We start from the raw sequence: 144,179 nt of genomic DNA, 5'->3' as shown, positions 1-144,179 counted from the left end.
ATACAGTGTCATCAAGTGATGTGGTTTTAATTCTGTGCTCCACCTGTGTATAGTCCATGTTTGCTCATGTGATTTTTTATACTGTGGCCACTTTTTAACTTGTGTTTGACTCCAGTGAGTTTAAGTGTGCAACGAATTGCCATATGTGTTCTTTTAACTTTATGTCGACTTTTTAACTGTCCTCCTGTGCATGTCCCCGCATTAGTGTATATTTTAACTCCCATCATCTCCATTTGCCGTGTTTTTATGTCCCACTCCTATCCCCCTTTTTTGTACGCTTTCCCCTTTCATGTTTTTTTTTGTAAACGTGTTTGGCTGAAGTTAGGTGGACTGTGCTCCTGCCTGCCTGCCCATATGGGCAGGAGAATGAAATTACAATAAAGAAAAAAAAAGTGTTTCAAACCAGATTACGAAATCTTATGTAGACAATCGTCTTCCTCTCGTTTTGAACGTTTAGTGTGAAAATTTCCGTCGGGATCGGACTAAAATTGAAGTCTTGTATGAATTACAAACAAACGAACTAACAGACGGACACACCACTTCGTTTCTAATATTCCTCATTTTCACATGTATCTAAAAGTAGTTTTTCTTTTTTTTTTTTTACGCACGAGTACACATATTTTTAAGCATTTCGAAGCATAAACCTGCAGTGTGGAGGATATTCGAAGAAAGTTTCTGGAAACTGTTATGACCACTCAATGATACGACTTTTCCCGGTAAAAAACCCGTTTAAAGGGGACCTAAAACGCACAAAGTGCTGGCATGAGTCCGTCACTTGCCTTCAGCTTGAAGGGACGTCCAGCTGCCCGCTCGGGCGCTTTCCCCGGGGCACTCTGCTCGTAACTTCACCGGCCTGTTTCGAACTCGCTCCCTTACTGGGTAACTGGAACAAACGCGTAGCGTTCTAGCGCCAGTTTAAATTATCGCAAATACCTTCTCCTTATCAGATACAGTCGTACTTATTCCTGGAATTCTGTTTTTGCAGAGAAAGTTCTGTTCGGCACGTTTCTAGAGCGACCACGTGTTCTTCACTCTGATTGCTGTCCCTGTCTTTCTTACTGCAACGTTAATTGTAACGTCTCCGTTCCACCCGTCGGAAAGACAATGGACGGAAATTTTACTATCTTCGCTGTGAATCTGCCCATTCCTCAGACCGCCCAATTAATAACTGTTTTTTATTCCTTAATGAAACACAAACCTTTTCATCACCAAATGCCATTCTCACGTTTCTGTATCAGATTAAGACAATAAAGTAGTATTTAGGAACAGCGCTCTTCGAATTACAGTTCACACTTACTCATTTCGGTGTTCCCTGGCTGATCTAATCTTTCATAGAATTTTCGGGAAGATTATTTCTGCAGCACCTAACACGATAAATGTGTGCAAGGAGTGAAAAAGGAGGAAGCTAGAGCTACAAACGAAATACCTTTACTAGTCTCAAGTGTAATCACCGTTAGCTACAACGCACATCTAACAATGTCAGAAAACATTTCGGGTGAGGAATCGTTCGAAGCACCGTGGTGACACATTGTTGGATATCCTTAACATTACAGTGGATGAGAACTGGTCCTACTATTACCATCCAGAGACAAAGCGACAGCCAATGGCACTGTGGTCATCGTCTATCCTGTACAAGACGCTTCAATTCTGTATAACTACTGCAGGCTGCATCCATTTCAACCAATTTAGTGTAGCAAAACCATGGTTTTCCTCTACAATTACACTACTCTCAGTTACCAAACTGACGAGTCTTAGGACCTGTAATATCAGTCTACCCTTCCTTTAACCATTTCTGAAATGAATTTCTTTTCGCCCTAATTTCATTCACTACCTCCTCACTAGCTCTTCATTTCATTCTCTTCTTATCCCAAATGTTTATCGTTTACTTATCGCCTTTTGGCTTCAGAAAGAACTTCCTAACATTCAAACTTATTTTCAAATTTAGCAAACTTCTCTTTTTAACAAATGTTTTGCTGGCTGTTGCCGATCTGCATTTTATATCCTTTCCTTTTCTGCCACTCTCATTTATTTTTCTTCCGAAATAACAAAATTCACCTACTGGTTTTAAAGATCTATTCATTTCATTCAACTATTTTCCTGGGTAATTTGTCCTCCCTGACAGAATTTCAATGTCATTGGCCAACCTCAAAATTATAATTTCTTCTATTGAATTTTCGTTTTATTTCAAATTTCCTCTTTGGTATGTTTCACAGCTTGCTCAACATACAGATTAAGTAACATCGGCGACGGGCTACAACCCTGTTTCACTCCATTTTCAATGACCACCTTCATGTCTTTCGACTCTTATAACCGCAGTCCGGTTTCTGTACATTAGCTTTTGCTCCCTTGAACGTATCCCAGCTACTTTCAGGAAATGCTATCTTCTATCTATAAGCTGCCGGTGTCTTCACATTTCTTCCATGTATACAACCTTCTCTAACCCAGCCGTTAGGAATGATTAAATCATGCTTTGTGCAGAATTCAACCAGGCGGTTTCCATTTTCATTCTTTTCGCCTAATCTATGTTTTCCTCCTATTTTTCATTCTATTCCCTTCCTCACTAGCTGATTCCGGTACCCCATGTAATTAAATTTTCGACTCACTTACCTATCTGCATAACTTATCTCATGATACGTTTTTTGAATCTCTCCATCATCTGCGAAACTTGTCCTACTGTATTGAGTATTTATTTTGTATCTGTCGTGGCAGCGACAATGCATTCACTGCGCTGTTCATAGTAGCTTATTCGTATTCCCATTTTCTTATTCAGTTACAGAATTATTCTGTATTATCCCTATTTCTATTTGTGTCGAGCAATCTGTACTCTCCCGAGGAGAATTTCTGTCTATTCTGCGACAGCACTTCACTAATTCCCACCGTATATAATTTCAACCCATCCATAAATTTTTTTAAAATCTCTAGTCCACCTACTCTATTAAGGCATCTGACATCCCATGCTGCGACCTGCGCGAACGTCTAGAACGATATTTTTCTATGTACTAACATGTAAACGGTAAAAACCTTACAAAATATATAGTCTGAAGTGACTACAAATATTGAGGTTCTAGGCCGACATATTAAGAAACTATGTCTACTTCCTGAACAATTACCGTAGTCATTATCGGACAACTGACATCTATTTTGAAGAAATGTGAAGTGTTTGTTAGTGAGTGAGAACCCACACTTAAACAAAATCATTGTCTGTGGCTCCTATCGTATGCCGAGCGTCATGTAAATCAAACATTTCCCAGTGGGGAATCTAATCAGGGTCCCGGACAAAAGCAAGAACGCGCGAGATCATACTGACTGTATGACTTATTTTAGGAGGTAGGAGAAGGAAAGACAAGCTTAAGTTTATAGCATTTGTACATTTAGAGAAAGCTTCTGGGAATGTTGATTATAATACAGTCTTTAAACTTCTTACAACTTTTACAGTAACCAGACGGCGAGCAGTTAACAAAAAGGAGGCAGAGGGCGAGAAGGGAGTGAGACATGCTTGCAGTCCATCTCCGATGTCACTGCTTCTGATGCTGCTGACTATGGGTTTTAGGAGACTAAAGTCATCCATCTCTTATTCCTGGTGGGGGTCGGTGTACTACCATCTGTAGGCGTCTGGAGTAAGTTCTGCGTGCAAGTGTGAGAAAGTTTTCTAAATGTCTGTGTAGTATGTATCTGTGGCGGGACGTTGGTAAAAGCTGGACACGCACTTCGTCGGATGTGGAAAACCGCCCAAAATCAACATCCAGGCTGCTCAGCACACTGGCCTTTGACTGTAATCCGCCGGGGTGATTCGCTCCAGGGTCGGCGCGCCTTCCCATCCCAGAAATGGGTGCTTTAAGGCGCATAGCAAGCCAGGCGGGTCAGATAATTTTCAGTCCTTCCACTGAGCAAGCAGAGAATGGTACTAGGCTCGCCACCTCTAGCCGATAGAAAGAGATGTGCACAATATTGGCCCAAAAAGGGCGATATTACAAGGTAAAGGAGATATTGGGCAAGAGCCTCATCGAACAAGGAACTAAAGGAATTCGGTAATAGAGAATGGCAAGAAACCTGGAACAGGAGAGAAAAAGGCAACAGAACTTACCACTTCCTTCCTAACATAAAAGAAAGATTAAGAATGTCGTACCTCTATCTGATCAAGGGAGCTATACGTTTCCTCCCTGGACACAGCCCATATCCCGTCTACTTACTAAAAATACGACTATACACCACAGACATTTGTGAATGTGGAGTAATCAGCAGCCCAGAACAACATTGTCCGCAGCTCGTGGTCGTGCGGTAGCGTTCTCGCTTCCCACGCCCGGGTTTCCGGGTTCGATTCCCGGCGGGGTCAGGGATTTTCTCTGCCTCGTGATGACTGTGTGTTGTGTGCTGTCCTTAGGTTAGTTAGGTTTAAGTAGTTCTAAGTTCTAGGGGACTGATGACCATAGATGTTAAGTCCCATAGTGCTCAGAGCCATTTGAACCAACATCGTCTGGGAATGTGACATTAGATAAGATGTTACAGACCAGAACATGAACGTCTGTAGTAATATGACAGTCTATGAAACAATAAGGAATGCGCAACTGTGGAATAAGGTGAACGCCCTGACAGCTTAAGTATCAGCTTATGAACTGTACGTCAAAACTACATAAAATATCTACAAAAAAGTCTAAATACTGAATTTGACCATCTGGCGCACAGATATATCTTCATCCGAGACCACAAGGCACATAATACTGGTCTACTACAGTATCCTGCACTGCTTGATCACAATTTTTTTTTAATTTGTGACTCTAGGTTGCCAGTTTACAACACTGCACTACAGAGCACTACACTTCGCTACTGTCCCTGGTGTCAGAACCAAGCTAGATTCCTCACTTTTCTGGATAGTTAGCCCCTAGCACATTGAAGTACAACTCAGGATTCATAGGGGCTGTGCTGCTGTGTCATCCAAGGTGTAGAGATTGTGAAATGGCTGTGAGGGTCTTAGCAAATTCTTCCGGGTTCTTTACGAAGCTCTGCTTCCGAAAGCGTATTGTAGGTGGGCCGTCAGAGACAGCAAAAAATTTGGTAGGGCCTACATACGAAAACTAGGCCATTTATATCACGACTTTACCGTAACACGGCGACCTAAAAATGTTCTAAGAAAAAAACAGGTCGTAGCACAATAAATGTATAATTATACTGCTGAGGTGGTATTCATTAATCATTAAAATTTGTCATCTTTGGTGCTCAGCAAGATCAAGATTACTTGGAAGAACAGCTGGAACAAAGGATAGAGTACTGAAAAGAGGTTATTAACTGAACATCAACAAAACAAAGATGACGGAATGTAGTCAACTTAAATCTGGAGGGCATTTGATTATGAAGTGAGACACTAAAAGTAGGAGCTGTGCTTTGCTATTTAGAGGGCAAAATATGTGATGGGAGAAGTAGACTGGATGTAGCAAGACACGCATTTCTGAAAAAGAATTTCTTAACGTTCAGTACTGATTTAACTGTTGACTGAAAGGAAAGACCGATTGATTGTGTACACCCTGAGACATCAAGACATGGTTAATTTGGCACTGTAGGGAAGTGGGGGGGGGGGGGGGTAGTAATGACAGAAGGAGAACATGCTGTGAATACGAGGGTGATTTGGTAAGTCTGGTAAATTTTCGCGAAAGAATGCAACATTTTTGTTGTGCCTACATGCTCGGTAAACTTGCTAATTTCAAAGAACATAGAAGGAATTTCAACTATCTACAACTTACAGTTCATTATTGAGAGCCTTCTGAAATGATCAATGTGTCGACTGCGATTGAAAGTGGAGAAAACCGTGCTTCGTTGTGTTACTAAACATCTTCATTTGCAGGGCTCGACTGCAGCACAGGTGAAAAGAGAATTTGATGAAATTCACACGGTCTCCGTACGATCAAATGGTTCAAATGGCTCTGAGCACTGTGGGACTTAACATCTATGGTCAACAGTCCCCTAGAACTTAGAACTACTTAAACCTAGCTAACCTAAGGACATCACACACATCCATGCCCGAGGCAGGATTCGAACCTGCGACCGTAGCGGTCATGTGGTTGCAGACTGAAGCGCCCAGAACCGCACGGCCACACCGACCGGCTCCTTACGACCATTGAGAATCATTTACTTTAGGGCTAATGTATTTAAAATTGGTCGAACAATCACTGAAAATGAAGGGCGCTCTGGCTGTTCAATTGAGGCCACCACAAAAGAAACCATTAACAAAATCCACGGTATGGTAAGGAAGACTACCGAATAAAAATAAAAACAGCTGAGAATGTAGGCATCTCAAGGGAGCGAGTGCATAGTATCCTACACGGAGAATTGAATATGAAGAATCTATATGCGAGGTGGATGTTGCGATTGCTCATAATGGACCAAATGCCCATCTGGCGATATTCAATCGGAATCCGCAAGATGTTTTGCTTCGATTTGTGACTGATGATGAAATATGGATCCATCATTACACATCAGAGTCAAAATGACAGTCAAAACAACGGTCAAAGGCTGGTGAAAGTGCGCCGAAGAAGATAAAAACCATCTTGTCAGCTGTTAAATTGATGGCCACGGTTTTTTTCTGGATTCCCGAGGACTAATATTCATTTGAAAGAAAAACAGTCCTCGGTCACTATTTTTAAGAAATTAACCTGGTTTCAACACTGCTAGGAGTGTCTTCCTCAGAATTTAAATCAAAGAATGGTCATACGTTTTTAGCCATAATTCTGTGACCATGTTATAGAATATAGACCATTCTTTGATTTAAATTCTGAGGAAGACACTCCTAGCAGTGTTGAAACCAGGTTAATTTGTGAAAAATAGTGACCGAGGGCTGTTTTTCTTTACATTGTAACTATTCACGGTCTCTGAACGTGCAGACATGTATAAATTTTTGCAGCCATGTATAAAATTTTTATAGATAACTTGGAAAACGGGAGAATCATAAATGGACCCTATTATGTTTCATTATCGTATCGCTTGAAACCTACATTGCCTGAAAAGAGAGCAAGGTTAGCACACAAAAAACGTGCTTTTATACCACTATAATGCACGATCATACACGCCAGTGATAACAATGGCGAAAGTCTAAGAATTGGGGTTTGAACTCATTCGTCTCCACCTTATTTACTAGACTTAGCTCCAAGTGACTTTTTCCTGTTTCCAAACTGGAAAGTTTTGCTGGTGGGAAGAAATTTTCATAAAATGAGGAAGTAATAGTTTCAGTCAGTGAGTATTTTGCAGAGTTTGACAGACGGTATTTTTCCAACGGGGTGAGTTGTTTACGTAAAAAAAAAAATAAATAAAAAAATAAAAAAAAAATAAATAAATAAATAAAATTTTCTTGCTTTTTACCAGACTTATAAAATCACGCACGTACACGGAACATGTGCAAATGGATGTATGTTGCATCGAGTATTGAGGGATTAAAACGCCTGCATAGGATAGGATACGATGGAGAGCTGTATCAAGTCGGACTGAAGACCGCGACGACAACAACAAAATGGAAGAAACGCTGGTGGAAGTTTTAATTTTTCGTAGGAGTAGTTTACTTTTCACTTTTATGACGAAATTCTTTAACCGAAGCTCGAACCAATTCGGCAGGACTGGAGAGCCAGCCCGGAGCGATGCCGCCCGCCGCCGCCGCCGCCGAAATGACAGCCTTTCACAGCCGCCGTGCCGCACAGACACACCAGCCGCCCATCGGGGCTAGCGAAGGGGAACCACACGGGACTGCACCACACCAGCCATAAATCTAGCGCTCCGGGCTCCTGCCTTTCGCTTCGTGGGCGGAGCGGCTCCGGCTTGGACCCTGGGGACAGCAGCCCGCTCTCTGGGCCCCATCGCCCAGGCCCTGTGTGGCAGGGAACCTCATGTCTCTCCAGCTACGAAGCTGCTCTCTGTCAGTGTGGAAATATTCAGTACCGAGATCCACGTCTGGAGCGATAGGCAATGATCATATGTAAATCTTCATCTACATGCAAACTCATCAGTCACTATGAAGTGAAAGGCAGAGGGGCACCACAGGTTAGCACCGGAAGAATGAATGCTTAAATGTCTCTGTGAATTCTGTAAGTTGATTACTCCTGTCTCCATGCTCTGTATGGGACACATAGGAGTCTGGGGAATATCGTTAGCTGCTTCACTGAAGACACGTTATCATGTCTGCTAACAATGTCAACAATGGAGACGAGCCATCTTTCACAATTTTGTTTAAATATTAAGGATTAAAAATCCTCAAAGTCAAGACCGCATTCGACCTTTATTGTGGTTATTAGTCTCAGCTACACAAGAGCCATCTTCAGATTCGTCATCTGTTATGCTCAGTGCGTCAGTTTCATCAAGATAATCATTATCAGACGCCAAGACATAAGTCTCAGTTTATTACGATTTCGTATTTATCCAGAACTAAATCTGAAATCAGAAGAAACTTAGAACTACGCCTTTTTAACTGATAACGATTCTCTTGCTGAATCAGACCCACTAAACATAATAGATGACAAGATCTGAAGATGGTTCGTCTGTAGCTGAAACTAGTAATCACAATAAAGTTTTGTTTGCGATCTTGACTTCGAGGATTTTTAATCATTGTTAGTATGCTAGATAGTGTCGGAAGTTCCATGTGGCTTTTCCCGGATAATGCTGTAGTATACAGAGAAGTTGCAGCATTAGAAAATTGCAGCGAAATGTTGGAAGATCTGCAGCGGATAGGCACTTGGTGCAGGGAGTGGCAACTGACCCTTAACATAGGCAAATGTAATGTATTGCGAATACATACAAAGAAGGATCCTTTATTGTATGACTATATGATAGCGAAACAAACACTGGTAGCAGTTACTTCTGGAAAATATCTGGGAGTATGCGTACAGAACGATTTGAAGTGGAATGATCATATAAAACTAATTTTTGGTAAGGTGGGTGCCAGGTTGAGATTCATTCCTTAGAAAATGTAGTCCATCAACAAAGGAGGCTTAATAAAACACTCGTTTGACCTATACTTGAGTAGTGCTCATCAGTGTGGGATCTGTACCAGGTCGGGTTGACAGAGGAGATAGAAAAGATCCAAAGAAGAGCGGCGCGTTTCGTCACAGGGTTATTTGGTAAGCGTGATAGCGTTACGGAGATGTTTAGCAAACTCAAGTGGCAGACTCTGCAAGAGAGGCGCTTTGCATCGCGGTGTGGCTTGCTGTCCAGGATTCGAGAGGGTGCGCTTCTGGATGAGGTATCGAATATATTGATTCCCCCTACTTATACCTCCCGAGGAGATCACGAATGCAAAATTAGATAGATTCGAGCGCGCACGGTGGCTTTCAGACAGTCGTTCTTCCCGCGAACCATACGCGACTGGAACAGAAAAGGGAGGTAATGACAGTGGCACGTTAAGTGCCCTCCGCCACATACCGTTGGTTGGCTTGCGGAGTATAAATGTAGATGTAGATGTACCACCAGTACTGATGCGGCATGGGTGGCAACACTGGCACACACGCCATCCGCTGCTGAAGGAGCGAGACGCAGAGACAGTGGAACTGTCTTGCTTTGTAACAGACAACTGAATAAGTGACTAAGTCAAATGGTTCAAATGGCTCTGAGCACTATGGGACTTAACATCTGGGGTCATCAGTCCCCTAGAACATAGAACTACTTAAACCTAACCAACCTAAGGATATCACACACATCCATGCCCGAGGCAGGATTCGAACCTGCGCCGCAGCAGTCGCACGGTTACAGGCAGAAGCGCCTAGAACCGCTCGGCCACACAGACCGGCAGGGAAGGTAGGTTTTCACAGTGGCACGTAAAGTGCTCTCCGCCACACACCGCTGGGTGGCTTGCGGAGTATAAATGTAGATGTAGATGTAGATGCTTTTGCATCTTAATTATTTGTCTGCTAGAGACATACAATTCAAATTTTTGAACATTTTCATGGCGTTCTATCATGGGTCAAACTGTCCTGTGGTCCTTCATGCTGGCCCTCTTTGTACATGTTCAGTATCTCCTGTTAGTAGCGCACACGTGAAACACATTCAGACATGAGACGCACAAGTAATTTCTAACCAGTCTCCTCAGTAGACTGACTGCAGTTTCCCAGCACGCTGCCAATGAAACGATGTCTGCCATTTGCTTTACCTCCGACGAATCCGACGTGGTCATCCACTTCCTGTCGCTACATGTTGGGACACCCAATTATTTTGCATGAGCTAAATGATTTGTACTTGAAGTAGGAATATCAGAATGATCATAGTTTGACATTCCATTGACAGCGCGGTCATTAGAGACAAAACACAAGCTCGGATTACGAAAGGATGCGAAAGGAAATCGGCCGTGCTGTTTTCAAAGGAACCATTCAGGCATTTGCCTGGAGCGATTAAGGGAAATCATAGAAAACCTAAATATGAGGGTTAAGTGGGGATCTGAACTGTCGTCCTTCCGAATGCGAGTCCAGTGTACTAACCACTACTCCGCTTGCTTCGTCTATATTGTCATACTACAACCGTGAAGAATGTCGCGGAGAGGTTAGTACTTCTCCTGACTTTTATCTAGACTTCTCTTTCGTTGAGCTGAAACCTTCTCTGCTACACTGTTTACTTTAGTACTGACTGGTCTTGTACAAATTTATGCAGTTAGACCTGAGCTCATTATCATGTGCAACGGCAGAATGTGCACATAATCGTGAATACTGCTTCACCCAGGCCAATCTACTTGTAAACAACTCAGTTCGTTTAAAATAATTACAGCTGAATGACTTAAGGGTGAAACTTGTACCAAAACCTTGTAATCACACTTGTACGTTTTGGAATGAAACTGATTATCTGGATCTAGAATATTCTCGTTATAAAGGTCTGAAAGCAATTTCAGTTTATTTGTGACCCAAACGGATATTTTTTTATCTATTGTCAAAATAAAAATATGTATGTGTACGAGATTTTTCTCGATTGGTTTAAACCAAACTTTTGCGCAATTGATCCATGGACAGCTGTGACGCTACGCTATAATGTGCTTACCTCTTATCTGAGATACCAACGACATGAAGGGATCTGGTGGAAGATAGTGCTAATCCAGATAGTGCATGTTATACGTTAGGTCAAATTCAAAGAGAAGAACATAAATACAATAAGACAAAACCATTGACATAGCTGATAGCGTTTTGTAGCGTAGTATGAGAAACTGTTTGTCGCCAACAGATAAAGCGGCCAGATTAATCCAAACTAAGGGTTAGCATTTTCTTCCGCAAGTCCCTTCATATATCACAATGTAGCTTTATATAAAATATGATGGGTAACGAAAATGAGAATGGTGGGAATCTAGAAAGAACATGGTTTGGGGCCAAAGTAAAACGAAAAAAAATGGTTCAAATGGCTCTGAGCACTATGCGACTTTACTGCTGAGGTCATTAGTCGCCTACAACTTAGAACTAATTAAACCTAACTAACCTAAGGACGTCACACACATCCATGCCAGAGGCAGGATTCGAACCTGCGACCGTAGCGGTTGCTCGGCTCCAGACTTCCCAGAACCGCACGGCCACTTCGGCCGGCAAAACGAAAAAACTAGCGCTTCTTCCAGTGAGTGTGTATTCAAAGGAAAGGGTGATTATATTAAAAAAAGTAACTAGAAATGAATGGATATTTTGTGTTCAGTAGCAAACGGTTCACATTAACTAGAAAAACACGTGTTCATTCACATAGATGGACGCTTATCAAAACTGAATGTTCACACGTCTAATCTCACGGAGACTAGTCCGCAGCTCGTGGTGTAGTGGTTAGCGTTACTGCCTCTGGATCACGGGGTTCCGTGTTCGATTTCCGGCCGGGTTGGGAATTTTCTCTGCCTGAGGACTGGCTGTTTGTGTTGTCCTAGTCATTTCATCATCATCATTCGTGGCAAATGGTTAGATTGGACTGAGAAAAAAATTGGTCTGTGTAAAAAAAAAAAAAAAAAAAAAATTGCCCGAGCGGTTCTAGGCGCTTCAGACCCGAACCGCGCTGCTGCTGCGGTCACAGGCTCGAATCCTGCCTCGGGCATGGACGTGTGTGACGTCCTTAGGTTAGTTAGGTTTCAGTAGTTCTAAGTCTAGGGGACTGATGACCTCAGTTGTTAAGTCCCATAGCGCTTAGAGCCATTTGATTTTGATTTAAAAATTTAGGACTTTGCATGAGCGCTGATGAGCCTGCGGTTGAGCGCACAACAAACCAAACATCATCATCATCATCACAGAGACTAAAACATATGTTGTACACGTACAAATACGAATGAAATGGTTTTCATTGTGGGCACAACTGTTTGTCTAGCATGGGCTTTCACACAATACAGTTGGTGGCCAAACATCGTAAGTGTCTCGTCATGCTTAGACATTTCTGAACAACATGATTACAAGATAACGCAATTCAGGCTTTCGTGGCCGGATGTGTTAGCTGTTGGTGTTGTCTGGTAGTGGTCCATCAAACTTTTCCGTTCCTGAGGTTTCGTCCAGAGATGCTCAAGAGTCGACAGGACCCAGCGGAAACAGAAGCATCTCTAAAGATGTCCAGCGAAGTTCTGGACGAAATGTGAGAAACGAAAAACTTTCACAGACCACGACCATACAACAGAGAAAATTCACCATCAGCTATGATCACGAGAAATACAAGAACCTGGAACACATTCAATCCTAGTACTTGAATAATGCTGATCACTTTAAATCAAACATAATTGCTCAGTAGAATAAATGGTCCAGTAGAGAAACCAAAACAGTGGAATCTAACAGCAGCAAATGAAATCACTTCATCTCAGGTTTGTGTAATTCCAACATGGTGTTAAACTCTGTTCACTAAATTATGTTATTTAATCTGAGTGGCCATGATTATTCACCTTGCGATCATGTGTTACCTACTGCAGGTAGGTACTTGCGTCGAGTTCCAATTGAAATTCACGCCTGTAACTGGGACGGAAGTCCTCAGACGTCATGAAAGAAATTTTGCCAAACTGTTTACCGTTGCCAGTCTCCTTCTGTTCCAATTAAGCAGCAAGTTTCCCGATGATTGCAAGAGAACCATAGAGAAATACAAGCATATTTATCGCATGTATGTAGCTATGGTCGATTGTAGCAAGGTAGAGAGAGAGAGATACGTATTTAAGTGCAGCGATAGTCGCCTACCGTAAAGTGACCGTATGTAAACATCATGCAGTTCCTTAGGTTGACAAGTTGTAAAAGTTATAAATAAAATAGAACACATTCCACGCAATAGCACAGACTCATAGTCCAATTTATCCCTCAGAAAGAAACCCTACGGTCATCTTGTAATTACCTACCAATCAGCATTTCACCTGCTGTTTTCAAACCCCTGAAAAATATTTTTGATGATCGAATCACGGAATATTTATGGAAATTCATCTGACATGACAAATGTGTCTGGTCTTCCTAACGTTTCATAGTACGAACGCTGTTCTAATTAGGGTAAATGGTGACCATAAATATGCCACATGCAACCAAGAAGCACGATCTTGACAGTAATAGATTCATCAAAGTATTTGACAACGTCAGTTTCGGTATTCGAGTCACAGAAACCCAGCAGATAAAATTTTGTGATTTTGCAGTGAAGTGGATTGAAAAAGAAAAAGGCGACAGAAAGTGGTTTCCAGTAGCGAAAAGTTGTCGTAGTAACAAGGTCTCTCATGGGTACCACAGGTGTTAATATTGGATCCCGTATTGTTTTCCTTGCATGTGGCTGACACCTCATCGGTATTACCTCTTGTACTTTTGTATGACAAAGATTATCAGCTTTACTTGTGTGCCAAACCTGAAGTTGCTCATCACCTAGTGGAGGACAGAAGGGGAAGAGCATGGGGAACTAAGAATAGGCCGTAACAGCTCGGGGCCCTATGTTCGACATGCAAGAACTCTTGAAAGAGAGCCGTGAGCAACCTGGGGGGGTGGGGGGGTGGGTTTTGGGGGGGGGGGGGGGAACTCGGCCGAAAGCACGTGGATTTTAAGCGACCTGACACGACTAGAAGCTCTAGAGAACTTTATCACCATGAATATTTTCAGCAATTGGCCAAAGGAACTCGTCTTCAGCCCTGCAATGACTGTTTAGAGTTGTCATAACATACATTCACGTCATATCATACCGACTGCGCCGATAATTAAGATATTTATCTGCCTTATTGGTTCAAATGGCTCTGAGCACTATGGGACTCAACTGCTGAGGTCATTAGTCCCCTAGAACTTAGAACTAGTTAAACCTAACTAACCTAAGGACATCACAAACATCCATGCCCGAGGCAGGATTCGAACCTGCGACCGTAGCGGTCTTGCGGTTCCAGACTGCAGCGCCTTTAACCGCACGGCCACTTCGGCCGGCTATCTGCCTTATTGCACTGCTCTAATCGCACATGCTAAGGACTAAATAAAAGTCTCTGATTTGACTTTCTACAGTGATGTTTCGAAGCAAATACTTCCCATATTTTAGCAGAAGTATACCACGTTTGAGACTCCATCCAAAGCAGTTGCTTAAAAATCTTTGATAACGAGCAAGACATCCTATAAAACACAATAATAAAAATCCAGTTTTACAACGAGAGACATGATGAATGAAAGCTTGTCTGGAAACCATGCACGTACAGAATGTGTTTAGAGCATCTTTTCAGGATCATGACGTTGGTAAAATGCATTTAATTACTGCAGTACGTATGACACCACTCGTACCTAAAACAGCTGCAAACCAACACAGGGAAAAACAGTTTTTAATTAGGTATTTCCAGGCATGTTTCTGATGTTCGGAAATGAAGTGGATAGTCTTAACGAACGCAAGCAACAGAGACTCAGTTGCTACTAGTACATAATACTGTGACTGCCAACATGCAAGTTTTTCTTACTTGCGTTTTTAGTATGCTTGTGAGATAACTGTTATTGTTGAAATTTTCTGGCATATTGAAACTGTGTGCCGGACCGAGACTCGAACTCCGGATCTTTGCCTTTCGCGGGTTGACGGAGGAGATAGAAAAGATCCAAAGAAGAGCGGCGCGTTTCGTCACAGGGTTATTTGGTAACCGTGATAGCGTTACGGAGATGTTTAATAAACTCAAGTGGCAGACTCTCCAAGAGAGGCGCTCTGCATCGCGGTGTAGCTTGCTGTCCAGGTTTCGAGAGGGTGCGTTTCTGGATGAGGTATCGAATATATTGCTTCCCCCTACTTATACCTCCCGAGGAGATCACGAATGTAAAATTAGAGAGATTAGAGCGCGCACGGAGGCTTTCAGACAGTCGTTCTTCCCGCGAACCATACGCGACTGGAACAGGAAAGGGAGGTAATGACAGTGGCACGTAAAGTGCCCTCCGCCACACACCGTTGGGTGGCTTGCGGAGTATCAATGTAGATGTAGATGTAGATGTAGATGTAGATGTAGCACGACTCACGCCCCGCCCTCACAGCCTTACTTCTGCCAGTACTTCGTCTCCTACCTTCCAAACTTTACAGAAGCTCTCCTGTGAACCTTGCAGAACTAGCACTCCTGAAAGGAAGAATGTTGCAGAGACATGGCTTAGCCACAGCCTGGGGGATGTTTCCAGAATGAGATTTTCACTCTGCAGCGGAGTGTGCGCTGATATGAAACTTTCTGGTAGATTAAAACTGTGTGCCGGACCGAGACTCGAACTCCGGACCTTCTGTAAAGTTTGGAAGGCACGAGACGAGGTACTGGCAGAAGTAAAGCTGTGAAGACGGGGCGTGAATCCTGCTTGGCTAGCTCAGTTGGTAGAGCACTTGCCCGCGAAAAACAAAGGTCCCGAGTTCGAATCTCGGTCTGGCACACAGTTTTCATCTGCCAGAAAGTTTCATAACAGCGCACACTCCGTTCTTGTTGTCTGACCAATGTCCTAAGCAGACAACCAAACTGAACTTGGTTGCCGCGAGTTAGAGAGGATATGTAACAATACTTTGGTTCAAATGGCTCTGAGCACTATGGGACTTAACTTCTGAGGTCATCAGTCCCCTAGAACTTAGAACTACTTAAACCTAACTAACCTATGGACATCACACACATCCATGCCCGAGGCAGGATTCGAACCTGCGACCGAAGCGGTCGTGCGGTTCCAGACTGTAGCGCCTAGAACCGCTCGGCCACTCTGGCCGGCAACAATAATTTGTTTTAGTTAACTGCGACAATAATAAAGAGTAAAGCTACACAAGAGCCGTACCGCCTTCTGACACCAACAAGTGGAATGACCACAGGGAAAGTAAAAAGAAGCGTGATTTAGTGATTAAAGGTGTGTAACTAGGAGATGTAGCTAGTGCTACATTTGTATCTGGGATGGTCAAAGGAGTCTTACTGAGATAGCAAGAGGCAGAAATAAATCAGTACCCATCAGTTCACCTAAAAATTAGTGGATGCGATAGGAATTATTTATTTCTTCTTTTACTTTCGTTAATTTATGGTTTACATTGATAGGTGTAGTGTAAGGCTTATCTTCTGAAGCATACCATTATTTGATTGAACTATGAAATAAGATTTGGAAAATGCGCACTAAAATGCTTATGGAATTATGGAGCGTGATGAATTGCCTGCACTGACTAAAGTGTGTACCATTTCCGACTTGGACGAGCAAATGTATAGCAGAGATGTTGATTTTCTACTAGTGAAGTACGTTAAAGTATTTAGTGACCTGATAAAAATATCACCTGAAAAATGGCGAGAAACGAAGTCTTCGGGTGACCGTAATAAGGAATAATATTAGCTGGGTACAGACAGAATTTATTGAACTCAATAACTATAGACCACTGGACTAGTAGGGGGGGGGGGTGTAAAAAGTAATCTGTTCGCTCGAGAATACACAATGACAAGCAAGAACGTCAACGTCTGGCAAAGAAGTCCAAATCACAGTGCTGAGCTGTTGTCCTTCATCAGTCACGTTCAAGATCGATAGCTAAAGGCAGGGGATTATTTGAATTAAATACAGAATAAAATTAGGAAAATGAGGATGACCGGAACTGGCTGCCTAAGACTGCAGAAAAGCATATGTCGGCGGCTGGTTGTTGATGGTTAACTGTCTCCCAGACTGGTGCCGCTTTTAGCTCCGCACACACACCGTTGCACAGTGCAAATTGCTATGCTCTGTCGAGCCGCCTATAGAAGTTACATCGTCACCGTTGGAAACAGAAAGTACGACAGTTTGAGGAAAATATGGAAACAACGCGAAATGTGCTTGACTGAACTTACATACAGATGCTAGCCAAGCCTGCAGGTTACGTTGTTGCGGTTGGCCGCGGACGGCACGTGTGCGATGTCCTCAATACGCTGCATGGATCAGTCGTGCTTAGGAGAGCCTTATCTGTAGCTGTGAGTGCATTATTTTGGAGCTCAGTGGAACTTCGTGAGGGGGAATTGTTGCTGCTCGTATGGGTTGCTTCCGTAAGCAATGTAGCCGAAGTGTTTGGTGTGTCAAGAAGCACTGTAGCGAAGATATACCGTATACTACACGGGAAGTGGACGAACATCATCCGCTAAGCCATAGCGTGGACGACAGTCCGTGATCGTGATGGACTGGAATTGAGGAGGATTTTGGAGAAAAAAAAATGCTGGCACAAAAGTAAACCGAAAGGACCTCCACACCCAGGGAATTGCAGGGAAAGCTGGAATTCAAAACCACTTATCAGTGATGTAAATGTACATAACAGGAAAACGTGGTGGCGAATCCATTAAAACTGGATTATGGGGCAATGGAAGAATGTCATACGGTCGGATGTCTTTTCCACGGTAGTTCCAACTACTGGTGAAGTTTACGTCCCATAAGTGATACGTGGCGGGAATTCGGTGATGATTTATTTTGACAGGCATATAATGGTATTCCAAGGAGCGCTTGGTTGCTCTGAAACGTCATATTACTGCCAAGAATTATGTGAGCGGCTTGGCTGGTCACGTTTAACCCATGGTACACTGTTCATCCTCCAATGATGGTGCTGTGTTCCAAGAGGACAGAGACAGTGTTCACAGAGCTCGCATCTGTTGCTGACTAGTTTTGTGAATATGAAGACGAATATCGTATCTCTCCTCGCCATCACAGTCAGCATAGCTCTATGTGATTGAGCCTCTGGCTTCTACCTCTTAGAGAGGGTGCGTGATCGCTATCCACCTCCATCATTTTCACCTAAACTTTGTTTTTCTGAGTCATCAGTCTTATGACTGGTTTCATGCGGCCCACCACGAATTCCTCTCCTGTGCCAACCTCATCATCCCAGAGTACCACTTGCAACCTACGCCCTCAGTTGCTGGGTGTATTCTAATCTTCCTCTACAGTTTTTACGCTATACAGCTCCCTGTAGTACCATGAAAGTTACTCCATGATATCTTAACAGGTGCTGCACCATCCCGTCTCTTTCTCTTCTCTCTTCTTCTTGGCAGTGGTTTCCATATATTCCTTTCCTCTCCGACTCGGAGGAGAATCTCCTGATTCCTTATGTTAGTAGCTCATCTAATTTTAAATATTCTTCTGTAGCGCCACATCTCAAATGCTTCGATTCTCTTCTTTTCCTTTTCCCGCACTACATGTTTCACTACCATACAACGCTGTGCTCCAGACATACATTCTCAGAAATTTCCTCCTCAAATAAGCCCTATGTTTGATATTAGTGGACTTCTCTTTTCCAGCAATGCCCTTATTGATAGTGCTAGCCCACTTTTCATACCCTCCTTGCTCTGCCCGTCATGGGCCATTTTGTGCCTACGTAGCAGAATTCTTTAACTTCGTCTATACTTCGTGATCACCAATCCTGATGTTAACTTTCTCGTTCTTCTCTTTTATGCTACTTTTCATTATTTTCGTCTGATTGCTCGAAAGACCTGAATGTAAGGTATATGGTCCGGTGACCACCGCCAGTGCATGACGTCAACGAGGAATAACCACTCACAGACGGTAGGTGGCAGTACTAGCTGTGGAGGGCGTACTAAGTGCATCGGATGGACGCGGAAAACAGTGCAGTCGTTATAAGGCGGGAACGGAGCGATTTCATTGATATCCAGAAGTTCATGAACATTGTCTTTCGGGACAAGGATGAAAGCATTTCTGAAACGCCGAAGTTTGAGACTGTTCGTTTGTCGAAGTGGTTAACCTGTACCGCGCATGGCAAAATGGTGCTATCAGAAACCGGCACTGAGCAACTGTGCACTACAGCTCATGAATGACAGATGTGAACCACGGCTGCGGAGATGTGTTCGGGTGAACTGATGTGCGGCTGTTGACCAACTGGCTGCCCAGATCACCCAAGGGGCAACTAACAGCATCCCTCAACGAGCATCCAGCAAAAGTTGCTGCGTATGGGCCTCTGCAGTAGGAGCCTGGTTCATGCAACCAAGCTGACTGCTGTTCATCGGCAATGAATTTTGGAATTTTCACAGCAATACCGCAACTGGACGTCCACCGGTCGGCGAGAGGCAGCCTTTCCAGAAGAATCATGTTTTACGCTCCATCGGACAGACGGCCTCCTGGCGTGTGCGGCGTGAAACGTCTGAAGGCAAACACCCTGAAACTGTCGTCGGTTGGATGAGGGAGTGTTATGGTCTCGGGAATGTTTTCATGGTATGCCTTGGATGATCTCGTCCTTCTGGAAGGCCTTGAGGACCATGTCTACCGCTAAATGCAGTTTTTTTCCCTCGGAATGATTGCATCTACCAGCAGGACAATGCAACTTTTCCCAAATCTCAAAGTATACATGCGTGCTCAGAATAGCACTAGAATGGGTACACCGTACTGTCCTGCCCACCAAACTTCCCACATTTAAACCCAGTCGAGAATCTACGTGACCACCTTGTTCGAGCTGGTCGCGCCATGGACCCTCAACCGAGAAACCTAGCGCAGCTGGCCATGGTGCTGGAGTCAGCATGGCTCCAGGTTCCGATCGGTACTTCCAGAGCCTCACTGACTCTCTTACTGAATGTCGCGCAGTGGTCCACGCTGCAAAATTTGGTTATTCAGGCTTCTGACAGGTAATTTCATTCAGCGGTCAGGAGGTTGCAAAGTCGAGGAATCGGCCGATCGCCCTCGGGGGTGTAAGGGGTGTCGTGTGTCCTTTGGACTGGGGTAGTGTTCTGCGGTGTGTTCATGAAGTCAGTAATCGGTGAAACTGAGTTATCAACCCAGTTATTTCTCTAAATAAAATCTATAGAAATCAAAAGTGCACGCCAGTGAGCTATCGCGGAGCTCTTGTTGAATACTTCCCGATTTTCTAGGTGAGTGTTGCCAGTAAGCATGCGCGGGTGTGCCCAGCAGGCGGAGCTTTAACATCATATCGTGGAGCCAGTAGGCACCTGGACGATGGGGTTTCACTGGAGGAGACGGACAGGCGAAGTTTAATTCAAATAAATGGATCCCATTCGTTCCCATGTGAAATTCACTTATGTTTTTTTGTGAGACACTGAAATGTATTTCTGTTTTGTTACGTGGAGATTGGGCTGTTGGGGTTTCGCATTAGATTTCGTGTACGCTTTCCGTATGCCTTGATTTCGGGCATTATTCATTGTCGCTACTATTGGTAGTGCGAATCGGTTGTAACTTGTCCCTGGTTATCTGTGGCCGAGCGAGGGCTAGAGTAGGCCTCGAGCACCGTCGGTTTGGCAGAGCGAGCGAGGCAGTGAGTGACAGTGGACTAGAGGGCATCAAAGACCCAAGTTCAAGACATGGTGGATCAGTCGGCCGTCATCTCTGTTTACGTCGAGATTTGGTGTAACTGGTGAAGCTGGATTACGACTTTCAGCTGATTATGGTGTCTTTCTGTCCATGTACCCTGATTTGTCCGACTCTGATATTCCATGCTGTCCACACAGGGACTGGGTGCTGGGAGCCACACTGGATATTCCAGGATTATTAGTTATCCGCCACATCTTGTGCTTATGGTCAGTATTTCTAACATTATGATACGCTCGCTTGTACTGCCTGCGCTTAGTGGCTTACTGGAAAAAGTTTTGCGGGTTAAATTTTGGTCTTAAGTGTTGTACTCCTTTATTTTACGTTTTGTTTGCTTTAACAGAAACTTCTTGTATCTTTCATGCCTAGCTTTCCATATCTAAATACCACAGAAAGAAGGATTGCTAATTGTTAAGATCGGCCCCGTAGAGGTAAGCTTATAATTTTCCTTACATAACTATTTGGTTTACGCAAGGTTGTTCGCTGAGTGGTTTGGCTGAATTACGGTCAGATATTATTATCTGGGCATTTATTAAGTTTCCCTGTACCAAATTTTATTCTGCTAAATTGTTTAAGAGATATTACCTTCCCCACTACCACGCCCTCTTGATATTTTGTAAATTTTATTAAAGATAATTTTTTGGGATTTGGTGGCTTATTAAAGGCGTTATGCTCATCATGTCTCGAAAAATCCATTAAATGAAACCATCAGCAGTAGAATGGGCTGACGGAAATGAAGATTTGTGCCGGGCCGGGACTCTAACCCTATTTCCGCTTATCGCGTGACGTCGCCTTACCATTTGGCTATCCGTGAACGACTCACGGCCAGACCCAATCATGCCTCTACAACCTATACTCGTAGATCCATTATGTATATTCCCGTACAGGTCAGATATTGTACTTGAAAGTCGCTTGCCTGGTATCAGAAGATAAATACGATATTGTAGTGCCTGTGTTATACTGATTACGATGCAAAGTTCTTCTGGACGTGCATGCATGCCCGAAGGAACAGGCACTGCGGCGACTACAGCCGTAATGAAATACACTAAATGAATTCGCGCTTGCGAATAAGGATATCCATCAGCTGTAGAACGAAATGACGGCAATGAAAATTTGTGCCGGACCAAAGGAACTTTGCATCGTAACCAGAATAACACAGGCACTGCAATATAGTATTTGCCTGCCGATAACGGGCAAGCGACTTTCAAGTACAACATCTGACATGTACGGGAATATACATAATACATGTACGAGAACAGGTGGTAAACGCATGGTTGACGTCATATGGAAGTTTGGGTCTGGCTATGAGTCTTGCGAGGATAGCTAAATGGTGCCGGCACGGTAACTCATCATATTCGGTCAGAGGGTTAGCTATCCTATGGAAAAGAAAAACCCTGAGTGAACGGATCAACGAAGAAGCTGAACGGGTGTCAGCGGACATCCACCCCGAACGAATTAAACGAACAATATAGAGTAAAATGAGATCAACTAAACAAATAAATAAAATGGTAAGGTGACAGCTCGCGATAAGCGGGAAATTCGGGTTCGAGTCCCGGCCCGGCACAAATCCTCATTGCCGTCATTCTATTCTACAGCTTATTGTTGTCCTTGTTCGCAATTGCAAACTCATTTAATTTATTTCATTACGGCTGCAGTCGCGGCAATTCCAGGAACTTTGCATTGTAATCAGAATAACACAGGCACTGAATATCGTATTTCTCCAGAAGGTGGCCATCAGTAATTGTTTAAGTTGGTTGTTTGGGCTATGTTTCACCTAAGTGGTGTTTGTTAACAGCCCTACTTAGTCTTCTGAGCGTCGCAGCCGGTTTTTCAGCGGCTGGTGGCCGTGGGGACTTGTTGCTGTTGCGCATCGCTTTGGTGTTTATTGGCTGTCTTTGAGGCGTTTCCACGATTGCCTTAAGGCACTGATTCGCAGTGTCTGCTACTAAATTTTAAGCTAAGTAGTGGCTCTGTTACTTAATGTTCTGATCTATGGAACCTTATCTAAAGTTTTACTTGAAGTTATACATCTCCTTTGGAATATGCTAGTATTCCAGAATGAGATTTTCACTCTGCGGCGGAGTGTGCGCTGATATGAAACTTCCTGACAGATTAAAAACGTGTGCCGGACCGAGACTCGAGGCAAATGTCCCGAATTCGAATCTCGATCCGGCACACAGTTTAAATCTGTCAGGAAGTTTCATATGCTTGTATTGCCCATGTTATTGATTTTTGGGTTTCTAAGTTTTGTTTTAAAGTTGCTTAAGTACAAGGTACTGTCTTGATTATTATGTTACACGAATATTTCCAAAACATTTAAACATAATTACTGGTTTGTGCCTAGATTGGGACTGTATTTGCCTCACGTGTGGACAACCTTAATATATTGTGCTGTTTCCGTACGTGATAAAATTTTCAGTTTATTTTGTGCTGATTTTAGCAGTGTCTTTTTTCTCTTGTGTGTTAATGGCTTGCTTGTTTAAAAGAAATTGGTTTGTTTTCCTAATACCCCTTGAAGACTTAAGTGACTTTTTTCTAACTGTCTCAAGACTATCTTTGATATTACCCTTTGTGTAGCTTCTTTTTTTTATAAGAAAAGAATTTTTTTTTAATTTCTACTTTTTTATATTTATTCTGGCACTGTGTTTTGTGGCTTGATGAGGTAAAATCATTTGTGAAAACCAGTTATTTCTGTAAGCAACTAAGTAGTATTACCTTTTCGTTCATAGTTATTTGTGGTTATCGTATTTCTGGTTCAAATGATTCAAATGGCTCTGAGCAGTATGGGACTTAACTGCTGACGTCATCAGTTCCCTAGAATTTAGAACTACTTAAATCTAACTAATCTAAGCACATTACACACATCCATGCCCAAGGCAGGATTCGAGCCTGCGACGGTAGCGGTCGTGCGGTTCCAGACTGTAGCGCCGAGAACCGCTCGGCCAACTTGGCCGGCTATCGTATTTCTCTCTTCATGATAACATGTGGTGGTTAATTAAATGAACCACTCAAACGACAAATGACGCTGCTGTCATGCTTTCCTTGTCCTACCCCTCCATGTGTTTATGGTTTCCAGGGATTATGTGTTTAAGTTGCGGATTAATAAGCCTTGTTATTAAGTAACAAGTAACGGAACCAAATACTTTGTCCTCGATGGCAGGTGTTCAAACGAAACAAGTCTATCGTCAGTAGTGGCCAAGGGTAGTGTGATAGGGGGTGCCGGCCGGTGTGGCCGTGCGGTTAAAGGCGCTTCAGTCTGGAACCGCGTGACCGCTGCGGTCGCAGGTTCGAATCCTGCCTCGGGCATGGATGTGTGTGATGTCCTTAGGTTAGTTAGGTTTAATTAGTTCTAAGTTCTAGGCGACTGATGACCTCAGAAGTTAAGTCGCATAGTGCTCAGAGCCATTTGAGCCAGTGTGATAGGGCCTGGCGAACAGGGTAGACAGCGGTTTGGGGTTGTTTGCTGATGATACTATGGTACACGGGAAGGCGTGTCGTTGAGTGACTGTAGGAGGATACAAGATTATCTAGACAAAATTTATAGTTGATCTGATTAATGACAGCTGGCTCTAAATGTACAAAAATATAAGTTAATGGAGGTGAGTAGGAAAAAAATCCGCAATGTTCGAATACTGTTTTAGCTGTTTGATGCTTGACTCTATCATGTCGATTAAATATCTGGAAGTAACGTTACGAAGCGATGTAAAAGGGAATGACCATGAAAAGATTGCCGTGGGGAGGTCGAATGCTTGACATCGGTCTGTGGATAAAATATTAGGAAACTGTGGTACAGACCGCGTATAGGACGATTGGGCTACCTATTCTCGAGTTCTGCTCGAGCGTTTGGGATTCCCACCGAGTGGAATTAAAGGAAGACATAGAAAGAATTCAGAGGCGAGCTGTTAGATTTGTTACCGGTTATGTTCGAACAAAAAATGGTTCAAATGGCTCTGAGCACTATGGGACTTAACATCTTTGGTCATCAGTCCCCTAGAACTTAGAACTACTTAAACCTAACTAACCTAAAGACATCACACACATCCATGCCCGAGGCAGGATTCGAACCTGCGACCGTAGCGGTCGCGCGGCTCCGGACTGAGCGCCTAGAACCGCGAGACCACTGCGGCCGGCTATGTTCGAACAATAATGAAGTATTACGGAGATGCTTCGGCAACTCAAATTGAGTGAAGGCGACGTTCCTTTCGAAGAACACTGTCGAGAAAATTGAGAGAATCCGTATTTGAAGCTGACTGTAAAATGACTGAACTTCTGTCAGCCAACACACTTTTCACGTAAGGACCACGATGATAAGATCCAAGAAGTTAGGGCTCTTGCGGTGGTGTGTAGATAGTCATTCTTCCCTCCCTCTGTTTTCGAGTGGAACAGGAAAGGAAATGATTAGTCGCGGTACAGTGTTCCTTCCTCCACACAGCGTACGGTGGCTTGCGGAGTATATGTGTAAATGTAGGTGTAGATATGGATACGCGAACAGAGTGGTGGGACCTTAGAAACTGTCTGAAAGTAGCTGCATTGCTACAATGCTTTTATTATTGACAGAATAGTGGGAAGCTTAGTCTGTGTCGCGAATCAACGCGAGATCGACGGCCATCGGTTAGATAGTGTAGCAGACCAGGAAATTAATGTAGGTTCTCCAATAAATATTTCAGTTAAATGCGCGGCACAGTAGGTCGCGTAATTTGTATCGCACGTCAACAGTGTGTGAACTGTGGCGCGACGCCACGGAAGCTCCACGGGATAGACAGAAGAAACGTTTAATGTTCAAGATGATTCCGGCTTTGTTTACTTGTACTGATCAAAGCTCAAATTAATTATCTTTTAGGCCATCGACATTTTTCCAGGCGTAAGGCGGTTCTCGGCAATGCCCTGCACAGTTCGTGTAATGGCACAATACAAAAAGTGCGAACGTATCTTACTCCAGTTGCCAACACAGCTAAGTTAATGACCTCACTGACTGTTGAATATCACAAAATGGAAGTGAGGTCTACCATGCTCGACAGAGTTGGAGAATGAAGCTGCAAACGTATGGAGGAAACAGATGGCGGATTTGAAACTTCTAGGCAGATTAAAACTTTGTATCTGACCGAGACTCGAACTCGGGACATTTGCCTTTGGCAGGCAAGTGCTCTACGAACTGAGCTACCCAAGCACGACTCACGATCCGTCCTCACAGCTTTCATTATGCCAGTGCCTCGTCTCCTACCTTCCAAATTTCACAGAAGCTCTCCTCAGAAACTTGCAGAACTAGCGCTCCTGGAAGAAAGAATATTGCGGAGACATGACTTTGTCACGAAAGTGGCGGAGTCTGCCGTGATATGAAACTTCCTGGCAGATTAAAACTGTGTGTCGGACCGAGACCCGAACTCGGGAGCTTTGCCTTTCGCTTGGGTAGCTCAGATGGTAGAGCACTTGCCCGCGAAACACAAAGGTCCCGAGTTTGAGTCTCGGTCCGGCACACAGTCTTAATCTGCCAGGAAGTTTCACATCAGCGCCCACTTCGCTGCAGAGTGAAAATTTCATTCTAGAAGGCTGATTGTTTGAACATCTGCCGTTAATTTGTTCGAACAGCCATGTAGGAAATGTACTGCATATACAGTTTTTCTTATTTGTCGTCGCAACCTTACTGAAGTCTGCCAATATACCACCAACTTCCGGAAAAACATCATCCAGATAGTTCCGAATATTGTAAGAGCTGACAAGTGCGAGAGTTATCTCACAGTCAACTTATCAACTTATGCATCAAAGTTACTGACAAGAATAATATACAGAAGATTTAAAAAAAAAAAGACAGAATATGTTAGATGACGATGAGTTTAGCTTTAGGAAAGGTAAAGGCACCAGAGATGCAGTTCTGACATTGCATTTAATAATAGAAGCAACATTAAACAAGAAACAAAACACGTTCAAAGGATTTGTTGATGCGGGAAAAGCGTCCGGCAGTGTCAAATGGTCGAAGATGTTAGAAATTCTGAGAAAAATAAGCCATACATAGGGAAAGACGGGTAATACACAATATGTACAAGAGCCAAGAAAGAACAATAAGAGTGGAAGACCAAGAACGAAGTAAAGTAAAACAGGGATGTAGTCCTTCGCCCCTACTGATCAATATATACATCGAAGAAGCAAAGACGGAACTAAAAGAAAGGTTCAGGAGTGGAAATAAAATTCGAGGTAAAAGTATACAAACGGTATGATGCGCTGATGACATTGCTACTGTGAGTGAAAGTGAAGAAGAATACATGTTCTGCTGAATGGAATGAAGAGTGCAGTGAGTACAGAGACTGGATTGAAAGTAAATCGAAGAAAGACGAAACTTAATATCAGGATTGGTGATCACGAAGGACAGATGAAGTTAAAGAACTTTGTTACCTAGGCAGCAAAATAGCCTACAATGGGTGGAGCAAGGAGGATATAAAAAGCAGATTAGCAGTAGTAATAAGGGCATTGCTGGAAAAAAGACCTTATTTGAGGAAGAAATTTATGGGAGCACAGCATTGTATGATAGGTAATAGTGAGACATGGACTGTGCGAAAAGCCGAGTAGAAGCGAATCGAAGCATTGGAGATGTAATGCTATAGAAGAATGTTGAAAATCCGGTGGAATGATAAGGAGGTTCTCCTCTGAATCGGCTAGGAAAAGAATACATGAAAACTTGGAATCCACTGATAAGAAAAGGGACGGAATAGTGGGGCAACTTTTAAGACTTCAGGGAATAAGTTCCATGGTACTAGAGGAAGCTGCAGAGAGTAAAAAAAGTAGAGAAAGACAGAGATTGGAATACATCCAGCAAATAATTGAGGACATAGGTTGCAAGGGCTGCTCAGGGAGGAAGTTGTGGCGAGCCGCGAACCGTGAGTTGCATTAAACCAGTCAGATGACCGATGATTAAGAAATTCAAGTTGTGATGACTCGTAGTACATATAATAGCACATGGTACCACCTGACATTAGGAATGACCAACATCAGTTAAACGGAGCTTGGTGCTTACACTTCCGTGCAGCTAACCTCCGCATGTTACATAAGTAGTAAGTACTGGCCTCTTATATGGATGTATGTATGTATGTATTGAACTGGGGATCTAGAAACGAAGGAGAGGCTTCGTCCCCGCCCTAGTCCTCAGCGGTACACAACTCTTCAACAGGCTACAACAGTCCACTCACCCCACCGCCACTCCACTCCAAACCCAGGGTTATTGTGCGGTTCGGCCCCCGATGGATCCCCCACCTCCCGGAAACGTCTCATACCAAACGAGTGTGCCCAAAATGTTTGTGTGGTAGAGTAATAATGGTGTACGCTTACGTGGAGACAGTGTTTGAACAGCAATCGACGACATAGTGTAACTGAGGCGGGATAAGGGGAATCAACCCGCATTCGCCGAGGCAGATGGAAAACCGCCTTAAAAACCATCCACAGCCTGGCTAGCTCACCGGACCTCGACACTAAACTGCCGGGCGGATTCGCGCCAGGGACCGGCACGCCTTCCCACTCGGGAAGCAGTGCGTTACACCAAACGGCTACCCGGACGGGCAGCTTGTTTCAATATTTTTGGAAAAAAAATTAGTTAAAAAGTAATAAAAATGCAAAAGGTTACGCTCGCACCCTTAAGTACTAAAAACATCCAGTATTATGTTAAAACAAGAAGGAACATCCAGTTGTAGCTGGCGCAGATTAAATACTGAAACTTTTTTACACACAAACAGTAGAGTTATTAAAAACAGTTTAAACATTATGGATACGGAATGCACGCTGCATAATTATCTCTTCCAAATTGGCATACATTACTAAAATAAGTCATATGGTTGTTAAGTATAAACCAGTGTTAAGATCCCAAAAAACATGCGGCATTCAATATGAATTAGAGAGTCTTAAGATTGTTTTCTGTAGAAAACTTGTGAAATCAATAGTTACCTTTTCAAGAGCAAAAACTTCAGACCGAAAATCATTGGTTTATAGTCTGCAGTGAAATGGAATCCGTAAAAATTCTCCAGAGAGGGTTTAACATCAGAGCCTTAAGGCTTGTTCTTAACCTCACAGTATTTGCTTGCACTTCGGTGACGTCTTTATAGCTAATCAAGAAGTTTTAGCGTCAGGGCCTTCTAATAGTAAAAAACCTTAGCGACTTTCTTCACGAAGTCTTACTCCAGTAAACTTTTACCACTTCATAAATACGTCCGGCTTTCTTCTCCCTGCACCGTCTGCAATGCCCATAAACAAACAGGGAGTATTTACTTACGAATTAAAGAAAATTCAATATTGATCCTTCTATTGGGCTGTTATGGGCAAAGCCACTTTCGGAACAAAAAGAGCTAACCTTGTGTGCAATGAGAATACATCTCCAGTACGGGAACCGTGTAACAGAGAATCAGGACAATGCAAAGTCCATATATTATTAATACTACGTCTTAGACGTGCCCATATCCATAACGCTCAAGGCGCTAACGTCTGAATTTAACACACAGAACAAATTATCCGCTGCAATCGCCAAGCATGCAAAGAAACAGCTGCAAGGGAAATCTCAACCATGTTGTGCCAGAAATAGCGAGAAAGTATGTTTGTTCTCCCTCGTCCACATGCGACCATGCGAACTCCAATCCTGCTAGCCAATTGGTTGGTCTGCAGGTTTCTGCCTTCATAGTACATCAGGCAGGTATACGTAACTGTACAATTAGAAATGTGAGTCCCCTAGCGGACGACAACAGTGAATAGATAATCTGATCCATGAAACTGACTTTCACCTCACATAGTAATAAATGTAAGTAAGTGGTCACTCAGGCACCGTAAATTATTTTTACCTGTTTTGTACTGCTATTTTATTTTTTGTTTTATCTACCTGTTTTGATGTGCTGTGTCCAATCTTGCAATTTGAACATTACCAATTCTCGGCTCTGAATTGATCTTTTGGGAACGGGCGCTGATAACCTCGTTGTTGTGCGCCCTAAAACACTACTCATCATCATCATCAGTAATAAATATGATGTCGCCAGAAGAAGGAGGTACCATGAAAAACCAGGTACCTCAGGACGGAACGACGGGAAAGCACAGACGCTGCCAAACGCAGCGACTGATGAGAGACGTCGGCGTAGACACGCCCTCAGTTTCCATACGCCGCCGTTGGTAGAGACTGCCTCTCTGCCCAGTCTGCAGTCGTCGCCGAAGACGACAGCACGTGTCAGTACAGGGCCAGCAGCGCAGCGGTTAAATCAGAATTATGTAGCAGGGTTTATAGTAAAATGTATAGTGAAGGAAGAGACTATTATTCTCTGCTATACTAAGTGATCCGTTAATGTTCAGTAACAGTAATAAATATACGTAGACAGTCCTGTGAACATGTATTATTTTTAAAGTTCAGGTTATAATAAAGTCATCTAATAGTTTGGGTGTGTTGTAGTATTCACTCGGCCTCCTCCAGAAGTAAATCTAAGAAAGGAAGGCCGGAAGGCTAGAGTTTGATGTTCTGCCGACATCGAGGTCATTAGAGACGGAGCACAAGATCAGATTGATTCAAGCATGGGGAGGGACACCGGTCGTGGACTTTCAAAAGGACCATCCCCGCATTTACCTAGAGCTATTTAGGAAAATCACGGGAAACGTAAATCTGGGTTGCCTGACACGTGTTTGAATCGTCGTCCGCCCGAATGCGACTCCAGTGTGGTGACTACAGCGCCACCTCACTCGATAAGTAAATGTAAGAACTTCGGGAAATTTGTGGTAAGGTCTTGTGGGACCAAACTGCTGACTTCTTTGGTCCCTAAGCTTATGCACTACTTAAGCTAACTTAAACTAACTTACGCTAAGGACAACACACACATCCAGATCCGAGGGAGGACTCGAACTTCCAACGGGGGGAGCCGCGCGGACCGTGACAAGGCACCTAAGACCCCGCGGGTACTCCGTGAGGCTAAATCAAAGGATCCACCACAGTGCCGACGAGTGTCTTTTCCTGCAGTACAATAGATAATATGGAAGATATTTGTAACAGGTGACTTTCAACTAACATTAAAAAATTGGCAAGTTTTATTAAAAAGTGACGTCAGACTTTTGTAAAAGCATTTTTAATCTCTTCTAAGTGGCTACTAAATAAACAACATTTATGACTCCGTTCTAGTAAAAGAATGTTGCCAACCTTAAATTATACTCAGTATAACCACAGACACAAATTTCATCGAAATCAACGAACTCGGCAACAGCACACGTGTAAAACTTAGCAACGACTTCCGCTGCGGTATTAATAGAACTTTCATTACATCAATGCACGTTTTTATATCACAGCTCTCCTTCAGACCTTTTTATTGTTATTTAGGGACTTTCATTGCGATGTAAACACACGAGAAACGCGTATTTGTGGGAACTGTAGTGCATTCGTAATTGCAGTGTACTACATGCAGATGAAGTATAAAGAGAATTACAGCACATCTGCAGATTTATTTCAACCTTGTTGTATGTCTGTGAACTTTGTTGATTTATTTTGTGTATGACATCTCAGTGAAACACCTACCACTTGTTAATACAAACAGTCTTTAAAGATGACACTCCTAGTTTCAGATCAAGTAGTTGGAGTTTTTTGTTACTTGTTTTACATTTATTTCACTTTCTCTATTTCCCAGGAACAGCGACTACAGCTGCCATGATAGCAGACGTGTAGTTTGCCGCAGACGAGTTTGTGTGTCCCGCCGGTTCGCTAAAACAACGTGTTTCCTGCACAGTCTCAAGAAAACCGACATGTTAAATTGAGCAGTGGAACGAGCGATTTACTCCTGCAGTATGTCGAAGGAATCTATCACTAAATGTATTCAGTAAGCACACAAATTTGCATCACCTGTCTCTCTTCTTTTGTTCTATGTGCTATACGAGCTTCTCCTGGCGGAATGCAAAAATTCATCCGTGTTAAAGTGCTCCTCCAGTACTTTCAGTACATCAGTTTTGGCGAAATCTGTAACATTTCAAGCTAGAACAGTAGCATACTAATAACACACGACAAATTATCACTAGATCTTTTTTGCATTCTGGTGATGTGCTTTGAAAAAATGTCGCTAGATGTTCTCTGGCCTGGCTAATTAGTTAGGATGCGAGCAATGCACTCATCGGTTTTGCTATAGACGAAGGAAACGCATCAAATCACTTTATGCCTCTTCTTCGGAGTCCGACAGTCCGGACAGAATATGGATCTACTGAAAATAATTACAATATGATGCTATGTTTTTACAACTTCCGGTAAGTTTAGACGCTTCGTGCTGATAGATGCTATCAACGGCTTGGGACAAATAAGGTAACCGAACAGAATATTGGTAACTCCCCCAAAACAGCACACTTATACTTTGGAGCAGTGTACATGCTTTACTGAGTCAGCGCAGTATAGTGACCTAACGTGGAAACGCCAGAGAATTGCTTCTATAAGTGAATAAAGGTCGAACTCATCTGGTTTCCTAGCGAACATTGTGAAACGAATTCCCTGCAATGGAAATTTGGAATCGTGTACCGTGAGAATTCTTATTGCTTCCACAAGCATGTAACGCTGCTCGTCTTCAGTGCGGTAACAAATAAAGGAAGTGGGTGTTAGTTGGCAGCAGAAGTCTACTGTGTTCTGATGAGTCGCCATTTTGCCTCTTTTCAAATGACGCTGGACATCTTGCTAGCTTTATCTTGCAATTTGTGTAGGGTGTACACTGAGGCGACAAAAGTCATGGGAGGCTCCTAATATCGTGTCGGACATCCTTTTACCCGGTGTAGTGCAGGAGCTCGATGTGGCATGGACGCCACAGGGCGTTGGAAATCCACTGCAGAAATCTTGAGCAATGCTGCCTCTATAGCCGTCCATAATTGCGGAAGTGTTGCCGGTGCATTATTTTGTGAAAGAACTGATCTCTCGAATATTTCCCGTGTATGATCGATCGGATTCAAGTAGGGCGATCTCAGTCGCCAAATCATTCGCACCAATTTTCTAGTTGTCATCCATAAAAATTCCATCATTGTTAGGGAACATGAAGCCCATAAGTAGCTGCAGATGATCTACAACTAGCCGAACATGTCCATTTCCAGTCACTGATCGGTTCTGTTGGATCAGAGGACCCAGTCCATTCCATGTAAACACAGCCCAAAACATTATGGAGCCACCACCAGCTTCCACAGTGCCTTGTTGACAACTTCGGTCCATGGTTTCGGTGGGTCTGCGCCACACTCGAACCATACCATCAGTTCTCGTCACCTGAAATCTGACTCATCTGATCAGGCCACGGTTTTCCAGTAGGATCCAACCAACATCGTCACGAGCCCAGTAGGGGCGCTGCAGGCGATGTCGTGCTGTTAGCAAACGCAATCATGTAGATCATCTGTTGCCACATCCTATTAACACCAAATTTGGCCACACTGTCTTAACGGATACGTTCATCGTACGTTCCACATTGATTTCTGCAGTTATTTCACTCAGTGACGCAGTGTTACTTGTCTACAAAACACCGCTGCTCTAGGTCGTTAGCCGGCCGCGGTGGTCTAGCGGTTCTAGGCGCTCAGTCCGGAACCGCGGGGCTGCTACGGTCGCAGGTTCGAATCCTGCCTCGGGCATGGATGTGTGTGATGTCGTTAGGTTTAAGTAGTTTTAAGTTCTAGGGGACTGATGACCACAGATGTTAAGTCCCATAGTGCTCAGAGCCATTTTTTTTCTAGGTCGTTAAGTGAAGGTCGTCGGCCACTGCGTTGTCTGTGGGAGAGCTAATGCCTGAAATCTGGTATTCTTGGCATACTCTTGAGACTGTGAATCTCGGAATATTGAATTCCCTAAAGATTTTTGCAATGGGATGTCCTATCTACAATTTCGTGTTCAAAGTCTGTTAATACCCGTCGTGCGAGTATAATCACGCCGGAAACCGTTTCGCATGAAACACCGGCGTACAAATGACAGCTCCGCCGGTGGACTGCCGTTTTGTGCCTAATTATAAAATTATACCGCCATTTGTGTAGGTGCATATCGCTATCCGATTACTTTTGTCATCTCAGTGTAGTTCCGGTCAGAGGTGGCTCTGAGTATGTTTATTATGCCAATCACTCGACTCACACATTCAGACTACTATCAACATGAACGAAGACGTTTATTTCACCGTTATCAGTGACCAAGTAAACCACTAAATCTTACGGTTATCCCGCGGACACTCCTGCGTTATAAGATGGCAACTACGGTATTCACAAGGCTGCAGACAAACGTTTCTGATTTGATGAACACTAAGGCGTCACATCGCACTTCGAGTGACCAATTAAAGCACCCAACCTGGATCGCATGTAAAATATCTCGGTCTATTTGGAACAGTGGCCGAAATGCAGCAATCAATGCACTGCAGTCTGGGAGCACTACAGGATCTAATCAACAACTTCCTAATAAAAGTCGCTGCTTGAGCTGGATATGACATACCTGAAGAAACTCGTAGACTCCCTTCTTCGCCAAATGAAGGCCATTATTATAGCCAGATGTGGTCTAACACGGTGTTAGAGTGAAGTCTACTGGTTGAGACTAATTTTCTGTCTACCGTTCTTGTAGTCCTGTGGGACGCATCTGATTCGAAAGGAGGCAGTGATGCTGTAACACAATGGTGAGCTGGTGTAGCACATAACTACACATACTCCTGCACTGAGAACGATAATTCATGGTATGCTGCGGTTATTGATACAGATGCACGTGCCGTCAACGGCGTGAAGGACGGAAAAGAAGCCCCTGTCGAATGATCGACTGTACTGCCGACAAGTCAAGCGAGCCATGTATGCAGAAGACCTTCGTGAGGCGTGATTACGCAAAGATAAAAGCCCATACGTCCAAATCTGTAGCGCATGCTCAACAGCATTACAATGTCTGGCTGACCAGGCAGCGAATCTGATCTCGGGTGTCAGACTTTCATAGTGTCGTTTGTCGGTGGCTCATCAATTTGACGTGTTGGCCTCTGCATCTTCAGCTTTTTCCTGCAAGCCATGTGAGATGCGTAGGAGAGGGTACACCTCTTTGACTTTCTTTGACGTATGGAGCGCGGGAAGAATAATCGCTTACATGGCACTGTGCCGGCTGCAATTAGTCTAATCTAGTGTTCAAGGTCACTACGACAGTGACACATAGGGGCTGTAGTAGACTCCTAGATTCCACGTGTACAGACTGTTCCGGAAACTGTAAGTAGACTTTCGCAGGTTACCTTGCGTTTGCCAGATTCTCCATGATGATGTCCTATTCGTCAAACGAACCTGTGAAAACTCGTGCTGTCGTTCGTTCTACGCTGTTAATATCTCCCGCCGTTCCTATGTGGTATCGCTTCCACACACTTGGTTTATATTCTAGGGTGGATCACGAGAGTGTTTTGTAATTAATACATATGCAATATTAAGATATTTTAGCAACAAAAGATCTCAAAGATCAAATTAACCAGTCTAATATCAAAATCTATTTTACAGACGCCGGTAATCAGAACAAACACTGGACCGTTCTATGATTTAAACTTAGTACGATGAGATTTCCAGTGGCATAGGTTAAAAAGGAACCCTAGTTTCATGTCGACGAAGAGCAACAAGGCCTCGCTCAGAAATTTTGGACAGCTGCCACTTACATTCGACTCCTATGGTAACCGGTCGTCCCACTAGTTTTACATTGGCAGGATTAGAACAGTTGAGTTATAGAGCTCTAAAACAGGAAAGAGACAATGTTATCACACGTACAGGAGTACCTTAAAAACAATCACATGTCATTTGAAATAAGGAAACAGTTTTTCATGTTTAACATCCCTGAACAGCCCAATTAAACTCAACCACGAATGATCAGTTACTACACGGCCCTGTTGTCCGACCGGATCACATTTAAGCAAGCGCCAAAAGCTAGGTATTGCATTAGTTCAGTAGTTCAAGCGAAATTCGAGTCCCTCATAATACACGCAGGCTACCATTAGCACGCTCTTAGAAGTTTGAAGAGAAAATAGATGTGAAAGGAGCACCAGAGCTCACATGAGAACCAACTTTACTTCACTCGCAAATGGCTCAACTCAGTTATTATGCAATACAGAAGACAGGGGCTCACCATTAACTTCCGTTATACGAAGCTAATGACTGCCGCACAGCGTCGCAGTAGGTAAACCTCGATAGAATACATTCGTGGTGGAATTGAGACCTGGTTTCACCACACTAAATGTTCCACATCAGCAATGGAGATGAACCAAAAAAGAAGCGACGTCCCTATTTGTGGCTGCCTACTACGTAGCCACCTCCAAACACGGAAGCCTACCGTCTTCCAAAATCGACACTATCCACTGTCCTGGGCATCTCCGCATATTCCTGGCTTATAGTACACAGGTGAACTCCGTACTGCCCAAATCAGCGCACTGCTGCCAGCTTACCCAAACTCTCCTCTGGCGATGAAAGCATGATTGGGGAACTTACGTACTAGCTAACTGAGGGTCTCTCTGAAGGTTTAGATTGCGTCTGTGGGGTTGTAAATTGCCTTCCAAGACGACTTCAGTGACGTTATACCTGATCAAACAGTAACAACCGAATAGCGTTGCAAACTACTATCTCATCCTCAGGAGAAAGGGGTTTCGCTTACAAACAATAGGTGAATCAGTCTTCAGTATATTCACTTCCTGTCAACTGAAAATCCAATCTGGCTGAGGGAAAGGATAAACAACCGCCTCGGCCTGTTAATGTGAGGTGCACGATTTTCAAGAATCCCATCGGTTTCCCTTTTTTATTGATGGGACTACACATAGCCACCAGTATCTACACTTCCTAGCCGATATGCCGACACAGGTATTGGAAATCATCCTCCTGGACACAAGACAATCCATGTGGTACCAACGTGACGGATTACCTGTCATTCTGCAGAGATATTTAGAGACATTCTTAGCAGACCAGTGGGGATAGTTGCCTAACCCCTCAATAGACAACGCACCTGATCTTCTGTGCGAGAGGATAAGTAATAGATTAATAGATCTACAAGGAAACACAGACGACTCTCGAAGATACGGACCTGTGCTGTGCCATGTCCAGACGAAATTAAACCAGCAGTAGTGTCCGTCAAAAATCGTTTTACGGCATGTATCAATGCTCAAAGTGATCATCTTGAGTACTTGATATTACAGTCGTAATAATAAACACACAAAACATACCTGAGATCGCTGTGCGCTTACATTTGGTACAGCTGGGCAGGCACTTGTGCAACATCTTCTCCTCAGGGCTAATCAGAGGTTCGCCACGCTTTCCTAGTGCATTTGATAAAATTCCACACTTTCTACATCAAGACTCTTTCCAATAAAACACAAAAAGTACACAATTCCTTAAAAAAGAAGTCGGTGTCATGCTTAGGCAGCTATAAACAGTTATGTAGCGAAAAGTACTCCTCGGCACATTTACTCGTTCTGGATATATTTTGCGCAATCTGCGTCAGCTGCCTGATCACATGTGAAGATACAAAGGAATTAAAGACATTAGATGTCTGTGGGTATTGATTTATATCGGTAGGGCAGGTAGAACATTTGTGCCAGACTGGATTCGAACGAGAGGTCTCATGCTTACTAGGGAGACGCACTGATCACTACGCCATCCAGCCACAGTGATGACAGCGACCGCACCGACTACCCTAGTACTCCTCCCATCAGATCCAAATCCTCTACTTATTCTGCACACTAGTGACCTAGTGTCCCTGATCATTAGCCTCATTACTCGCGGCATCTCGGCAATACCCATGAAAGTTCGAACTTGGTGTGCGTTTGCACTGAACGGATCGTAGGCTGTCATCGCCGCAATTGTATATGTGATATCTGTTCCTCCTTACATGTCAGAAAGAATAGACATTACATAAATGATCACTTATAAGACGACGTCCGGGTTTTCCTTCCTAGTCTGATCATCGGAGTCTTCTGTACTCGCTTCGAATAATGTAGATTCTAGTAACATTTTACGTGGAAGCTAAATGTGTCATGTACTCATCATCTGTCGCTGATTACGTCAAAATTTGCATGTGTATCGTGGAATGTTGTAAATCATATTTGGTTTCTATAAACTTGGACTATGTTATCCTCGGTCACACAGTAGTTCTCTCTACATTACGTACTCATCTAGCAGACTTAAGTTATTTTTATTTAATTTTCATAAGCTTGTGATTGTTTTGTGTAACATATTTTGTAGTAAATTGATTTCCCGTAATTTCTGCGTACGTACTTACATGCCGTCTGTCACTCTACAACACTCTAAAATCTCCACTGTGTTTAGCTTGGAGTCTGTACTTTTCACGAAAATTTTACGTTCACTAGCACCATCGACTACTACAGAGATAACGTTGTTGTCATCACATTTGACATCAAACCAACGTCAACAGCAATGGTTCATGTGTACTTGCCTACGTCGCAAAGCTGAAAATGAAGCGATAGAGAAACTATACGAGGAGCAGATATAGACTCAGATCACAATTCAGTAATGAAGAATAGAGTGAATATTACGCTGTGTTTTTAATTTTTACTTGCTGACCTTCTAACTACAACTGAGTGAAACACAATTTTCGTGCCATAAGCGTTTCGCCTTTATTCTCTACAAGGTATCTTCAGTCACCTGAGATATGTACATATTTTTACTATTTGGTTTACATTCTCGGATAATGTGTATATAGATTATAAACAATTCTGGTGGTTGGTTTTTCTATGGCGCAGTAATATTTTGTATTCTACTTACAGGTTCCGTAGATGATTTTCTACATGTTGTGTTTTAGTTCCGTTTTTGGCGCCGTTCTTCTTCTTATAATTGCCATTTGGGTTCTTGTTTTACACTCCACAGCAATAGGAACTGAACACTCGTTTTGAAGCCATGTTATGGTTTGTGTCGCTGACTGTCGGAAGCCAACTTTCGACTGTAATTTCTTTTTTTCTTGAGATACATGTGATCTTGTATGTGTGTGTGTATGTCAATTGCACAGGTGGCACGAATCCCTTGGCTCTGCTGAAGGTATATACTGAAATGGATAAAAGACAACTGTACAGGGTGAAATATCTAAAACTTGCACCGTAAACTTGTCTGAAATGTCCGTTGTTGTTTTTCCGGATTCTAGTACAAGTATTCCACTAACACTTACAGTACGAAAATGCCGTCCCTTTTCTGCTCGATGTGTCGGCACTAACTTAAGAGAAAATAATCTGAATAAAGAAACGTTCTGGATTCTGAAGACGGAAGAGCACTAGCCTTCAAATGTAGCATTCATTATGCTGATCACTACCTTCAATACATACCTCTAGTCCGTCATGCAAAGATTTATGTACACGTTATAGTATTTGCTACCAATTTTCAACACATGCAGCAGTAACACATAGTTGCATATCATCTGGTGAAGCTGCTATCTCCGTTCAAACAGTGTCATTTAGTGCAGTTATTATTCAAAATGGCTCTGAGCACTATGGGACTTAACATCTGAGGTCAGCAGTCCCCCAGAACCTAGAACTACTTAAACCTAACTAACCTAAGGACATCACACACATACATGCCCGAGACAGGATACGAACCTGCGACCGTAGCGGTCGCGCGGCTCCATACTGAAGTGCCTAGAACCGCTCGGCCACACTGGCCGGCGCAGTTATTATTATTTTTTTCATTTTATGCTGACTGAAATTATCGATTTATTTCGTGCAGTTAGCCTCATCTGGAAAAATTAAGTTACAATTGATGTACAATAGCTGCTGCTGAAGATGGAGATGTAAACTAAGACATTAGTGCCCGTTAGATCTGCCCAGAGATAAAAACTGTAAGGAATTCGAGTGTGTTGAATGGACTATCAAAGATACAATTCCCCTTCGCCCAATCCAACAACGTGGATACTATCGGTGAAAGCAAGCCGTAATACGACGTGAACTTTGCACTGGACATTCACATGTTCCTGCTGTGGAAAGTGGTGCAAATAAGGATAGTTATCTAATCGATTAACTTGCTTAATTACTAGGCTATGACGTTCATATACTTTTTGGACGTCACCCTGTGGTGTTGGTAACTGGATGTGGTTAGATGGCCGGCAGGGAAATAGTCTGCAAAACTCAGGAGCTCCTTGTTAGACTATTTCATCTTGCTGCAGCCCAGAATGGCGGCAACTTGTCCAAGGGATTTTGCTGCCTCGGGCGCTGTTGACACCCAGGATTACTGATGGAGCACACCATCGGCTGGCGGGGACTTTCGTCGCTCTTCCTCCTCCATCAACGGCACTTCTCCGTGCTAAGTGGACCCTGCAAACTGCTCGTGCTGCGACGAAGCGCTTCTCTACACAACGTATAAATACACAGAAACATACTTAAATAGAATTACACCCACACAATAATCTAATTTCAAAAAGAATAATTGTAGGTCAAAGACAAAGTAGCGGAAAGGTTATGTTGGCAACACTACAAAACACAAACATCAACACAAACCTGAAGTACGAAAACAAACAGAATACAGTAGTGTGCATAAAAGCGTGTCGTGAGAAATGCATAGTGCTGCAGAACATCTAGAAAGTAGATGAAAATTATCAGTGTCTAACACAGAAAAACAAAGGTGTGCTAGCAGACGGCATTTCCCGTTGTAGGAGAGAAAGCAACCGAAAAATCACCGTAAGTACAAACCAACCTACTCTTAACGAACTGTTTTTCGATCTAAAATCAGATCAAAGATTATTTACAACTTACTTACAGATCACTGATGATGCTTTACCTCAATAAAGAGTAACGAGTCTGGTGAAAAAATCACGAATTTTTGTAGTTGCAACGACAGATCAAAAATACCCTCATGAAGCGTTATCACAGCCTCACGGAGTTTGAAAGTAGCCTCATTGTGGATCTTCATTTGCCCAGCTGGCCGAATCGTGCCGTGTCCAGATTTATGGGACAATCAAATGTGACAGTGGCCTGGTGCGAACGTGAGGGCAAGCAGGCTCGTCGTCAAGGTTCCTTCTGACCGCGTCTGACAGCCGTGACGGTCTCCGTCTTGTGCATCAAACACTTCGTAACCCCTTTGCATTTGCGTCTGTCATCCAAAAATAAACAATGGTCTCCTTAGAACATTACATTCTGTGTCGTCGCACACCAGCAGACTAGCAGCAGGCGGACTAGGGAATTACATCCCTCGTGTAGTATGCAGATAACACCACAACACAAACGCTTGAGTTTGGAGTAGTGCTGTGACCTGGGAGCAGGCACTGCTGATGAATTGGGAGGCACTGTGTTCAGCGATGAATGGCAATTCTGGACTACTCAAGATTACTGTCGCCGGTAAGTATGGCGCGACCAGGGGAGAGGTCCCCTTCTTCCAGTGTTTTAGAGAAGCGAAGGGGGTTACTCGTGGTGTCATGGTGTGGGGAGCCATCGGGTGTGATCTGAGGCCACGGCTGGTAGTGACTGAGGGAACTATGACGGCATAGCGGTGCGTCACGATCATCTGCGTTCTCACGTGTCACTACTTAAGGGACAATATCATGTAGCCATATTTCAAGAGGGGCATACTCGTGTCTCTGAACTGTGTACATGGTGTGCTCCTGTATCCAGAATGATATATTCACTCTGCAGCGGAGTGTGCGCTGATATGAAACTTCCTGGCAGATTAAAACTGTTTGTCGGACCGAGACTCGAACTCGGGACCTTTGCCTTTCGCGGGCAAGTGCTCTACCGTCTGAGCTACCCAAACACAACTCACGCCCCGTCCTCACGGCTTTACTTCCGCCAGTACCATGTGCTCCTGTAGCCGACAAGATCCGCAAGCTCCTCAGATCAGCCCCGATACAACAACTGTGGGATCTATTCGGTCGTCAACTCCGTATTAAGGCCAGTATCCAGGGCATCAACGACCACAGTTCAACGCCAACTTGACTCCGGTGAGGGTACAACAGCTTTATGACATCATTCCTAAATGAATCCGTGCTTGCATAACTGCGCTGATAGTGCCAATTTGTTTATAAATTTGACTCGATCCTTCAACAACTGAAATGACATCACATACCTTTCAACATGTAAAGTTTCATTTCCTCTTCCCTTCCTGGACCCTTCACTGTTTTTTTCAGGCCGTGTACTTATAATATCAACGTAACTGCACCCATGAAAATATTTCCAGAGCAGCACATACTATGCGCTCTAGACGCCATCAAAATGAGGACTTCACCAGCTGCCGAATTTCTGTCGCTCTTCTCAGGAGCGTACGGTAAGAAAGGTTAGAGTTTAATGCATCGTCGACAGCGATGCCATTGATGTTGTAGAAGAACAGAGCTGGAATGGGCCGTGTTCTGAAGAGATCCCGGAATTAATCGGAAGCAACTCGAGCTGTCTTATGACTGGTTTTATGCGGTCCACCACGAATTCGTCTCCTGTGCCAACATCTCAAAATAGCACTTGAACCAAACGACCTCAATTCTTTGTTGCATATATTTCCATCTCTGCCTTTCCTCACAGTTTTTAGCCTCTGCAGCTCTTTCAAGAACCCTGAAAGCTATACTTTGATGTCTTAACGTATATTCTATCATCTTCTTGACAATGTATTATATATGTTTTTCTCTTCTTCGAATCAACGGAGAACCACCCAATTTCTTGTCTGATCAGACATTATAATTTTCAACAGATTTCTATAACTTCAAATTACAAACGCTTCTGGTTTTCACACTGTACATGACTTCCATACAACGCTGTGCTCCAAAAGCACTTTCTCATAAATTACATCGTCATATTATGGAAAATGCTTGATACTAATAGGTTTTATTTTCAGGAATACCCTCTACCCTGTGGTAATCCCTTTTCATGTACTCCTTGCTTCGTTCACCATAAATTATTTTGCTTCCAAGGTAGCAGGTGTCCTGCACATCGTCCACTAAAACAGAGACAGTTTTGATCCCGTAGTCACTACGAATCAAGACACAAAGTAATTCATGACGTGAGCTGTCAGTGGACATTGACTTAAATGAATGGGGAAAGTAGAAAATTTGTGCAGGACAGGGATTCAAACACGCGTCTCCTGCTTACTAGGCAGCAGATGCCCTGACGCAGTGTCATTGCAACTGCACAAACCACTGACTGAGAAAGTATCTCCTTGATAACTCCTTTTGCTCCGAACAATTACTGTCATGAGTAACAGGTGGTGGGTAGGAATTACTATCTCACCTCTGTGTACTGCTTTTTTCTTGAAAAAGAAGCACTTCGAAATGTTCGCAATGTAACCATGTGTTCAAATTAATTTGCGATGTGAATGTAAAATGCCTCCTTCCACGTCATTACGATCTATCGTTAAAATGGTTCATGGAATGGGTGACTAATTAACTACCTAACTACCCTTGCACGCCAGACCCAAATTCTCAACTTATCCACACACTACAGATGTAGTGCCTCTTGCCCATTAAGCTTATTACTTGCAGCATTTCGCCGAGTGTCCTAAGAGTTTGAGCATGGTGTGTATCTGCACTGAAGAGATCAGTTGGTCGCCCTCAGCTAAATTATATATGTTGTTAGACGTCGCGGTCTCCTGACCTTCATTACTTACATGTTCCGGCCTCACAATCATGTTCTGCACATCAAGACGCATCATTCGAACCCAAACTCGATAAGACAAAGTCAATGTTGTATGAATTCATGTAAACGATACGCAATTGACAAGTGAGCGCACTGTGGTTGAAATACTCGAAGCTGGCATGCACACATGCATTCCAGACACGACGGTCACAGAGGCTTTTAGTTCGGGAGAGAGGCCGCACAACGGGATGCCAGGCCCTTCAGAGGACGACCCAGCCCATGTCGGCCAGTGACCACCTGTAGCGGACAGCGTGGGCCCCAGTGGAAAGGGGGCAACAACCCCGTGTTCGGCTTAAAAGCAAATTCCGCTACATTGTGTGGGAGCGGCCAGCCTACACATTCTTTATACATAGCACGCAGTTTCAGAGATTTTCGCAGGGAGACAGCAAACGCCTAACGCCAAAGCTACAAGTTTCCGGATTGGTCACCTTAAACGAAGCGTCATTCTCCCGTTTTAGAAGAGAAATGCTGATTGGCAGACGATATTTCTGACGCCTTGAGCTGAAGGAATAATGGAAAAGACTGAAAGATATACCCCTTTACGTCTGGCGTGGAGAGGCGCGGTTCCATTGTCGCTCTTGGAGTGAGAACACGTAATGAGAGCGTGCGCGCTCGGACGTGTACTCGAAAGAGCGAGGAACAAGTCTCTCCTCAGTACTTCACTGGGAGAGCACCTCTGTTGAGAGCGAATCAAAGTGCTACTCTATATTGAGTCCTTGCAATTAAGCGTTCTTCACTGTGTTGGCCAACACACTTATTGTGTGGCGTGAACGGACAGAGTTATAGTTAAATGCCTGCGAGCGAATTTTGAGTGGCATCGCGGTGGACTGGTTATCTGACTGGTGTACCACGCCAATAGTTAGAATAGGGGCGAATAGGAGTCCTTGACTTCATCAAGGCATAGAGTTTGATTGGCGAAGGTCAATCGAGATAGAACGAGAGTTATCTTATTTGTCAGCAGTGAGCGGCGCAGACAGCAGTCATCGTAGCTTACAGTATTGTGCGCTACAACTATTGGGAGCCCCATATTTCCTCCACAACAGTACACTTTACTGCATTTCACACGTGACAGCCTCGACCGTACCTAACAACATTCTAAAGGATAATTGTTTAAGTTGAGTAGGCACGCCTCTCAGCCATTCTGCCAAGGCAACAAGCATCTTAAACTTTGTATAGAAATTTCATTAGCGAATCCTATTCTTGAGAGGTAACTTCACATTCCGAAAAGAACCAGGATATAACTTGTTCAATTCATAACTAAAAGTCCCATTGTGATTTTTCAGAATTTTGCAAAAAATAAATAATAACTTTCTTTAGTTTCATGGTTTTCTTACACTAACTAGCACTACTCTAGTACCCAAGTATCCCACTAGTTACGTAAGAAATTTTGTGAATTTTTGTCTCATTTCCTTACAGCGGACGATTCCAGAAGATATTTATTGCTGAAAGTTTTTCAGGCATTTCTCTTTAGAACGTCTGACTTCTGTAGTAGTGTGGGGGTGGAAATTGCATCTTGCAGGAGCCACAGGGTAAAGGTTACATCTCAGATTAATCCGTTGCGCAGAATAGCAGAATACCGTATCAATCCCACACCTCAGAATGTGAAGCGTCTTCTTTCGGATATGTCTGAAAGAACACACAATTTTAATCCCGCAGTCACTATGAATTAACAACATTAGCTGTAAGAGGGCATTGATTTAAGTCTATAGGGAAAGTTAAACATTTGTGTTGGACTGGGATTAGAATCCTGGTCTCCTGCTTATTAGGCAGATGTGCTGACCAATGCGTCATCCAGACACAGTCGCCATCGCAAATGAGCCAATTACACGGACTATCCTAGCAAATCACGCTAATCCCAATTTCACAACCTGTCCACGTACTATTGATGTAATGCCCTTTGCCCATATAATTAAGGTGAAGACGGCCAATTGATCACTTGAGTGCTTTTGCACACCACGCTCAGACTCTTAAGGGAATCGGCGAAATGCCGCGTGTACTGTGGATAATGTGCAAGCGGCACTACGTCATTAGTGTGGACAAGTTGAAAGTGTGGTTCTGATGGGAGGCGCGCTGGTGGTAGTTTATGCAGTTGCCATGACCACTGTGCCCGGAGGGGTAGTAGGCAGCGCATTAGCGTAGTAAGCAGAGACCCGGGTTAGAATACCGATCCCACGCAAATGTTCAATTTTCGCCGTTGACTTAAATCGATGCCGACTGGAAGCTAATGTAGTTAATTCCTTTGTGTTTGATTTACATTTCTGCAATTCCTTATTAATTATTATCTTTGGTGTACTCTCTGTCCATTTTCTGTACACTATAGACTGTTAATTCCATTCAGCACGTTCTGCAGTTCTTCCTGTCTCTCGTTGAGGATAGTAATGTCATCAGCCTATCATTGACATCCTATCGCAAGCCATTTTAATTTCACTCCTGACCATTCCCTCTATTTCGTCAATGCTTCTCGCATATACAGGGTGTTACAAAAAGGTACGACCAAACTTTCAGGAAACATTACTCACACACAAAGAAAGAAAATATGTTATGTGGACATGTGTCCGGAAACGCTTACTTTCCACGTTAGAGCTCATTTTATTACATCTCTTCAAATAACATTAATAATGGAATGGAAACACACAGCAACAGAACGTACCAGCGTGACTTCAAATGCCTTGTTACAGGAAATGTTCAAAATGTCCTCCGTTAGCGAGGATACATGCATCCACCCTCCGTCGCATGGAATCCCTGATGCGCTGATGCAGCCCTGGAGAATGGCGTATTGTGTCACAGCCGTCCACAATACGAGCACGAAGAGTCTACATTTGGTACCGGGGTTGCGTAGACAAGAGCTTTCAAATGCCCCCATAAATGAAAGTCAAGAGGGTTTAGGTCAGGAGAGCGTGGAGTCCATGGAATTGGTCCGCCGCTACCAATCCATCGGTCACCGAATCTGTTGTTGAGAAGCGTAAGAACACTTCGACTGAAATGTGCAGGAGCTCCATCGTGCATGAACCACATGTTGTGTAGTACTTGTAAAGGCACATGTTCTAGCAGCACAGGTAGAGTATCCCGCATGAAATCATTATAACGTGCTCCATTGAGCGTAGGTGGAAGAACATACTAACGAAACTAAAATGAGCTCTAACATGGAAATTAAGCGTTTCCGGACACATGTCCACGTAACATCTTCTCTTTATTTGTGTGTGAGGAATGTTTCCTGAAAGTTTGGCCGTACCTTTTTGTAACACCCTGTATAGACTGAAAGCTGGAAGAGAAAGACCGCATTCCTGTATAATTCACTTTTTAATTCGAGTACTATCTTCGTGGTATTCCTCATGATTTTACCGTCTTGTTTCTTGTACATTTGTACATTATGCGCGTTTGCCTGAAGCTTACACCTATTTCACTGAGAATATCCAACTTCCTGCACCGTTTCACACTGTAGAACGCTTTTTATAATTCGAACACCCTGTGAAATTGCCTTGTTGTTATTTAAGCTTTACTACCATTATTTAGAGTAATGTATGTAATACCTTCCCCAAAGCCAATCTGATAAGCTAACAGATTTTCAAATTTCAGTTCCACTCTTCTGTGTGTTATTCTTGTTAGTAACATGGATTCATTAGCTATTCCACTGATTGTATGATAGTTCTCGCACTTACCTTCCCTTGCTATCTTTGTAATCGTGTGAATGATATTTTTCCCGAAGTCTGATGATGTGTCTTCTTATTCATAGATTCTGCTCATCAACTTGCATAGTTATGTATGTATCTCTTCCTCCGACGATTTTAGAAACTCCAAGGGAATGTTATATACTTCCTTCGCCTTATTTGATCGGATGTCTTCTGAAGCTGTGTTAAATTATGAGCCTAATGTTGGTTCCCTTATGTCTTCCATATCGACTCTCATTTCTCTTTCTGTCATATCAGCAGACAGTTCCTCAGCCCCCTAGAAGCCTTCAGTGCAGTCTTACCACCAGTCCCGTTTCTCATCCGCATTTAGAAACTTTGAAGTGACGCAGGCAAACATAAATAATTACGACTGGCCTGGATATTAACTTCTTCCAATGCCACACCTTGCACAGTCATCACAGTGGAATCAGTGAACCGTAACACATCAGATGTCAGTTTCATAGGATGAAAAGGAAAGGCGATAGTGTGAGTGATGGGAGAAATTCATTACTGTTATTCGTACCACACAAAGGAATGATACGCCCATCAGCTCAAGAACTTTGGTCGTCCCCACGCGACTGTCGTACTTACTTAATTGTTCCGAAAATTTTTTGTTTTTTGGTGCTTGTGAAAAATTTCTCAAGAAATCGATTTTGAAAGTGTCTGGCGCCTGTTGAACGCCACATGAGAGCAGCAGCCGCCGAGCAGCAGCTTAGCGCTGTGGCTGAGGCGGTGGAGTAGAAATCTGCCCGCACTGCATTTGTGTGTGTTTCAGCTAAGTGTATGTGCCAGCAACTGTCGTTCAGTATGTGTTCTTGTTGCAAATCTGTAACTTTGTTTTTCATGCTTTTACATTATCTGTTATGTTGGTTTTCTAAAGTTCTGAATAGTAGTCTATCCCGTGTAGCTCCCTTGATTTCTGCGTAATTACTGCAACCCACACCCATTTGAACTTATTACTGCATTCGTGCCTTGGCCTCTTACTGCAAACTTTACATCTCAAACTTGCCCTCGTTACAAAACTGATAATTCCTTGACGCCTCAGGACGTATCCTGAAATTTATATCTTCTTTTGGTCAAGCTGAGCCATAATTTATATTTCCCCAGTCACATTCAGTACTCTCTCCCCCCCCCCCCCCCCCAAGCTGAGCTATAATTTATATTTCCCCAGCTATATTCAGTACCCCACTCCCCCTCTCCCGTTACTTATTAAGATTTACCCATTTAAACTCCAGCGTTATTATGTAGCACCACATTTCAAAAGATCCATTGTCTTCTCTGGTTTATCGTCTATGTTTCACTTTCCTTCAATACAACACTCCAGAAGACAACCACCTTCAAAAACCCTCATAATACGTAGATTTATAGTCTATGTTAAATAATTTCTCTTTTCCAGAAATTCTTATATTGCTGTTACCAGTTTGCCTTTAATTGCCACTCTAATTCTGCAATCATTAGTTATTTTGCTTGTCAGACAGCAAAACTCATCTACTAGTTTTAGTGATACATTCAGCAATGTACCTCCTTCAGTATCGCATGAATTGATTCGACTACATTGCATTAGCCTAGCTTTTCGTTTGCTAATCGTCATCTTGCAATGTTTTGAAGACACTCTTCATGGTGATAAACTGATAATACGTGCTTTGTAATCTCTGACGGAGTTACAGTGTCATCGGGAAACCTCTCTGATCTGTGATATTACCCAAAATACTGTCGCCTGACGATAACAAAGAACAAATGTAATTGTAATGACTTAACCGCAAAACCATTTTAACACGCAAATGATTGTATCCATAAATAAACGTCATTTTATCTCGATTCGTTATTGTGGTTCAATTATACCTTACCACGAATAAACTATCCCTTTTCTAACAAACGCGGTTCGTTGAAGCAATGCAATGCTGAAGAAAAATGGCGACACTCAAATGCAGTGTGCGCCTTAGCCGGTTGCTCTAACGATATCCAGCGACGTGTTGCGCTGTTGTAAGATTTCCACGAGCCTCGTAAAACCTTAAACCTCGATTTCTATAGAACACTTTGGAAACGCATCGTATCAGGGCAATATTTGCTACATTTTAGTATGTATTGCTGCAGCACGAAAGAAGAGCAAAATTCGTGACTCTTTGGGTGTATGCTTCCCTATTCAGTCACCTATTGACATCTTGCAGGCAATAATATAATACATTATCTGATCAAAAGTATCCGTGCACCTGTTAGTGTACATAAACATTTGATGTGTCTGTCTTTGCGTTTATGACGGGCTGAACTCTGCAGCGGATTCTTCCAATAAGGTGCCTAAAAGTCCGTGGAGAAACAGCAGCCCATTTCTTCCTCAAGAGCCAAAGACACAAAAATTAATGATAATGGAAGAAAATCGTCCCCAACGAGTTCCATTACCTTCAGTTCGGAACTCTGGGCAGGCTAGTCGATTTCAGGATAGTAAATGTCCACAAACCACTCCACCTCAGATACTGGATTATAAGAAGTTCCGTTGTCATGTTGAAATACTCAATGTCTGAGCAATGTTCCCCTACTGTACGCTGTACTCAACTGTGTAAACATATCCTTCAGAATTTAGCATTTTATAAAATGCAATTAATAGGGACCACACTCTAACCACGAAACACACCGAGATACGGTGACACAACCTCCTCAGTACTTGACTGTTGGCACTTCTATGACGGGCAGGTAACATTCCCCCGGCTTTCTCCAAAACCTAACCCTCAAATCTAATTGTAGTAGCGTACAGCATGATTCATCGCTCCAAATCGTTCGTTTCCAATCATCCACTGTCCGGTGGCGCAGCACTTTACACCAGCACTGAGTACAGAAATGTTTGGTGTATGAGGAGCTGCTGAACCATTGTACACCATTCATTTCACCTCCGTATGCACAATGGTACACTACTGGCCATTAAAATTGATACGCGACGAAGATGACGTGCTATAGAGGTGAAATTTGACCGACAGGAAAAAGATGCTGTGATATACAAATGATTAGCTTTTCAGGGCATTCACACAACGTTGGCGAAGGTGGCGACATCTACAACGTGCTGACATGAGGAAAGTTTCCAACCGATTTCTCATACGCAAACAGCAGTTGACCGGCGTTGCCTGGTGAAAAGTTGTTGTGATGCCTCGTGTAAGGAGGAGAAATGCGTACCATCACGTTACCGATTTTGATAAAGGTCAGATTGTAGCCTATCGCGATTGCGGTTTATCGTATCGCGACACTGCTGCTCGCGTTGGTCGAGATCCAATGACTGTTAGCAGAATATGGAATCAGTGGGTTCACGAGGGTAATACGGAACGCTGTGCTGGATCCTAATGGCCTCGTATAACTAGTAGTCGATATGACAGGCATCTTATCCGCGTGGCTGTAACGGATCGTGCAGCCACGTCTCGATCCCTGAGGCAACAGATGGGGACGTTTGCAAGACAACAACCATCTGCAAGAACAGTTCGACGACGTTTGCAACAGCATGGACTTTCAGCTTGGAGACCATGGCTGCGGTTACCCTTGACGCTGCATCACAGACAGGAGCGCCTGCGATGGTGTACTCAACGACGAACCTGGGTGCACGAATGGCAAAACGTCATTTTTTCGGATGAATCCAGGTTATGTCTACAGTATCTCGATGATCGCATCCGTGTTTGGCGACATCGCGGTGAACGCACATTGGAAGCGTGTATTCGTCATCGCCATACTGGCGTATCACCCAGCGTAATGGTATTGGTTACACATCTCGGTCACTTCTTGTTCGCATGGACGGCACTTTGAACAGTGGACGTTACATTTCAAATGTGGTACGCCCCGTGACTCTACCCTTCATTCGATCCCCGCGAAACCCTACATTTCAGCAGGATAATGCATGAGCTCCTGTTGCAGGTTCTGTACGGGCCTTTCTGGATACAGAAAATGTTCGGCTGCTGCCCTGGCCAGCACACTCTCTGGAGAGTGTGCTGGCCAGGGCAGCAGCCGAACACCAACTGAAAACGTCTGGTCAATGGTGGCCGAGCAACTGGCTCGTTACAATACGCCAGTCACTACTCTTGATGAACTGTGGTATATTGTTGAAGCTGCATGGGGAGCTGTACCTGTACACGCCATCCAAGCTCTGTTTGACTCAATGCCCAGGCGTATCAAGGCCATTACTACGGCCAGAGGTGGTTGTTCTGGGTACTGATTTCTCAGGATCTATGCACCCAAATTGCGTGAAAATGTAATCACGTGTCAGTTCTAGTATAATATATTTGTCCAATGAATACCCGTTTATCATCTGCATTTCTTCTTGGTGTAGCAATTTTAATGGCCAGTACTGTAGTTGGAGTACTGGTAGTTTCTTAGAATTCACAGTTCTTATCAATGATTCCATACGATTTTTTCCTACCATCCTCCGCAATGCTTGACAGTCGCTGCCCGTCGTACATGAGGTCTTCCTGGTCTTCTTTGATGAAATTTAGAGACTAATACAAGTTAGAAGTCACTGAACTCTCCTGACTAAGCCATTCCTACGTGACTGCTTCTTTAGGGAGAACACTCTTCGCCCCCTATTAAACTGCCGGCTCCCCCTTTCGACACAGTGGTCAACTGATTCCGCAATACATAATGTACATTTCTGTCACATTCTCGGGAAGGATCCTAGCTACAATAGCCATTGTGGGACCAGTTCCTGTGATTACCGGGAACAAAATATGTGAAGGAATTAGAAGTGAGGCTAGAAGAGGGTGTTCGATATGTATTTAGTCCCAAACGGTCAAACTTCGACGGCCGTCGGAAGTTACGTAAAGACGCGTGTGGCGCGACGCGGCGCGGTCCGGCGCTGCCCGGTGGTTGGTGAAGGGTGGGGCCGGTAAAAGTGTCCGGCGCCGCCCCCTCCCCACCCCCACCCCCGGGGCCGCCGCCGCCCCTCCGCCTATAAAAGACGCTGGCCGCCTCATCCAGGCACCGCTCTCCTCGCCAGCCTCCAAGAAGCGACATGGCTCTCAACGCGCAGGTCAGTAACTCGCTGTCTGCCTCCGCCTCCGCCTCTGATCTAGTTTCCCACCACTCTAGCACACCGCTCCGCGATCTTTCTCTATCGGTTGAGGACCGCCTACAAACTTTTCTTTCTTTCTGCCCACTACATTACCGTAAAACAATTAAGCACACTGGACGTCTGAAACAGAAGAAAGTCTGGTCTCTCAGTACTACTTTCACCAAATTGTTTCACTTATTTGAGTCAAGTATTTCGTAATTGCACCCTTTTTTCCCAAATGTCCTGCGCGCAAATGTGTGAGGACAGCTGTAAGTTGTAAGGGAGGTTAGTGTGTTGTTGTCGGTGTAGAGGCCATTACAGTCCGATTCAATTTACATCAGCAGCGGACGTTTGAGGTCCAGAGATGGGACGTTATCGCAACAAGTACTGTCCGCAAATACCCACCACTACGCTCCGACTTCCGCTATAGGCCGCGATAATATATCGCTTTAAAGCCACTCCTATAGAAAAGTCACGCAAAAATTCTGAAATTCACGAATTACGTAGAACTCTAAAGCGTCTCTAAGCATGCAAAAGTCTGTTCTTAGTTGTAATTAGTGTTAGTGTTAAGTTTTTTCTTGAAATCCTTCAAATTTTCGCACACAGAAAAAATTATTTACTAAGAACTGGCACGTACAATGCTTTGCGCAGCGGAAGTGTCAACAACAGCTGTGGCTGATACTTCTAGACTCTTCATTAGTGTACTGCAGCGGGATTAGTATCGCTCGCCAGCTGTCAAATGCCGGCTTTTTTACTCGGACTCCAGAGAAGTAGGGCAAGCTATTGAAGAAGGAAGGTTGGGGAGTAATCGACAGAAGCCAGTCTGGCAATCATCTTAAGTGCCTTAAGGATACTACAAGAAAGAAACAAATCTTTTACTTATCAAAGCGTAACAAAGACTGCCATAGTTGTATATTTCCTGCTGTGAAGTGAGTGCTTCTCCCTCGGTACAACATACCAAATGCTTGAAGAAGGAAGGAAAAAAAAAAGGTAGGAATTTTCGAACACCAGTGGCAGTGGCACTGTAATGTCATTAGTACCCTGATGTAATGATAAGAATTTCTGTCTATCGAGTCTTTCACACATCTCGAGGTCTGTTCTAGACAACTTCTTGAGTGCTGTCAGTTATGGTCTCATTGCTACAAGAATAGAGCACCGACGTGAATGACGAAAGAATGTACACTGTACAAGAAATGAACCAGGACCTGTTGAAACGTGCAAAAATGCAGTCCGAGTACACGAAGAAAAACTTGTAGAGACATTTTTCCTTCCAAAGTCCCTTGGGAATTGCTGTTTATAGAGAAATCTAAGTGCAGAACGAAAGAACGTTCAGTTTTCCAACGGATCGCGATGAATCTCTACTTCCTGGTTGGAGCAGGTGTTAATGCAAATGGCGGTTTGGTTTCTCCCCAGGCCATACCTGCGGGATAATCTGCGCTTGTTGGCTGCACTATCGCCTGCATCAACATAATTGTTGGGAAAGCTGCAGAAGTGCATCTTGTCCGGGCACGAACCTCCGCTTAAGAAAGTGAGTCGCCCGGCGTCGGACGATCTGGCATAAAAACAAGCCACTAACGTTACTAATGCAACAGCTTGAAAAGTAAACTTTGTCCACTGATTACTCCCAGCATCCATTTAAGAATGACAGTTACGACTTCGGTTACGGAGGAGCACGTATCTTCGAGCGAACGTTATCCTTGGCGATGCTCCGTTTGTAGCTTGTGGAATTTTGAAATATGTGAGGCTCCGGAAAGAAATATGAGATCTGGGATTCTGCCTAAACATTGACCTCTTTTGCTGATCTCCTGAGCATCTTATTTATCCGAGTTTGTTTCATAGTCGATCTTATTACGTACAAATGCAAAAAAGTATTTTTTAAAGCCAGTAATTACGGAATTTGCGAGTAAGGTACAGGAATATACTGCAATAGTAACAATACTGACAGGAAACACGTGAGCGCTTCATTTCTAAACTACGAGAACGTTTACGTTCTGTGTAACGCATCAGCGAGAGCTTACGTCTCACAGTAGACGGCAGCAATCGAGTTTGTATAGCGTACTTGCTCGTGAGCCATTACAGCTGTCCTGCGCTCGTTAAGTTGGTGCTGAGGAGCTGATGGTAGTGCTGTGCAGTAATACGACAGTAACACAAGCTTACAGCAGTCCGTCCGGCGGAAATATATTCCGGGTGTCTGGTACGTAAAGGACAGAAGTCACAAAGACTTTGACTGATGTGGCGTGGAGACTGTGCAGATCACATCCACTAGCACAGACTATTACCACTTAGATGCACAGCTGATATTCGCAACTGACAAGGACTCACGGAAAATTATGAACGTACGAAACTAAAAATTCAGTAACTTCTGTGAATCGAACATGTAAGAAGGGAGACTAGTGTTTTACGTCCCGTCGAAAGTGCGGTCATTTTACATGGAGCATAAGCTCGAGTTACCTCGAGTGAAATCAGCACTGGTCCATTGGAAAGGGGCTTTGCTCCGTATTGATAAACCCACTAAAAGCCAAATAATGAGGTCTAACGTTTCAGGTCATCAGAGATGGAGTGAAAAATCTGGACGGTATAGGATACAGACCGTGGCTGTTTCAAAGGAACCATTCCACCATGTACCTAAAGCGATTTGGGGGAAGAATGGAAAACCTGCGTCTTGATGGCTGGACTGGGAGTCGAAACGCCCTCCTCTTGAATTCGAATTCGCTACCTCACTCGATGGCTTCGTCTTTGCTACGCTACTTGTATTTCAGCAGTTAATATGAATCGGCTACAAAAATCAATAATTTTTTATGATATGTTTGGTTTGTTTGACGCTCAACTGCACGGTTATCAGCGGTCGTACAAATTCCCAACCTTCCCTCAGTCCAATCTCGCCACTTTAATGAATGACGATGAAATGATGAGGACAACACAAATACCCATTCATCTAGAGGCACGTGAAAATCCCTGAACCCGTCGGGAAGTGAACCCAGCACCCCGTGCTCGGGAAGTGAGAAAGCGACCGCGAGACCACGAGCTGCGGACGTCAATAACTTAGGAGATATTCCTCTGAGTGATCTTCAGTAGCCCAAAATTGGCTACTTTCGTCGTGTTACGAACGGCAGTTTCTAAAATTGACAGACGGACCAAGATAATTGTATACTTTCAGCAGCAACCTGATAGGAACTGAGACACATCCTTTTCATGTTCAGCAGCATTTCATACTGTACTGAATGCGTCATCTCGACGATAGATTCAGCTGCTCTGTAGATATAGGAAAATATACCAACTGGGAATATGATGTGATTTGGAGATTCAGAGCTAGCAACAGTGGCGTGTATGCTTTGTTCGTTAAATGATCAAACTCGTACTTTAAGTATATTGGAGTCAAAACGCGAGGTGCAAACGATGAAAGAGGAAAATTTATGAGAAAATTTCTGATTGTGATATCAGTTAAGATTTCTCAGACAGACCCAACGACAAGGGATGGTCAACAAAATGTTTAAAACTGGGCCGATAAAGGCTTCGATTTGAATTCAACTTCGTTCTGGCTCATGTGCTTCACCATTTTTCTGAACATTTAGCTAGAGAAAATCCTTATTAACTGGGACGAGTATGGCGATCGTTTCCGGCTGTTTCGCTCAGATGCAGCCTTCCGCTATAGAGTCTCTTATCTTTTCTTTACGGCGTCAGTGTGAGGGCTAATTAGAAAACAGGCGAGCCATAAAAGCACGATGATTACGCGCGCCGTCCATATGTTGGAGGCTAACTAACAGATGGGTCATTACCACCAGCGCCGATGGATTTGAAAGGCAAATGAAGTTATCCGCGGAGAATTCACGGCGCTCTGCTCTGGAATTAAAGAACTGGCCTCAATATGATTTCTTAATAATATTACATTTTAAGCAGAATTACAGATTTCAATAAACATGGAAATACACAATACATTATTCAATACGATTTGATTAGCGAAGGCTATTACAGCAACCGAGACAGGGACAAATGTATTGAGAATATAATGTATGGGACACAGGAATTTGGGGGCCGTAAATCTGCATGAGAATTAATCAAGAAAAAATTTAAATAAATTGTCTGTGACAAACAATTTATACAGTGAACAGTAAAAGATATATATGTGGTTGTGAACTAATACATATGAACGAAGTCATTAAAAAGTGAACAAAGCAAAATGCATGCACTGAAAAAAATGACATGTCTTCATTGAAAGAACATTGCTACCTCCAAGAGTTCAACAAGCAAGAATATCAGAGCAATTCGTGGTGCTACTAAAGACAAGAGCTTAATGACTCAGAGCAATCTGTGGCAGTGACTAGTTGAAATGAACGGATGTGGGAGGAAGAGAACGGACACAAAATGTGTTACAGTTGTTAGTAGCGTAAAATTAAAGAGTCACTCAGGAAAGAGTAACTGAAGAGTTGTCGTCGAAAATTTGCTCGTGCAGGTGCGCTAAACCCTTGTCCGATGGGACAGCCTCAGAGGGGTCACAATGGCTAACAAACTGGGAGAACCAAGGTTCAAATCTCCACCCAGGTTGAGGTTATCTATGGTTTACATAATCTATGATCTTGCAAAAGTGCTTGAGAATATAGGAACTGTTCGTTAACAATCGCACTGGCGAACTGCTTCCCGATAAAAGCTGATACCAAATTCTCAAATGGTAATGATGTCGATGTACTGCTAAATTTCATTTATTCCTCGCTGTTATTATTTTTCAGACAATAAAAGGCAGCAGATGAGAAGTTTACTAAGTTAGAGAACATGTGAACACGAGAAAAATTGGTAAACTAGAAGGAGAAACGGGTTTCATTGCGTGCGCAATTACACGTGGGAACTCTAAAGGAAATGCGTGCACAGATTGCGACGGAGAGTTAATTTTCTAAATAACTGTGAAAGTTTCGGCGCACGCAGGTGCAGCGGCACGTGACTAGAGAGCTGCTAGCGTTTCGGGTAGCGTGCTCGCTTGACGCATTCAGCGCACGCTTCTGCGGCTACCGGGACGTGCCTCGGTGACATGACAGGCCAACTGACAGCTGCGCGCACAGCTTTCTGTGTCAACACCGAAACCTGTGCGCGGCCCGCTGCTGGGAACACAGAATACATTCCCAAATATTAGCCACAATTGCGAATAATTTTGACACCAGCTGCATTAGGTATTGAAGGAATACCTGTTGGTGACACGTGTAAGATGCCTACTCGCTTATTCGTACATATCGCGGCAAAGTTTCTCTCTAAATCCAACTGCGTTGATATAATCAAGGCAATCGGGTCAACGTTTATGCTGCACAGCTTAGAGTGGGTGTCTAACTCCCCACTGAGCGAGGTTGCGCAGTGCTTAGCACACTGGACTCGCATTCTGGAGGACGACGGTTCAAACCGGCGTCCGGCCATCCTGATTTAGGTTTTCGTGATTTCCCTAAATCGCTTCAGGCAAATTCCGGGGTGGTTCCTTTGAAAGAGCACGGCCGATTTCCTTCACCATACTCCCTTAGTTCGAGCTTATGCTCCGTCTCAAATGAACTTGTTGTCGACGGGACGTTAAACTCTAATCTCCTTCTACTCGCGAGGTACACACACCTGAAGACTAAAAATGGAACAGTGTGTCTGCCGGTACATACACCATCAAAGTCACCACACTTGCCATAAAAAAACCTTCACACTCAATCTAATGCGCATGAAAAGGATTCAAAAGGAGACACTGGTTTCATCAAACTGGAAGATTTATTGTCTCTAGCATAAGGCACAGTGCAAGTTCCTAACGTTTCTGCGCACACGCACTGACGTTCACTCGTATTTCGGCTTGTTATTACTTTCCTGAGGTAACTATTACTTCTACCGGTCTTTGCTAACGACTCGCTTCTAATATTGATGAATTCTCTACTCCGTCCATTTCTCACACCACGTGACCATGTATCGTCCATGTATCGTCCAGGCACGTACAACATCCAGCCACGACTCCCCACTACCACCTGCCTTCCGCGCCATCCGTGGCGGTTGGCGCCAAACCGTGCTATTCGATCACTGGGGAGTTCTTGGCGACACTTCTGCTGCGCTAGCCCGCTACGTGTACTGTACAGATTTCGATACTCAAGGAGTGACTATGTATGTAACCTTACACAAATGGAAATTTCTGCGCCGGCCGGTGTGGCCGTGCGGTTAAAGGCGCTTCAGTCTGGAACCGCGTGACCGCTACGGTCGCAGGTTCGAATCCTGCCTCGGGCATGGATGTGTGTGTTGTCCTTAGGTTAGCTAGGTTTAATTAGTTCTAAGTTCTAGGCGACTGATGACCTCAGAAGTTAAGTCGCGTAGTGCTCAGAGCCATTTGAACCATTTGAAATTTCTGCCGGAGTGGGACACGAACCAGGATTTCCTGCTTTTCGCGAGCGGTCGCCTTAGCCATCGGGCTATACGTGTACGCCTCCAGGTCGAACCAGATCTCCAGTATCCCACAATGTCTGAGACAAACCTGTTCAATGTTAGAAGTATCGTCAAGGAACGTCGAGACAGCATAATGATAAAAAAATACAACAAAGAATTTATTTGTGTTAGGAAAGTCTGTGCAACCTACAATGATAGTGAGAAATGTGATTTTTTGATTATTGTAAGCTTTATTTTTCTTTAACTAAAGAATGTATTTCGACATACAGTTCCCAGACGTGACACATAAAAGATTTCCATATTATCATTCAGTGGACACCCGCCAGGTTAGCCAAGAGCGCTAATGCACTGCTTCCTGGACTCGGGTAGGCGCGCCACCCCCGGATCGAATCCGCCAGGCGGATTACCGACAAGGGCCGGAGTGCCAGCCAGCCTGGATGTGGTTTTTAGGCGGTTTTCCACATCTTGCTAGGTGAATACCGGGCTGGTCCCCACGTTCCGCCTCAGTTACACGATTCGAAGACATTTGAAACCCGTTCGCACTATTTCATGATCTACACAAGGCGCAATCAGCTGGGGTACACTGATTCCGTCCCAGGGAGGTAAGAGTTGGCGTCAGGAAGGGCATCCGGCCACCCATTAAAACTAACATTGCCAGATCCGATTGTAAATACGTCAACACTGCGTAAATTGCGGGACAAAGGCGTCAGCTATCGAATAGAAATGTCATTCACTGGAGCGTTATCTATCGAAACATTTTTACACATATTAGATGTTGCATACTTACGTTGTTGCGGTTGCGTGTACTACGTATTACTTACAGACGTTAAAAGTTGGCTTTGGAATTAATTATTCTTCTAAATGAAACCAGTAGCTAACCTGCTTTTAATTTTTTCATTGTTTATGAAATTTTCGTGTCGATTATGTAAAAGTTCTTTACACTTAAGCAACTGAATACAATTTCTATTACATAAAATAAAAACTTACGAAATGAAAAAAGGGCACCTTAAAGTTGTTATACGTTCATGAGAAACAGAATTAAACAAATCGCATTTTATAAGAATTCATTATTCCATAGATTTTTCATTATTTTTTTGTCATTTGCGTGGTACACTAGAAAGAATTTACACCCTACCTGAAACTGTAATTTGTATTTTTTTATGACACACTTGTTGACCTTCTTCGCATACTATAATTTTTTGCATGTATAGCCCATAGTGGAGCGTACGTCACAGTCATTGGCGGCATACAGTCATAGAGTAATACGATGCACTTGTAGTGATGTGGACTGTTACGCATTCTGTCTTCAAGGAATTATTTAATTTTAGCTCTCTCTCTCTCAGACACTGTCTTTTTCTCTCTCTCTCTCTCTCTCTCTCTCTCTCTCTCCCGATATCTTTCACTTTCTTCACCCTCCGTTTCCAGGGCAGTTTTGTCTTTGGAGTGTAGACGAGGATTCACCTTACGTTTAAGGTGGGATAGCAGTACCACAGGTCCTATAGATTGTATGTTTCAACGACTGAAAACACCGTTTTGAAATGTCATGCCCCAGGCGTTTTTGGAATTAATAAAAGAAGAACCCATCACGTATAGAAGTGTTTCACATTCACAAATTCAAATATTATTTACTCCCGAGATGCCTACCATTTCATTGGTCACACAGCCCTTAGTGCAGATTTAAACACGATGGAATTTATTTTATCACTTCTTCTCAAGGATATGTTGGTTTTTAAGACTTCATCTTCTGCCAAAAGCAGCCGTGTGTCGCATTCAGTGTCTCTCTTTTTCTGTTTGAAACTAAATTTATTTCAAAGATGGGATTATGGAATTTGTGCTGTTTTTATGCATTTCGTGCTTAGACGGATGTCAAATTTTTCTTCGTACTGTAAATGTTTGGTACGTTTCTTTGTGAGTTTAACTGTATGCACTCTCGTGTTATGTAGCAAGTTTTCGTATACAAAACGGAATTCCAAAATCTTCCTTTAGCAAATATCTTAATAGGGCATCCAGAACAAGACAACAAAAATCCAAAACGGCACATTTTATTTCATTACTTAAGTCGCAGACTCTCTTCAGGAGTAGTGGAAGATCCCCACGAATTTCCTTCAACTTCGTATGTTGCTTGCACATCACACCTCGAGTAAAATATTTTGTTCATGCACGATATGAGTACTAAATGGTTCAAATGCTCTGAGCAGTATGGGACTTAACTTCTGAGGTCATCAGTCCCCTAGAACTTAGAACTACTTAAATCTAACTAACCTATGGACATCACACACATCCACGCCCGAAGCAGGATTCGAATCTGCGACCGGAGCGGTCGCGCGGTTCTAGACTGTAGCGTCTAGAACCGCTCGGCCACCCCGACCGGCGATATGAGTACTGTTCGACTGAAATGAGACGTGTGAGACTGTACAATTAAAAGAAATTTCAACAACCCACCGTGCGTTCTATGAGTCTGAAGACTCTACAAACCCAATACCGGGAAAGCCCTTACCTGTAGCCAGGCCACTGTACAAATTATCCTCTTTATGTCGAGACCGTTTACCAGCTTTGCTTTTCGGAGGCGAGTACGACGTGAGGCGGTGCTTTCTGTGGCAGGTGGTGGTGCTGTTGGCGACGGCGATGCTGGCCGGGGCGCTGCCGCTGGAGGACGAATACGGCAACGTGCTGCACGCGTCCGGTGGCTACGCCGCCCCCGCCGCCTACGCCGCCCCCGCCGTCGCGTACGCGGCGCCCATCGCCAAAGCCGTAGTCGCCGCGCCCGCAGTCGCCTACGCCGCCCCCGTCGCTAAGGCAGTCGTGGCGGAGCCTGTGGTAAGACACACTACCAGTCACACCATTCATATCCGATGCATCATCTGTGATGTAGTTCAGGGCTTCCCGAATACAACTCACACGAAAAAATAAGTCACCACCTTAAAAGAGCACACTGTCCCTTTGGAGCGCTTTAGATGGCACAGGACAGGTATCAAACGGTCACGTCCACCTCTCATTTGACTCATTACGGTGAGGGTAGGTAACTGCCAGTCAGTTGTATAGAATCAGCGCAGCAAGATTGGTCGAACTGGAGACGAGACAGTGGAGTGCTTAGGTCTTTCGTAACTGGATGTGCCTGCGATCACATGGTGAATGGTGTTGCTCGATTTCTTGGTGTATCAAAATGGAATGTCAACGAGTCTACCAGATGTCGTAAACTGGCGAGGGTCGGGACATACTTATTTGGAAACTCACGCTCAGATCACAGATGATTCGTGATTCAAGATCATACGTTTCTTCGCACACGAGTAGCTGCGCACGGGAGCGAAACAGCGATGGGGTCGCACTGAGATTTTTCGGCTGCCTACAGGAGTGAAACGTCGATGGGGTCAAGCTGAGACTTTTTTTGGTCACTGTGGGCGGAGACAGTACAGAAAGACTTGGATGTTAAACTACGGACGTAGAAATTGGGATGATAAGGATATGAGACTCTGGATTGGCTTAGAGGTCTGCTTTTTATTGCTTCTTTAAGTATTTTCAATGAATATACAGAAGAGCATAGACACTAGTTTATATTTACAGCAAGTGTAAAACATAAATGAAGCCTACTAGATTTTCAGTAAATTCCCAGAAAAGGAGGCCACTCCAGCCTATAACTTTATTAAGATTCGGGAATACACAGTAACGTATGGTAATGCAGACAACGAACCATGGAAGCGGCACATTCTGTTGCTCTAATCGAAACCTTAAGTTCAAGTACTCGTCACAGTGAGAGTGACATGCATAAAAATGTACGACAAAGACAGATAACCGTCGTCCAGAAGTAGGTACAAGCACGCTCTGCAAGTCGTTCTCTGTGTAAAAGCCTGACTAAGGATAATGCTCACTGTTCTGGTCACTGGACTTTTGAACTCAGCCTTGTTCGGTGTTTGAGGGCTGATTGCTTACAGATTGAATGGGCTGATGAAAGAGGTTTGTAATGTGCGTATACCTCCACCTAAGTTAAAAGGCTTACAACTAATATTCATAATTAGCTACATTTTTTGGCAACCCATTATCATTCGATCGTTACGAAGATCCACTCGTAGTCATAAAATGTTCGTAACCGAGAGCGGCAGGCGTCGCGTGTTGACAAAAGCCGATAGGAACTGTCGCTGTCAGTGAATGCAGATCCATTCTATCTAGTTTCCGAGCTAACATTGCGAAGGGGACTGCATGCGCTGTACGTTTACAGCCGGATATTTCGGAAAATGCAGCTGCTCTCAGTAGCAGATGAAGCTGAACGTCTTCATCAGGCCAAAACGTCGAAACTGTCTGGCTGGAAGCATGTGGTCTGGTCTGGCGAGTCGTGACTTCGCCATTTCTCAAATGATACAAGGGGTGCAGAGCTTCAGTGGCCCACGAGGCATTTAGCCCGCAGTCTGTGGAGGATGAAGTTGATGTCAGAGGTGGTTCTGTGATGTTTAGGGTGTTTTTGTCTTGCCATGACGTGGGTTTAGTCATTTAGGTTAACGTGAACATGTACCAGGTTGTATGTTTCAACAATCGCAGTGACCTGCTGTTGTCTTTCTTCTATAACTTCCTGATGATTATCCGGATGCTTCAGTCTTGCAAGATGAGAACGGTTGTGTTTATAGAGCTGCATGTAAACATCCCCGGTATGACGAACAATCAGGCGCGCCATCCTCCCTCAACTGGGCTGTTGCGTCATCCGATCTTAATCCGAAAGAAGATTTTCCGGAGTATTTGGAAGATCGGAAGCAGTCAGCATCCTCGCCTTTGGGAAGCTCCGCGGAATCATCTGTGAGTGAATTGACAAGGATTCAGCATACCTGAAGAAACTTGTGGGTCCTCTTCCCTGTAGAAATGAAGCCATTATCAAAAGTGCAGGCGGTGTCTCCTAAGACTGTCTTGCTTATCTTGTCTAAGTATTCGTAGGTCATAAGGCTCTTCTCCACATCTGTGTCCGTACTGTTTCATTTCTTCATTTCGAGGGATGTTGCGAACATGTCAACTATTGGCGCAAGGAGTAGTGAAGCTTTGCTCCTTAGCTCCAGTGCTCTGACAACGTCGAATCCTGCAGAAGGGGAAGTGATGAAGTGGCAGAAAGCCTCTCAGTGTTTGACTGCGTAGTACTTTAATGTCTTCGTGATTTTAGTATGGACAGCATCAGATCTTCCTGCTGTAGTATCCTAAGTTAATGAACTTATCAGACCTCTAAGAACGCCTTCATGCGCAATACCTGAGGCCCTCAGCACGGTTCCGCACTTACGTTTAGTGAAAAAAATACGAGCTTACGGAATATCGGACCAGGTTTGTGATTGGATTCAGGATTTCCTAGAAGAAAGAACACAACATGTCATTCTTAACGGTTCAAAATCTGCAGATGTAGAGGTAATTTCGGGAGTACCGCAGGGAAGCGTGATAGGACCTTTATTGTTTACAATATACATAAATGACTTAGTTGACAACATCGGTAGCTCCGTGAGGCTATTTGCAGATGACACGGTTGTCTACAAGAAAGTAGCAACATCAGAAGACTCGTACGTACTCCAGGAGGACCTGCAGAGGATTAATGCATGGTGCGACAGCTGGCAGCTTTCCCTAAACGTAGATAAATGTAATATAATGCGCATACATAGGGGCAGAAATCCATTCCAGTACGATTATGCCATAGGTGGTAAATCATTGGAAGCGGTAACGACCGTAAAATACTTAGGAGTTACTATCCGGAGCGATCTGAAGTGGAATGATCACATAAAACAAATAGTGGGAAAAGCAGGCGCCAGGTTGAGATTCATAGGAAGAATTCTAAGAAAATGTGACTCATCGACGAAAGAAGTAGCTTACAAAACGCTTGTTCGTCCGATTCTTGAGTATTGCTCATCAGTATGGGACCCTTACCAGGTTGGATTAATAGAAGAGATAGACATGATCCAGCGAAAAGCAGCGCGATTCGTCATGGGGACATTTAGTCAGCGCGAGAGCGTTACGGAGATGCTGAACAAGCTCCAGTGGCGGACACTTCAACAAAGGCGTTACGCAATACGGAGAGGTTTATTATCGAAATTACGAGAGAGCACATTCCGGGAAGAGATGGGCAACATATTACTACCGCCCACATATATCTCGCGTAATGATCACAACGAAAAGATCCGAGAAATTAGAGCAAATACGGAGACTTACAAGCAGTCGTTCTTCCCACGCACAATTCGTGAATGGAACAGGGAAGGGGGGATCAGATAGTGGTACAATAAGTACCCTCCGCCACACACCGTAAGGTGGCTCGCGGAGTATAGATGTAGATGTAGATGTAGATGTCATTGTTACTTTCGGTGATACTTAAGTAGAGTATCGTTCACAGTGAAGCACACTTCGCAGTGATTGCAGGAGCTCCCTATACCTCGAGTAGCTAGAATTCCACTTGATGAGTAAATATGTTACACTTGAAAGTTTATAGAATAATTCTGTGGCTGTATGAGGCATGATCTGATGAGTGTTGGCCACTTCTTGCGTCACATTATTGGAAGGATACTCTGGAAAGCAAGGCTTCTGCCAGCAGACTCACCATAACGCGTTTTCTCTTCTCCTCCTCTTACTACACGTCGGAAATCAGCCAGATGACTGTTTCTGCTGTCCACTCGGATCCAACGCCATCGTGATCCACCTCCATTCCCCTCATCTATTTAACTGTGCTTTATTTCGAACTATATCTCATTTTTATTTCATGAGTAACTGTCCATTGTCTCCAAATGAGTTTCCCATTCTCATCGATATTGTTACATTTCTTCGTTGCTAGCTTATATTAAGTTCTTTTGTTTCTAGTTATTCATTCGTTTCCGTACCTAATAATGTGCGATAATTCAGTTGCCTTTATATTTCGTTTCTCATTTTGAAAGGAAACACAAGTATAGAAGTATTACATATGTACGTTATTTTATTACTTTAATATTTACAGACAATGCTTAGCACTACTTTCTCGAATTTTCAGGCTTTTATCGCCCATTGCTGATTCTTTGCCAGATCAATGCGCTTTGGCTGGTACATATTTCTCCAGGTGTTACCTCTGTTCCTTTCTGAACTTATTTTCTTGAGATTAGAGAATCTGTACCCCGTACACATGACCCACGTATTGTAACTGTAGTTCGGCCAGAAAACAAATGCACAGCCAAGATTTCCTCCTGCATCCTTGCCCAGTTGGTAAAGAGATGTTAAAATTTCCTATTTTTCCCCTCTTCATTTCAAAAAATTGTTCCCTAATTTCAGTACGTAAGTCCATTTCCCAGGTCTCATTGCTTTTGCTTCTGAGCTACTGACATGTTTTCATAACGCCACCCAACACTGTCTGTTCCATCCGTTCTGTTTAGTGTTATTTCTCTCTTTCTCGCACATGAATTTCACATAGCTTCCTTGCCAAATATGTCTTTCCATTGCAACTAAAGTGAAATGAATTTAATTACAAGAACATATCTCTTCTGTGTTTTATTACTTATCGTAGATAGCAGGAGATATATTTTAAATCTAATGTTTCAATTTCAGTAAAACAGTTTTCAAGTTAATCTGATTCTTTGTTGTAACCGAAGTAATGCCTTCTAAACACTGTCGTCATCTTCCACCACCGTGCAGGTTGATGACTTGGAAAAATTTGTACATCACAAGTAATTATGTTTTTTTCGTAATTTCAAACTATACTAGAGTACTTATGTCTTATGTACTGGTTGTAAATACATCTGTGAACGCCAAACAGAAAGTCAAAGAAACACATTCGGGAAAATACATTTGCAAATCGATGCCGGTTGTCAGAAGCGTATCGCTTTAGTGGGCTAACTTTGACTGTCTAGACGTCTCTTTCCCTCTGCAGTAGACAGGTGCTACAGAAGAAAGGAATATTATGCTTCAACGTTTCGTCGACAACTGTGTAATTAAAGAAAGACTGTACTCTCGGACTGCGGACAGATATCGGCTGCTGTTGGTCCGTCATGGACACGGGACCTCGGCTGGTTAAGTAACTGTCAATATCAATGAAACTGACCAACAGGCGTGTATATTAAGATGTTATTTTATTTTATTTTGAATTCTACCAGTGTCATCATTTCACTGTGCCACCTTCAGGTCTAATATGTATCTCTCCAAATTAAAAAAATAGAAAAGTCATGTAGAGCCATTAATCACTGGATGTCGTGAGTTTAATTGTTACACTAGTGCTTCATTAGAAGACTTGATTGGAAAGATGCATATGGGGCCTGAAGGTGGCATAGTGAAATGCTGAAACTGGTAGTCTTCAAAATAAAATAAAATAACATCTTAATATGCACGGCTGTTGGTGAATTTCATTGATATTGACAGTAATCTACCTTGTTCTTTTAAAATCAAATCACTATTTGCCGAAGCGATTTCGTGAAATCACGGGAAACCTTCATCGGGATGAGCGGACGGGAGTTTGAAACGCCGTCCTGCTGAAAGCGCGCTGATTGTGTTGCTATCGCGCCGTCACGTTCGGCCACCGACTGGAAGCGTCATGGCTGCTGTTAACGTTCGAAAGTGAGGTAGGTGTGCGAGTAACGGTGAGAGAGTGATTGACGGGGCACCACTGGAATGGAGACACAAAGAGAGAAGCAGAGGAATGGTGATAGGAGAACAACGCACGGTGGGGTATTAGCGTGTGGCAGCGGGACGACCACTCAGCGTCTTTACTGCTGGCGGCGGAGCTCCGTAACAGCCAAGTCGTTTGTGCTGGCGCGCTCTACGGTCGATAACTGACTCATAACTGCTCGGCAACAGTTGCGCTGAACGTCTGGTGTGTCTGCAGCGGTAGCGACAGCAGGACTGTCCATAATAGTCACCGTTGTGTTTATTGCAGCTTAATATGACTAAGAATGACAAGAGAAGGAACTTTATAAATAATGCGCATTCGCATTACTTTCGATTACTAATCCATATGTATCAGTTACTCACATACTCGACGCAAGCGATAGTGTAACATTCGCTCTACCGATCAGAGATCACAGTTACTGCATACCTTCCTAGTCGTGACGGTCGGTCGTTGCCGCCAAGTTTGACCAAAGCATATCGGTAATTTTCAAGATAGCTGTACGTCGGCGTTCGTGAAGTTAAAGTGCATTTATTAACTGTTTACGATGCTGCCACACAGGTGAAATGAAATTGCCTTGCCGCTGGTCATGAATATTGAAGATCACAAAACGCTGACGTGTTTCTCTTACGCTTATCTCCCGGCTGTGTTGATATCTTCTCGCGCTCTAAAATGAAAGCCTGAGGCCAGTGGTATGTCTGATGACCCAGTTCTAATACTATAGTATGTTTGCGTCTACATACATATTTCTCGAGCCACCATATGGTGAATGGCGAAGGGAACCTTGTGCCACTGCTAGTCATATCTCTTCTTGTTCCACTCACAAATACAGCGATGAGAAAACGAGTGTCTATATGCTTTCGTATGAACCTTGATTTCGACTTCCTTCTAAAGATACAAATTCGAGTTCATCTGACATTTCCGCAATACTCGCGTAGTAATCGAACCTATCGGTAACAAATCCAGCAGCCCGTCCCAGAATTGCTTCGACGTCTTACTGATGCGGATTCTAAGCACTTGAACAGTACTCAAGACAGAGTCTTGTGCGCCGTCTCTTTTATACGCATTTCTAGAGGTCTCCCAAGAAACTGACCTTACAAAAAATGGTTCAGATGGCTCTGAGCACTATGCGACTTAACTTCTGAGGTCATCAGTCGCCTAGAACTTAGAACTAATTAAACCTAACTAACCTAAGCACATCACATACATCCATGCCCGAGGCAGGATTCGAACCTGCGACCGTAGCGGTCGCTCGGTTCCAGACTGTAGCGCCTAGAACCGCACGGCCACTCCGGCCGGCACTGACCTTACAGGCTCGTTCCATTTCATATCACTTTGAAGCGACAAGCTCTTTCGTTTTTAGATGTTTTTATTCATTTGCCTCTGTAGTAGCGTCCATAATTACTGATATCGTAAGAACCTCTGTATTCCATTTGTCGTTTCGAAAGGAAACATAAGTGACTACGTAGGCTTTCCCGGCGTAATAAGTCTTGAAAGTCTTTTCGGGTTTGCTGCCGGATCCTAAAATCAACTTGACTCGATATTTCGGCGATCCAACTGTTCGCCATCTTCAGGAAATGCTGCTTCTGCTGATGAGTCCCGCTGAGCATTTCCTGAAGATGGCGAACAGTTGGATCGCCGAAATATCGAGTCAAGTTGATTTTAGGATCCGGCAGCAAACCCGAAAAGACTTTCAAGGAAACATAAGTATCATATATGTCTATGGTTTTATTACTTTAATATGTACAGACAGTGGTCAATATTATGTTCATGAAGTTTCATGCTTTTATAGCCCATTCCTGATTTGTTGTCGCATCGATATGCTTTGGTGGGTATATATTTCTCCAGCTGTTTCCTCTATTTCTTTCCCCACTATTTCCTTGTGGTAAACGACATATTTCGTTAGTTTGCCTTTGTATATATGATCTCCATGTAATTTAGCTACACTTCGGCTAGAAAACAACTTCACAGCCAATATTTTTTCCTCCCTCCAGCAGCAGCGTTGTCAACCTTTCGATGGTAATTAGAAAACACCAGTACAATGACCGCAGAACGCATCTTGTGTCAGCTGTTTTACTGAGTCAGGGACGCCGTAACGCGTGCCAACAAGCTACCCTCAACCACATTAACGCCCCCCCCCCCACCATCACTACCAGCCATCAAATGTAGAAGTTATTTAACCGGTACGATGACTCAGAATATAATATTGTTAATAGGGTGGTGCAAGCCTTTGAATTTGTCGCCTATTTAGCTGCCTATTTATTAGAGCAGCGCCCTTGACTCACATTGAGCGGAGGCTGCAGGGAACTAATAAAACGCAGAAAACTATAAAGTGGGCAACAGGAACAGTCACCACTACCCCCGTGCTTATAATGGCTTGCGGCAAATCCTGTGGAGGCCATTTGAATACATCAAGCGTAGAGGTATTGTGTTCAAGCATTGAACACATTTCGATACTGTGTTGTTTTTCCGATGTTAGTTTAGAGACTTGTGAAGCCTGACAACTATATAGGTAGTCTTCATCAGAGTTATCTATATGCAGCATTCGACCTATAGTTCCTCATCCTAGTGGTTAGAGTAGTCTACTCTTGCTGTACCATTTCAGATAACAAAGAGGTTCATAAAGAAAACTCAAAAGTTAGAGTAATTTTGAAATAAAGGCCGTTCTGTCAACTACAGAAGGTACTCGAAATATCTCGCAAGGTCCTGATTTCTATTTCAGACACTGTAACATAATTTCTAGCTTCTGTCAGGACAAATTTCATCGGTCATGAGATGGTAGACTTACGTACAGAAACAACGAGGGATGCGTAGACTATACGAATTTCTGACTGTGCCATATTTGATTACTGTGCATTGGCGACGTACTGCGAACTCTAAAAGCACTCCGTCTTCAGGCCACGAATGGCCTACCGAGACCATGCGACCGCCGTGTCATCCTGAGTGGAGGATGCGGATAGGAGGGGCGTGGGGTCAGCACACCGCTCTCCCGGTCGCTGTGATGGTATTCTTGACCGAAGCCGCTACTATTCGGTTGAGTAGCTCCTCAGTTGGCATCACGAGGCTGAGTGCACCCCGAAAGATGGTGACAGTGCATGGCGGCCTGGATGGTCACCCATCCAAGTGCCGACCATGCCCGACAACGGTTAACTTCGGTGATCTCACGGGAATCGGTGTATCCACTGCGGCACGGCCGTTGCCCGCGAACTCTAAAACGTTAGTTATTATGCATTCGAAGTACCAGTTGCCTAATTGTCTGTTTCTTCAGTCGTCTTTTTTCGCCGCATCATGTTTGATCACATGTGGCGGTTCAATCGTTCAGTTACTATACTCCCATTTATGAAGACATCTACATGTAGATTTTCTCTAAATTCCTCTTATGATCTGAGGTGAATTCCAGGAGGGCGGTACTGAAAATACCGCGGCCAGTTTCCATCTCCATCGTTCTCCTATTTGAGGTTGTGCTTCGACTGTCACTGTCTCATCGTTGCTAGACATTAAGTCCAGCTCCTCATTCGTTTGGATCCTATCTACTTATCATGTATGCCCAGATGTAAATATGACTTCGTATCGCCTGTTGGATGCTCCAGAGGTGAACCTAAGGATACTCCTGACCAGCAGCCGCTTTCCTGGAATAGTAGGGGGCAGGAGTGGGACCGAGGAAAGCGAGAACGTAGCCAGCGGCAGAGGAAGGACGCGCGGCGATCGCTTTCTTGGCGGAGGAAGCGCCGGCACAGGGACAGGTTTCTCCGCTGCGCGGCAAAAGTGTTCCAGCCCGAGCGAGCTGGACACGCGCCCGGAACACGCCGCCAGTGAAACCCTGCCGGCCACTGACTCCAACGTGAGGCCTCTGGAGGCTCCAGTTAGTGCCAGAGGCAACTTGAGGATGCAAGAACTGTTGCGAACGCGGCCTTGCGGGACCCCAAGAGCAAGCGCGTAGGATCACAACCGGACTACACAAATTACCGTCAAGAACGATACGTCCAGATGTTGCCGATCTTCATATTTATACCATTTTCTGCAGAATAAAGTGTTTTACTGTTTGGCGTTTGAGGACTGAGACCATGTGCGTAGTTCACCGTCACCTATATTGCGCATCTTCATACCTGTTGCCACAGTTTCACTTTGACCGCCGGCCGCGGTGGTCTCGCGGTTCTAGGCGCGCAGTCCGGAACCGTGCGACTGCTACGGTCGCAGGTTCGAATCCTGCCTCGGGCATGGATGTGTGTGATGTCCTTAGGTTAGTTAGGTTTAAGTAGTTCTCAGTTCTAGGGGACTAATGACCACAGCAGTTGAGTCCCATAGTGCTCAGAGCCATTTGAACCATTTGAACCATCACTTTGACCTAACGAAAGTAAAATGTTCTGGCCGATTAGATCACATCGCTTTTTTTCTTTTTCTTCTAGCCCACGCTTCGACTTCTCTCCTGGGATCAGATTCAGCAGGGACACTCTGATTCGACCCTTATACTGAGCTCGTTATGTTAATGTTATTGTGATGGAGAGCAGGTGGAGGAGGGAATGGGGGTGAAGGTGGGGGTGGGGGAATGAGAAAAGAAAAGATTTTTACGCTATATACAATGTGTAACAACTAGGACTTTCTTCTGCTAGTGTTACGATCATCCCCTGACGATGGATGTAAAGCGCGATTTGTCTCCCTTTCTCCTGAAGCATGGACAATACTCTTTGGTTGAGTTTTACAGAGAACTTACCAGAACGTGATGTGACGCTCTTCTTCATTTGAACAATTTTCAGTCAGAAGCAAGTCCCACCTTTGAGCGGCCAACTCTGACGAGTCGATCTGATTTTCTTCAAACCAACGATGCAGTGACCCTTACAGAAAAGTTTAGATACCAAAATGCCACTACTGTGTGAAAATTGTAGTTTTGTCTGTAATATCTGGTTCCTTAATTATCCACCGAAACTAATGCTCAAATTGAGTACCGGGAGAAGTGGCAATCCGGCAGTCGCAACTGTAACTGAGTGACAACGGTTATCGTCTGGAGTGACTGACCGCAATACCTGACGTCTTCGGAATCATTTAATGCATTCGCAATTACGAAAAGGACAACCATCAGCTGCAGAATGGAATGAAGACAATGAAAATTTGTGCTGTATCTAAACTCGAATCCTATTTCCCGTTCATAGCGTGACGTCGCCTTACCATTGGCTATAACGTGCACGACTCACGACCAGCCCCAAAGTTCCATATGTCGTCAACCATGCGTATACGACCTGTACTAGTACATCCATTATGTATATGCACGTACAGGTCATGCGTTGTACTTGAAAGTCTCTTTCCCTGTATCGGCAAATAAGTACGATATTGCAGTGCCTGTGTTATTCTAATTACGATGCAAAGTTCCTTTGCACATGCATGCATGTGTCGTATATATCGTATCGTATATTCGGAATCAGATGGCCGTATAGGTCTACCATAGTGACGACTGGATCTGATATTCCTGCTTCGCACTGTTGTTAGCAGCGGACCTGGTCATGTATAAACTCCTGTCTATGAACGAATATAGGAACACGATAAAGAATATGAAGTCTGTGAAATACACATACGAAACTCTACGAAGCCCTGGGAGACGTATGTGCAATTTTTGTGAGTATCATCTCGCAAATCAGTTAGACGAATCTAATGTGTTGCATATTTTACAAAAAAATCACTGCAGAATGGACGTGATAGATGTTGTTACTACATGTCTGTTGGTGTGCAAGTGTTGGGGAACGCCTCGCTTAGATTAGAAGAAATTCTTGTCCTCCCACGTGGTTGGTGGACAAGAAGTGTGCAACTGGTCTTTCAGCTCGGCGCCGGCCCACATTCATCCTGAGGCACGGTGAGAGGTGCGCAGAGCAGCGAAGAGGTGCGAACCGCCGTCCCAACCTCTGCACAAGTGTCTCCGGTACAGTCTGTGCTTGCAAACAACGAATCAGTTGGCAAAGTGAATCTGTTTCGAGATTTGTGCAGACTTTTCTAAATGATACAAATAGACTTCCAACGGGTTAACTATTGTGATTCAACAAAAGAGTTGTTAAGAGCACAATAGTGCTGTTCAAATATGTTGGGGAGAGAAATACCTCTCTCAGAAGTGAATATGCGGAGAAAGCGGTCATCTCAGGCCACTGTAAATCGATACTGGTGGAAAAGTGTCAGCGTCTCAGAGCTAGCCTAGAGTTTTTTCTCGGATGAGACTAATTAACAAGGAAAATAATAATTTTGAGTAACGGCAAGATGATTAGCGTTTAATTACCCCTTGACAAAGTAGTGGTTAATGACAGGACACAAGCTCTGATGAAGGAACATGTGGGAACGAACTCGGTGGCGTTCTTTTATAGAAACCACCACGGGATTGACATTAACGAAAGTCACGCAAAACGAAAATAAATGAGATCGACAGTGATTTAAGACCTGCTCATGTCGAATTCGGGCCCCAGTAGGCAAAATACTCCCTCGTTTGGTTGTTGTGCTGGCAGACGGAGAGAGGCGGCGAAGTAGTTTGGGAAGGTGTTGACCATAATTTCCCAAATCGTTTAAGGCAAACGCCGGGATGGTTCCTGCCAAAGGCCGCAGCCGATTTCCGTCGACATGCTTGCTCCACTGCGAGCATGCGCTCCATCTGTCGTTGAACGCTTTTGTTCATTCCATCTTTCCTGTTGACACATGCTAACTGTAATTGCTGTTAAAGAAGTAAGAAAATTTGAATTAAAATTCGTATTAACATTTTTCTCAAATAAATACAACCAAATTTTACTGATATTGAACTTTACGCTAGCTACTGGCCGCAGGGGCTAGAACTGTAAATGACGATAACCAGATTGATTCAAAGAATTCCTAACTCAGTTACATATAGCAAAACGCTGTTTTTTGCCAGAAAAAGTTCACACTTTTTGGCACTGAAAAATTCTCACAGTGTCTCCTCACATATTGGAGGACTTCTGAATTTTCTATCCTTGACGATGCCAGCTACACGTCAGAGTCATGTTTTTGTTTGCGAGTTACGAATGTCTCCAAATGTAAAGAATATTGTTTGTTTAACCCGCAAGGCCTTGAAGGAAGAATGCATGTATTATGAAAGTAACGGGGAGTAGGTAAGCGGATGTGAAGTGTAAATGATTAAAGTTTCAGAGCGATAACAGGCATGTTTGCTGGGCTGCTCTCGCAGAAAAGGTGCGTTGGATGCACGTCTATTAGTACTATGGAACTCTGTCGGTGTTTGACAGCAGAAAGCGTTAAAAGAGAGATCAGTTACCCTGCTAGAGGCTGTGTAATCAACGTGTTAGATCACTTCATGTAATTAAGGCTGTAAATGTCGCAGTGCTACTACAGTGATGCGCGACTGGTAGACACGATTTTCAGCCGTAATACCAGCTGCGAACCGTGAAATGTGGCCTGAGGTTTCGGTGACGACCACCTCATCCACCCGACAGTGAGTGTTATCACAGTGATCAAGTAGTTTTCCGAAACAGAAGAATACGTCTTGTAAAGAAGTTCGAGTTTTTTGCTCCGCATGACAATCTCTTTGGCCACTTATTCGTCTGTTACGTCAAATGGTTCAAATGGCTCTGAGCACTATGGGTCTCAACTGCTGAGGTCATTAGTCTCCTAGAACTTAGAACTAGTTAAACCTAACTAACCTAAGGACATCACACACATCCATGCCCGAGGCAGGATTCGAACCTGCGACCGTAGCGGTTTCGCGGTTCCAGACTGCAGCGCCAGAACCGCGCGGCCTGTTATGTCACCGACTGCGTATTTCTAGTATATCATTTATTACGACGTGACGTATTATGGCTGAATTCTGGCTTGGGATTAAAAAGATATTTGTAATTCCATCCATGAGCGACAGTGGAAATATTTTCATTCAATGAAATCACATCTAGAGACTTTGCCGCAACCATGGCGCTTTATATATTTTTTATTCATTCATTCATGATCCTGTGAGTGCCACGAATGATAGAAATATTTGAAATTTTTAGCTTGTTGCGGAGAATAGTGAACTACTGTTCTCATTATTGTGGTATTCTCTTATTACATCCACTTCACACAGCTGTATTTAATGTTGTTTATTAATAGCTGTAGACTGCCGAGCGCTCAAGCCTTCATAAGAAGGCACATGTGGTGACTATCGACGTACTGTACAAAGTACATTGTTTCATAATAGCGGATCGTTATCTAGTGTGGCAGCACCTTAATTTTCGAGTCAGATCATTGGTGCATTAAATATTCGCAAACAGATAGAGTTGCACCATCTGAAAGTTTTAGACAGCATGGAAAGACAAAGATGGCATTGGAAAAACGGTCAGTGGGAACGGCATCTATGTGCCCGCGCCATCAAATGTCCACTACGAAAATAATGTGAAATAAGTTCGTACAGCGGTGTAGAAGAACAAATAGAAACCATCTACACATGATTCCACAGTAGTTGCGAAATGTGTTCTGGTGAACTTGGAACGGAAAAGGATCCAAAATAAAGAACATCAATAGCGTAGGCTTGTATGAGAGCAACTGAAACTACCCGAGACGGCTGCCTTTAAATGCTGATCTTCTGAGCGGGAAGAGCTGTGCTCCAGTTGGGATTTGCAAGCGAGCGTACGCCGGCCAGGGCGTAATTAAAGTGAGGCGAGCGGTCGGCGCTCGATAGCGGTGAGAAAGTCGAGCAGCGGCTCAAGGTTTGTAGCTCAGTGGCAGCCGCTGCTGGCCGGCCGTCACTTTCGCCAGGGCGGGCGAGGGAGCTTCTCGGACCTGTCGCGGTGCTCGCCGCTGATTCACACGCACACACACACACACACACACACACAGTGCTTTGCCCCCCACTCGGTAATCAACAAGGATCTCTCCCGGCATCCACACTGTACTTTTCTCCTCACCTATCTACAACTCTGTCACTTCATTTAGAATCGTTAAAGCCAGGGTGATAAATTTCACTCTTTTTGGTGAAGTACGCTTTTATAACTTTTACTAAAGATCCATCTAGTGGACTACGTGAGAGGCTCCACGAATCCATTCGCAAACGCTGCTGTCGTCTGTAGGGAGGTTGCAACGTCGGGAGAATGGCACTAAGTGCAGGAAGAGCTGCAGAAGATCGGCGCCTGGCGCAGGGACTGGCATTTAATATACATCTACGTCTACATCATACTCCGCAAGCCAACTAATGGTGTGTGGCGGAGGGTACTTTCGGTATCACTATGTGATCCCTCCAACCCTGCTCCATTTGCGAATAGCCGGCCGGTGTTGTCGAGCGGTTCTAGGCACTTCAGTCTGGAACCGCGCGGCCGCTACGGTCGCAGATTCGAATCCTGCCCCGGGCATGGATGTGTGTGATGTCCTTAGGATAGTTAGGTTTAAGTAGTTGTAAGTTCTAGGGGGCTGATGACCTCAGATGTGAAGTCCCATAGTGCTCAGAGCCATTTGAACCATTCGCGAATAGTGCGTGGCCAGAATGACTGTCGGTAAGCCTCTGTATTGGCTCTAATTTCTCGAATTTTCTCCTCTTGGTCAATACGAGAGATGTATGTGGGGGGAAGTAATATGTTGTCCGAGTCCTCCCGAAAAGTGCTGTCCCGAAATTTAAATATTAAATCTCTCCGTGGTCCACAACGCCTCTCTTGTACCGCCTGCCAGTGGAGTTAGCATCTCCGTAACGCTCTGACGCCAGCTAAACGACCCAGTGATGAAACTTGCCACTCTTCCTCGGATCTTCTCTACTTCCTCTATCAGTCCTACCTGATAGGGATCCCAGATAAATGAACAATACTCAAGAATCAGGCCAACAAGCGCCTTATAAGCCACTTCTTTCGTGGATTAGTCGCATTTCCTTAAGATGCTTCCGATGAATCCGAGTCTGATGTCTACTTCTCCCACTATCTGTTTTATGTGGCCATTCTACTTAAGGTCGCTCTGGATAGTTGCGCTTACTTAAGGTCGCTCTGGACAATTACGCCTAGATATTTTACGGTAGACGCTGTCTTCAGCCGTATGTCATCAGTAGTGTAGCTGTACAGTAGTGTGTTTCTTTTCCTACGTTCGCGCAATGTGTTACATTTATTTAAGTTCAGGATCAACTGCCAAAATCTGCACCGTTCATCAATTCTCTGAAGGTCGTTCTGCGAATTCTTACAATCTTCTGGCGTTGCTACTTCGGTATATATAACTGTTTCATCTGCGAATAACCTTGGAGTGCATCCGACGTTTTCTACTAGATCATTCATATACAGTGTAAACAGCAAGGATCCTATCACACTTCCCTATGGTACTCCGAATATTACCTTAACATCTGTCGATTTTGTTCTGTTACGAGCGTGGTGTGGAGTTCTATCTGCAAGAAAGTCTTGAATCCAATCGCAGGTCTGCTCCGACACCCCGTAAGCTCGTATTTCTTTCATTAAACGGTAATGCGGGACGGTGTCAAACGCCTTCCTGAAATCAAGGAACGTGGCATCAACCTGAGCGCCGTTGTTCAGTGCGCTGTGGATCTCATGGACGACCAGAGCGAGCTGAGTTTCGCAGGATCTCTGTTGGCGCAATCCATGTTGATATTTATAGAGGAGAAGCTCGTTTTCCAAAAACGTCATAGTTCTTGAGCATAAAACATGTTCCGTAATTCTACAACAGATTGACGTCAACGATATAGGTCTATAATTTTGTGGATCTGTCTTACGGCCTTTCTTAAAAACGGGAATGACCTGCGGTTTTTTCCAGGACGTAAATGAATGTAACGCACTGCGGATTACTAAACGAAGAGTTCCACTGTTGGTTCGATTACACTATAGGCGACGAATTACTGGTGACAACTACTACGGTACCGGAAAATATGTTGGAGTAACCTAGACTGGACAAATCTCCCGCTTTTCTCAGGATCTCGCGTGTTACAGCAGTATTTCTATAATCCTCACGGCACGCTTATTGACCGCCTGTTTCTACCGAAAATTCCGTCAGTGATCTCTTTCGCAAACAGTAATCCCACGGAGTACTTTCTATAGTTCAAGTTTCATGACCGACAGATCGCTGTTTTGCGTTCGTACTTCTGTGGAAAGAAGAAGGTTTGGCATAAGGAAATGCGAGGAGGCGGAACGAATGACATAGTCAAAACGTATCTAGGGAGGTAGTGAGAGGGGGATATTCAGCTGTTTCTCGGTCAGCACTGGCAGTCCACGGATGCTCTCGCCTCATACTAGTCAGCAACTGTGGCAGAAATGACACATGGAAGTAACAAGGACTCGGTAAAGACGATCAGAGATGTTGACGTTCAAACACACTCGTTTCGTTATTCTCAATTGATCTACATTTCACAGTAACATTCCGCAACATTTAGAAAGATTTTTGTGTCTTACGAGCAATAAGTGGACGGATCATAGCAACATCAGCGGCTTAGAATTGATTAAGTCAGAGTTGATGACTCAAATCAATTTTTATTATAATATAGAGTATATATATATATTGTGTGTGTGTGTGTGTGTGTGTGTGTGTATGTGTGTGTGCGAGCGCAAATTTCTTGAATTCTTTTATGATTATATATGCATATTATATGCGACGAACAGATCACTTTTGCTTAAATTACATTATATTTACTTTTCATTCCATAGACCCAAAAGTGAGAAGATTCTTCTACGTGTGGAAAATGGCAAAAAACTTAATACAACAAACACATTTAGAATGCTTGAGTGTAATATTCATTTTTGGATTTACACCACAAATGTCATATTACATGCTTTTGCACTCTGAAAACTTTCTCTGTTTGTGCTGTTGCCCCAAAATACGATACCGTATGACATAATAGAGCAAAACTAAGCAGTATATGCCAGATGTTTATATTTACATCTCTGTTGTCAACCTGTCTAAGATAATACGACGTAGTTGTGCAGTCGAAATTTATTGCGACCAGATCTCTCTGGAACCTCCCTTAAATCGTGGTCAGGTCGTGGTAATCTCCCTTAAAACCATGATCAAATGTTGGCCTCCATAGAGTAACCACTTAGAGCGGCCTAAGGTGGAATGACTACATAAAACAAATAATCTCTTATTGAGAAAATCTTAAGGAAATATCATTCATTTGCTAAATAAGTGGCTTACAAAAAACCATTTGAACGATTAGCAAGTGTTGTTCATCATTCTGAGATCTTTACCAGGTAGGACTTATATCTGAGATAGGAAAGATCCAACGAAAAGCTGCACGTTTCGTCACGAAATCGTTTTCTCGACACTGGAGCGTTACGGAATGCTCAACAATCTCCAGCGTCAGATGCCACAAGAGAGGCGTTGTGCACCACGACGATGTTTTCTATTCAAGTTCCGAGAGAATACTTTTCAAAAAGAGTGTGGCAACATATAATTGCCTCCTACATACTTATCGCGATAAGATGACAACGAAAAAATCGGACGACTTAGAGCCGATACGAAGTTTTGTTGACAATCATTCTTCTGCTAGCCATTCGTGACTGGAATAGGAAAGGGGGTAAAACATTTGGTACCACAAGTATACCGTCAGGTCGCTGGTGGAGTACTGTTGGAGACCAGATAGTCCCTCGTGATTTAAACTTGACTTTCGATGACACCAACACAGTTATCCTCAAATGGTTATTTTCACCTTAATTGTATGTATATGAGCGTTAAGTGATTCACTGTGTCTTCTATATCCTGACGCACTGAAATGCACTAATACCGCAGACAAGCATTAAAACTCCACCGCTCCTCGTGCAACTGGCAAAACTTTATTCGAAAGACAACTTTGGCGTTCAAAAGACGACGAAACGCTGGTGTCACAGTGTCTACTGTTGTACACGAAATCAGTTTCGTTAAACTGGTTTCACGAAATGAGTTTCGCAACTTAAAGTCGTCGTGTAAACTAGCCGTTAGAATTGTGGTGACGCGGAAATTCAGGCAAATGAAGATGCTATCTCGCGGCAGGAGGAACAAAATGAAGAAAGAGAGAGAGAGAGAGAGAGAGAGAGAGAGAGAGAGAGAGGGAGAGAAAATGGCCCCCTTCCCATTTCGGCCGGCTCCTTCGAAGTGTGCTGGCTGCAACAGGAGCGCCTCCCGAGCCGACGTGTAGCAGCAGGTTGCCTGCCGTGCGTCCCGTCCTCCTCCATATTTGCCGACACGTCCAGCCATCCGCGGCTGTGAAAGTACTCTGCGACCGAGAAGTCGCCGCGGGCTCAGGCACGCAGCGAGCGTCTGCTGCATGCCGCGCCGCCGCTCCTTCCCGAGACATCTGTGCTACGACACAGTCCTCGCAGCCGCTAAGAGCCGCATAACGTGTCACGCTATTCGCTTCTCTGAACAGCTCGAGCTGAACACCTGGCACTTTACGCTTACAACCGGTTGCTAGAACTAGGAAGAGTATTACACAACGCGGGGCTACTGTTACGACTGACCACTCACTCAGAATCCTCTCCAGTGGACACAGTGAAATAATGAGACTGGGCGTGTGTACGCAGAATGAAGCGACGAATGGAAATTTGTACCACGGCCGGGATTCGAACCTCGGTCTCCTGTTCACGAGGTACATGCGCTAACCACTTAGCCACGGCGGCTTTGCACATATACACGGACTACCCTAGCACGACTCTCTGTCTAATCCAAATTCCAATTTACGTATCAGCCCACTTGGTATTCCCCCTTAACTTGAAGCGCATCTGCCTAATGAGCAGGAGACACATATTCGAATCCTAGCCTTGGTACAATTTTTCATTCATCGCTTCAGTTTGCATAATCAGTTTGTTCCCGTTACAAACTTCTAGGATTTGTAGATAGGAGTGAGTAGACAATATTTTGAATTGGAAGCCCTGTCCAGAAACGTACCGTTTCCGTGCTACAGCAGATTGAAAACATGTTTGATAGGTAAGTATGGAACAGTTTAGCCACGGTGGGAGGTGGTTAAGTTGGATCGGCTGATGTCATTCGACGTCTGACCTACCTCTCCGACCTCATGTTTGAGATTTAAAAAGGTCTCTGGTATCATGTAGTTTAATTTGAATGAGACTGAGGTACTTTTTCTTCCCTCCGTGCAATTAGTCTCTATAAAAGTGGTATCTTATGCAGGATAGTGTCTGTGCTGTATTAACGTCAGACATGGAAATGAAAGGGTGAGAGCGAAGCATGGTTTCTGCATATAGCTTACTCTCTCCGCATAGCATGAAGGGGCAACTCTGCTTGATGTCGCCATCCCACGGACAGTGTCACTCTCCTCGCCAGGATTATTAGAGAATTTTGACTCTATTTAAAGTTACACAGTAACAATAACGTAAGTTATAAATAGCCAGTTCTACATTAACAATGATGCCGACTGCTGGAGTGTAAAACACAAAGAGAGAGAGAGAGAGAGAGAGAGAGAGCAAGTGAATTTTATGTTTGTCCCAATTTACGACTGGAAGAATGTTTGAAGTATTGCAAGTGTTAACCTCTCGTTGGAGGACAAAGAATGGCGAAGGTGATACTTCCTTCCATGTGACAAATTAATTTTAGCTTCTCCTGGCATATTAATCCACGACTTTTGTGTTTTGTCGAATACCTTGTTTTCTTCTTCAACTCTGATGTTCCTCCCCTTATTCCGCAAATTTTATGTCCATAGTTTGTTCAGTCGTTGCGTAAACACTATTAGGGAATTAAAATGAACCTAATGATGTTATCGAACGAAGTTATAAAGTTTTTATTTAAGCGAATGCCGTCGTAGCTACGAGGGGTACCCTGAGTAAACAAGTCCAAAGATCCAGATTTAGGATGTATTTGTTACCTTAAATCATTTGGGCTATATACTCTCTGATGACCTTAATGTCGACAGGGGATTAAATTCCAACCAATGACGTTTCAGCCGAACTGAGCGCAAGGTCCCACAAGGTTGCACTGGTAATCACCGTAACCTACTGCAAACAAGTTGCTTATGCTAATGCCAAGACTGTGATGAGACGCTCCTAGTTTAGATGCAAGTGGTACCCCATAGCCAGCAAGTATTAGAAAAAGTGGTACTTCGAAAAGACCAAGACCTGCTGATATAATAATTATCCACGTACTATCAGTTCCTACGTTCCTATCTTCAGGTGTTATACAATTATTTACAACAGCCAACAGCACAACTTTCTTACTGTCATGTCAGATAAAATACAAGCCATCCTGGGCTACTGTCACCAGCAGGAAAATTCATTGACAGTCAACAGTAAAATCTGCTCACATAAATAAATAATATTCGTGTAATGTCAGTTAGTTTCTATCTTTATGTGTGGACGTGGTCAGAACTATAACAAATAGAGAATTCTTTTATCAACAGGTCTTCGCTGTTTTGAAATAGTAATTTGTTTTATATTTTAGATGGATTCCATGCTAGACAGCTTTAGTAATTCTTCCAGCTGTTCCTTGCATTTAACTCAAAGGGCGTTTTCAACTATAAACTTGTAACTATCTCAGTTTTAAGAGACACAAATATTTTGATTCATCTCCACAGAACTATATGCTGTTTAAAATAGAATTCATGTGTTTATAAATTCTTCTACACGACAATCGCAAACAAAGGATTGTGTGTTGATATCTTTACCAATATTGCTTGGTGCTACTCACATTTATGCCATGTAATGCTAATCAAGTGAATTAATAAATAAGCCGCACTTAAAAAAAAAAGAAAGCTGCTGCCTCCTCAATTTTCCCTGCTGCGTTTCAATTAATAATTGCTTAATATTTACTCGATTACAAACATATTTTTCAAAGAACTTATGTCTGATATTTGCGCATACTTAGTCTCACTTATAATACATTAGTACACCTCATACACTTGAGAAGAGAGTGAGACAGGGTCTATCATGTTATTCATTTTGTACATTAAGCAAGCAGTAAAGGAAACCAAGGGAAAATTTAGAGTTGGAGTTAAAGTTCAGTGAGAAGAAATACAAAATATTGAGGTTTACAGATGACATTGTAATTCTGTCAGAAATAGCAAAGGACTTGGAAGAGCAATAGAGTCGAACGGACAGCATCTTGAAAGGAGGATATAAGATGAACATCAACAAAAGCAAAACAGGGATAATGGAATGTAGTCGAATTAAACCAGATGATGCTCATGGAATTAAATTAGGAAGGAGAAGCTAAAAGTAGTAGACTTTTGCTTAGCAAAATAAATGATGATGGAGAGGACGTAAAATGTAGACTGGTAATGGCAAGAAAAGCGTTTCTGAAGAAGTTTGTTAACATCCAATACAGATTTAAGTGTTAGGAAGTCTTCTCTAAAGGTATTTGTCTTCATTGTAGCTATGAATGGAAGTGAAACGTGGACAAGGACAGTTTAGGCATGAAGAGAATAAGGATTCTGAAACGTGGTGCTACAGAAGAACGCTGAAGATTACATGGGTAGATCGTGTAACTAATGAGGAGGTACAGAACAGAATTAGGGAGGAAAGAAATTTGTGGCAAAACTCGAGTAAAAGAAGGGTTCGGTAGATAGGACACATTCTGAGACATGAAGGAATCACAAACTGAGTATTAGGGGCAAGTGTGGGTGTAAAAATCAGAGAGGGAGGCCAACAGGTGAATACAGTAAGCGGATTCGGAATGATGTAGCAGTTGTTCGGAGATGAAGAGGCTTGCACTTGATTGAGTAGCATGGTAGTGTCAAACCAAGCTTCGAACTGAAGACCACAACAACAACAACATAATCTTAAATAAACATTACTATTTGCCGTGTGATTAGAACTTTTAAGTCCCTGAATCTATTGGGTTGGTGCATAGTTTGTAGCGTTTTCCGATGAGTTTAAAAGAACACAACAGAGACTTTAGTCATTAACTATTGACAGCAGTCTGTCAACGCTGGGATTTTGGAATCGGTGACTGTAAAAATCAACTGATTTTGAGGCGAAGAACTCGTCGAACTCTGTTCGGAGCGTATTTTCATTTGGAAAGGAAGTTCCTTGAAGGTTGTTCCATAGAGAGTGTGAAAATCTGTGGGCGCAAGATCAGGCGAATAAGGTGGTTGCGGAAAACCCAACTCCTGTATAGTGCTTTTAGTCAGTCTATTAGAATGCGGGCTGGCGTTAATCGTGGAGTAGCATCGTTTCACGCGGTTTTCCTGGTCGTTGTCCTTGGATTGCGTCTGCAAGACAAGAAATGTCAGCAGTGATGGTTACAGTCCAGGAAAGCAATTCGTAGCACACCACGCCGTCGCTGTTACATCAGATGCATAACAATATCTTTTGTGGATGAGCGCAGGTCTTTGTATGGAGAGTTCTTGCTCTATTTGAGCTCAGTCATTCCCTCCTTTCCTTTACGTTAGCATGAAGACACAATTTCGCGTCACTAGTAAGAACACAGGACAGGACTGCTCGGAGCTCTTTAAGAGTCAAGCAGAGATGCACGTACGGTCACCCGCAGATTTTTATAATTTTGGCTTAGAGCAATAGCTTTGAACCTTCTCCATTGCACGCAAATGCCGCATGATGCTAGAATGATCAAAAACTGATACAAAAGGTTCTGAGCACTATGGGACTTAACATCTGAGGTCATCAGTCATGTAGACTTAGAACTACCTAAACCTAACTAACCTAAGGACATCACACACAGTCATGTCCGAGGCAGGATTCGAACCTGTGACCGTAGCAGCCGCTTGGTAGAATGATCACAGTTCATGACATTTGCCAGTGCTCGAGCACACTAACGCGAATCATTTGTGGGTTAATGCGTTTAATCGATCTTCATCAAACCCCGAAAGCCTTGTGAACGTGAAGGGTCGCAAATGTCAAAACGATCCTCCTTAAAACGAGAAAGCAGCTTTCATTCCGTGCCCTGTCGAGCGGCATTATCCCCAGACACGGTGCAAATGTTTCTGGCTGATGTCACCCCTCCACTGAGCTCAAACAAAGGAATATGTCGGAAATGTTTTCTAGCGGCCCAACTCCACTCACTACCTAGAAATGACAAGATTAGACTCAAACAGTAACGGTGAACTACCAAAAAAAATTGAACAATCGATAAATAAACCCACAGGAACTGAAATACCAACGTGCAAAACAAAAACGCTACAAACTTACGCATCAACCTAATAGATATTTATGTACTAGGGTTGTTCGGAAAGTGAGGAACGATCGGTCGCGAAATGGAATCCACAGTGGAAATCAAAACTGTTTTCTTACCACATTTAGCTATACCTTCCTGGTACTTCTCTACATAGTCGCAACAAGTTTCCAACACCATCGTCATAGAAGGCAGTCGCTTGTGCTTTCTGGTAATTCTCTACACTGGTCTATAGCGCGTAGCCTGCATCCAAGTGTTGTCTTCGTATCCAGTGCTTCATGTGAACAGAGATGATACTCAAGACTAGCCAATTAGGGCTGTGTTGTGGGTGATCGTACGCTTCCCATCGAAAAGGCTGCAGGAGCGTCTTCACTGCCCCTGCAGAGTGCGACAGAGAATTGCCACGAAGAAGGAAGTGCGTGGCAGTTGTGTTAGGTGGGTTGCATTCATTAAGGCGATGCCTCTCAGCGGGCCCTCCTACTTGGCGGGAGACATTGTCGTTCTAGGCACCTTTACTCGCTGACAGCGCGCTCACAACTGAAAAGAGCGTCTTGATGCGATGACTGGCATTCTAGAGACACTGCCTCGTCGGATTTTCACAGCGGTTTCCATTTCGCGACCGATCGTTCCTCACTTTCCGAATAGCCCTCGTAATTTGCAGAGTACTAAGGTTTTTTTTTTTTTTTCAATTTTCCTTCGAACTGTTAGGCATTGAGATTTCTTGTTTCATGTTAGACAGAAGCTTGCTGAATAATCTTTCCAACGTGAATACATCCCTGGGTTCTTCTGCTTTCAGGCGTACCCGAAGTACGAGTTCAACTACGGCGTCCATGACGCGCACACCGGCGACATCAAGCAGCAGTCTGAGGCGCGCGACGGCGACGTGGTGAAGGGCAGCTACTCGCTGGTCGAGCCCGACGGCTCCACCCGCACAGTCGAGTACCAGGCGGACGACCACAACGGCTTCAACGCGGTCGTGCACCGCACGCCCGGCGCGCACCCGGTGGCCGTGGCGCCCGCCGTCGCCGTGGCGCATGCGCCGGTCGCCGTGGCGCACGCGCCCATCGGCTACCACTAAGCCACCCACGTCCGCCAGGCGGCGCCGCCTCTGCCTAGTCGCTCACCTCACGCCGGAGTGCGCAGGCTCCGCAGTCACACGGCCTCTCCCTAACCAACCAGGACCTTCATTTTGTGCGGTTTGTTGACAACAATCCAATCGCTGGATGATCCTTATCTAACCTATACCTTTCCACCCCTAAACTATTCTAAGCCCTACTATTCGCATCCGAGGACGAACAAAAGTTAGAACTCATGCATATGTGAAGTGCACAACAGAAAGTAAAATCAACCGTCGTGACTGTCTGGTGTGAAAATCAAGAATCTGCTGTCACATTTTCTCCAACCTCTAGGGAACAACTACGTCAATGACAACTTTCAAACACTTCAGTTCTCTTAATTTTCCTGGAACAGATGTGTTCAGTCCTCCGATTCGTATGATATCTATAAGATACACTGAGACATGAGTCGCTTGGAGGAACACATCGGCTATACTACGTGTATTCTAGTCATAGACGCGAGTTCACGCAGACACATGGAGAGGACAGTTTTCATACATTACCACTGTGGTATTGCTTTCACACTTTCATTAGTCTCTACAGCAAGTTCGACCAATTTTATACATACATTTATTTTAATGCCTTTACCTTTCTCTTAATTTTACTTCTTTCTTCTCTTTGCGTCTCTATTCATTCACATACGATGTCTGTAGCTGAGCGTACTCTAATGAGATGGAAGTCGAGCAAGAGGTGATTCGTTGCAGAAATTATCATAGCCAGTGTTTGATGGGCAAACGGATAGTACGAATTACGGTCAGCCATTGTAACGGTCGCTACTACCTTATAGCTAAACCTTGGCTCGTTTCAGACACTAACATTCTTGCAATACTACTTACTGTCGATCCAGTTTTCAACAGAATGATGGCACCGAGAAAATATCTTCAAGGCGTCAGCCTTTTATAGGATGCCACTCTGAACCATAGCGTAACAGGTTATGACACACTCTGCATTGCTTTCATGTCTATTTCTTGAGTGAAGTCTGTTCTCCTATTTGCATATCAATTAACCCTCCGACAATCCTTAAGACTATCTCATTTCCTCTTGTATTTTAATCTCGATTAGGTAATGCGCACAGTAACACTTTATAGTCTCATACTGGGCAACGAACGCAATCTAACCTCCGATATAACTTAAAACGGTACACAGTGTTGTAACAGAGTGACAAGAACTGTCGAAGGTGTCTGAGTCGCCGTGTCCGCTTAGAGTCTGCGCCCTCCGTTTCCTCAACCATTCCCTATCAGCCTTCTACGGCGCCACCAGCCCTAGCTACTCCAACAGTCGCTCGCCCCATCCACTCATACTGCATGCATGTTGGTGTTGTTTGTACATTAGCTTTCGCTCATAGGCGACATACTCATGTGGAGGTGTTAATTACAATTCATGTTTTCATAAACAGCATGGCTATTCATTTTTATACGTCTATTTTTCAAATGTAAAATAAAGTTATTATCAAAAGATTACTTTATTATTTTATTTCCATTATCTATAAGTAATTATGACGTCTGAACTGCTCCAACAGATCTGGGGCAAGTGCAGTTAGTTATACCAACATGATATTGAAATAATGTGGCTTTAAAAAAGATATCTGTGTAACTGTTAACTACTTGTACATACAATCTAGTTTTCTACACTGCCTCGTATACACGGCACGATAGCACTTAATTTGTATCAGCGGAAATGTTCACAGAACGTACACAGAACATATACACTGTTCCGTACACAATCAACTCACAAAATCAACCATCGAAACACACAAAAAAGTACTGGACACTGGTTCAAAAATATAGAAAAGCTTAAGATACACTATCACTTCCAGAAATGGCGTGCAATGCGTACAACGTAGGGATTAAAAATTTTCTTACGCCACAAAATGTGGGGACAAGCTAGATACTCAAGCTAGATAGTCAACACATTAACTATTTCTAATTTTTTCTTGCATATAATAATCGTAGTAAATACATAAAAATGTTTTAATCATCTCTTCCGCATTTAACAGCTGTAGCCGTACAACAAAGAAACCTTTATCAACAGAACTGTATAAATTTGAACGTAAATCATAACTGTTATTTCAAAGGTTCTTGTTGTCAGTCACAGCAGCTACAAGCGACAGTGTAATGTATAATGATCAGCCAGAGCATTATGACCAGCGATCTACTATCGATATTTACACGTGCAGGCGTTAGTAGCGTCACCTGGCGAGGGATGACTGTTAGTCACACATACGCACCGTGCGTGTACTATCAGTGAGTGTGCTGTCCGTGTGAAGAATTGAGAAGTCGTGCGATGCACCTGAGTTTGACCTACGGCCCGTATGCTCGGCACGAGCATTTCGGAACGTGCAAGGCGTGTTGGGTGTTTGAGGAGAGCCATGGTGAGCGTCTTCAACACGTGGCGAGACCAGACGTCGTCGGGTTGGCCGGCCACCTCTCATTACAGACGTCGGACGTTGTAGGCTAGCCAGACTGGTAAAATACGACAGGCGGCGTACTATAACGGAACTAACATCAGACTTCACTGCTGGGCAGACTACAACTGTGTCTGCACACACAGTGCATCGAAGACTCCTAATGATGGAGCTCCACAGCCGACGACCCTTACAGGTGCCAATATTAACACCAAGACACCGGCAACTACGGTTGAGATGGGCACTGGAGAACCGGCAGTGGACGTTGGTGCAGTGGCAGAGCGTTTTATGGTCCGATGAATCCCGATACTTTCTTCATCATGTTAACGGGAGTGCGCGAATCCGTCGTCCTGCAGGGGAACAGCTCCTTCAGAAATGTACTTCGGGACGGAGACAAGCTGCCGACGGCTCCATTATGCTCCCTGGAACATTCACACAGGCATCCACAGGCCCAGTGGAGCTCGTGAAAGACACAATGACGGCCAAGGGGTATCGTACACTGATTGTAGACCACGTACACATCTTCATGACGATCATTTCTCTCAACGGCTGTGGCGTTTTCCAACAAGATAATGCGCAGTGTCACAAGGTCAGGAATGTGATGGAATGGTTCTAGGAACACAGTGGGTACATCCAATTGACGCGCTGGCCACCTAACTCGTCACATCTCAACCCGATCGGACACATCTAGGATGTGATTGACGTGGCGTCAGGACTCATCCCCCTGTCCCCCGAATTTACAGGACTTTTAATCCTACCATTAATTTTGTAATTTACTATACTTTTACCTAAATGACAGAAAGCCAGTCTCTATGTTGCTCTTACTAAAATTTAGTTTAGTTTTCAAACAAAGTGCACAATGGGAGGATATTCCTGGTTATAGGGAAAGCAAATCAATAGAGTTACCCCTATCACAGGATTTGACCGTGTGATGTGTCTAATCGATAAGTAAATCAAACTATTCACCTCTTCCCCTATGATCTTACCCAGCAGTTAGATAGAAACGCAGTACGAATAATACTATGCTGAAGCTGGGTCAACTCAGTTCAAAGTTCATTTAAAATACTAAAACATGTAGTAATGGTCGACAGCCTATCCAGGCAATGAAACCGTGACGTATTTGAAAGGCAGAATTATGAATTTTACCTACTTTCTTGCTACTATTTAATTTGGTTCTTCAAATTAATATTACTCCACTTCAACAATGTTGGACTACACCCTTAGAAATTACTTTTTTAAAAGAGAAAAAACCCAGTAGATAACTTCAAGGAAGCTAAAAAATTTGGCCAGTTGGGGACCTTTAGAAAAGCACTTTCCATAAACAACTAACTTAAATTCTAAAATACTTAGATACTAAAGCACATACTTTTTCTACTGAACATTTCACTTCAAGAAAACCTTTTTTTTACTGGAATATACTTTAAGAAGATGTTATTTTTTGAACTGACTCTATATAGTCATTTAACAGATTCTAGTAACTTGGCTGCACTATGATTGAATTTTACGTAAGCAAACTCTTACTATAACACTTTGCAGTAGTTAATAAAACATAAAAACAATTTAAATGGTGCATCTTTATATTAACTTGGAACCTCATATTGGTGTAAAGTAGGATACTCGGATTAATCAAATACCAAAAAAAAAAAAAAAAAAAAAATGGCTCTGAGCACTATGGGACTTAACATCTGTGGTCATCAGTCCCCTAGACTTAGAAACTACTTAAACATGACTAAGAACATCACACACATCCATGCCCGAGGCAGGATTCGAACCTGCGACCGCAGCGGTCACGCGGTTCCACACTGAAGCGCCTAGAAGCGCACTGCCACACCGGCCGGCAATCAAATACCAAAAAGGAATCCTGTATAGGTGTATGAGTAGCATGAAATAACAGGGTGAATCAGTTTCTTTAACGTTCAAGAACGATTATTAAAACACAGTTCAAATTAATGGTTCACGCTGTACAAAAGTAAAAATGCAGAAATAAATCTTATCTGATGGCTGTATACTTGGGTGTGGCGAACAGTTGTAACGGCTACACCACCCACAGTACGGCCTGCAAGTATCTCGCTGTATGGGCTCAATTTGTCTTCTTGGCGACGTTCAGTTTTACGTACAGTAGCTCAACAACTCAACTCGCAGGTATGCCGTAAGCCGTTTGCGGTCTTCATCCGAGGCGATTTTGTGCAAAGTTACAGGCAAATTTTCTCCTGCTCCACAAAGGTGTTGCCTCAATTACTGCTGCCTATAGAGCGTGTGGCCCTTGTCAGGCTTGCTCTAGGTAGCGCGCCAATTCGTCCTTGCCACATTTCCCATTCCCCATAGCCACTTCTGTTCCACATAAAAGCATACTGGCTTCTACATAACAAACACATATTTCTTAGATTGTTCCTAAGCGTGACCATTTATTAAATTGTCAAATTTACATCAACATGAACAATTTATACTCTCAAATATTTTTAAATACAAACGGTGATCAGAAAATTATTGAAAGTAATAAACAATTTACGTAGTATTTTACATACGTAACTTAAAGAACTTCAACCTCCAGTATAGTACACTTTGCTTTACATGTACAGTAAATACAGTACCAATACGCGAAAATTTTAAATCCAAAAAATATAAAAATTTAAATGAACCCTAAACAAATAATGTTATAACTTGTGTGTGTAGATGTGATGCACCTCCCTTCAGCGATCTACCAAGGACTCATTGTTTCCATGCCACAATGCGTCGCCGCTGCTAGCTGTGTCAAAGATGAATATATCGCCTATTAGATGATTTGTCATAATGTTATGGCTGATAAGTGTCATTGAAAAAGACAGTCCATTGAAAGAGACATCATTGGGCAACATCAGTTCATACCTGGTGTAACGAAAGACAGACTTCGAGGGGTTGTGGAGGGTGTTCTGGGCAATAAGTTGAGAACTGGAATCTATGCTCCGAAAGGTTATCCAATGACGTTACAGTGCGTTCAAGTGATGGGGTAAATTCTTAGCGCTTGGCCACTATTCTGTCAGTGAGCATGGCGCAGACGCCTCTGCGTTTAGTGTCCCCATAGTGTTGATGTATGCGTGGACGCCATACACGGTCTCTGACGTTTTGAATACTGTCAGCCCTCTACCGAGGAGTTCACTCTGTAATCCGCCTGAGTTACAGCTCAAGTTTTCTACAAAAAGGGTGGACTAGTAGTAGGCGTTCTCCTCCGTACCTTCAACGCTCTGTAGCGTCGTTCATCTCGTTCCCGGACATGTATTCCTATCGTCAATTTATTTCTCAAGACACTCTCTACATCCCTTCGAAGTTTGTCCGTTTAATTTGGGTATACCCTATACTTTCCAGAGCACCAGACATTCAAGGTAGTTCACATAAGCGTTTCTACAATTAAAGAAGAAACAGAGAAGCTGGAACCTAACCGTGTTTTTCAATTTTACTTGAATATTTAACTAAGATTTTGAAAATGACTTGTCTTTTGAACTGATTTACTTTTGTCCAGCCGAGAGTCTGTGATATCGCTATGTGATTAGAAATATTCAGTGACAATATTTAAACTTTCCTAAACGGAATGTAAATTTCTCCCATGTGCCCCTGAAGGAAACACGTTAGTTAGTACTAGCAAGGAATTCTAAAAAGCTTATGAATCGTTCGTGTAATGACTCCCTCTGATAGACAAGGGCTCTTGTAGTCTAAATCTACACTGCTCTGCAAAACTTCAGGGACGCGCTAGGCAAAGTATCATAGCACAGCAACCAGTCGCTAAAATGGAAATTCCGGGTGGCTAGGGCTTCCCGTTGGGTAGACCGGTCGCCTGGTGCAAGTCTTTCGCGTTGACGCCAATTCGGCGACTTGCCTGTAGATGGGGATGAAATGATGATGATAAGGACAACACAAGACCCAGTCCCTGAGCGGAGAAAATCTCTGACCCAGCCGGGAATCGAATACGGGCTGTTAGATATGACATTCCGTCACGTTGACCACTCAGCTACCAGGGGCGGACAAACAGTTGGTGAAAATGATTGAAACTGTGGGATCGTGTTGCTAGGTATCTCCCAGCCGTGCGCGGATGGATGGAAGTCACATGGTATGAGATCAGCGTGACTACAGCGATAAATGGGGCTGGCCTCGCAACGCAGTGCTGTTGAAGGGAGTGAAGAAACACGATGTGACAATCAGCGAGCAAGTACGGTGAACTATGCTGATTTTCTGCATTACAACACGGTTCGGAGACAACATTTCTATGACTTCACACAAAGAAGCAGCATCGCGAAACTGGAAGAAGGACGAAATGTGACGAATATAGCCCAGCATTGTTGCATGGCGAGCGTTTCAAAGCACAGCCACTGTTGCCCCAAGGAAAGGTGATCGATCATGGTCAGCTGCAACAGCAGACGACCGCTACATTGTGTAGTAGGCAAGAGGGGTACAACGTCATAAATTGGCTACAGTTATCATCACATTTTACAGAACTGGAAGGCAGGCACTCGCACTCTTCACAATGTTACGGCGACTGCGGGTTGTCTCTTTGCCCGACGACAAGAACTTTATGTTCTTTTGACACGTGAGCATCTGTGGCACCATTTTCGGTGGTGCCATGAGTACTAGAGCAACGAGGAGTAGGGTTGCGTGTTCTTCTAGAATGAAAGAAGATTTAGTCTGAATAGTGATTCTGGGCGTACCCTCACGTCCTCACGTGGTAAGAAGTGGGAAAACCCAGTACATCCGAGGATGTTGTTAAACATGATCGTTTTGGTGGCCCAAGTGTTATGGTGGGCGGGGGGGGGGGATATTATATCGTGGGTTTAGTGCCCTCCAAATCTTTGAACGCGGTATACTCACCAAACAACGATATTGTGACACTATACTTTTCAGGAGTGAATTCGGCCCTGACTTCATTTTTACGGATGTCAATGAACGACCGCACCGAACAGCGTAGATGGTAAGCTCTTGCAACGATTCGAAATTCGACGAATGGACTGGCCTGCCCGTTATCCCGATTTAAATCCCATCGAGCACGTGTGGGATGTGTTGGGAGAATTACTGAAGCACGTCCACATGCACAAGCGACATCCAGCAGTTATCAACGGCGCTCATGGAGTAACGGAAAGCCCAACCATAAGAACTCAGTATCAACCTTGTGGCCAGCACGGGAGCAGGTTGTTGGTTGGTTGATTAATTGTTGTGGGGGAGGGAACCGAACAGCGAGGTCATCGGTCCAATCAGGTTACGGAAGGATGGGGAAGGAAGTCGGCCGTGCCCTTTCGAAGGAACCATTCCGGAATTTGCCTGAAGCGATTTAAGGAAATCACGGAAAACCTAAATCAGGATGGCCGGACTCGTGTTTGAACCGTCGTTCTCCCCAATGCGAGTCCAGTGTGCTAGCCACTGCGCCACCTCGCTCGGTGAGCACGTTGTAGAGCATGCATTGTTGACAGTCGTGATCACACACGCAATTAACAACCACGTCCAGGTTTTTTGCACTGTCCAGGACACAATCGTAAATCGCGATTTAATTAATGTCTTTGAATAAAAGTGCCATTCCTGTTCTCTTTTCGTATTTTTTTCCGGTCACCTTCTGCACTATACGGTAACGTTTCTTTCTATGCACGGTCCCAATTTAAATGAGCTATGTGACTTGACAGCGACATGCGAAAGTTACTTTCGGGCTTAAGTTTTGCACACCAGTGCATTTGCCATCTGTAATTCCTGAAGCTAAGTATATAGGAAAGTGTACTTTAGAACTCTGATGATTATCAACGAAACTACGTAGAAGACTGATCTATTGGCTTTGCTGGCAGTGGAACTGTGTGCGTCAATAAATAGCAACAGCTAATTTTCAGTGTAGCTGAAATTATTAGGCAAGACATAAGAATAATGCGGGGTGATACAAAGCAAGAGCATTCCTAGTTGTATCAAAGCTGTTAATGTAGACCAAGTGGTCAGTACTGGTCAGGTAATCCAAAGCTGTATGCTTACATCGACATACACAATAGACAAATGCTGATTCTTTGTTGTAGAGTTGATCAACACTCAAGCACTTTAATTACAGGACAGGCAGCGTAACAGCCACAATATTTCAAATTTTACAATACAGGCAAGAAATAACGTAACCAAAGCAATTTTCTTTCCAATAGTTGAAAGAAAGACAGCTTGAGCCCGCAGCTCGTGGTCGTCCGGTAGCGTTCTCGCTTCCGCGCCCGGGTTCCCGGGTTCGATTCCCGGCGGGGTCAGGGATTTTCTCTGCCTCGTGATGACTGGGTGTTGTGTGATGTCCTTAGGTTAGTTAGGTTTAAGTAGTTCTAGGGGACTGATGACCGTAGACGTTAAGTCCCATAGTGCTCAGAGCTATTACTCCTATTAAAGACAGCTTGAACGCCGCCAAGAAATACGAATGTGTGTAACGCATTCTGATATTATTATCCACGTGGGTCTATCTTACCATACCTAGCGCAAAATAATGCAGTCTTCCATTAAAATTTAAGCAAACACGGAATGCGAGAGTTTAATCTGAGTGAACACAACGCAAAAAAAAGCAATATGTCCTACAAGAAACGTAAATAAACTGCATGCGGGCCCGGCTTAAACCAAGAGCGTGTAGCGACCTCACCGAAATACGTGCAGCAACATGATGAAACTGCAGGGCAATGTCCAAAAATTAGGCCACATTAGGTCCAAACTGCTGATCCCTAAATAAGAAGGCACCAACTGATAAAACAATGACTTGATTTGAGGTGTTTCGGGTAGAATCCATCCTCAGATTATCATGAACGTCTCCGTAATCAGATGTTTAAAGACCATTTGTACCAAACAAGGCTGTCATGGCAGACTGTGGCGAGACTTTGCGCCCACTTGTCGTGTTACCAACAACACAGATGAATAATGAGGGCAACAGACCTCTCTGCAGATAACAGACACGAGAGGGCTGAGGGGCTGTGCTCCGCCCTGCCAGCAGGTGGCAAGCCGAGTGCCGCCAGACGCATTTCCTCTTCCTGCATCCAGGCACTTCCGATCTGATCAAAAGAGTGGAAGCCATCTCCACCTTATGTCCCGAGCACTCCCACTGCCTATGGACAACAGCGGCGCACTTCCTGCTTTCGGCGCAACACCAGAATCATTGGCCCACATCTTCATGACAGTGGTTTTTTTCCGCCGTCATCCCTACTGCTCCACCAGAGACATCCGCTGCCGGGCGGCACCACCGTAGTTCCTTCCTTCTGACCCAACGCCTACACCTTTGCCCTCATATTTCTGATTCATAGTAATTTACGCGACATTTCCAATGTACTTTCTTAGTCACACTTATTCCCTGCTGTCTGGCCCTGATCGTACTCAATACACACATGCCAGCTTTGTCCTCTTTTCCTGTGCCTAATCCACGCACACAATTTCTGAATATAGTTTCTGTGTCTCATCAGGCATGTAATTTCTGCTCACACAGTCACGTATGCCTACAGGGCAAATTACTCTGCAAATTGAAATGTGTGTGCACCGTCCTCTGCCATCATGGCATGTTCTCCTGCCTTCCAGACACAAAGATGTCACTTCCCGAATGCTACCGTATCCTCCTCAGCTCTTGTGAGTCTGTTCCTTTCCCTTTCAACCGCTTCTGCGTTCATTCCTACCCTCTGGGTTCACCAAGTCTACTTATCCCATGATCCGTGACGTGCTCTGTCTGATGTAATGGATTTGACCACCAGACTGCAAACGGCTGCTCCACCCAGAAGTCCAGGCCTACCAGTGTCGCCGCAATGGGACCTTTCACCCTGATTTCAATGGTCTAGCTGGACGTTTCGTTCATACTAATGAATTCCAGCTGGCCAAGCCCCACAGCCAGACCTTATGCTCTCTCTGGTTTCTTATGTGTGTGTGAGTTCCTAAGGGACCTAACTGCTGAGGTCATCTGTCCCTAGTCTTACCCACTATTTAAACTAACTTACGCTAAGAACAACATACACACTCATGAACGAGGGAGGAGTCGAAACTCCGACGTCAGGGGCAGCGTGACATGACGCCACAAACCGTACGACCACTCTACACAGCTCAGGTTTCGTCTTCTTCCACTCTGCTGGATGGGTCACCCCCCGCAGAAACCGTCCAAAGTCGATCTCATTATCTATCATTTATCATCCATCCCACCACGGACCATCCCTTTTCGCTGCAGTCTAACCACTACCGTTTCTCTCTTCAAAATCTCTTCCTGGGTCTGCTATGCTACCTTCCTGAGTCTGTTATTCTACCTTTTTCTTGTCCCAGAGACTGCTGACCTAACTCAACTCCAGCCTACAACTGACTCTCTCTTCTCCATATGGCGTACCAGCACCAATGCTGATGGAGGTGGACCTTAACCTCCCAGTCAACCCAGTCACTAGCAGTGAGCCCGTCCAATCTTGGGGGTGGGGGGATACAGTGAGAATGGTTGTGTTGGCAATGGACCCCTCTACATTCGACAGACACGAGAGGTCTGTTCACCAACCTGCCAGCAGGCGTTAACGTGAACGCCACGAGAGGTCACTATCCCAATGGACCTTTTCTCCTCCATAGACCAAATGACGGAAAGCAGTACATGCAATATCCCGGCAATTGGGCATATTTAAGCCAGTGTCCATGCCACGATGACCCATTTCACTCCAAGTGAGCTGCTTGGACCTTTCGCTGATTGTGAAAGCATTCTTACAATCAGGATTTCACTTTGGAGCTAACACTACGACGTCGTCGCCGTCCACGTCAACTTTCCCATCCAGAAGCTGCCAGCTTGGCCTCTAAACCAGAGGTGTGGCGACCAGCAATTGGACTTCGTAACATTTGTTTTCATTCTTCTCATCGGATAAACGCATAACTTAAATTTATAGTGGTGTTCTCGGAACTTTAACTTCTAGTCCCTTCCGGGCCGTGATTGTGGCACGATTATTGCTGGAACATACGACTGTTGAACTTCCAGTGCACTATGACGCTTCAGAATTCATGCTGTTGTTTAATGTTCAAGAAATGTCCTATTTTTCTATTATTGTGTTCCAACTAAGGCCCACCGGAGAAGCCCATTTTCTTTTGATTCCACACATTAACTTCATTTTTATTGTACATTTCGGTATTTTTCTTGTATTGCATTCGACAGACATATCGCAAACTAAGGAATTCCACCAAGCCACGCTTTTCTCTAGGTGAAGTTGGTGGCAAAACTTATGACTGGGTCTCGTAAGACGAAAATGTAACACATCTGATCCGACATTTTGCCACAGCCGGCCAGAATCTTGCAGATTCTTTGGAAAAATCAGTGGACGGTAAGTTGCGCTCGTCATGCGCTTAAGAAACAGGTCTGCCCAAATAGTCAAAGAAATTTTCACTGCCTTCTACAGTTACGATGTGCTAAGCGCTGGTGCTTGTACTGTCTAGTGTGGTGTTGTGTCTGTGTCATTATAAGCGAATCGAAGGGTAAAAACCCAGTGTCAGCACACAGAGTTTTCCTCTGGATTAACAGCCATGAGGCGACCGAATTTAATATCTCCATTAAGCGCACAGGTCACCTTCCACAATGTATCTCCGCCGGAAACTACCGTGAGATTACGACAACGGCACTTACTTTGTTAAACATTGTTGTTACAATTAGTTTTATCTTACTAAAACGTTACAACAGATTTTTAGTGACAAATGACTTAATATTTTCATCTAAATTTAGGTTCCTTTGTAAAAGTGGCATATGCGATCCAGTTCACATTGCATGCGAATGGAATTTCTTACGCCCCTTGAAATTCCTTCACTGGCCACATTCTTTACATGTAATTGGACATGCTTTGCCTTGTATAATTAGCATATAACTTGGAACAATGAAGTACTCGCCATTTGTATATTATTATAAAATATTATTAGTTTCGCCAATTACGGTATTTAATTTCAGAGTGAAACAAAATACTCAAATTATTAATTGAAAGTGCTAACTGTCCATTCAGAATTATAAATTACAGCCAAAAGCATGAAATTAGAAGTTGTGGGATCAAAATATATGGCTGCATCGGGTTCAGTCGCGTAATTGAAGCGATATTCCATAAACATGCAATTTGGTTAAAAGCTGTTTGTGAGGTACAATGTCAAAAGCCTTTTGGAAATCTAGAAATACGAAATCAATTTGAAATCCCTTGTCAATAGCACTCAACACTTCTTGTGAGTAAAGACCTAGTTGTGATTCTAAGTCCGTGTTGACTGAGTGTCCATAGACTGTTCTGTTCGAGGCAATTCACAATGTCCGAACACAATGTATGTTCTGCTGCCTATCGACTTTACTGATATGGCCCTGTAATTTAGTAGATTACTCCTATAGCCCTTCTTGAATATTGGTGTGACCTGTGTAACTTTCCAGTCTTTGGGTACTGATCTTTCTTCGAGCGAATGGTTGTACATGTTTATTAAGCATGGAGCTACTGCATCAGCATACTCTGAAAGGAGCCTAATTGGTATAAACCTGGACCGGAAGACTTGTTCTATTACGTGATTTAAGTTGCTTCACTACTCCGAGGGTATCTACTAAGTTTTACAAATGAAATTCAGGTTTCCCAAGTTGTTACCTGCTGTCGCAAGCAACGGTCGCTTAATGATTCTCACTCATCATCTATTTCGGCCAATTTGTCTCGTACGTGTTCACGATCGTCTTAATCGTCTTAATAGTGTGTGTTTCGTGAGAGACTTTAGTACATCAATGGTTCTGCTCCCTCTTCAGAGTCATGTGACGTTTTTGTAACGTCAATCGGGTAGGTCTGAAACACTGCCACATCTCAGTGCTCAGATGTACACTCATCAAAAATACACTCCTGGAAATGGAAAACAGAACACATTGACACCGGTGTGTCAGACCCACCATACTTGCTCCGGACACTGCGAGAGGGCTGTACAAGCAATGATCACACGCACGGCACAGCGGACACACCAGGAACCGCGGTGTTGGCCGTCGAATGGCGCTAGCTGCGCAGCATTTGTGCACCGCCGCCGTCAGTGTCAGCCAGTTTGCCGTGGCATACGGAGCTCCATCGCAGTCTTTAACACTGGTAGCATGCCGCGACAGCGTGGACGTGAACCGTATGTGCAGTTGACGGACTTTGAGCGAGGGCGTATAGTGGGCATGCGGGAGGCCGGGTGGACGTACCGCCGAATTGCTCAACACGTGGGGCGTGAGGTCTCCACAGTACATCGATGTTATCGCCAGTGGTCGGCGGAAGGTGCACGTGCCCGTCGACCTGGGACCGGACCGCAGCGACGCACGGATGTACGCCAAGACCGTAGGATCCTACGCAGTGCCGTAGGGGACCGCACCGCCACTTCCCAGCAAATTAGGGACTCTGTTGCTCCTGGGGTATCGGCGAGGACCATTCGCAACCGTCTCCATGAAGCTGGGCTACAGTCCCGCACACCGTTAGGCCGTCTTCCGCTCACGCCCCAACATCGTGCAGCCCGCCTCCAGTGGTGTCGCGACAGGCGTGAATGGAGGGACGAATGGAGACGTGTTGTCTTCAGCGATGAGAGTCGCTTCTGCCTTGGTGCCAATGATGGTCGTATGCGTGTTTGGCGCCGTGCAGGTGAGCGCCACAATCAAGACTGCATACGACCAAGGCACACAGGGCCAACACCCGGCATCATGGTGTGGGGAGCGATCTCCTACACTGGCCGTACACCACTGGTGATCGTCGAGGGGACACTGAATAGTGCACGGTACATCCAAACCGTCATCGAACCCATCGTTCTACCATTCCTAGACCGGCAAGGGAACTTGCTGTTCCAACAGGACAATGCACGTCCGCATGTATCCCGTGCCACCCAACGTGCTCTAGAAGGTGTAAGTCAACTACCCTGGCCAGCAAGATCTCCGGATCTGTCCCCCATTGAGCATGTTTGGGACTGGATGAAGCGTCGTCTCCCGCGGTCTGCACGTCCAGCACGAACGCTGGTCCCACTGAGGCGCCAGGTGGAAATGGCATGGCAAGCCGTTCCACAGGACTACATCCAGCATCTCTACGATCGTCTCCATGGGAGAATAGCAGCCTGCATTGCTGCGAAAGGTGGATATACACTGTACTAGTGCCGACATTGTGCATGCTCTGTTGCCTGTGTCTATGTGCCTGTGGTTCTGTCAGTGTGTTCATGTGATGTATCTAACCCCAGGAATGTGTCAACAAAGTTTCCTCTTCCTGGGACAATGAATTCACGGTGTTCTTGTTTCAATTTCCAGGAGTGTAGTTTTTCATCACCTCGGTTCCGAAAGTTCCGGAACTTGTACAGAAAATGGAACATCATTCCATTTGCTCACGAAAACCACATATGGCATGTTGTACCACTATCCAGCGAGACCTTTAAAGGTGGTGAACCAGATTGCTGTACACACCGATACGTCTAATACACAGTAGCACGTCCTCTTGCATTGATGCATGCCTGTATTCGTCGTGGCATACTATCCACTAGTTCAGCAAGGTACTGTTGATCCAGATTGTCCCATTCCTCAACAGCGATTCGCCGTAGATCCTTCAGAGTTGTTGGTGGGTCACGTTGTCCATAAACAGCGCTTTTCAATCTATCCCAGGTATGTTCGATAGGGTTCGTGTCTGGAGAACATACTGGCCACCCTAGTCGAGCAATGTCGTTATCCTGAAGGAAGTCATTCACAAGATGTGCACGATGGGGACGTGAATTGTCGTCCATGAAGACGAATACCTCGCCAATATGCTGCCGGTATGGTTGCACTATCGGTCGGAGGATGGCATTCACGTATAGTACAGCCGCTACGGAGCCTTCCATGAGCACCAGCGGCACACGTCGGCTCCACATAATGCTGCCCCAAAACAGCAGGTAACTTCCACCTTACTGCAATCGCTGGGCAGCGTGTCTAGGGCGTTCAGCCTGACCGGGTTGCATCCAAACACGTCTCCGACGATCGTCTGGTTGAAGGCATATGCGGCACTCATTGGTAATTCGGCATATTGATGGGCCCATCTTTTCCGCACTGCAAGGTGTCGTGGTTGACAAGATGGACCTCGTCATGGACGTCGAGAGTGAAGTTGCGCACCATGCAGCTTATTGCGGACAATTTGAGTCGTAACAAGACGTCCTGCGGCTGTACGAAAAGCATTATTGTACATGGTGGCGTTGCTGCCAGGGTTCCTCCGAGCCATAGTCCGTAGGCAGCGGTCATCCACTGCAGTAGGTGCCCTTGGGTGGCCGGAGCGAAGCAAGTCATCGACAGTTTCTGTCTCTCTGTATCTCCTCCATGTCCGATCAACATTGCTTTGGTTCACTCCGAGACGCCTGGACACTTCCCTTATTAAGAGCCATTCCTGCCACAAAGTAATAATGCGGACGCGATTGAACCGCTACATTGACCGTCTAGAGATGGTTGAACTACAGACAACACGAGCCGTGTACCTCCTTCCTGATGGAATGACTGAAAGTAATCGGCTGTCGGACAAAAATGTTACCAGTCAGGTCGTAACACCATCTAAGTGGGTAGGCGCACACACAAACAACTGAAAAGCATCCTGCGTCAAACTTAATTTATAGAATTCGTTATCAATTTAAACTTAGTTATCACGCTAATTTATTCTCCAAAATTGAGCTGCGAAATTTGGAAATTAATTTATGTAAAAATATGATTTCTTTTACTGAAATGTGTTTCTATTTTGTGAATAGGAGATGGGTGGCGTGACTACGTGACCACCATGATGTCCCCCGCCAACCCCCTTCGACGCGCGTCTTAGTAAACTGTATACGCACAAATCATAAAATATCCCTATCGACGAATTATTCAACGTGAGAGAATTCAGCAACTATGCTGGACTTAAATTTCTTTATATGTCTTTCAAGACATCAGGAAATGACTTCCATGGCACTAGAGGGAGCTGTAGAGGGCAAAAAATGTAAAGAAAGACAGAGATTAGAATACATCCAGCAAATAATTGAGGACATACGTTGCGAGTGCTACGCTGAGTTGAAGAGGTTGGCACAGGAGAGGAATCCGTGGCAGGCCGCATCAAACCAGTCAGAAGACTGACGACAAAAAAGTCGTTTACTTTTCCATCTCAGTTGCACATTTTTATTGTACGATTAGTTATTTTGCAGCCAACCATCTATAGTTCTATGTGGCTGCGTCAGCACCCTGTCGTGTCTATAAAGGAGTAACACATCAGAACACTTTTGTTCATAGATATTGTTCAACAGCTGTGGCGTATACTCGTTTCGTCAAAACAAAAATCAGTCGTGCACTGACGACTGAGTATGATTTTGGTTAAAAGGACTTTCGTAGACGCTGCACCACGATCTCCCTACTGTCAACATCTGGAGTTAATGCTTTAATGCTTTACGTTCAGCAGTAAATCGATCCCTCCAAAGTCTTTGCAACCTTCTTCTTGCCATTATGCTTTACGTGACTTCGAAACTACGAATACTTTAAAATCACGCCCTCACCATGAAACTGGTCTCAAACGGAACAAATTTATTGGTTTAGATGTATAAAGAGTTAAATGTAATGACTGGAACCAGCATTGGCCAGACAGATCGTTCGTTTGAATCGTGTGCTAGGGAGCGTATATACTTACACAATAAGGCTGTCTTCGGTGAGCACATTACTACAGAGATATTAAACACATTGTGGAAGCGTTGCACACCGCACTCAATGGAAGACTGTTCAACATAGTGACAAGAAACAGAAATTTATAATAAAAAGAAAAATTCTCTGGAACTAACACTCAACGAGCAAATGGTTCAAAATGGCTCTGAACACTATGGGACTTAACTTCTGAGGTCATCAGTCCCCTAGAACTTAGAACTACTTAAACCTAACTAACCTAAGGACATCACACACATCCATGACCGAGGCAGGATTCGAACCTGCTACCGTAGCGGTCACGCGGTTCCAGACTGTAGCCCCTATAACCGCTTGGCCACCACGGCCGGCCTCAATGAGCAACACGAGTTCAGTCAGAACTATTATTTTAATATTATCGAAGAACTATTTTAAACAATGCCAATTTAGTGTTTAAATATAACTGATAGCCGACTGACAAATCTTTTATGTGTTCCACACGGAAAACTGCCAACACAGACTCGCTGCCTTGCCCACGGCTCACTATGTTCGCGCTTAGACAACTCTGCTAAACACGCCTGCTGGATGGCGCCTCGGTCACGGAGGATGATCATCGGCGACGAATAACAACTTTAATATTTATTCAAAATATGGAAACTATTGTTCATCATTTGGACTTGCTGCTTTTGCATTTACCGTGTTTCCAGTTAAAAATTAATGGATATGAAGTCCGCCTGTTACGTAAAACTCTGTTCTTTCCATGTGACTCAAACATCTTCCACTAAGTTTTCTTTATTAAAACCTGAGTAATGAGAAAATAATTTAAGCGATAGGTAATTTACGAAAATTAGACCTAGGGATAATTCTTATTTGTTTTGTTATCACCTCAATTTTACGTTTCATGTTTTTTCAGGTCCTTTTGTAAATTGCCCTTTAGCGATAGATTGCCATCTGCAACCAAGAACGTTAATGTGAATTTTTTTGGCGAGTTAACACATCACTTTATGTTTAAATGTAATTTTGTTGTGTCGAGATATTTCGCATATGTATTTGCTATTACTTAGTTTTTCTGTGACAGGCTCTTTTTCTTTTGCGTTCTGGTGAGTTTCTGAGAACAACACACAAAAACCGCAAATGTTTCGCAGAATTTTGTTTGTAACGATCGTTTCCCACTTCACCAAAATAAGGAGCAAGAATTTTATAGTACGCCGCAATCCAGTCGGCGTTCACTTGTTCTCAAGTGAGTATTGTTTCCTGCATGTGGAAGTATTCTTCTGTTGCTAGTTTACGATATAGCTTGTGGCTGGATTTCAGTATTTTGAAACATATTTCTGTTGTATAAGAGACAGTCAACTAAAATGGAACAGGTGAGAAAAGTAATTAAATCTTCGTTTGTTTCAAAATTAATAGCCGTAACTGTTAATACATTTATCCCACTTTGAGACAAGACGGTCAGTGTCTTCGTGTAAAAATGTTTGCGATTGCCTGCGAAATCACGATTATACCAGGCATGTACCTCTACGTCTGAAGCATATCGGCGGCCACCAACATCTTAATTCAGGACTCTAACAACACAGAAATCACGTAGGGAGAGATCGGGATTATATGGAGGATGTGTAATGGCTCCTCACATTAGTTGAAATAACATTGGCAATATGGGGGCGGTTGTTATCCTGCGTCCGTTAACATTCCTGTGCGTTTGTACTTGATGGCGCGCTTAAATATTAGCACACTGTTCATGTACAGATGTGCGTTAATTGTAGCACCCTGTTTCATGAAGTCAATGAGCAGCTCCAAGGAAAGGAAAATCTCATCATGACTTTCCAGGAACCGGCGTACCTCTTGTATCGGCCACTCTGCAGGAGTTTCGCTGGCAAGCCGTTACACTTCCTCCACACAGTCCAGATATTTCCCGGTGCGATTTCCATATTTTTGGATTAGTAGAGAGAGACATTACTGGTCGTCATTTTCCTTCGGGCGAAGAGGTGTACACCTGGGTACAGTCATGGTTGCGTTCACATCCACAAAAATTTTCCCATGAAAGCATTGACTACCTTGTACCACAGTGGTATAAGTGTATCAACAGTTATATGATTGTTTTTGAAACAGTAAACAGTTTACTTACTTTTTTCCATCTGTCCCTTGTACATTTGATTGACCCTTATAGTTGGGTAGTGGTTGTGGGCTATTAGGTGGTCAGTTAATGTGTTGTGGGAGCAGTTACTTTTTAGAGTCTGTTCTGAATATCTTGTTTTTAAGTTCCTGCATGTTTCTCCTATGCATACCGAATGACAATTGCTGCAAGTGATTTATATATTCCTGATTTGTTGAATTTATCTGTGGCTATTTTCTGTGTTCTGAGCTTTATCTATGTTATGTTGTGTGTCCAGTAACCTATCTGAAATTCCTGTTTCTGTAATATGTTGCCTATTCTGTGAAATATTTGATTGTTATAAATGAGTATGTGCCATTTAGTTGTGTGTGTGTGTGTGTTGTTGCTCTGTTGTGCCTTGTACGTAGTCATTATTTGTGTGTTCTGTTGTGTAAAGTGTTGCGTGTATATGGCCTATTCATTCATTCTTCACTTACATATCTTTTGGTTTAGTTTATCTATCATATGGTTATCTTAACCATTTTGCACTGCTATTTGTTTTATTGTGTTTAGCCCCTGCGCTAGTTATGCTTATTAGCTTTTTGTTTAATCTGTGGGGCATGAATCTGTAGCTTGCTTGCTTGTGTGCCAACGGGTGGTTGTCCGTTTGCTGAATATTATGACGTCATGGCTGTTCTTTATTTTTTCTATGGTGAGATACAGAAAATTTAGAGTATTTTTTGTTTCTGTTTTTAATATGAACTGCATATTTGCGATTAAGCTATTTATTTTACTATTTAGCTGTTCTATTTGTGCATGCAATTCGTCGATCAGGCATGTTTTGTCACCGACATAGCAGTACCAGTATACATCGCTGTATATCTTTGTTTTTATTATGTGTATGAAGGTCTCTTTATCTAAGTTGTTCATGAATATGTTGTTTAGGAGGCCGCTAATCTTGATGCTAATGGCAGTCCTACATGTTGGGAACAAACTTCTTTGTTGAACATAAAGTAATTTTGTGCTGTTATGACCTTGTGTATGGTTGCCATTTCCTCAATGTATGTGTCTCGTATGTTTCCTTGTTGTTTTGGTTCTTGTATGAAGATGTTGATTGTTTCATTTATTGGAATGCAACTGTGCATTGATCATCATCTCACTCCGAGGAATAGGTGTTGTCGTCACATTTACCGATCTCCAACGTCCATCTTTCCATCTCTTTCAGGTCTGCCTAGTTCTCTCTTTCCACTCGGCAGATAATTCATTATCTTTTGTAGCTGTATGTTCAGTATCATTCTCTTCTATCTTATCGTTAAGTAAAAAGATCTGTGCATTTGGTCTTATTGTTTCATTCTTATTTTATCTATTCTATAATAGCCTCTTACATATCTCATGAACTTCATCTCTGTTACTTGTATTCATGATTTGTTTTGTTACTGTCCATGATTCGGAACCAGGTACAAGAGTAGGTAGAGCCATTAATTTATAGAATTTCGTTTCTGTTTCTTTACTTGCTTTTATTCTCAAAGTTCTTCCAATTTTTCCGCAAATGGCTTGAAACATATTAACGTTCTTCTCAACGTCCTTGTCATAGTTGAAACTAATCACATCTAGATAACTGAAGTTGGATACTTGTTCTAAGATTTTCTCATTTTTTATTATTTTCTGTCTGACTAGATTTTTTCCTTTGAAGGATTCTTTCCTTTGTCTTCTTTGCAGATGTAGTTAAGTTGTGATATATCGCATTTTGGCTCGATCTATATAATGCTCTTTGTAAATTATCCTCTGTTTCCTCTATAATTATGTGGTCACCAACATATAACATAGTATTTAGTGGTACGTTAGATCCTATTTTAATTCCTAACTTCATAACTGGGTCGTCAATATACAAATTAAGTAAAGTGGGTGACTGACTTCACTCTTGTTGAACATCTTGATTTATAAAAATTTCGTCTCACATTTTGAAACTTGAACATGTAACTGTTTCTGTGATTACCTATAGACGCTTTACGGTATTAATAAGGGGTTTAGAAGAACCTTTAATATTCACGATTTTCCACAAATGGGGTCTTTTTTTATCAAAGGCCTTCTCATAGTCAATAAATGCTAAATGCATTTCTAAGCCCAGTTGCCGGTGTATTACAATAATTTGCCGTGTTATTCCAGAAACGTCCCTTTCTGAAGGCTGACTGTTCTTCTGAGATTATTGTTTTATCCTTATTTTATCCATTTGTAATCTTTGACTAAGAATTTTTCCATAAGTTTTATATGCTGCATCTAGTAAACTTATTCATTTATACGGACTGTTCAAAAAGTCTCTCCGCAGTGCCGTATGATCGTTAGCCGCTTGTGCCGTACGATTGTTCGCCTGTCTGGGTTAATTCCCTTCAAGTGGACTCTCCCAACATTCCACTGTTTACTTTATCTCAGTCAGCGTCAGTAAAAATTAATGTTCAATAAATTAATAACTAGTATTTCACTGAGTTTCATTTCGGTATGTTCACTGCGGCATACGGCACGCGCGGCAAACAATCATACGGCACTGCGGAGAGACTTTTTGAACGCCCCGTAATTTCCTGTGTCTTTACTACTGGCTTTTTTAAAGCTAGAAATAACAGAGACATCAAACGCTATAAGACTAGCTGTGTCTCGTATGGCTATGTGCTTGATTCTATTAATTCCTTTGAGTTTTTCACGTGACTGTTGGTTTCAGAAGAGTTCATTAGTGATTTTTGTGTGTGTTTTGAAATTAATGACTGGTATTAATGAAAGATTTTCTATGTGCAGGAATGGTAGAAAATTTAGAGTGGGCGTCTTTGGATTCGTCTGTAATTCTTTTTATTTGACCTTCTGAGAATATATTTTTGATGTTTTTCAGTGATTGTTGAATGTTTTTCTTGTATCTTTCTATTGGATCACTGGTAAATTTGATGTTGTCATTCAGAAAATCTAGTGTTCTATCAATGTATTTCTTGGTTTAAGCCTTACTTTTAATAGCCACCATTCGATTATTGATTTCTGTTCTTCAGCAGTTTTTATGAATTTCATAATTATATCGGGCTTACCATTAATTTTTTAAAAGTTCCAAAGTTGTAACTGTGCGTTCTTGTGCGCCACCTGTGAGTTATAACTGGTGAACCCAGCCAGGCACTTTCGGTGATTAGGTTGCTGCTGATGTCATGCATTGGGCTGCTGTGGTTAACCTTTTGAGACTGACAGGGTAAACTTAGTAACGATGTTGTTGTGGTCAACACTACAATTAGGTACCAACTGTGGTAAATGCATGGTAGGTTTTTTACTATTTTTTGTTTATACCTGTATAGAAATGTAATATTTTTAAAAATGTTGTTAGATTACTGAAAGGCGATTGTTTTGTTTATGTTTTAAAATATGAGAACTACTGCCAGTGAACCAAAACCGACAATCACCAAGTTGCGATTAAATTCATCGTGAGCCGGCAGTTGTGGCCGAGCGGATCTAGGCGCTTCAGTCCGGAACCGCGATGCTGCTACGATCGCAGGTACGAATCTTGCCTCGGGCATGGATGTGTGTGATGTTAAGCAGTTCTAAGTCTAGGGGACTGATGACCTCAGATGTTAAGTCCCATAGTGCTCAGAGCCATTTGAACCATTTTGAAATTCATCGTGATCAAGACTATTGCAACGTATAATCTTTATATTTCGGGGACTTGTCTTTTAACAGCTTGTGTGTCTCATACTCTGAGGCGGAAATTGAGGAACAGCCCAGAATTTGCATAAACGAGCATGGGAAACCATCTAAGAACCACAATCCGGTCAGTGCACCAGCCACAGCCGTTAGCTCGCTGTGTATATTCGATCCTGGTCTGGCTCAGTTTCCTGTCTTGCAGGCTAGCGAGTCCATTCACATGCAAATTATGCTCCATTCTCAGAATATTACTTGAAAGATGTGTTCTGGTTGTTATTTTTTATTGGTGCCATCTCCGTGTTCTCTAAGACAACTATGTTTGTGTAATATGTATTATTTATGAAGTCAATCTTTATTTGTCTGTTTCAGCTTCTTGGACAAATTACTTGTAGTTTTAATCCACTGGAGGAAACACTGTTCGTCGTTTGTTTATGCTTGGGAAATGTAAGCCCAAGCTGGATCGTGTCTCATTTTATGTGTGGAAGTAATTGTGACCCGCACACTAATGTTTTTCGTGATGTGCAAAACAGATTCGTGGATAAACTCACATACCCCTAGAAATGTTTTCTGTAATGTCCCCGCCTATGTTACAGTGATACTCATTAAGGTGGCGATAAACCTAGCAAGACATGAAATTATGCATCTTGTGAGTAAACAGTACTGTAGGAAGACATCATGATAAACTTTGTACGAGATCTGAGCGTACGCAGGGAGTGAGATTTAGTTCACAGAGCTGGCCACCTCTGGCAGAAACGTTGGCTGTAACCGGCTGGGCCTCGCGTCTTACCTTCGATTACAGATACAGCTGCGTCATTCCATGCGGCTTCAACTCTGTACCGGAGCTGGTTGTAGTGGCTGGCGAGTAGTGGCGACACCCCATAGTCACATGTTTCCAGTAGGAGAGAGCTACAGAATTAGCTGGCAACGGCAAAATTCTAACACTCTCTGTACTGACATAGGTCAGAAAAGCACGAGTATCACGCGACCTCACATTACGTCCTTAGAAGATAACGTCACGGTGATCTCGACTGCAGGGCACAGGCACCGGATTTAACATGTCAGAAATGTAGTAGCAGGCGTCAGAATTATCACCTATGTGAACTGTTTCGCTTTTAGTACCCAACAGCACTTTATACCATTACGTTAGGGGATGTGCACACTTAACGAGGAATGCACTCTGGCAATATTGGTTCTCCTCGAAGCCTCTACACACGCTTATAGCCATCGTGATGCTGTACGCTGTTTTAGTTGCTTTGCTGATGGTCTGTGGTCTCCAGGGCATTCACACTATCAGTTTGGATATTGTCTTGGTGCAAGCTAGCCTATCCCATGATTTTAGATATGTGACGTTTTACGATCCTGCACGGCCGGGCGAAAAATATGTCTATATCGTGCGGTAGCTGCGTTGGGCTAATTCTCTGCTGAACATACCGGTTCCATATTCGAATGGCGTGGGACTACAATCAACGTGAGCAGCACTACCGCGGATTGATTAACCACAATTTCGATAGACTACGATCCTGACGCTATCTAATTCCGACACATGCTGGTCGAGCAGGTATTAGACGATCTTCTCTTAAGCAACGAACATTCAAACGTTATTTATGAATCCGAAAGCCAGTGCATTACCTTTCTTTACACTATTGCAGTAATTAAGTTTTGAGACTGACGCCTGAAGAGTAGGGTCCCTAGAGAACCTGAATGTCTCACAAGATGCCGCCATAATACGGCTAAATTTTTGTTTCTTTTCAAATTTCTAATCGACTTTTGGTCTGAAGGCCATAAGGCAACGGCGTACTCTTAAACAGATCGACATTCCTTCTCAAATTGTTCGAGATTGGCCTCCATGCACGTCTGACAATATCCGTATAGCTGCTGGAAGCAACGCTGATACTGGCAGGACAGTCCGGTATGGCTTCCGTTCCGGCAGTCATGACCTCCTCGGCCTATTAAAATGTACGGCCACGCAGAAGTGCTTTCATACGAGGAAAGAGAGAGAAATCGCAAGGTGTGGGAGCAGGTGAGCTACGAGGATGTGGCAAAACGGTGACCTGTTGCTTTGCAAGTTCCTCCTGGACGAGGAGAGAGCGATGTTCAGGGGCGTTGTCGTATAGCAGCAGCCAATTCCGCCTGTGCCAAAGCTCAGGACGTTTACGGAGAACGCGTAAACGGGCAAAGATGTCTTCTATCGGGTGTGGTTTACCGCAGCACCATCTGGGATGAGTTTCAAGTGAACAACTCCATTTGAATAAAAAGGAACACAAATTTTTATTCGCCTTATCGCCGTTTTCCTGTGGTTGCGATATTATCGTTTTCCTCGTAACGGATTGTCGCTTCATTTGCGGATAGTATAGTAAACACCGTGTTCCGTCTCCAGTTATGATCCGGTTGAGAAATGACGGATCGTCGTCGACACTACTGATCAGGTCCCCACAAACTGTCATGCGAAAATCACGTTGGTCTTGCGTCAGTATGCATACCACAGCTTGCTGGGTAACAGGTGACATGTTCAAGTCATCAGTCAGAATTTTGTAGCACGTATATTGCCTCACCGCTGGTTTTTCCGTGAGATAATTTACCGTTTCGCAGCGACTGGCACACTCCAACACTGCAAACTCTTCAATTTTTTGTTCATTTAGAACCGTTTGTTGGCGACCACCACGTGCATAACGCTCCAAACTGTCTCTCCCTTGCGAAATACGTCTTTGCAACCTAAACTCAACAATGAGGGTCGTTGAGTCGTCACCGTAAACTTTCTGTATCATTTTAAACGTTTCGGTAGCGGTTTTTCCTAACTTATGACAGAACTTGACGTTTGTCCGTTGTACCGACTGCAACAAGCTTGAGTTCCAGAGTGTGTGGTCAGACCACCGTCAAAAAAAACAAGCATAGTTCTGTTCGCAGTACATGCACTCAACTGTGACTTGCTGGGACGATAGGCTAACTGACGAGGTGCCATACCACGGTGTCACCTGCTCTAGTGCATCAGACCACCACTAGAACTGTGCTACATACAGGGTGGTCAGAAAATGTCTGAAACGCTTGTAGTGATATTGTAGGGGAAGTTGCACTGAGACATAAATGTTAAGAAAAGAATTAGATACGTTGCGCCGTTTCCGAGTTATTTAGCATTGAAGTTAGCCAATCAGATCGTCCCGCGCGTAAATTCAAGTTTCAGCTAACGAGACAAAGCACTCGTTGGGCAACACCGCCCCTGGCAGGCCGCTTGAATGTGAGCGCGCGACGCCCCGATTGGCTAAATTCTATGCTAAATAACTCGGAAACGGCGCAACGTATCGCATTTTTTTCTTAACATTTATGTCTCAGTGCAATCTGCCCTACAACATCACGACAAGCGTTTCAGACATTTTCTGACCACCCTGTATATCCACTTCCGAAACAAATGCACCACACTCAAGAGCATGGCCATTTTACTAACAAGTGTTTTGAGCCATGTAGTTCATCATAGTAGGAGTATATAATAACAGATACAAACCAAAAGGAAAACGTATATATCAGTAAAGAATACCCAAACAGAGGCATCAGTGTAAAGTATACCTCACGCTGGTGAGAACACAGGCCCGTAGTCTAGCATGAAACGATCATAAAGCTGTCCAGTGGCATCTTGCGATAAACTGGCCCAAGCTCCTTGCAGCTTTTGTTCGGTAGTCGTTCTTGCAGGCAATGGAGAATGAGTAAGTTCCACCTGACCATATCCCAAACATGTTCGCTTGGCGGAAGATGGTCTTTATCCGCTGATCTTTACGCTGGGTCGCATCAGCTGTATTCGGCACTGTCCTGATGAAACAGCGCATCGGCTTCCTGTCGAAGAAGTGGCAGTAGCACGGGGATAGCGCTCTATGCAATGTAGCGGCACTGGTTTTTTTACACCGCAGAAACACCAAATGTTGTAACTGAGCATCTCTGTACCAAGAGGCATACAGTGGGACTTTCGTATGCTATGACAAATACTCTTCGGACTGGCTGCTCACCAGGTCTACTCCGTACACTATGAACATCCATCATTCACATTTAGACAGAACCGACTCTTATCATTGAAGACAACATTGTCATTCCACCCTCCAGTCGACTCCACAATACCACAGAAGCCATGGCAGTGGTAGCACGGCCAGAAGCAGATGTGATCTTAGTCCTGCTCCAAGCAGTGCCTGAATTTCTTCCCTAGATGATGTTCGGTCGGCCACTACTGATCTCACAGTGCGCCGATCTTGATGAACGTCTGTAATATGTCGACTTCCAGAACCTGGTCTGCAGGTGTGAGAATGTTCCACGGGCCACTGCTTAAAGCAGCAATACACCACCGATACTTTGTGCTCAACATGTGCAACCACCCGTCGAAACGTCCATCCGGGTTCCCGAGAACCTATAATTCGACCTTTTTCAAATGGTTCATAAGGAGTGCATACTCATCGGTGGGGCAGGGTTGTCCACATTATTCACCTCCAAACTCAGCACAATTACTATCATCAGAGTCAAAACAGAGGGCACCAGAGCGCCATCGGACCGCCGAGAACGTCACGAATGAATCACTAACACGACAGCACCTCAGTATGCACATACACTACTGGCCATTAAAATTGCTACACCACGAAGATGACGTGCTACAGACGCGAAATTTAACCGACAGGAAGAAGATGCTGTGATATGCAAATGATTAGCTTTTCAGAGCATTCACAAGAGATTGGCGCCGGTGGCGACACCTACAACGTGCTGACATGAGGATAGTTTCCAACCAATTTCTCATACACAAACAGCAGTTGACCGGCGTTGTTTGGTGAAAAGTTGTTGTGACGCCTCGAGTAAGGAGGAGAAATGCGTACCATCACGTTTCCGACTTATAGAGGTCGGATTGTAGACTATCGCGATTCCGGTTTATCGTATCGCGACATTGCTGCTCGCGTTGGTCGAGATCTAATGACTGTCAGCAGAATACGGAATCGGTGGGTTCTGGAGGGTAATACGGAACGCCGTGCTGGATCCCAACGGCCTCGTATCACTAGCAGTCGAGATGATAGGTATGTTATCCACATGGCTGTAACGTATCGTGCAGCCACGTCTCGATCCCTGAGTCAACAGATGGGGACGTTTGCAAGACAACAACCATCTGCACGAACAGTTAGACGACGTTTGCAGCAACATGGACTATCAGCTCGGAGACCATGGCTGCGGTTACCCTTGACGCTGCATCACAGACAGGAGCGCCTGCGATGGTGTACTCAACGACGAACCTGGGTGCACGAATGGCAAAACGTCATTTTTTCGGACGAATCCAGGTTCTGTTTACATCATCATGATGGTCGCATTCGTGTTTGGCGACATCGCGGTGAATGCACATTGGAAGCGTGTATTCTTCATCGCCATACTGGCATATCACCCGGCGTGATGGTATGGGGTGCCATTGCTTACACGTCTCGGTCACCTCTTGTTCGCATTGACGGCACTTTAAACAGTGGACGTTACATTTCAGATGTGTTACGACCCGTGGCTCTACTCTTCATTCAATCCCTGCGAAAGCCTGCATTTCAGCAGGATAATGCACGAGCGCATGCTGCATGTCCTGTACGGGCCTTTCTGGATACAGAAAATGTTCAACTGGTGCCCTGGCCAGCACATTATCCAGATCTCTCACGAATTGACAACGTCTGGTCTATGGTGGCCGAGCAACTGGCTCGTCACAATATATCAGTCACTGCTCTTGATGAACTGTGGTATCGTGTTGAAGCTGCATGGGCAGCTGTGCCTGTACACGCCATCCAAGGTCTGTGTGACTCAATGCCCAGGCGTGTCAAGGCCGTTATTACGGCCAGAGATGGTTGTTCTGGGTACTGATTTCTCAGGATCTATGCACCTAAAATATTTGTTCAATGAATTCTCGTTTATCTTCTGCATTTCTTCTTGGTATAGCAATTTTAATGGCCGGTAGTGTATTTTACTCTGGTGCCACTGAACTCTTGAGGACGTGTATAATCTAGATCAGGGCCGGCCAGAAATTCTGCACGCGTGCTGTGCTCCTGCACATGTGCAACTTCCGGGTCACAGCGTGCACGCCGCAGCCGTCAGCGTTCATGTAGTGCATGTTTCTACGCACAGTTGTCGCTTTATTCACTTGTTGGGATACTCTGTACCGGCGCATTCTAGTGCTCTTTCCACAGCTTGCAAGCCAACCATGGAAAGGTCTTTCGCGTATTAAACATTTAAAATACTGTCACAGTCTACTCATTCAGACGTCTACATTTATGTTAACAGTTTAACACAGTAAGACAAGTAATGCAGTTAACAACCGTGGGTTTTTATTAAGGCAGCTTGACTGACGGCACGTAAATACGCGTAATGTTTTTGATCTAGTATTTAAGAAAGAGAGCACTTAGCGACTTCCATCTCCGGCGGTAAATCGTTTGAATACCGCCCTTCGATTGTGCTATTACGGTACCAATCGAGGCGATAGGTGTTACAGGTGCCCGCCAGCTCGTCAACGTGCAGCAGTCCAGCCAGCATCGGTCCCAGCCAGCGTCCAGCAGCCAGCAGCGGTTCCTGCCAGCAGCCTGCAGCCAGCGTCCAGCGTCCAGCAGCGGTTCCTGCCAGCAGCCAGCGCCCAGCAGCGGTCCCTCCCAGCAGCCAGCGTCCAGCTGCGGTCCCAGCCAGCGTCCAGCAGCAGCAGCAGTAGCAGCAGCTATAGCGTCGCCGCCCCCGCCAGCAGCAGCAGAGTGGGGCTTCGGCCCCAGTCTCCTTCATAGTTTCTCGATCCCTTCTACTCTGTGTTTCTCCTCGCCTTCTTTGTCCTGTCCTGTGCTTTTCCCCTTCTCGTAATGTCGACCCCCACCACTGCCACTACTGCTACCACCACTGCCATCATTTACACGTCCCCCTCCGCCGCGGCCAATACTATCACGTGGTGTGCTGCATCACTCCCCCCGCAGTCCATCCCCCCACTCCTCACTCTCCCATCTCCCTCACTATTTGTCGCCCCCATCCCCGGTTCCTCCCTCCCACGCCTCCTCTGATCCCTTCCCTCCACTCCCTCCCTCTGCTCCTCCATTTCTGCGGCCCCCACTCGGGTGATCGCCTGTAGGGCTACGGCCCACGCTCCACTCTCCATCTCCGGCGCCGCCTCCAGCATCGGGACCTGCCACTCCCCGCCACCTTCCAGTCACTCCCATCCCCCACACCTCCGTCGCCGTCGAGCACCCCAGTGGCACCCTGCCTCCTCTACTCCCAAAAAGGCTCCGCCTCGTCCCCCTTCCCCCACCCTTGATGCCATGGATGTCTCCCCGCCTGTCTCTGCCCCCTCCTCGTCCTCCCCTACCCCCTCGTCCTACCGCTACCTCCTCTCCCGTCCTGATCCTCCCTTCTTGAAGCCCGGAACCTCACCCTCTTCCTTCGCCAGAATTTTCCTGGTGCCTCCATCTCCCTCCTCACTCCTCGCTGTGATTTGGTGCTCATCTCCTCCCCCAGCCCTACCCTCCACACAGACCCCCATTCCCGCATCCCTGTCACCCGCTTTGGCCCTAATGCCTCCCTCACCCGTTCCTTCCCCGCCTCTCTCCCGCCAACCCCAACACTCGCGTCGCCTGCCGACCCTCACCACCGTGATCACTCAGCCTAGTCTGACGATCACGGAGGAGGAGGTGTTGGCGGAGCTTCAGGAACATCCACATCTGGAGGTGCGTGCAGATCACATACACAAGCTGCCGGCCCCACCCACCTTATGTGGGTCTTTTCCGAGCATGCCCCCTCCATAGACCATCTCCTGAAGGAGGGTGCCCTCCGTTTTAACCAACGTTATAAAGTTGACCCCTCCCGTGCCCCTCCTCAATCCCTCTGCTGCCAAAGGTGCTTGCGGTATAATGCACACCCGACATCTAAGTGCTGCGAGGCCCCCACCTGCCCGCACTGTAGGCAAGCCCACTTTTTACGGCAGTGCCCCAATCTCTAGTCCCCCCCCCCTCCTGTAATACCTGTAAGCTCCCTCATCCTACCTACTCCCAGAAATGTAAGGCCCGACCCCCTCCTACCACTCCTGAACTCACCGTTCCTGTCCGCCCTCTGGACGCCCCCACCCCTCCCGGCAATTCCCTTCGCCCACCCCCTACCGCTGAGGACATCATCAGATTCCTCACCATCGTCCTTCAGAATGTTCATCCTTTTCACCGCCCGCACACACTCCAACAGCTCTCCCTCGCCGCCCGTTCCGTTTTCCAACTCAAAATGTACGCCACCTACTTCAACATCCAGGCCCATTTCACCTTCTCCCGTCTTGACACCCTCGTTTAACTTCCTGTCATGGCGCGACAGCACCGTATCCTTTTCAACAACATTCGCTCCATTCCCGCCAACAAGAACCTCTTCCTGCACACCCTTGCCACCCACCGTGTGGATGCCTTCCTCCTCAATGAAACCTTCCTCCAACCCCACCACACCGTCCACACTTCGCCCTACCTCCTCCACTGCTCCGATAATCCCCCCCCGATTGCGAGTTGCTATTGGTCACCACCGCCAGATCCCCGTTCGGCTCCAACCTCTCCTTCCCGACCCCACCGAACTCCTGATCCTTAGTCTCTTCTTCCCCGGCCTTACCGTTACCTGCCCCACCATCTATGTCTGCCCTAACGCCCCTATTCCCTTTGACTTCCTCTCCCACATTGACCGTACCTTCTCCTCCTATGTGATCGCCGCCGACTTCAACATCCATAGTCGTTCCACCGCCCAGTTACGGCGGTGGCATCAGTTCCTCTCCTCCTATCAAGGCGACCTCATCCCCATCCCCCAGCACACCCATCCCAAATCCAACTCCACTTGCAATGTTATCCTTTCCTCCCCCAACCTCCTTGGCCGCATAACGGTGGATATCCTGGAGCCCATTGGTAGTGACCATCTCCTTGTCCTCCTCACCATTTCAGACGGTCGTCGCCCCCTCCCTGACCCTCGTAATGACCCTTCCCCTAAGTACATCCATGACTATTCCCATGCCAACTGGAATGCCTACCAGGATACCCTTTCCACCCAGGTCGATAGCCACCCCTTCACCTACCCCCACCCTGATGTTGTAACCCATGCCGCATCCTTTCTCCAGCAGACCTTGTCTGAGGCTGTGGAGGCCCATGTCCCTACTGTCGCCATCCACCCCCACCGTCCTACCTTACCCCCACAGGCCGTCATCCTCCTCTGTGAATCCCGCCGTCTCTACCATGCCTTCCTCCGCACGTGTGACCCGGACACACTACAACGCCACCGGCAACTCCAGCGACACATTCGTAATTTGCTCGCGGCTAAGAAACACCGGGACTAGCAACAGACATGCACCAGTTTAAATGCTACCCTACCTATCAACTCGTCCAAGTTCTGGTCAGCCTTCCATCGCCTTACTGGAACTAAACCCTCCCCCTATTATCCTCTTCTCCATGATGATCACCCCTTCCCTGACTCCCTTAGTAAGGCCAATCACTTTGCCTCTTACCTCTCCAATGTCTTTTCCATCCCCGATGATCCCCAGTTCGATTACTCCCTCTTCCTGGATGTCCGCGATCAAACTGATACCTCTGTCCCTCCCCTCACTCCTGGTTTCCAGTACTTGGACAACATTGCACACACGGAACTCAATGCCCTTACCACTACACAGGATCTCATTGCTACACTCTGCACGAAATGGAACACCGCTCCTGGTCACGATCATGTCACCTACTGTCACCTTCATGAAGCTCCTGTCTCTTTCCTCTCCACCCTGGCCAGGCTCTACAATGTAGTCCTGTCCACCGGTTACTACCCCGACCTGTGGAAAACCTCCCGTATCCTAATGTTCCTTAAACTTGGCAAACCGCCGTCCACCGTCTCCGCCGGCCAGTGTGGCCGAGCGGTTCTAGTCTTCAGTCTGGAACTGCGCAACCACTATGGTCGCAGGTTCGAATCCTGCCTTGGGCATGGGTATGTGTGATGTCCTTAGGTTAGTTAGGTTTAAGTAGTTCTAAGTTCTAGGAGACTGATGACCTCAGATGTTAAGTCCCATAGTGCTCAGAGCCATTTGAACCATTTGAACCATCCACCATCTCCTCCTACCATCCCATCAGCCTTACCTCGGTCTTCAGCAAGGTCCTGGAATCTATCCTCACCCAACGCATCCACCAGCATCTCCACCAGCACTGCCTCCTTCCTATTACCCAGTGTGGCTTTCGGCCGTCCTTCTCTTCTGACGACCTTCTCCTTCACCTCACTCATCTCCTTTCCGACCAGCTTAATTCCCGTCGCTCCGCAATCTTCCTCTCCCTGGACCTCGAACGAGCTTATGACCGCGTATGGCATTCCGGTCTCCTCTTCAAGCTCCAAACCTTCGCCCTTCCCATTAACAACGTCCGTCTGATCAGCTCCCTTCTCTCCCGCCGTCCTTCCTATGTCACCATCCATCACGCAGATTCCTACACCTTTTTCCCCTCCGCCGGTGTGCCCCAAGGCTCCGTCCTCTCCCCCCTTCTGTACCTTTTGTACACGGCGGACATGCCGCCGCCGTCACCCCCCGTCCACCTTCTCCAGTTTGCCGATGACACCGCCTTCCTTGCCCTTGCCCCCACCCTGCAGCGCTCCCAACACCTTCTCCAATCCCATCTTGACCGGTTCACCGCTTGGTGCAACCAGTGGTTGCTCAAGGTCAATCCCTCCAATACCCAGGCGATCATTGTAGGCAAAACCACCCCTTCCTTCCGCCTCCTTGATTTCTATCTCACCATCTATGGCCGTCCTATCGCCCTCACTCCCACCCGTAAGTACCTTGGCGTCACCCTCGACCGTCGACTCTCCTGGACTCCCCATATCCGGACAATCCAAGCCAAGGCACGCTCCCGACTCTGTCTCCTCAAGTTCCTTTCCAGCCGTTCGTGGGGTCTGGACCCCTGCACCATCCTCCACACCTATAAATCCCTTATCTGCCCTATCCTTTGTTACGCCCATCCGGCCTGGATCTCCGCCCCCCACTACCTTTTATAAATCCCTCCAAATCCCTTAACGCCATGCTCTCTGCCTCGCCTATCGCATCCGTCTCACCTCCCCCACATGGATCCTGTACGATCTCATTCCCCTTCCCCCACCCCCTCCTTTTCCTTGAAAGGATACGGATCCTGTACACCTCCAGCAAACTCGATCCTCCTCATCCACTTGTCTCACCCATCCTCTCCCACCCCCGACCGCTGCCGCTCCTGAATTCCCACGTCACACCCGGTCTCCATCTCTCCACCCTCCTTACCCTCTCCCAAGGTGGCTTCCACCAGCTCCCCCTCCCTGATGATGTCCTCCTCCCCTCCATCTACCCCTTCTATCAACTTAGATCCTCCGCCCCCCCCACTTCCTGTGTCCTTTCCTTTAGGCACCCTCCCTCCCTTCCTTTTCCTTCTCCCCCGTCCCCTCCCTCCACTGCTCTTCCCCCGGGCTTCCCCTCCCCCTTCCTCCCTTCCCCCTGTCTTCCCTGCCCATGACATCTGCTCTCCCGTCTCCCTCTCACCCCCACTCCTCCTCTCTTGGCAGGTCCCCGGACTCGTACACAGTTAGTGAACATTCGCGCGCCGGAGATCAACGCCTCGTGTTCTGTGTGTGCCGTCGTTTTGTGCTTAAGTGGTTCAGTGTTATTCGTTTTGTGCACCTACGTTCACGTGTGACAATTTTCGTTTCTGTCTGTGTCCAAATGTCTGAACAGTTTTATCTTGGACTCTACGCCCGTGAACTGCACCTTGTATTTTAAAAAGTGTTTGTCTCCGTTTATATGTCCACCATCTTATTTCTCTAATTGTCTTCATTGTATCTTTGTGTTTCTCTGCGGCCAAGAGCGGCGTAGTATGGTGCTGCAGGCCTGCCTGTGTACAGATTTCAAAATGACAATAAAGAAAAAAAAATTAGCGACTTCCAACGAACTTTATTCATAATTTCAAATAACATTAAACTAATGAAAGGTTTCCTATAACTAATTCTCAGCGCCCTCAGTTACACCCACATAATTTCTGTCTCACTGACCTCTGAACAGAATGATAACCGCAGACCTCTCGATGATCACCTATTATTTCTATACCATTATTGCTATATCTCTCATCAGTTCCGTCTGAAATCTGCATAATAACCGACAGTTAGATGAATGTTATGGACGAGGCTGACTCTGTAAGATTTGTTGCTTCATCGAGCGCAACAGAGAAAGCAACAAAGTCTTTAGCCTTATTTATTAGCTGCCTGTGCACATCGCCGGCGATAGCATTGATACAGTCATCTTTTCACTGTTTGTTTGGATAGGATGATTTCTTGAAACGTACTAAGGTTCGTGGGACACATAAGTCCTGCAGCATCAATCAGACACCCTTCGGAAAGGGGTTTTCCAGATTGTGAAGTTTTTAATGCGATTTTAAAACTTGCTCGCAGTGAAGATTTAGTGTGGTTGTCATTCAGGAAAATTGAAAACAGTACATTGTACAGTGTACAGTAAAATAGACATAAATGTAACACAAGAAACTAAGAATTCAAGAAGATTCAAATGGCTCTGAGCACTATGGGACTTAACATCTATGGTCATCAGTCCCCAAGAACTTAGAACTACTTCAACCTAACTAACTTAAGGACATCACACACATCCATGCCCGAGGCAGGATTCGAACCTGCGACCGTAGCAGTCACGCGGCTCCGGACTGAGCGCCTAGAACCGCTAGACCACCGCGGCCGGCAGTTCAAGAAGTATCAGTTACTTTGACGTACAGTAAAATCGAGTTGATGTGTCTCATCCATTTTCTTAAGGACATTTAATTTTGCTTGCCGTTCTTCACTGTTGAGTACACTACACTCGTCTTTGTGATACGTATTGTAGTGTCTTTCAATTGACGACTTACGCTGGCCGCCTATTATTCGGCGGCACAGCAAACACTGTGAGTTTTCCCGCTGGCCGCCTATTATTCGGCGGCACAGCAAACACTGTGAGTTTTCGCCAACGGCTACAAAAAAGAGTTGCAGTTCCCAGTCATTTTTAAATAACTGAGAACATACATCTCCCGTCCTTTGCTTTTTCACAGTCCCTGCCATTTCTCAGTACGTCTCTGTTAAGGTTACGGTCACCAGGGGAAAACGAGACTGGGTATGTTGCGCTCTTGCCTGTACCACATAAACAGGGAGGTAGAGCCGCCGCCGTTCATTTAGGACACATGTCTAATAACAGATGTCGCTGTCGCTCGCTGTCACATACGTGCGCACATGTGCAGCAATTCCGCACATCTGCACACTGTGCAGCGTTTGGCCGGCCCTGATCTAGATGAACTGCTCTTACCTATTTTGTAGGGGCTGCTTTGAGATACAAACCATTTGCATATGTGAGCAGTACACTTCATAGTAATCGAACGTTTCCCGCCAGCGACCTTCCTGGCGTTTCAATTTTAACAGCTAGTAGTGTAGTTATTTTTGTTTTACCATTTTCTGCAATTTTATGAGTGGTCAAATGGCTAAAATATTGTTGAATAAGAGTACACCTGATAAAACATCAGGACTCATAAATCACAGGAGTTGGAAAAACATAAACGGAAATGCTGCCAGCTAGGAGTACGACGTCCTAACTCTGCCACGATAAGTTATAACCAGCAAGTAAAAGTATTGACAAAGTGGTGAAGACTGTGGAGGCTTGCTCCCAGTGGAGGACGGTACCGGGAACACGGGCCAGTGGCGCAGCTTAACCGGTCTCTCTGTCGGAACGGCCGCAGCCTCCGTCCATTCGGCGCGCCGCCACACCCACGCTTTCTCGCCGGCCGCATGCCTGTGCCCCTACTTGTAGGCGGTGTTATGTGGAGAGCCGCCAGCAAGTGCCGCGTAATGTTCGCTAACGACCGGTGGCTGCTCTGCCTCCCAACCGATACGTCCCCTTACGTAACGGCGCGCCTAGACTGAATGCAGGTGTTTCTGGAGTACACACTTCCCTCGCCACGGTTTGAAAGTAAGACGGGTGGTTCACTCTGCAGTTACCGTGCCTGAAAAAAAAAGTGAAGGCCCCGGATCACATGGTGGCATATAAGTTTAACTTCGTACCCGTACACACCGTCGTCGGGCTGGTAAATGATTTGAGTTGCAATCCTCTGCGAGAGACGGAACCGTCATCAAAATGCACTAATGTTGTTCGTGTCTGGTGTTGTTATGACGCCTAGTATGGTATATAAGGGGCATGAACGACGTCAGATGTTGAGTGACACTGTGTACGACACGGAGATGCCACGCATCCGTCTGAGACAGCGTTATCAGTACCTGGTGGAATCCGAAAGGGGCCTTATTGTGGGTCTCCAGTTGCCTAGCTGGTCGAATCCCGCAATATCAAAATTTGTGGAGCATTCGGATGTTGTACTGCAGGCGTAATCGTGGTTAAGGTTTCGGTCAGCCACGTCTGACCACCACAACGGGTACACCGTATTGTACATCAGGTACATCGTAACCTCTTCACAACTGCAGCTGCTATCCGAGAATATGTAATGGATTCTTTTCAACGTTCTGTGTCATCCTCCAGCTAGTGACTAATTGCAGCCAAACTAAGAAATTTTGCCTTCCGTGTGCAAGTTGCAGTGAACATTCCAATACAAAAATCTGCGTTTGGAGTGGTACCGTGTGACTAGGAAGTATATCCTACTGTTGGGTGGTGTCTCATTGTGTTCAGCGACGAATCGTGGTTTAGCGCTGCGCCAGATGACAGTCGTCCGCGAATTTGGAGGCGACCTGGGCAGAAGTCCATTCTTCCAGCACTTTACAAAGTCACAATGGTTTATTTCTGCGTAATGCTGTGGGGAAGAATCGATTGTGACTTAAGGTCACAACTGGTAGTGATCGACGGAGCTCTGACGGCACAATGGCACGTCACGGACATTCTGCTTCCTCAACCTCTAAAGCAACAGTATCATGGTGCAATTTTTCAACAGAATAATACTGGTTCATATATTAGATGTGTCTGTCTGAAGTGTGTGCTTGATGTTGAACTCCCGTGGCCAACAAAACCTCCAGGCCTGTTTCCGGTAGAGCGTTTGTGTGGTCTGCTCGGATGTCAACTCCACCCCATTGACAGTATCCAGGAAAACGAGGACCAGTTAAAATAGCTGTAGGCCAGCTATGTTTAGAACTGAATGCAACGACTTTATGACATCCTGCCCAGTTGCAACAGTGCATGCATCCAAGCTAAAGGGAGCGCAACACCGTACTGATAAGTGGGCTCTCATTGCCAAGTTCTTTGTAAATTTGAGTCGATAATGTAATCCCAGAAATAACATCACATACCCTTTCACCTCCTAAAAATCCAGTTTTTCACTGACTCTCTTTCCGGGTACCCCACTTCTTCTTATTCTTCTTCTTTTTTTTGAGTTGGTGTACTACAGACTCTACATGCAAAGTTATTGCAGGTTTGCGAAGTATATTGCCTTATACAGTGTACTTCTCAACATTTTCCTAACCTCAAGGATAGGGGGACGAGCTGAAGCACATGAAGAGCTGGGAAGATGGATGAGGGAATGAGTAGTAAGTAAGTGGTGGGGTAGTCGGAAACTATGTGAGGCATATCAGGTTAGAGAAAACCAAACTACCCAGTACACAAGAAAAAACAACTGTTGCCCTATTTATCTTGTGGATGAAGCTCACTTTTGTACATATTTACTTTCAGATATATAATTATAGAAACAGGGTTCTGACTTTCAATTTGTGATTGCTAAAGGCAGAACCCACCATCCGTTAATGTGCGTTTGATGTCGCTAGGCTAAATCTGCCATCGGTGTGCTAGCGACGGAAGAAAAGATAGAATTTCACGTAGCACAGATCCACTACAGAATATTAGAGATACACACATCAGTTGTCTCCCATGTTAGAAGGCCTTTAGCGTCTCCATTTCTGATAGTCCATCGCTTCCTGCTTAATGCTGCAATGCTGCAGTATGCCCTACATTCCATAACATTGTCCAGGATCTGTATTCTCTTCCTCCCTCACCTCTCCTATTATATACTCTTCTAAAATGGTTTTTATAAGCTCCTCCTTCTCTCTTAATGTATGTCCTGTCCATTTTCTTATCCCACTTTTTATTATCAGTAACTGCATAGCTAATTGCTTGGCTCTGCCACTCATCTCAGTACATCCTCATTTTCCATTCTTTGTATCTAACTTACTTTTTCCCGTGCTCTGCCACGTCCAGCCTTGTCTTAGTTTTCTTTATTCTCCAATTTTCAGCATCATACAGAAGGGCACTCCATACAAAACAATTTACTAGTCGTTTCTTCAAATCTATGACCCTATTAATGCTATCCTGGTTTCACAAAACTAATTAGAATTAGAACCTAGAAAGAATCCAGCATGGAGAATAAAAAATACAAAATTTACGTGAAGCGCCGGTATAACCTCGTCGTGAGTCATACACCGTCAGTAAAGTGTGTATTTCTTCCTCTCTTGCTGTGTGTGCCCCTGATCGTTCTCAAGTTAATAATTTTGCTCCTGATCATTGTCAAGTTATCATACACGTGGCGTCTCCTCGTTCGATGAAACAGATTAAAAAAAATGGCTGAATAGACGTTACTGTCTGTTTGACCGATTGAAAACAATTACATTAAGACAGATATCAGTTTCTAAATTTTTAACGTCGTTTCAATTGCTGTCATCATCGCGCCTGTAGTTAAGACTAAAGAAGGATAAGAATGGGAGTTGTTTATTATACACAATCAGGCACTTGCAATTCGATCCCAGTTTGCATTTCTGTTCGTAGGTCAATGGGGATTCAACCAGGCCCAGAAGACGAATGGCAAAGCACCAGCAGGAAACGTGCCACCAGAGATAAGACTAGTGACACTTACTTACTCCTCAAAGAAGTCGGTACACACGAACGACAAACAAAATATTTGCCTCGTAGCATAGCAAGAAGGTAACGCATCAGGACTCTGTGCACCCATAGCGTACAGATTTACAAGTTGCCAAAAAGAGAGAAAAATGGACCAGATACCTATTAGTTGTAGCTGGAGGCCTTACTAGTGGCTTCACCAGAAATGCACGGCGATTTAAAGTTTATCCTTCCGTTAACACAGAGGTCACTAGAGATGTAATAGGAGCTTATTTGGATACGGTTGAGCCAGGAAACCTCATGACACTGAACTCGCGTTGCGCAAAGAAACCACTATATTTTAACTAGTCTCATTACAGATGTTCTGAAAGCTCTGTGCCACAATCACAACAAGAGGACTTGGGGTCTGTAGAGGTTGCATAGAAAGTATCAAAGTCTACAGCTGATGGAATTCTAAGCATGCACTTTTACAGATACGATTGTACGACTATAAAACCCTGTTTTAGATCATACAATGCACATCCACTGGTATTTGCATCCATGGTGAATTTTTTTATGGCTGCTGTATCAAGGCCGTAGTCCAAGGTATTTACCTCATCAATGTGTCTCTGATACTCGGAAAAAGATCGATTGTTTAAGGTACCGAACAATGAAAGTAGATTCTACGGCATCAGTTGATAAAAGAGGGAGTCATTCGACAGTTTACCTAAGAAGAGAGTAACTTTCTCAGCTTCGTCAGGAGCTCGTGGTTATGTGGTTAGCGTTGTTGACTTGATCACGGGGCCCCAAATTTGATTACCAGCCGGTTCGGGGATTTTCTCCACTCGTGTGTGTGTGTGTATGTGTGTGTGTGTGTGTGTGTGTGTGTGTGTGTGTGCGTGTGTGTCTGTGTATCTGTCTGTCTGTTGTCCTCATCATCATTCCGTCATCAGCAACTCGCGAGTCGCCGAAGAACTCTCCTAAGGGGGACTTCCGCCCAAAACTGACATCCGCACATTTAAAATTTTTTTCTTAGCTGCATATTGTTATTAATAGATACCAGAAGTGAGTTCAGTCTAAGAATGAAATAGGTGTGCTTGTCAACATTGGAAACCTTACAACTGCGCATTCTATAATATCAACAGACGACATTGCGGCTAGTATCGTAGCTGTAATCCCCTTTTACCTAAACCAGCTGCAGATCAAATACGCAAGGAATCACCCGGAATACTGCTTAGCAGCAGACCACCTAGAAGCAACTTAAGGAATGGGGAGATGAAAGGTTTTCGAGATTTAAATTCTGATAAAGGACAATGATAGAGTGGTAGTGAGGAAAGAAGTTTACCACAGAAAAATTCATTACATGCTAAAACCAGGAAGAGAAAGAGAAGTTAAGAAAGAGACCACGGATTACGTCATTAGGGTGACGGACAAGGTAATATAAGCCTCTTTCGATTTCTCCCATTAACAACTGGTGTCTCATCAAATAAAAAGGTTTGTCACCAACATGGAATGGCTTACTAAAAATTGAAAAACCTGCTATTCCATTAAAATCCGATGTTAGCACTATTGACTCTCCGACTTATTGGACTGCAAAACACTTGGATACTCTGTTACAGACATGTGCAGCAAAATTTAAACTTAAACTAAAGCTCTGATCATTTCATATATACAACAATGCCTCCGACTAAGGCCTAGTTCCCATAAAACAAATCTGACGTGTTTTCAATGTTTCTGCAAACAACATATGTGATGATAGAGGAAGAATATGTGAGCAAAGTAACAAAGAAATTGAGAAATTAAATGCAACGCAAAAGAAAAAAAAATGGATTAGCAAAGAAGATGTGGAGCTGACATCGGAAATAAAACTTACGTAGTTGAACCATTGAATGCAAATGTTCGATGAAAAATGTCCAAGGACACAAGCTATAAATGGGCCTAAGATTCCAGAAAGATAATTAAGACTATCAAGGGGCAAAGGTAGAAAGCAAAAGTAGACAGCGCAAATTTGCAGAGCTGGCTTCGTAGCTTTCTCCTTCCTCACTGAATTTTTTTGTCTTTGTGCCCTGATGGTCGCGGAACCGTTTAATTTCTTCAGTGATGGGCACGTCACGATTCAATTTGAAATTCCTGGGCGATACCGAGGGAGGCAACTGGGCTCTGTGTGTTATCGCCGCCTTGGCCGAAGTACCGCTGCTTCTGTGGAAAGCCTACCACTCGATTTCTACTGGACAGCAAACCGGCAAGCCAGCGTGATCCAGGGGGCACAGACTGATATGACACTGCGGATCTCCAAGTGTTAGGTGATATTTTTATAAAGTCCGGAATGAAGCTATTGCCCTAGCTAATCGTCTGCATAAGGTTATGTTGCAGTCATGAAAACTAATTCTCATTTTGTAAGGCAGTGATGTAATATTGTACTCCGTATTTTTTATTTTAAATCTTATAAAGTTAATTTTGAATCTCAGAACGGTTTCAGTGGCATAGAATTTATTAATAGTGAATGAAGTTTATGACATCCTCAGTGTTACATATTATAATTTGTTCACATACTGAATTCTCAGTTTGGAGAAAATAAAGCCGATCAGCATATTTGCTTTAATCATCTTTTATTGAAAATCAGCTGTGAAAATGTACAACTCGCCATAACTCCTGCTCGCCTACTTACCTTCTGCCCAGAAAGGGCTGTTTAGTCCCTTACCCTCCAGGCAACCAGTCCTTCTGCCTTCTATCATCTGGTACTCCAACTTCATTGTTGTGTTTCTGGAGCCATAATTACCTCTGCTGTCGCTTTGTTTTCGTCTTGATCTTCCATCAGATAGGATATCAGGTATTTCTAGCGAGGCAAATCCTCCAAGTCCATTTAACTGCTGCAATCGTGACAACAGTCACAAATGTGATAGGTGTATCTAGAGCCGCTGCAAAACTAGAAAATTGAAGCGACGTGCGGGGAAGCCCTGCAGAGGATCAACGCATTGCAGTGATAGGCAGTTGAACATCAACACAAACAAGTGTAACCAATTGTGCATAAATAGGCAGAAAGATCGATTATGATTATACGATAGAAGATCCATCACTGAAAAACAATCACATCCGGAAAATATCTAGGAGTATGCGTACAGGGCGATTTATAGTGAAACGACCACACAAAGCCAATCGTGTATAAGGCAAATGCTAGGCTAAATTTCATTGGAAGAATCTTCAGGAAGTGTAGGCCGCCTACAAAGGAGGTAGCATATAAAACCTTAGTTCGACCAATACTGAAACATTGCTAGTCAGTACAGGATCGATACCAGATGGGACTGGCAAGGAAAATGGAGAAGACCCAAAGAAAATCAGCGTTGTAGGCTGATTTAGTAAGCTCGAGAAAGTCACCGACATTATCAGACAACTCCAGATGGGGCGCTACAACAGAGGCGTCCCGCATCACAGTGTGGTTACAATGAAAACTAAGAGAGCGTGTGCGCCTCAAGCGAAAAGACTATCAAGATAAAATTGGAGAAATTCGAGCTCCCAAGGAGGCTTAGTGACAAGCGTTCTCCTCACGGAGCTTTCGCGACCGCCCGTCTGCAACAAGAAAGGAGGGAACTGACAATAGTACGCACCCTCCACCGCACACATAATGTAGTTTTCAGGGTGCAGCAGTTTCTTTAACTCGGTTGCAGTTGCTCATAAGGAGACTTTTTTTATGTCCCAGATTGCGTTCAAAGCTATTTTTATTGGCCGGTTTCCACAGGTAAGACTGTCTGTCATCTTGGAATCTTCAAAAACTGTTTTGGTTAGACGTCATGTTCCATTATGCGTTCGTTACTCATGCCACTGTGCAGATATACTGTATAAAATATTAAAACGTGTGCCGAAAAGTCAGACACAAAACAAAGTAAAATGAAAATAATAAAAAACGCTGAAAATGCACCTGCTATTAGCTCTCGTAACGGTACCGTAATTTATAATGAAATGAAATAATAATGGTACAGACAGACCCAATAAGATAACAGTATAGGATGTCTGTATTAATTATTCTTTTACTCGCTGACGAAAGAAACGAAAAAGACCAGCGTTATTACTCACTCTTTGTTCTAGTCTCGAAGCTAACACACGCTACGGCGGCCATTACGCATTGTAAGTTGTAAATTTTAAATGATATATGATAATTTATGCTGATTGTGTATTTTTTCATTCATATGCCGAGTGACCTTCATGAAGAAATAAATATTATTTGTAAGATATTTGGCTGGCCGGAGTGGCCGAGCGGTTAAAGGCCCTACAGTCTGGAACCGCACGACCGCTACGGTCGCAGGTTCGAATCCTGCCTCGGGCATGGATGTGTGTGACGTCCTTAGGTTAGTTAGGTTTAAGTAGTTCTAAGTTCTAGGGGACTTATGACCACAGCAGTTGAGTCCCATAGTGCTCAGAGCCATTTTTTTTGTAAGATATTTAGCACGCTGTATAAACGACAAGAACGGTCGAACAATCGACCATTCTTGGCAGACATCTTGCGTAGGAAAAATTTCAATATAAATTTCATTGCGTTCCGTCATCAACGGACGCTTTAAAAGACTTGCACCATAATTATTAAGGAAAAGAAAGCGAATATACTATTTTATGTTGTGTGAAAATAAAAACTACGAACAGTCCATTAAGTTCAGATATTGGCCGCTTCTCGGCAAGACGAAGATTATTACGTTAACGCAAAGGGAAATACTTTCTTTCAGTACAAGGTTCCATTTAACTAAATTTCACGCCAGTAAAAATATCCTGCAGTAATATTTTAATGTGATAACACGAAACACAATCCCTGAGATTAGGTTTACGTTTTTTGGCAGTATGAAAGCTTCAAGTAGACTTCTGTTTAAACTAATTCTAAAAGCACTTCATGCAATCCTATATTAACAAGGCGGTGAGTCGCGCGCTGTTGAATAATCAGCGTTCAGAGAACTATTTCACGAAAGTATAGATTCGGGTCTCACATATTTTCATGATTATTTCTTGTGTCCGCTGCGCCAAATGAGTGCTCTATTCACCCTCTTGCCAGGCGTAAGTATTAGTAAAGTTCAGTGGTAAAATCTTACAATCTTTTCTTACATTAGTTGAGTACACCGTAAGTGTACTTAACCTTAACTTTAGCATTTAATTGGAGAGTGTATTGCACATTCCACACAGGTTTGTTAAAAATCAAATTACAGACAGATTAGTCACAAGTAAAAATGTGTGCAGCTAAAATTCACTATGTTGAATTCAGCATGTCTTCACATGTAGCATTCCTTTGATGGTTGTCAGTTGCTGAAATCTACAAGATTTAGTAACGGTGCACATTTCTGGCAGTGTTTACACTTACATGACGAGTGAAACACATCTTGGAACATTCAGAATCGAAATAAATATTGCGTAGTGTGCAGTTGGAACTTTTTTGAGTCATCAGTCTTCTGTCTGGTTTGATGCGGTCCGCCACGGATCTCTCTCTCTCTAATCTCAGAGTAGCACTGCCAACCTACGTTATTAATTGTTTACTGGATCTGTTCGACAATCTCTGTCTTCTTCTACAGTTTTTACCTTCTACAGCTCCTTCTAGTATCATGGACGTTACTCCCTCATGAAACAGATGTCCTATTACCCTGTCTCTTCTTATTTTGCATATGTTACCTTCTTCGCAGATTCTGCGGAGGACCTGCTCGTTCCTTACCTTATCACTCCTTCTGCTTTCTACATTCTTGTGTAGCAGGACATCTCAAAGACTTCGACTATTTTCTGTACCGGTTTTCCCACAGCCCAAGTCTCACTGCTGTGCTCCAAACGTAAGTTCTCAGAAATTTCTTCTTAGGATGAGGGAGTATGTTTGATTCTATTAGACTTCTCTTTGCCAGGATTGCCTCTTCTGCCTTTGCTAGTCTGCTTTATTATGTCCTCCTTGCTCCGTCCGGGGTGGGTTATTTTCTGCCTAGGTAAAAGAATTCCTTAACTTAGTCCCTTTTGTGAGCCCCTGTTCTGATGATAAGTTTCTCATTGTTCTCATTTCTGGCACTTCCAATTACTTTGTCTTTCTTCGATTTACTCTCAATCCACATTCTGTACTCATTAGACTATTCATTCCTTTCAACAAGTTCTGCAGTTCTTCTTCACTTTCACAGAGGGTAGCAATGTTATCAGCGAATGTTATCGTTGATATCCTTTCACCCTGAATTTTAATCCCACTCTTGAACCTTTATTTTATTTCCATCTTTGAACAGTAGGGACGGAAGATTACACACCTGTATTGCAATATTTTGAATCCGAGCACCTCGTTCATGGTCTTCGACTCTTGCTTTTCCCTCTTGGATGATGTGTATCACCCGTCTTCGACTATAGCGCACTCCTTCCTTTTCAGATTTACAAATATTTTGCAACCTTTTACATTGTCTACGTCTTTTTCCATGTCGTCAAATCCTATGAATATATCTATCTTTAGGAACAATACATCGTTAATTTTTTTTAAGTAAATGAGGATATATAGAGTGTGAAATTTAGTACACGTCATAGCTGCAGCTAACCCAGCTTGGATGACAGATACGGCTATGTCGATTCATGCTGCTCCATCTATGTGCCAGAGTTCTTCAGTCGTAGTGGCTGGCAAGTGGGAGCATGCCAATGTCGGCACCGCATAAGTAGTTGTTTTCAGTGGCTGAGATATATGTAAAAGTTGCTGACAGCGAAACAATCAAACGCCCTCTGTATCTATCTAGGACAGGGCAGCAAAGACTACATACAGTCTTGCGCTCTCTTGTTAAAAGATAACATCGGGAAGACTTCGCAGATGCAGGCTCAATTCGTTAGAAATGTAACGGCAGCTGTCCGAGTTACCGGCTGCGCGAACAAGAGGTAATCATGTCGTGTACCCAGAACCTCGTTTCATCACGCCAGTTGCTGGACCAGTATGACGATGATGAATAAAGTCTGGCAACTTTCGTTCTTCTGAGCTTACACACACGGATACATCCTTCGTAATAGTGTATACAAGATCCGTCTAAAGACGTTGTTGGGCTCAACACCGTTGGTGAACCTCTCTCTCCTGAACAGCAGGGAAAGAAACAACAGTTGTAGCTGTCCTGGCATTCTTGGTGCTCCAGCTACTCATCTTGTTGCAAACAAGCCAGTTTCCTTGCTCAAGGTAAGAGACGATTCAGCACGAGATTGCAGGCCCGAATGAATAACCCATCTCTCCTCCCGTGTATGGCCACTCAGATGCTGCCTCGTGCTATGACCCAAATATATGGTAGAACAAATAAAAGTGGCCCGGACGAGTGAATACGATTGGATGTGAATGTTGGCTTACCACCACACCGAGTGACGCTTACACCACGTGTACGCCCGCCAGTGATCCACACCGGTCCAGAGTATAGTTGGGATCCCTCAAGTATAAGGTGTATCGTAACATCGTCTTCAAGAACTACAGCAGATCATTGCGGATGAGACTGCAGAAATTCCAGCTGTCCAGTTTCGATCCACCTTTAGTAACATGCTGACCAGTGTCCAAAAGTGCCAAGAGATGAATGGTGGTCACTTTCAAGATCTGCTATGGGCAGGTTAGTACTGAATTTCCTTTCCTCTGCTGTGTTTCTTTGCATGATAGAACTCTCCGGGCCACTTATATTTGCCTCATCCTGTACACTGATTCAGATCTCACATGACAGTCACAGGGTCACAAATATTTCTGCTAGCAGAATAATTAGGCCACGGTCTTTTTGCTGTGTAATTCAGCTCCCAAGTATGACTTAATACTCGTAGTAAACTGTCTTGCCGCTTGCCGCTGTGTAACTCCGCTCCTATATGTGGCTGAATACCTTGTAAGATTCGGTATCTTCAAGCACTTGTAAGAAGTCTAAATCAAGTGATTCCAGAACCACTACAAAGAGATCTTATGTATGTGCTCAAAAATAGTGAAAACCACGGTCGTACTAGGAACTACAAGAACTACAATGTGTACTGCGAGCTTCATTGAAATCTCACAGCCTGTAGATTAACAGACAACCTCCTCCTCACCGCAACCCTGGCTCCTCATGTCCACCACTCACTCAACCCCGTTTATCTCAGTCCCTATCCCCATAACTCCTGTATTTACTTTTGTCGTGTGTACTATACAGTCTGTTTCGTGGTGTGGGTACATGGTGAAGTTGTCCAGATGTTCTCGCTTCTGGAACGGTCTAGTATGTTCTAATTCGTTTGCACTCGACAACTCTAAAATACAAAGGATTATTTATGAACACTGCAACATAAATAACGATACGTTTGACTGACATAGCTACATATCAAAGGTTGGGCACACTACAATGGGGAAAGATGTCCTGTTACAAAACTGTTCGTTACCACTAATTTTAAGAGTTTGCTTTAGTGAAAATAATGTTCTATTGAAATCAGAAAACTTTGACGTTGTGCAGTGCTCTTAAAAGAGGACTGGTTACGTTTCAGCATTTTGTATACGAATACATACGAAAACGAAGCTATCCAACATCTGTATTCTAGCCACGTTAGAAGAGTCACTAGTCACGTAATCGTGGTAGCCATGGAAGCTTTGATACCTGGCATTCTTACCGTCAGCTAAGATGATTCCGTCGTCAGTGAAGTGATATCTTAATAATCTTAGAAAATGCGGTACTCTGTAGAAAGCCATATTTTACTTCTCTTGTTCACAACGTTCGAAAATATCGTATCAGTCCTAGTGAATGGAAGGGCTAGGTCGAAGTGAATGTGAGATATTCCTTTAAAACGCATTGCCTTTATTGATATTTGAACATCAAGCAAACAAATTTCTTTCAAATTATTTTAAAGTCCCTACTACCGATTTCAAGTCCTGAAACCCAGTGAATGTTGATTACAATGATCTCTCACACACTTATAATAAGATAAAATTTTAGAACACTTAATAGTAATTGATGGCTCTGTTATAACCTTGTGACTTGGTTACCCAAGCTAGAAACACAACAGCAACAATTTAAGAGGATGCGCATTTTTAACTATGAAATGTTTTAGCTGCTCAGAATGTTGCAACACATTCAACTAACGAAATATTATCCATGCCTGGAATAACTAGTTTTGCCAGCAACACAGACATCATAACTTGTATCAATATTACCATTCAGCACAGCTCTCCACTGAATAGCCAGAGAAATTGGTACACCTGCCTAATATAGTCTAGGGCCAGCGCGAGTGCGGAGAAGTGCCGCAGCACGACGTGGCTTGGACTCTACTAAGGTCGGAAACAGTGCTGGAGGGAATCCTGCAGAGTACGAGGCGGTGGAGATCTCTTCTGATCAGCACGTTGCAAGACATCCCAGTCATGCTCAGTAATGTTCATGTCTTCGGAGTTTGATGGCCAACAGAAGTGTTTAAACTCAAAGAAAGTTCCTGGTGCCATGCTGTAGCAATTCTGCAAGCGTGGGGTGTCTCACTGTCCTGCTGGAATAGCTCAAGTCTATCAGAATGCACAATGAACATCAATGGATGCAGGTGATCAGACAGAATGCTTACATACGACTCACCTGTCAGACTCGCATCTAGACATATGAGGGATCCCATATCACTCAAACTGCACACGACCCACACCATTATAGAGCTTCCACCAGCTTGAACAGTCCTCTGCTGACATGCAGGGTCCATGGATTCATGAGTTTGTCTCCATATCCGCACAAACCCATCCTCTCGATACAATGTGAAACGTGACTCGTCCGACCAGGCAACATTTTTCCAGTTATCAACAGTCCAATGTCGGTGTTGATTGGTCCAGGCGAGGCGTAAAGCTTTGTGTCGTGCAGTCATCAAGGGTACATGAGAGGGCCTTCTGCTCCGAAAGCCCTATTTCTTTGAATGGTTCGCACTCTGACATTTGTTGATGGCGCAGCATTGAAATCTGCTGCAATTTGCGGAGGAGTTGGATTTCTGTCACGTTGAACGGTTCTCTTCAGTCGTCGTTGGTCTCGTTTTTGCAGGATCTTTTCCCGGCCGCAGCGATGTCGGAAATTTGATATTATACCGGATTCCTGATATTAGCCGTATACCTGTGAAACGTTCGTACGGGAAAACCACCTCTTCATCGCTACCTCGAAGATGCTGTGCACTATCACTAATGCGCCGATTACAACACATCACTTAAATTTTGATAACTTGCCCTTGTAGCAGCAGTAACCGAGCTAGTAACTGTGCCAGACGCTTATTGTCTTATACAGGAGTTACCGACCGCAGCGCCGCATTCTGCCTGTTTACATATTTCTATATCTGAATACGCAGGGCCGCGCGAAGTGGCCGCGCCGTTTGATGCACCATGTCACGGAATGCGCGGCCCCTCCCGCCGGAGGTTCGAGTCCTCCCTCAGGCATGGGTGTGTGTGTTGGTTGTCCTTAGCGTAAGTTAGTTTAAGTAGTGCGTAAGTCTAGGAACCGGTGACCTCAGCTGTTTGGTCCATTAGGAATTCACACACACATTTATGAATACGCAGGGCTATACCAGTTTCTTTGGCACTTCAGTGTAGTTTTCAAATGGGTTACTCCCCAGAAACTTTGGGCAGATACAACCCAGTCAAAATTTCTTGCACTAAGATTCCACTGACCTCTGTTTAATTACATTAACCAGCCATGGAGGCCGAACGGAAACATCAGCCAAGCCATTCAGCGGCTCCCAACAAATTCGGACATCTACAGTAAGACGGCAGGCTCTCTGACCTCTTCGTACTGTTACGGCACGGAATAGTAAGGAGGAGAAATTAGACAAAATTTTATTAAACCTCTCTCACATAGCCTGAAGCAAAGACTAGTCACGCCAGAGACAGAGGCGAAGCTGGAAGCGAGCCATTATGTGCTGGCAATTGAGTCAGGTCGGCGACACTTCTTCTCAGTAAGAAATAAACATTCAACAGGAAAGAGGATGGAAACCAAAGGAAGTGAGACAAGTAGATCTGTCAGCTTCTAGGGGATGTTGTCAGAGACGGTATCTATTTCAAAAGAGCAAATAGCGACGGAACGACACAGTCTATTAAATGATTATAGGAGAATAAGGAGGACACATTTGGTCATTACGAACCGAGCTTTGCATCGTAGCCTCACGCTGTCTCCCTTGCTGTCGATGGCATTCGCAGTAATACCACTCGATTCCATAATTACGAAACTGTATCGAATCTGTGTGCTATATGCTCCAGCATAGTCTATGAGCTAGCCGATGCTGTACTCAAGATGATGGCCTTCATCGGCTGAAATTCATGCTGTTCGCCACCTACTGCCTACTGATGGAGAAACTGACTGTCTTTCGACAACACCACGTAGCTCAGTGCTGCCAATACCGGACCTCAACATGGAAGCCAGCAGCAGGGCCTCTTGGGGTCCGCGTTCCTGCTGCACATTCACGCGCCTTTGGGTGCGGAAACCCACAAGGGGTAGGAAGAAAATTAACCGCTCAAATGACTACCGTACCAGGTATATCGCCCGTGGATCATCAAGGATCATCACAGAGTTCGGTGTGGGTCTGAGTACAATCCGCATCCGGCGCAAGAACCGTTTCGCGCTGGGCAGCCCACACCCGCCCACCGGCAGCCGCCGTGCCGCCTTTGTCGCTGACACCTCCTGGGAGGCGCAAACACTGCGCTGACTCGATGACCATCAGCTAGAATCCAACTGGCAGCTGAATTAGCAACAGCCGAGGCTGCTGCAGAACAACGACGACATGTAAACATTGTGAATAAATAACTGAATCCTAATAATGTCTTACTGGCGTCATTGGCACTTCACAGTTTCCCAACAGCTATCCCGACTTCAAGCAGAGGTCTCTTCACTCATCTCTCCCATAATACATTTATTAAGGTCCCTAAACAAGACTATCTTGCATTTCTAAAATCTGAATTTGCATACATGCAAATTAATGTCATTTCGATACCCTATCATACTGCCATGCAAAGTAGATAATCGAATGTCATATAGTGACTTGCACGTTATCGGCATTAGGATGCATACATATCCAGTTCCGTTCATTCACGTTCGAGTGACAACTTTTGGGCTCTGAGGAGGCCAACTGCTCACAATGGCAGCGAACGGTCAGTCGCTGGAAATGACGGACGGAGTCTCGTCCGGCTCATGGTTGGGGGCTTTCTGTTTTGATGACGGGCCTCAGGTCCGAGAGCGACGGACGCACGCTACTTTTACAGTGGCTGGGGAACTTTTCTCTAGAAAGCATCATGTTTTGGCCAGGAATGGACCAGCCCGCCTCACGGTTCTGCTACTGTTTGGGACGTTTTGGAGAAATTGTGGCCGCACACAGCATAGCTGACAGAATGGCGCCATGCGTAGCACCGTTGGCGCCTGTCGCTAGAAATCTACTTGCTGGAGGAGGCTGTGACAGCCTGCTTGACCATCACATCAGCACATGTTTGCAGTCAGCATCGAGAATTGGCGGGAAGGAATAGTATTGGCGCCTAGATTGACAGAGTATGGACCAATTTGCTGCAAGGCTACAAGGCTACAATTGGCGAAAACTTCGTTTATCGGAGACGACTGGCCGAGTTCTGGCATTGCAGAGCGGTAGCTCTACGGGCGCGGGGCGCAAGGAAATTTTGAGGTGATTGGTTCCTGACTACCGGAGGAGTAGGTCGCGTATTTTTCGGTCCTTGCTGCAGACCGGTTTCATTCGTAGTTTTACTTGTCCGGGCACCCGGACACATACCTAGAGTTTTTTTCGCGCTAGCGCTTTTATCGGTCCCCAAGGAGGAGCCCATCTCCATGTAGCGACCACGGGTAGCAGCCGTCATCAGCACACCACCTTGCAACGTAGTGTCGGTAATATACGAAGCTCAGGTTGATTTTTCAGAATTTGAATTGAGGTTTCTCAGCGGTTTCATCCATAGAACCAAATTGCCTCCTAAGGTGATATCGTGGAGCTGCGTCGATTACCCACTTGTCTGTCGGTCTCTTAGGTCCACCTTCTCGTAGTAAAAAGCTCGCTAGATTCCACGCGCTATCGTTTATAATAGTTTCTTGCCAACACCGCTATCAGATGAGGACTATTTACGTGGTTGGTTTACGGTAGCATGCACGACTGTTCCTTGCACAAATTCATGATCAATTTTGTGTTCCATTTCAAGGAAATAAATGTATTTATCAATTTTTCGGGTGACATTTATCTGTCAAATAGTAACACTCATCACAATCCTTTCCCATTTTCGGACGGAACTTTGACCAATTAATTTCATGAATAAATTACATGAGAAGCTAGCCACCCCACGTAGGATTTATATCAGGGCCATTATAAGAATGCGTTATGTACTTTGTGGAGATTCAATACAAACCCACGTGGGCATAACATAGTGATTCTGTCCGCCAACTTGCGTATCAGAACACGAGTCCCACGAAGGCAAATACGTGGCTAGTTTCAACAACATACAAGCTTTCTTAAACATCTGTAGTACATAAATAACACTAATGTTTGATGGTAACCGTCACTGTCACTAATACATACCAAGTAGACGACTCTGTAGGGGTACGACAAGCCGGCGTCCCGCAGAAAGAGAGAGCCGAATAGCCGACACCTCCATGCCGGAGGCTGAATCCAAAAGACCATTCCACCCCAAGCGTCCTGTAACAAGCAGCTGCAACTGAGCGGTGCGGCCACGCGCGTTGCCCGGAGCGCCGTGCTGTGGCGAGACCGGGAGAGGGACGAACGAGAATTCAAGTCGCCGCAGCTTGTCACAGTTTAATGTCATCCAAAATACATCTCAGTTGTTGACACACCAAGCACTTCTGAAATTTTCGTTCCCTTATCGCATGTAACCGCTACAAAAAGAACCCTAACAAACTGCTTGTCACAGTCATGTCAAAATCGTAACATATGGGATATTTGAACGTTCTTGGGTGGTCCTAGTATGATGTCAGATGAATCTTAGCTCGTACGATCATCAATGTTTGTTTTATCAAACCTTAGAACGGCTGTGGCCTCAAATGGTGCAAACATTATCGAATTAGTCTTCATTAAACATAGTACTTCTTTTAAAATGCCTGGCTGATACTTAAAATGCTTTGTCTAACTTTGGCACCATTGATCGACTGGACAGAAGAAAGTTCTTCCACCTTTGGTAAGCATATGCTGTTGAAGACAAAACTCTCAAAAGTAAGGGCACTTCCAATGTCCTGCGAACTCCGCTTTACACGTTTTCTTTTATTTTTATTTTTATTTTATTTTTTTATTTGGAATCGAAGTTGTCCTCGGGCGAAACAGACAGTATTGTTGTAAACTCTTTAGTCTTACTATCAACTGATGTCTTGACAGGTATTCCTTGTTTCTTACGTTTCTTCATTGCTGCAGCTTCTTGCTTCAGTAAAGCATTTCTGTTCTTTACAAGAGCCAAATCTTTCATCGAGTCCTTAATTTCTTCCTCTTTGCTTGAAACGAACATACCAGGAGGAATGTCTACGTCAACAGACTTTTCCAGCTTTGTTTTCTTGGCAGACAAAACTTCTAATATCTTGAGAGCTGCCTTCTGCACTGCTCTGACGTTACTGCAGAGTTCTCTTTCTGTAAATTTGTCCTATGTTTAGTCGGAACCTGCAGCATGACGTGTATTTCCAGACCCGTTAGCATTTCCTGGGAAGGAATTTCATCTGACTTCAACAACATTGTTGTAGATAAACTCAACAACTCATTTTGCATAAAATGGCTCAAATGGCTCTGAGCACTATGGGACATAACATCTGGGGTCATCAGTCCCCTAGATCTTAGACCTACTTAAACCTAACACACATCCATGCCCCAGGCAGGATTCGAACCTGCGACCGTAGCGGTCGCGCGGTTCCGGACTGAAGTGCCTAGAACCGCTTGGCCACAACGGCAGGCACTCATTTTGGATATCCCATTTGTAACCGAAGGGCAAAAATGTTTCGAACATATCCTTGTAATTTTAATATTGATCTTGTTCTCTCGAGAGGAAAGACAACCATTCGCGTTGGAATTCTATTTCGGAAACCGAAGGTAAAGAACATCCGCTGTTCTATTCCTAGAGCCACTGTACTTACCAACGGCACAAAACGACGTTAATTTGCTCATTTAACTCATAAAATAACGTAAATAACAAGATAAAAATATCGTACTGCAATACGCCACGCGTTACTAGCTTCACTCAAACAAGCGAGAACACAGCACTACAAACAACGACTCGAATCCCCTAGACACAAAGTAATTGTTGCCCAGTTACGTCACGTCTGGTCAGGTGTCCCCCTCCCGCCCCCCCCCCCCAATAACTTGTGACGTCACACTAGTCGCCAAACTATGCGAACGATTGTCTCCGTGCAGCGCTCATAAGAAATCAATGTGTCAATGAAAAGGTACCACCTAAAGATCATAATTTTGTCGTGTACTATCGAGAGCGTGCAGGCATTTAAACGCGGATACTGTGACGTACGCGCCGCGAGTTGTCTTCCTCATTGCCCTTGTCGCCAGACCGGGCGAACGGCATACGCGTGGGAACTCGTAATACATCCCTCTGTAAAGCAGTTGCATGTATTGCCCTTCGACCTAAGGAGGCAGAAATCTACTTCTTTTGAGCTTTGTCATTTGTGTGTGTGTGTGTGAAATCTTAAGGGACTTAACAGCTAAGGTCATCAGTCCCTAAGCTTACACACTACTTAACCTAAATTATCCTAAGGACAAACACACACACCCATGCCCGAGGGAGGACTCGAACCTCCGCCGGGACCAGCCGCACAGTCCATGACTGCAGCGCCTCAGACCGCTCGGCTAATCCCACGCGGCCTTTGTCATTTGGCGTCTCATAACTCTGTGAGTTTGGACACAGGAGCGAGTATGTCAGGTCATGTCTTTTGAAACCTTGATCACTTATTAGTGTAATCGATACTAATTTAACTTAAACTTATTCGCCTGGAAAGCAACCTTCATCCTTGATCATCGAGTCCGAAAGATGCGAAGGCAGAGTTATGAATCGATATACAGCGCTTTTGAATTAAAATGCTCGTATCACAGATCCCCTACATCGAAAAACTAGTGGTAGTAGTTATAAGTATTGGACATATGGTGGTAATACAATTCAAGAACAGTAAACTTAAGTCATACATACAGTCACTTATACACTTAGAGGACCAGTTTTATATGAATGGGAGTTGTAGCAGGTGGTCACATGATAGAGGGAACCATTCAGCCACGTGTTCGAACTAGTTTATTGAAATCACGGGCAATAAAAATCAGGATGGCTGAACTAGGATTAGAGCCTTCATCCTCCGGAATACAAGCCAATTATGTTCAAAATGCGCAAGGAAATGGGACATGGTAATACTAAGGAAAGAAGAGACACACTTGAAGTTCTTTGAAGCCACAGGTAATTACGATAATGAACAGCTCAGTAGGCAGTTCAGTTGAAGAGGAATGGTCATCTCAGAAAAGGGCAGTCACATAAGTTGGAAAGAAAACCGAAGGAACAAGGAAGATAACTGTGAAGGAATCAGGATACCGGAAGAAATACGTCAGTTGTTCGGCGAAAGATGGAAAGGCAACGATGTTCAGAGACATTCGGGAATATAGTAATGCAAGCCACTTAGGAACGAAATAAACAGGAAGTGTAGGGAAGCTAAAGCGACATGGCTGTATGAAGAGTGTGAGGTCGAAAAATAAATGATTAGCCGAAGGACGGACTCAGCGCATAAAAAAGTCAAAACAACCTCCAGTGAAATTAAAACAACATTAAGAAATAATGTGAATTACACTGTTAAGTGCAGAGGAGAGAGCAGATATGTAGAAAGAATACGTTGAAGGTCTCTGTGAGGAGGAAGACTTGTTATGTGATTTGATAGAAGAAGAAACATTAGTCGACAGGGAAGAGATAGAGGAACAAGTTTTACAATCAGAATTTAAAAGAGGTTTGGACGACTTAATATCAAATAAGGCAGGAGGGATGGACAACATTCCATCGGAATTTCTAAAAAGTGGGGAAGTTGCAACAAAATAACTATTCACGTTGGTGTGTAGAATGTCTGAGACTGGCGATATACCATCTAACTTTCGGAAAAATATCATCCACACAATTCAGAAGATTGCAAGAGCCGACAGAAGCGAGAATTATCGCACTATCAGCTTAACTTCTTATGCACTCAACTACTGACAAGGGTAATATACAGAACAGTTGAAAAGAAAAATGAGTATGTGTTAGGTGACCTTCAGTTTGTCTTTAGGAAAGATAAAGACACCAGAGAGGCGGTTCTGATATTGTGGTTGATAATGGAAGCAAGACTGACGAAAAATCAAGAAGCGTTCATTGGATTTATCGACCGGAAAAAGCGTTCGACAATGTAAAGTGGTGCAAGATGTTTGAAATTCTGAGACAAATGGAGGTAATCTATAGGGATAGACGGGTAATATACAATTTGTACAGGAACCAAGAGGGGACAATTAGATCAGAATACCAAGAACGAAGTGTTTAGTTTAAAAACGGTATATTGCAGGAGTGTAATATTTCGCCCCTTCTGTTCAATCTATATACTGAAGAAGCAAAGACTGAAATAAAAGAAAGGTTCAAACGAGGGATTAAAAGTCAGGGTGAAAGGTTACCAATGATAAGATTCGCAGATGACATTATTAGCCTCAGGGAAAGTGAAGAAGAATTACAGGACGTACTGAATGGAATGAGCAGTCTATTGAGTACAGAATACGGAGTGAGACGAAATTACTGAGAAGTTGCAGACAGCACTGGCAAAAAGAGCATTCCTGCCCGAGGGAAGTCTGCTAGTATCAAACATAGGTCTTCCTTTTAGGAAAAAAAAATCGGAGAATGTACATTTGGAGCACAGTATTATATGGTAGTGAGACATGGACTGTGGAAAAACCAAAGCAGAAGAGAACTGAAATATTTGTGATGTGGTGCTACAGAGAAATGTTGAAAATTGTGTGGAATGATAAGCTAACCAATGAGGAGGTTCTCCACTAAATCACAAGGAAATGAATGTGTGGAAAACACTGACCAGAAGAAGGAAAAGTATGATAGAACACCTATTGAGACATCAGGGAGTAACTTCCATGGTACTGGACGGAGTTGGAGACGGTAAAGAGGAAGACAAATAATTGTCTACGTAAGTTTCAATAGCTACTCCGAGATGAAGAGCTTGGCACAGGACAGAAATTCGTGGCGGGCAGCATCAAACCAGACTACTGATGTTGAAAAAAGAGTAGAATCGTTTGTTTTAGTTCTATTGCACAAATCTGTTTTGTTTATATGTTTTGCTGATATAGAAATATAGTGCTACAACGTTCATCCATTTCTCAGCATCAATCACCATACTCACTACAGAACATTAAATCTGTCATCAACCCGAAAGTTGATTTGAACTCTACAGTGCTTTACAGGTATGGTGCCACTGGAGATCGTATAGCCTTGTCTTCCTTCGATACAGCCGACCAGTTTCCACGTTTCAAAAAATTTTCGCCGGTGAAAGAACTGATAAGTGACAGATACAAATTCTGCGACGGACCAGTGATCGAGTTTTACATTACAAAGTTGTTGTTGTTGTTGTGGTACTCAGTCCGAAGACTGGTTTGATGCAGATCTCCACGCTAGTCCATCCCGTGCCAGCCTCTTCATCTTGCATAGCAACTACAACCTACATACATCTGAACCTGCTTACTGTATTCTAGCCTTGGTCTCCCGCTACAATTTTTATCTCCTACACTTCCATAAAAAATCAAATTGACTATTCCTTGATGCCCTAGAATATTTTCTATGAAACTATTTTCCTTTTTCCTCAAGTTGTACCACAAATT

The 144,179-nt window shown here is 44.2% G+C and overlaps 1 protein-coding gene across 1 annotated transcript; it reads left to right on the top strand.

Moving 5' to 3' along the window:
- Window positions 1-51,796: 51,796 nt before the first annotated feature.
- Window positions 51,797-87,372, top strand: LOC124544844 (cuticle protein 8). The gene is made up of 3 exons (XM_047123551.1): window positions 51,797-51,832; window positions 60,839-61,054; window positions 85,594-87,372. Exons 1-3 carry the CDS (start codon window positions 51,815-51,817, stop codon window positions 85,873-85,875), a joined length of 516 nt encoding a protein of 171 aa, XP_046979507.1. The 5' UTR covers window positions 51,797-51,814; the 3' UTR covers window positions 85,876-87,372.
- Window positions 87,373-144,179: the final 56,807 nt, after the last annotated feature.

The sequence above is a fragment of the Schistocerca americana genome, chromosome 8 (assembly GCF_021461395.2).
Source record: "Schistocerca americana isolate TAMUIC-IGC-003095 chromosome 8, iqSchAmer2.1, whole genome shotgun sequence".
Lineage (NCBI taxonomy): Eukaryota > Metazoa > Arthropoda > Insecta > Orthoptera > Acrididae > Schistocerca > Schistocerca americana.
Note: the sequence above shows the minus strand (reverse complement) of the source record. Positions and strands in the feature narration are given on the sequence as shown.

What these genes read in the sequence shown, in the direction of transcription:
- LOC124544844 (XM_047123551.1), top strand. An exon ending in CAGTCGTGGCGGAGCCTGTG is followed by an intron (nt 61,055 to 85,593) that starts GTAAGACACACT and finishes TTCTGCTTTCAG; the next exon opens with GCGTACCCGAAGTACGAGTT.